The sequence below is a fragment of the Nelumbo nucifera genome, chromosome 4, assembly GCF_055504915.1.
Source record: "Nelumbo nucifera cultivar China Antique chromosome 4, China Antique-T2T, whole genome shotgun sequence".
Taxonomy (NCBI): domain Eukaryota; kingdom Viridiplantae; phylum Streptophyta; class Magnoliopsida; order Proteales; family Nelumbonaceae; genus Nelumbo; species Nelumbo nucifera.
The window spans coordinates 41,493,048-41,637,226 of NC_142652.1; the positions used below are offsets into that span (position 1 = coordinate 41,493,048).

General features: G+C 38.3%; 7 protein-coding genes, 1 long non-coding RNA gene and 2 pseudogenes across 15 annotated transcripts; 7 read left to right on the forward strand and 3 right to left on the reverse strand.

Annotated features, from left to right (window-relative positions):
• Window positions 1–5,803: 5,803 nt before the first annotated feature.
• Window positions 5,804–7,140, forward strand: LOC104611054 (Adenine nucleotide alpha hydrolases-like superfamily protein). The gene is made up of 4 exons (XM_010277968.3): window positions 5,804–6,106; window positions 6,224–6,333; window positions 6,419–6,537; window positions 6,804–7,140. The coding sequence occupies exons 1-4, from the start codon at window positions 5,932–5,934 to the stop codon at window positions 6,892–6,894; spliced, it is 495 nt and encodes a 164-aa protein (XP_010276270.1). The 5' UTR covers window positions 5,804–5,931; the 3' UTR covers window positions 6,895–7,140.
• A 12,603-nt stretch (window positions 7,141–19,743) lies between these two features.
• LOC104611053 (glutamate decarboxylase) lies at window positions 19,744–23,426 on the reverse strand. Its single transcript, XM_010277967.3, has 7 exons — window positions 23,234–23,426; window positions 22,946–23,150; window positions 21,625–21,825; window positions 21,072–21,286; window positions 20,691–20,944; window positions 20,508–20,560; window positions 19,744–20,417 (listed from the first exon to the last, which is right to left on the reverse strand). The coding sequence occupies exons 1-7, from the start codon at window positions 23,317–23,319 to the stop codon at window positions 19,944–19,946; spliced, it is 1,488 nt and encodes a 495-aa protein (XP_010276269.1). The 5' UTR covers window positions 23,320–23,426; the 3' UTR covers window positions 19,744–19,943.
• Window positions 23,427–41,428: 18,002 nt separating this feature from the next.
• On the forward strand, window positions 41,429–42,425 carry LOC148792222 (uncharacterized). The gene is made up of 2 exons (XR_016068627.1): window positions 41,429–41,752; window positions 42,028–42,425. It is a non-coding gene; the product is annotated as an uncharacterized LOC148792222 (long non-coding RNA).
• Window positions 42,426–48,372: 5,947 nt separating this feature from the next.
• On the forward strand, window positions 48,373–55,309 carry LOC104611050 (glutamate decarboxylase 4-like). Its single transcript, XM_010277966.2, has 7 exons — window positions 48,373–48,547; window positions 48,670–48,874; window positions 50,384–50,584; window positions 50,760–50,974; window positions 51,658–51,911; window positions 54,224–54,276; window positions 54,648–55,309. Exons 1-7 carry the CDS (start codon window positions 48,453–48,455, stop codon window positions 55,149–55,151), a joined length of 1,527 nt encoding a protein of 508 aa, XP_010276268.1. The 5' UTR covers window positions 48,373–48,452; the 3' UTR covers window positions 55,152–55,309.
• Window positions 55,310–55,453: 144 nt separating this feature from the next.
• On the forward strand, window positions 55,454–57,982 carry LOC104611052 (piriformospora indica-insensitive protein 2-like; annotated as a pseudogene). Its single transcript, XR_016085566.1, has 2 exons — window positions 55,454–56,100; window positions 56,735–57,982. The product of XR_016085566.1 is annotated as a piriformospora indica-insensitive protein 2-like (transcript).
• A 3,002-nt stretch (window positions 57,983–60,984) lies between these two features.
• Window positions 60,985–66,987, reverse strand: LOC148792223 (histone acetyltransferase HAC1-like). Of its 2 annotated transcripts, XR_016085289.1 has the most exons (5): window positions 63,953–66,987; window positions 63,385–63,774; window positions 61,958–62,175; window positions 61,634–61,867; window positions 60,985–61,572 (listed from the first exon to the last, which is right to left on the reverse strand). XR_016085289.1 is itself a non-coding variant. In XM_088902788.1 (4 exons), exons 1-4 carry the CDS (start codon window positions 63,998–64,000, stop codon window positions 61,753–61,755), a joined length of 771 nt encoding a protein of 256 aa, XP_088758914.1. In that variant the 5' UTR covers window positions 64,001–66,987; the 3' UTR covers window positions 60,990–61,752. The 2 variants fall into 2 exon arrangements, 1 of the variants encoding a protein (XP_088758914.1); XM_088902788.1 differs by having other exon boundaries at window positions 60,990–61,867.
• Window positions 66,988–67,126: 139 nt separating this feature from the next.
• On the reverse strand, window positions 67,127–103,637 carry LOC104611048 (ATP phosphoribosyltransferase 1, chloroplastic-like). Of its 6 annotated transcripts, none has more exons than XM_010277963.3 (12): window positions 103,385–103,637; window positions 102,749–103,049; window positions 102,573–102,632; window positions 102,194–102,307; window positions 92,686–92,751; window positions 92,467–92,574; window positions 92,255–92,338; window positions 80,328–80,429; window positions 80,061–80,174; window positions 79,904–79,984; window positions 67,812–67,931; window positions 67,127–67,563 (listed from the first exon to the last, which is right to left on the reverse strand). In XM_010277963.3, exons 2-12 carry the CDS (start codon window positions 103,007–103,009, stop codon window positions 67,468–67,470), a joined length of 1,206 nt encoding a protein of 401 aa, XP_010276265.1. In that variant the 5' UTR covers window positions 103,010–103,049; window positions 103,385–103,637; the 3' UTR covers window positions 67,127–67,467. The 6 variants fall into 6 exon arrangements, with proteins under 6 accessions (XP_010276265.1, XP_088758910.1, XP_088758911.1 ...); XM_088902784.1 differs by having other exon boundaries at window positions 102,146–102,307; window positions 103,385–103,635; XM_088902785.1 differs by having other exon boundaries at window positions 102,146–102,307; window positions 102,749–103,044; window positions 103,385–103,612.
• A 10,650-nt stretch (window positions 103,638–114,287) lies between these two features.
• LOC109115728 (protein FAR1-RELATED SEQUENCE 5-like) lies at window positions 114,288–117,008 on the forward strand (annotated as a pseudogene).
• A 6,885-nt stretch (window positions 117,009–123,893) lies between these two features.
• LOC104611047 (protein NRT1/ PTR FAMILY 8.3-like) lies at window positions 123,894–130,593 on the forward strand. Its single transcript, XM_010277961.3, has 5 exons — window positions 123,894–124,082; window positions 127,117–127,222; window positions 127,309–127,526; window positions 128,087–128,643; window positions 129,563–130,593. Exons 1-5 carry the CDS (start codon window positions 124,029–124,031, stop codon window positions 130,383–130,385), a joined length of 1,758 nt encoding a protein of 585 aa, XP_010276263.1. The 5' UTR covers window positions 123,894–124,028; the 3' UTR covers window positions 130,386–130,593.
• Window positions 130,594–141,937: 11,344 nt separating this feature from the next.
• LOC148792224 (uncharacterized) lies at window positions 141,938–142,456 on the forward strand. The gene has a single exon (XM_088903759.1). The coding sequence runs from the start codon at window positions 141,938–141,940 to the stop codon at window positions 142,454–142,456; it is 519 nt and encodes a 172-aa protein (XP_088759885.1).
• The last annotated feature ends 1,723 nt before the right edge of the window (window positions 142,457–144,179 follow it).

Here is a 144,179-nt window from a genome sequence, read left to right on the forward strand (position 1 = left end):
GCTTCATCAGGAAGACAAATGAGGACACTTATTTGAGTTATCATATCAATTTATTAATTCACCTGAAGTTTGTATTGACCTTCATTCTAATTGGTGTGTGTAGGCAAAGGAACAAAGTATCTAGGATTTGAGATACTCCCAGTTGTGAGAGCCCATATGATGACATGGGTCATTTCAAATATTTAACCAACTCAGTTATAGTTGTATAATTTTTTTTTTTTTGAACTTTGATATATTTTGACACACCATGATTGAAATATTTTTTTGTGTATGTAAGGTGGATGAATTATAACATGTGTTATTAATTCATATATAGCATCCTAAGATATCATCGAACTTTGAATAGAACTAAAATGAAGGATAATCTAAGTTAACGTTTTTTAATATTCTCCTTAGTACCATATAGTAGAGTTATACATTACCTATTTTATGTTGATGTAGAGTTATACATTACTAATTCTGACATTCACTATTTGACTTTTGGTAAAATGGCTTGGTTGTGGTAAGCTTTATTAGTTTACTTCAGGGAAACTGTATAGAAACTACACATCTCTTTGCATGATTGAAATAGGGTTTTTTAAATTCACTTGTATTTTATTTAGGACCCACTATCTATGTCCCAAGTGTTAGAAGCCTTAGGTCTAGATTCTTTAATTGACTTGGGAGAGGCATATCTAGGTACTAGGGCATGGCATCTTTCATTTCAATATATCACAAGTATCCTTAGGATCCATAATCTACTTATCTATGTCACAAGCATTGGAAGCCTCAAGGCTGGGTTTTTTTAATTGACTTGAGAAATTAAATTAGTTGAAGCAGGGTTTTTTAATTTGACTTGTTTTTTGTTTAGGACCCACCATCTATGTCAGAAGTGTTAGAAGCCTCAGGTCTAGATTCTTTAATTGAATTAGGAGAGGTAGATCTAGGTACCAGGGCATGGCATCTTTCATTTAAGAGTGTGGGATCTTTCATTTGCATGGGAAAGACTAACAGGGCATGGCATCTTTCTTTCGAGAGTGTAGGATCTTTCATTTGCACGGGCAGGACTAATAGGGCATGGCATCTTTCATTTGTATGGGTAGATTTAGGTAAGCATGTATGTAGATAGCATGGGCAGGATTGGCAGGGCATGGCATCTTTTATTTGCATATATCACACAATTTATCACCTGAAGCTTTTCTAAAGTTTTAGACAATGATGGGAAGATCTAAAGAGGGTCACTGCCAATAGGGTGATACATTTTTCTTGACAACCCATTGAGACTACCAAAAGCAGGAGGCGGGATACAATTTTCTTGATAGCAGTAAAGGTTATTGCCCATAGGGTGATGCCCATAGGTCTGCTCCTAGTAGAATTGAAATTTACATACTAAAAATACCAGAAAGCCATTCCACACATCCCTAGAGCAATCACTGTTGTGATGTGGTAGTGCAAGTGTAATATATCTTTCTAAAACTGGACAAACTGGTAGATAAGATAGAGACATGAAACCATAGAATGCCATTAATGGTTCCATCTTTCCTGGTAGATAACCTTCTGGGTTTCTCTGGACTGTTCTTCCTTTAATTAATGTTCCCTTCAGTTATGGACCACAAAACATAAAACACAAATAATACATACCAATACTGTTTACTTCACCAGTTTCAATATCCATTTTAGCTTCTTCTTTTCCATTAAAGAAGGTTTGAATGCGATAGACTCAATATCCAGTTGACTCCTTTGTACTCCATAAGACAATAGACTCAAACCTAAATTTAAATTTATGAAATGATATTCAATATGAAAGTAGATAACTAACAAACCTTGTGTTAATTATCATTACTTGGCAATTATCATTATGTGTCCTTGGTAGTGTCTAGGGAGGTTGGAAGTGAGTTAAGCCAATGCATACAAATGCCCATCTATAAATCACTGATAAGAAGAGGGAACAAGTCCCACAAAGAGATGAAAAGTGGGGGAAAAAGTGAAATTACAATCTCTTCTAGCGTCCCATTCACTGACTACAAGACTGCAACCTAACACCCAAGTTAGCCTAACAGTCAGCTAACTAAGTTGCTTCTCTCTTCACATTGTGAATTGTAACTACCAAAATATTGAAAAATGTTTTATCTGGATAACAGTATGATATCAAACAAGGTTAATACTATGATATTACCTTAATACAAGGGGAGAGAGTCACAACTAATCAATCAAACATAGGAGAAAGAGAGAGAGAGGTATGAGTCATCCCTATATATTAAACAGTGACCTTCAAAAACTAATGCAAAAGTAGGAAGTCTCATCGATGCGTAAATCCAAGATACACTTCAATAATTTATCACAAAAATTTAACATTCTATCCAAACTATCCTTCTTAGATTGTACAATTGCTACAACTTCATCCAATGTGTCCCTAGATAACCTTTCATTGCTTCTAGAAGGTTCTGACCCATCATCTTCTTTCATGGTTGCACTATCCACCAGTGTTACCCATGAAAAGAATTTATAGCCACTTGCATCCTACAAAAATAACTAAAGTTTCAGAAGTCAATGAACAAAACAATTATGGACTAACAATTTTTTTTCTTATCTGAGGCTTTGCACACACCCAAAACTGTTTCCCTTGGCTGCTAGGCCTTTTCCATCTGAACACTTGGCATAACCTAATGCCACAGGGACACATGTGGGGGACTGTGCATGAGGGCCGAGGGGGAAGGGGTGGGGGCTAAGTGTGTGGGATGGGGAGGTGGGGGCTGCGTACGGGGTGGGGTGGGGGGCTGCGTGCAGCATGAGGGGGTTGGGCATGTGGGCCGAGGGGTGGGGGGTGCATGCGGGGTGGGGAGGTGGGGGCTGTGTGCGGGGTGAGGAGGTGGGGGTTGCGTGCAGCATGGGGGGTGCGAGGAGGTGAATGTGGGGTGGGGGGCTGCGTGTGACAAGAGGGGGAGTTGGACGTGTGGGCTGATGGGAGAGGGGGTTGCCTGCGGGATGGGGAGGCGAGGGCCGCTTGTGGGGTGGGGGGCTGGGGGGCTTGCATATGACATAGGGGGGCTAGGCATTTCTTCGAACAGATGTCAGTCAATGACTACATCTATTCGAACCACAGTGCCATGGGTCACGACCGTTTTCCTTTATCCTCCCCCACACCACAATGCCATGGGTCATCGCCATTCTCCTGTATCCTCCCTCACATCGCAGTTCCAAAATTCACCACCGGTTACAAATGGGTCACCAACGATAGTGCTGATGCTAACAAATAATGGAAATACGAGTAAGAGAACGCCGGTGACAAACCCTACTGCAAGAAAACATCTAGTGCAAACCAACAGTGCTGACTTTGACAAACAACGGTCCAGTTTTGGTGATGAGTAAGAGGGCGTTGGTGATGAGCCCTACTTCAAGAAACGGTCCAGTGCTGACCAAGCCGGCAAGCCCGAGCTGAAATGAAAAGGACATTTTTTACTATAAAAGGGTATTTTAAGAATTATAGACAACATTATCAATCACGGGGTATCACATGCAAATGGAGTACGATGATCAACTAACGGTAGGGGAGGTTTTTAACAATTGTCAGAAAACTTAAGGATAATTTAAGACAATATATAAACAATAAGGATAACTTAAGAGATTTATCCTAAAAAAACCCCCACAAGCTGTAGCTTTTCTAGCTCATCGGAAGCAGTTCAATCAAAGTTTCAGCCTACCCAGATGGGTTCAGGCATCATAATGTATTAATAATAAAGAAAAATTATGTAGCCCTTGTGCTATTATGAGCTCTTTCCCGAGAAAAAGGAATAAATAAGCATTTGGAATATGTAATGCACGTAGAAATCCAAATTTGTTTATTCTTGGGTCAGTCAATAATAATAATCCAGTGATGAAGAAAGAATCCCATTTGTACTCCCTTTCAAAGAGTTTAGGCTGAGTTTGGAAGGAATACAAATACAAATATGTACAATGCAAATATATACAAAATACAAGGTTTTGCACTCTACATATTTGTATTTGTACTCCTTCCAAACTCAATCTTAGCAAATCAATCATCTGCCTGGGGTTCATTATTGGGTTAATTATAATCCAATAATCCAGTGATGAAGTTGAACTCAAATGAGCATGCACACTGGGCCTGAACTAATCTCAAAGGCCTGTTGAAGGGGTGGGCTTTCCTTTAACCCGAATCTCTATAAAAAAAGAAGAGTAGATATGGTCAAATGGGCTTTTGCTCAATACTTTAAAATCGAACAAGAACCCACTTTAATAAAAAAGCAAAAATGTTCAATGAAAGCGTCATACTCATACAAAAAGTTTGAAGCAAAGTACCGAGAATTCCAAATTACGTTTTAAAAGAGCTCCCTTCATATATGATATATTTCACAATTAACAGGCAAAAGGAGATGAAAAAACCCACAACTCTCAATGACCCTTCCTCTCTCAGATGCTAAAACGATTTTCTTTTTCCCTCTTGTTGAGTTTGACATCAGCCAAATGTGTTGAAGAGCCTCTGCCAACAATATTAAGACAATGCCAAACTTTGGTATTATCTTATTTAGGAATGTCTGTACAAGTTGGCATCATTCGATGTACTGGATAAAGAAAGGATTTGACCCATATGACCCCATTGTTTATTCAACCGTATCCAGACTAGTGCTCATCATTATGGGAATTCTGACCTTAATCCTACCTGTAACAACACTAAACCTTATCTAATGTACTATCACCAATAGTACCTAAAGACATTTTTAAATGGAAAAATATTCTAGTTGGGTCGATTAGGCTTCTTTCCTAGATAAACCCATTAGATTCCCCTATGTGGAAGGTGACATGGCCAATCCTAACCACTGATCAAATTGGGGACTGCCCAGATTGGCCAGGTGGCAAGTGTTCATACCCCATTCCTCAAGTGGCATTTGGAAAGGGCTTTAAGGGTGTTAAGGGACCACTTTGGGCCATCTGGGTCATGTGGGCTTTTCTAAACGACTCAACTAACAGATCCATGGCAGATTAACCCATAAACGCAGAAAGTGATTGCTTGTTTCGTTCCTCCCTTTTGTCAAACTATGGGCGGTAGTGGTACCACGCGAGATGCACACACAGCTCCAAGTCCTTTGATATGCATGAACTCTTCAAACTTCAAACTTGCCCATGAAAACGTGAAACCCTCATTTCTTAACCAAGACTCTAAGAATGTCTTGATACAATTCACAAGGATTCTGATTCAGCAATAGTGATAGTTTCTATTAATTAATAAGTGATAGTGATATAACAAGGATTCTGATTCTTTTCACTATGTTACACAGAAAATCAACAAGGTTAAGGTCCATTAACTGCAACAAATGATGGGATATGAAGTTTATCTAAGATTAGGGCAGTTCATAGACGTGGCTAACCAATGGGCCCCTTATCAAGTGAGGCATGTGATCTGTCAACTCAGTCATCCACGTGGCAAAAGAATCCTCACCTCTATAGGCTTCAGTGACCGGATAGAAATTATAAAATATCCTTCTGCCTTGTTGTCTTGCCAAATAAATTCAAAGCAGCCATTCATGGAAATTGGAAAGTATAATAAATAAAGAATCCAGAAGTGGGAAGAATTGATTTAGCGACTTTGATTAAATATTGGAGGCTCAACTTAGGGAGAATATCTCTAAAAATCTATATCTTCAAACTGGAATATATTTTACACTGTGGCAGGTATGCTCCTTTCCACACCAATCGAACGGCTTGAAATCAAAATTAAACAGCGTAGTTCACTCATTGGATCACTGCTTTGATGCCCAAAAAGCCAAGAGGGAATTAAAAAGATCTAGAAGGCTAGGAGGTGAGTTGGCATGCAACCCATTACTAAAATTCAACCCTTCTCGCCTATATCTCTTTGCGCACAAGAAATCCAAGTTTCAGAGCTCCCATAACAACTAACAAGAGAAGAAGAGAAGAACTAGAGAGAGAGAGAGAGAAATGGCGAAGGCACGTACAATTGGGATAGGAATGGACTACTCTCCGAGCAGCAAGACAGCCCTCAAGTGGGCTGTGGATAATCTGGTGGAGAATGGAGACAAACTTGTCGTAATCCATGTGCAGTCTCCTAAGTCTGATCCTGCCCAAAAGAAGCTTTGGGAAGAAACTGGATCACGTAGCTACTTTGTTCTTTCTTTTCTTTTTCAGAATTTCAAATAATTCTAAGCTTCTTTTCTTCTTTGTTATGAACTTCTGATGTTATTTATTAATTTGTTGTTTTCTGGGTTTTCAGCTTTGATTCCTCTGGGGGAGTTTAAAGAGATGAATTTGTCAAAGCAGTATGGACTTACTCGGGATCCTGATGTTCTTGATCTTCTTGATTCTGCCTCAGCAGCTGAAGGGGTATTTAAATTTAACCATTAATCCTCTGTGTGTGTGTGTGTAAACTATGATATTCTGATGTAATGATGTTCTTGTCTATAAACAGGCTACAGTGCTTTGCAAGGTCTACTGGGGTGATCCAAGGGAGAAGCTGTTAGATGCAGTTGAAGGTCTCAAGCTTGACTCGCTTGTGGTTGGAAGCAGGGGATTAGGGGCAATTAAAAGGTTTCTGTTCCACTATTATCTTCTTCTCTTTCATCCTTAATTTGGGCCATTGTTATGTACTTTCGGGGTGAAGAATCCATCTCTAAACCCGGCTCTCTTTGCAGTATTTTTCTCATTTCATTGATTGATCCAACAAACCATAACAGTCGGGTAGTCGGGTTTTCTTTTGGGGTTTAGAGGGTTCCTCTCTGAATGGTGCCCCATTTCCTTGATTGAGATTATATGATTAATTAGTGGAATCATATTAATTCTGATTTGTGATGCAGGGTTTTGCTTGGAAGTGTAAGCAACTATGTGGTGACAAATGCAACATGTCCGGTCACAGTTGTAAAGGGGATACCAGTGACTAAACCCTAATTTCTTTTTAGAGAGCTGGCTTCCAGGTGAAAGGGAAAGCTGCTGCCTGCCTGTTTGTGGATTGTGAAAGCTTTGTTGGTTCACAGATGATAGAAATGTAGATTCTAAGGAATGCTTTTATTTCTGAGTGGTTTTCTTTTGATTTCTTTAGAGCAGCTTTTGATTTGAATAGCAATGTAATTGGAAGATGGGACATGCTTGGCTTTTCTACACTGTTCAAATTTTTTTAGTAGTAGCTTCTCTCTTGTTCTTATTCTTCCTTTGTCTCCCTTTTTTATTCCCTTTTGTTGGCAAATAATTTGGTAGGGCCCATCCTAACTGGTCCAATCTGAATCCTTGAATTTGAATCTTCTTGCAACCCTCAGCTGATGATATCAGCATAATTTAGCTCTGTGCAAATCCAACCATCAAGGGCTCTTTCTTTGGAGTTATTGCTCTGGGCATCTTATTCCTATCCAGGCATCTTGTTTTTTCTTGTGTAGGTAACGAGCTAATGAATGGTTAGGTGGGTCCAGTTATCTGTGCATTTGTCAACCTTGTAGCCATGGGATACAAGATTGGTATTAATGGGTACAACTAAATTGACAAAATAGCTTATACTGGACGCAGTATGGAGGGCCCAGTGGCCCACCACTTTATCAAGCACAAACAGCTACAGTCATTCATTGTGTCTCGAATTTGGCCTGTGAATATGTGCTACAGGCAGCCTGTTTGAAAGATGCTCTAACCAACAGAAAAAGAGAATACATAAAGGGAGAAAGAAAAGAAAAAGGCAGTAAAAGGAATTCGAGCTTCTTTTTGTAACAAAGATTTTTACCTTAAAACTAAAAGCACTTTGGAGGTTGCTACATGTAGATAACCCAAAGTTGTGCTTTAATTTTTAAATTTTAGGGTAAACTATGTAAATTTATTTGGGGTTATTGTCAAATATTTAAATCAACCCTCAGGTTTATCAAAGAAATTCTATCCTCCTGGACCACAAAATGAAATTGAGAATAAAATAATAATAAGCCTCAAAATTAAACTAAAAGCAGTTAATCACCCTACCTTTCTGTTTTACATATTTTTCTTAACCCCCTTTCAACTTTTATTCCCATCTTTAATGTTATAGCAGAAAATGTTTGTCAATTAATAAGTGAAAATAAAAGGGTAAATGGACTTTTGAGTAGTAGTTTAAGTACCCTAAAATACAGCAGCTGAGTAAATAAAAAAGTAATTTTAATGGTGGAACCGTGGAAGTTGAAATTGGATGAATTATCGGAATATTTTATTACTTAATTATTATGTCCACTAATAGTCAAACTCTTAGTTCGCCCACTTCATTCATTATGGAATTGCCTCTTATCATCAAACCAAAACCCACTGAATTGAAGGTTCAAATAATTATATTTGGGAGGGCTGTGCTGAAGATTCAGTTGAGCTGGTTTGGTTGCCTTGAATTGAATTGAAGGTTCTGGATAAACTATTCAAAGAGACTGTAGTGATATCCCTTCAAAATTGACATTCCATTTAGATGTTTTTTGATTTTTCACCTGACATAGTTTATAAATTAGTTGTCGGTGTGTGTCCGCCTCACAGACACATCCACCGTGCATTCGAAACATCTCCCCTGATTCCTGAATAATAACTTTTAAATATTCGAAGATGTGCATGTGATCATCAATCGACCTTTATTTTATAAAGGCACCATTAATGTCCCAACTGCTAATCTATTAGCTCTCACACAGGAATTGACAATATCGGTCAGGGCAAGTCCGTATTCACACTGTCCCAACAGTCCCTTGCAACCTTTCATCAGGAATATAATTTCATAAAATAAAACTCAAAGTATGCCAAACAGAACATGGATTTTTGATGCATGAAAATTGAAATGATGTAGGAAACCCACCAAGACTGCAACTAGTTGCTGACATGATCTTCATCACCTCTCATGGTGATGTTTGCTTTCATCATTTCGTTACTACTGTTCCACAATATGAGATGGGATGGGACTTCGTGCCTCCCAAGGAAAGCTATATAGTTTAATCTTCTTTATTTATTATACATCCTGACTCATTCTTTCCTCCCTCAACCTGAAAATAAATAAAGTTCAGCCTTATCCAGTCAATCTCTTTCGCCTTTATTTATATCCTATTAAGTTATTAATTTTATGTTCTCTATTTATATCCTTTTGACCATATAAATTAAAAGAAATGGAAATCAAACATCAAAGTTGTGCTTGGATAAGCTTTAGGATCTGTGCTTCTAAGGCCCAAAAGCACATTTCAGCAGAAAAATGAAGGCACAGAACCTATCTTTGTGCTTTGAAAGCACAAATCTTGAAGACCCAAACACAACCCAACTACTTTTGAAAACTTCCCCCATTCAAAAATTGTCTTTCCTAGATCTCGCCATAAATGCAGGAAAAAAGAAAACAAAGTTAGTTGCATATCTTTTCCCTTGTGGAGAAAGTTTTAAGTTGAAATTAAGAGACTGTGGAAATGGTTTAGTTCCAACTCCCATAATGGCACACAGACAAATGCATGGTTCATCAATTGCTATACATAGATTGTAATCAACATTTCTATTTCCTTTTGTCCAAGTCAAGCCAATGACTGCATTGCCCACAGAAAAGCAGGCTTCCTTACCTCATGTGCTGACCACAACAGTTCTGCAAGCATTACGACACACAGCATGGACAAGGCACAATGTGGAGTTCCGGCCAATATTTTACAGATTTCTTGAGTCAGAGGTTCAGGCCAACTTCTGAAAGTGAAATCAAGAAATATTGTGGGCCAGCACATTCAGACTAGAATATTTACACAATTACTTAAGGTTGGGTGGGTTGGAATGGGCTGACATTTTCCAGGCCCACCCTACCCCATTTTTCCTTAGGCCTGGATTTTAAATCCAGAGGAGCCCATAACTAGATCTAACAGCTTAGCATCAGATGGACCTTGTTGTCCATTTCCACCCCATCTGTTAACACAAGTGGATCTAGCTATTTATTATGGAAGTAAAGAAGGTTGCAGTGTTATCCACCTGTCTATTTTTTTTATAGGGTCATTTACTCTAATAGCCCGGCCCTATAGTTTCACATATTCACTAGAGCCTGCCTATGATTTTGGGTATTACTAGAACACCCCTATACTCTGCAAGTGCTGTACTTAACTGGCCTTTCTGGTCAAGAACCGTTTATGCTTTCGTTTGGGAATGTCAATGTGACGACCCCTTAGAACAAATACATAATGCGAAAAGGCATGGGCTCAAAGTTTTTTATTCCAAAAATATTCTTAGAAGCTCTCATGTTAGTCTTTTAGAAACAAGGCAAAATCTTCATTTTGTGTTTTATTTTTGGTTAATCACTTAACTGTATCACTTTTCAAAGGTTAATTCTAACAGAGAAACTGTAAAAGATAAAAATAACCTTAATTGTTCATTAAATTTTCAAAATATACCATATTCTTTCTTTTTCTGGAACCACATGGGCGACCATTAGCAAATTCGGGAAAGATCCAACCTGTAACATTCCCTACACCTGCAAAGTCATCAGCATCTATGAAGCCAAAAGAAGGTGGTTTTGCATTGATGAGGTTCAAAACGAGTAATGAGGTCGTAAGCACTGAAGAGAGGAGTGTTGGAGGGAGAATCAAAATTTCAAGAATCTCCTCTCTCCCTTCTTTGTTTGGTTTTGTGTTCTCTCTCTTTCCCTCTTATTGCATGCAGGAGGCTCTTGTCCCACATTGCTTGATAAAAGAATTGGCTTTGTGAGGTTCAAAATTATCTTTACACAAGAGTTGAATTAGATTCGAAATATAATTAAGGTAAAAAGGAGGATTGTCAAAGTTAGAAGCAATAACAGAAACGAGAGCCATTCAAAGGATATCAAGCTTTGAACAATGCCCAAGAAGAGATAGAGGTGAATTAAAACTCTTAGAGAATGAGGGGAGTTCATCAATAATCATGACCAGTGAATTCTTGTTAGCTATATCTGTTCAGCTAGATAAGGCAGTATTCGCAACTGTAAAGAAACTAAAGAGTTCCAGAGTTTGGCTTTTCTAGTCATTGGTATGAGCTACAATAGTATCTTCTCTGGAAACATAGACTAGTACTATATTATCAAAAAGATTCACGATGTAGTCTATAAGATGTTGTTCATTCCAAGGGATGTTTCTTTTGGTTCCTCAAATGCCTTCAAGCACAAATTTAGCATCAGAAAATAGTGTAGCTGATCTGATATTTTACCCAATTAATAGCCCTAAGACTCGAATGACTGCCCAGAGTTCAACTTTGCTTGGGGAGATGGCCAAGCAGGGTTGTCCTTCTGCAATAACAGTATTGGAGAGTTGAGAATAGAGATAGAGACTTGTTGTTGCTTTGTGTGTGTTTATGTCCCACGAACCATCCACCATTACATAGGGCTAGGAAGGACAATGAAACCATTTCCATATTGTTTGACGAGAGAGATTCCTTGCTCATGGTCATCCCATTAAACTCGAGTTTAGAGGGAAGTATTTGTCCACTCTAGTGGAAACTTCTAGAGGACATGGTTCCTTTCCTCTAAAGACCACCTCATTGCATTCTTCCCATATACATCTTAGAATAACCAGAATTCTGGATAGATGCATTTTGTTGAAGGAGTTATTACCTTCTACTTTCTGGGACCACCAAGTTAAGAAGTCTGGAGTGTTTGCTTGAAGGAAAGCATCTGGGTGGTAACCCACTTGAGCTTGTAACCACACTGCCTTTGCAAAGGCACAGTCAAAAAAGAGATAACTTTGGGTTTCTTCTGTTGAACTATAGAGAGGACATAGCACATCTCCTTTTTGTTTACAACTCCATATAGTGGTCTTTGTTCTTACTATATCAGAGAGTAATTTCCAGCCAACTATTTGGCAATGATAAGGAACCTGAACTGACCAAAGTTTCTCCCAATTCACCAAATTTTGCTTAAGAAATTCCCATCAGAGGTGCTTTTCCATAAAAGATAATCCATCGAGCTTGTTGTTTGAACAGGTATTTGTAAATTGATGTTAACTATAGGTTCATCGAACAATTGTCTTAAGACTTACATGTTCCATGTGCCATCCTATGAAATCAATTCACCAAATTTAAGGTTTGGTTCCTGATGGTGCACGATCTGGTCACTCCTAGTTGGCAGTGGCTGCGCTCCTAGCTGGCTGGCGACGGACAAGAGGTACACCTGAGAAGGAGAAGATGAAGGAACCCGGGGGACCCACCTGGCGGGAACACTCCGATGGTTAAGTTAGTGAAACAGGATTGAAAGTTGAGAGATAGAGACTTGCAGAGAAAATAAAAGGCTAGAGTGATGATCATGCAATACCTTTGCCTCAAGGGGTCGGGGTCCTTATATACTAGCCTCCTGACATGTCTAGTGCAACCACCTCTGCATCTCTACTGCGGCGATCTACTATCAGGTAACGGCTTGGAGTGGCTGGCCGTTATTTGTCAAAGCTGAGCTGGTGGGTGAAGGTGGCCGCTGCAAAGTACGGTCCTACCAACCTCCAGGGTTGGCAGGCACGACGCCGCCAGGCGAGAGACGTGGGTGGGTGCAATCTCTAGGTTTGGCAGGTACAGTTGTCAGACAGGAAACCCCCTGCGATACGCCGAGCTGTTCTGCAGCGAGCTACCTTTCACCGAGCTGCTGGTAATGTGTCAAGGTGCTTCTACCCGAGGTAGCTCTCTGTAATGGCATACTTAGGTTTGGACAAGAACAAGCTTAGGGAGTTGACAAGCTTATCCCGAAGTGTCTTCAGTTCAGGATTCTCCCTTCTTGGGAGAATCTTATCTCGGGGTGCTCCCTACTTGGGGGAATCTTAGCTTGGGGCAACAGGAACATTATCTTTGTAGCAAGCTGCCATCCGCAGCGAACTGTCAGACTGGGTTATAGCGAGCTTGTTATGCTGAGTTGTCACTTATGTTGAGTCACATCCATGTGTCCCCTTATTATGAGGTCGGGCCAAATCACCCTCCATCAATTGCCCCCCACTCCCCGGGCCAGGGGTCCTGACCTAGTGCGGGGAGTTCATGGTGTGACGGGTGGATTTCGCTCAAAGTTCAAGCCGTCCAGTCAGACAGTTCATCGATCGGACCAACTCGGTTGCGCGGCTCAACCAAGTATAACCCAGGTCGCGTACAGTTTACGCGCGGACGTCACGCGATCTATAGACTCCGTGGATGCCAAAAACACGCTAAACTGATTTCGACCTCAAAGGTCGTGTAGCTGGTTTTCTTAGGAACCGTCAGATCTCCTTGATCTCGACCGTTGATCTCTTGGCATTACAGCTATAAATAGGGGGGACCCAAGTCATTTTCTCCGCCATAAGTTCACTAGCATTCGCCTTGAGGTCGCGGTTAACTTCCTCAGCTTGGGTTTTCTAGTCCATCAGTCCTTTAGTTCGGTCTCCTTTCTTTGGTGAGTCTCCCTAGCTTCCTTTTTCAGTTCGTTTCAGTTATGTCAAACTTTAGTTTTGATAGCCTCCTAGATGAGCCCGAGGAGGGTACCTCGGCTCAAGTAGGTATTAACGAGGTGCAGTCCTCGTATGAGGCGCGGGAGGCCTCAGATAACCCGGCATCCACCTCTTCTCGAGGTCGGGAGTTGGATAAGTTCAGTCCCTCAACCATGACCATCGATAGACTTAGGGGCTTAATACATCGGTACAACCTCCCGGGGGAGTACACCTATAACCTTCCCGCGGGCAACTTCCCTTGGGAACACGGTCACGATGAGATTGTGATTTTCGGGGAACAGCTCGCGGCTGGACTCCGCCTTCCTCTACACCCCCTAATCATAGAAGTTTTGAAACAATTCGATGTCACCATAGACCAACTTCACCCAAACTCCATCCGGAATGTGGTCGGGACAATTTCCCTCTGCTTTGACTATGCCCTACCCCTTGACCTTGATATTTTTTCATCCATCTTGTCAATAAAAAAGAATGCCTCTAGTGTCATTCCCGAGAATAGGCAGACTTATTACCTGTCCCCTCGCCTGGGCTACAAACTTCTGCATAGCCTTCCTAGTAAAATTCCGGCCTGGAAGCGGGATTACTTTGTAGTCTACAACCCCGAGGGGTGGCCCTTCCCAACTCATTGGAGGGCAGCCATTCAAGACTCTGACATTAGGCTGGACCTGAAAACAAGGGAGACGTTCCAGTCTTGGGCGGAGCTCGGCCTCGACTATAAGGATTACATCACCGAGGGCAAGCTCGTACAAGCCGGCCTGAGTCCTGGTAGGTCACCTAGGTTTAAAGTTAGTATTTTACCTTGGTAGCTGGCATTTCTTTGTAGCATTGCTAATACCGAGCTTTGTTGCAGGACCCATGCAGCAACTCAGCGCAGAAAAGCTCTTTGGAAAGATGAAGGGGAGGAAGAAGCGGGATGCTAAGAGAGCTCGCGTTGAATCCCCACAGCCACCAACTCCCGAGCCCGAGCAACCTTTAGGTGCTCCTCCGATGATTGACTTGGAGGAACTGGAGAAGGCCCCACCTCAGGAGCCCGAGACATCTGCAGCACCCGCTCCCGAGACAACTATTACTTCCTCGGGGAGCGAGGGAACAGCTCGGAGCATCCTGAACCCACAATTCAGCCTTCGCAAGAGTAAAGGGGTTGTAAGTGCCGAGGAGGTCTCCAATTGGGTCGAGCTAACGCCTGCTCAGCTCGGAGCTCCAACGGCTACCCACTATATGGTGGTAAGTTCTTGTTCCACTTCATTTTTTTTTTGTGTAGCCTTGTCGGTACTAACTTATATTCTTGGCAGGTGAACTCCGTGCATGCCCTGACCTACTAGTCCGAGCAGCACCTAAAGCAGGCCCTGGATGCCGAGAGCTCGTCCACCGGTTAGAGAGCGACGCGATATCTCAGAAAGAATATATCAAAGTGTTGACGTCAGAGAAGGAGAACCTGATCTCAGAGAAGGAGAATTTGATCTCGGAGAAGGAGGATTTGCTGCGCCGGGTGGAGAGCCTTGAGGCCGATGTCAAGGAGCGGACCGAGATCCTCCTCAAGGCCATGGACAAAGCCAAGATTAAGGTCGTGGAGGACTACAAGAGCTTGGAGGAGTTCGATGGGGCAGTGGTGGAGGCCTACCGCAAAGGCTTCAAGCTCAGCAGGTGGCTAATCAAGCGCGAGTTCCAGTAGCTCGATGTAAGCGCCATCACCACCTCGCGAATCACTGCGGAGGTAGCCCTTCTAGCTGCTGAGGACTCAGACTCCGAGGAGGAGGGCGACGATGATGAAGAGGCCGATGCCACCGACCAAGCCGGCACTTCTACGGAGGCTTCGGGCAAGGGTGACAAGTCCCCCAAGTAGTCCAAGTGGTCTTTGTATTTTGAGCCTGCGAGCTCGGCATCTTTTGTTTCTTTTCTACCCTTGTAACAAACTTTTGCGGAATTAATGAAATACTTTTTTTTTCTTGCCAAGTGTCATGTACTTCTCCTTTTTTATTGTAATTTTCTCCGAGCTGTTGGGTCACCGAGCTAAATGTTTACAGTGGGGGTTTCTTAGCTGTTACCCCAAACTGCCACCCCGTACTTAGAATAATTTGCCAAAGTGAGTGACATTGTAAGGTAGACGCCCGACCTGTCTACACACAGGCTACATGTTGCAACTGTTATAAGTATTTATGCCCGAGTTGGGTGTACCTTAGCACTTCACCTATGCCAAAGAGGCGACTAGGTCTTTGAAGGTGCCGAGGTCCTTCATTAGCTCGGTATCTTAGCTCTTTCAAGCTCGAAAACACTTGAAACATGTCATTTTGATGTGTTTGATATTATCATTTTAATGAAGGTTTGAATGCATTTTGGTGTAAGCTACTAAGCTTGTTTTGGATGTATATATTCCGCATTTTCATTGGTTTTGTTTTTATTAGATCTTGCTCGTAACTGGTTTCGTTATATTGACTGTGAATTAGTTTGTTTGAAGAAATTAGAAGTTTCTTATTTGGAGAAGTTAGAAGTCTCTAGCCCGGAATTATCACTTAGCTAAAAGTTTTTAAATGTTTCATTCTAAAAATTTAAAGAAGAATGATGAGTAAAATAGTCTTTTTTATCTTTCCCATTAACGAACGCTAACAACAAAGAGGATTTAGTCATTTGTCAGAAAACTTAGGGGCACTTTAAGAGAATAGGTAAACAGTAAAGATAAAATTAGTCAATTTCATAAAACTTAGAGGTACTTTAAGAAATTTGCCATTTTATAAACTTCCTAAGTATACCTTAAGTTGAGATCTTGGCATTTGAATATATTGCTAAAGTATTGAACGACGACATGATGGATATGTCCTGACTTCAAACATTTGATTATAGATCTTAGATGGCATCTGATGAATCACAACCCATGATATGGAAATAAACCATAATAGTGATGCCTATTTCTAAATACAGTGATGAATCACAACCCATGGTTTGGGTGCTTCTATGTTAAATACAGTGATGCCTATTTCTAATTATGGTGTTTTCTCTCTCCTGGTGCTTCTCTACTAAGTAGCAATGGCCATATCCATTTATCATTTTCATAGTGTTTAAGCATCAGATTTTGAAACAGTATTTAGTTTTCCAATAGTGAACAGATACAATATCACCATTAGTTTTGAATCAGACTAAAAGAAGTTGGAAATCCAATTAGTTTTTTAATTACTTATAAGAATTTTTTTCCTTCATTTTTAAAAGTTCAAATATTCGATCAAGAATTATCAACTATCCAACATCGAGTGCTCGCCTTCCCATTTGCCCATCAAATATCCTCTCTCTCTCTCTCAAGTCTCATCCCATCAAATATTCGTCCTTTCTCTCTCTCTTTAATCTCTTCAATGTTTTAAAATGGACCCAAAATCGAAACCACTTTGGGCATTGGTTTCTACATCAGCGGTTTGACTGATCGGTCCAAACAAATCAGCCTGTTGATATTTGGCTTGAAAACCATTATTTGGGTCAAATGGGTTAATGATTTAGTTGTTCGGGTTATAAGGGTTCAGCAATGGTTTGAAAATCTTGAATCTCTCTCTCTCTCTCTCGATTCTCTCTATAAGTTAAGGGCCTGTTCATGTCCTCTGAAGTCTGACATTTGAAAGTGCAATAATTACATTAAGGGTGTATTCTTTTTTTTGAATTGTGAGAGGAGGAAAAGTTGGTAAATGGGATTTTGGTTCCCATTGACCAGAATCCCTTATTCTTTTTTCAAATTAATGTGGGGATCAGGGAAAGTTTATTTTCCTAGGTATCACTTACCCAAGTAAGTGATATCCATCTCCTAGGTAGATAAATAACTTTCCCACATAGGGGTAAAATTGTCAACACTTGAATGAGGCAAGAATGGCCCTTTTAATAATGGATTTTTATGGCTGAAATGGCCATTGTCTTATTTATGTGGGGAATAAAAGAACATGGGTATGCACTTACCCGGGTAAGTGTTTCTTAGGAAAATCTTACCTAAGTAACTCTAAATATAGAGAATGTTGTTCTGAATTCTAAATTCTAAAAGTTATCAAATATCCATTTTGACCCTATATATGAGAATTTTTGTTTGTCTTTTTGAGAATATCATTGGAAAACAAAAAATTGTATAATTGCACTTTTAAAGATAAGAGATAAGAGGAAATGAACAACCATTTTTATTTTAAAATTGAAAGATTTCTCTTAAGAAAAAACTAATAGGCCCCAAGTTAAGTTCTTATTTGAATATGGTCCATCAGATGTTTTAGTTTAACTTTGGGTTCAATTACATCCAACTCTAATCCAAGATCTATATTTCAGATTTAAACTAACTCCGCTTTGCTTTATATATATAACTTAATTAACATAATAAGTTAATTAAGTTAATGCATTCTACACATTACTTTTTATGTTTTTTTATGGAATTTGATTGTTTTTGAATTATATATATTTTTTATCATTTTCTGTGTTTTTATGCATTGTCTTGCCCCTACAACGCAGGGGCCTACCCACTAAACTGACTATTGTGCCTTTTCTCCCTTTCCAGCTTCTGCTTTTCAAGGCTAAGGTGAACATTCTGCTTTAAGCTGGTAATTCAATCCAGACACGAATTCTATCTTTCCTGTTCGGGTGTAAAATGTTGAGGAATTAACCTTGGCTCAATTAGCAATGAACCTATATATTCATCTCAATCTCAGTTTGAAGCTCAATTTGGATTCACCCGACTTATATTTAGGCTTAGTTTGGAAAGAATACAAATGCAAATATGTACAGTATAAATACATACAAAATATAAGGTTTTGCACTCTACATATTTGCATTTGTACTCTGTTGAAACTCAGCCTTGTGTTTTAATTTTTTGTTTTGCTCTGTATTTCTAAAGACCAAAACTGGCTTCTTTATACAAATGAAGTAATTCTATTCTCTCAACTTCTCTTTGAGATACGTGAGAGTGGTCAAGGATGACCTTGGCAGATGAGTTTTTCATTGACATTGCTTTAATACAAAATAAGGCCAGTACACAATGTCATGAGTTGTTGGCAAATAAGTTGATGTGGAGCCTCTAGTTGAATGGCAGGTTGATGTTTGAATACAAAATTCCTAATCATGCTTGAAAGCTCCAAAACTTAACCTAGAAATAAAGATATAAAGATAGAGGAAGTTGGAAGGATGACTCTACAAGCAACTTTCAATCAAACCTTATTTTGAGAGTAGGAATGGCAACCAGGTGGAGTAGGGTTGGGTTTTGCATGCTCCTTTCCTAACCCCAAACTCAAATGCCCCACCTCAAATCCCATCTGGACTACAAATCCTAATCCCATCCCTGTTCCAGAAGGAAACAGGGATCCTTGAATTTGCCCAGCCCCACCTCGGTCATTCTTATTTGCATAATTATAAATTTATTTATTTATTTATTTTTTAAACTTACCATCCCCGATCTTCAGAGTTTCGGATTTCCCCAATCAGTAGTCAATAAACCCACCCCTACCGGGTTGGGGCAGGCAGAGCCCCATGGGGATGGGTCAAATTGCCATTTCCAGTTGAGAGCATAGATAAACATTTTCTAGTGGCATTCAATCTGATCCCCTTCAAGTTGGGGTTATTGATTTATCTATTATTTAGTTTATTTATGTGTGTGTAAATCTTGCAATAAAAAGATCCATAAATTTATCAACTAGAATTTATGGAATTGTTATGCGCGGACTATATTCTCTACCTCTTATTACATTGCTTGTTCGATTTGAAGATAAAGATCTGCTTCATCATCAAAATTGAAACAGAAACAGGTGATGGAAGGAATACATGGCCGTGTCCAGTGTTGGCCATTGAAGGACTAGCTAGTAGGGGTCGCTTTGTTACTTTTGAACAGGCCACGTTTTACAGAATTTGGAATGAGAAAAAACAAGAGGATATTTGAAAGAAGCACAATAAAGAACACTAGTTATGAGAAAGATTTATAGAATAAAATCTTGTGATTTCAAGTGAACTCTTTTCAAAACTCTTCTACTTTGTTCTATTTTTTCGTAGTTGATATATTGCAAATTATTACCCCACACCACCCAAAAAGGTTATCCCATTTTTATAGTTCTTTGATTCTGTGAATAGGGCAAAAGATGGTTTTTTAACTAGGAGGAGGCCCATGTAATTTTTGGAAGGAATCAAGTTAAGAACAACTCTAGCTTTCCTCTTTCTGCTTTGGAAAAGAAGTCTTGTGATGTTCCTTCCTTTAATGACTTGTTTATGCTTATCTACTGACAACGGTGAATTGAGATTTGAGACTTGTTACTGATTCAAATGGTGGCTTATTTCATTCTATTCTTGTTCATGGTATGAGCTTATTTGCTGCTTGGAGTCAAATTGTACTGCTTTTTTGTTAGTGAATATTACATAAATCAAACATTTTTATCAATTATGGCTCTTGTAGTAATAAATTTCGTACTCTTTCATTAATTGAAGAAAATATAAATCATAAGGCTCATCAAGCTACAAATGACTAAAGCTCTCGGACAAACAATTGAAGTTAGAACAATCAAAATGGGCCAAAAAAGTAAAAAAGCAAAAACAAAAGAAGAAAATTTCCAAAATCTTATATGGTGCTCTTCCTTGTAGTTCTAATTACTAGCAAACGCCACTGATCTTCTTGTCCATTACAAACTTCTTCCATGCTGTGGTGATCTCCCTTTGAGTCTCAATGGCACTCTTCTTGTGGAAAATAGTACCATTCCTCTGTTTTTTCTCTTCACAGTTGGCTGAGATCTTTGCAGGGAGAGTCTCAAGATCATGAAGGACCTTCTGGATGTCAAGGACTAGTCGCTCAGCCAGTGTGCGCGAGAAGTCCTCCCTTATGACAACACGGAGCACTGTCACATGCTGAGCATCAGCTGGCATTGTGTAGGCTGGAACAATCCACCCAAATCGGCGCAACATGTCGGACACTTCGAATTCATTATGGCGACTGTTGTCCTTCAGGGAGAAAGCCACCAAGGGGATTCCATTGTCCTTGGACACAATGTTGAAGCGCCCAGTCTTCTCTAATCCTTCCTTGAGAACCATTGCATTTTCTCTGCAATTCTCCATAATGTTCCTATAGCCCTGAGATAAACCCAAGAGCTATTAGCTCATGTTTATTGCACAGCACAAAATAACATTACTTCTAGTATATAGATTTCTTAATGAACTTACCTCATAGCCCAAGCGGATCAGTTGGTAGTACTGAGCAATAACTTGACTAGAACCTGTAATTTCACAAAGAACAAAATAGTTAATTACCATATATTTCAGTTAATATCAATTGAACCTCTTTTGTTTAACTATAGGTCTATAGTCATCTTTGTGCATGAGTATGGTAGGATTTACTGTAATTACCTTTAGAGAAGTTCAGGGTGAAGGTGGGTTGATCAGCTCCAAGATAGTTGATGTGGAAGATAAGTTCTTCAGGTAAGTCTTCCTTGGTCCTCCAGATGACCCACCCAATCCCAGCATAGACAAGACCATACTTGTGTCCACTAACATTGATGCTCTTCACCAAAGGCAGCCGGAAGTCCCACTCTAGCTCTGGATAGATGAAGGGTGCAATGAATCCACCACTTGCAGCGTCTACATGTATAGGAGTATTCCATCTGCAAATCAATTATAAAATAGAAACTACATAAGATTCTGCTCCTGAATGAATGAAGCTATATTCATCACTTGATGAACCCACATTACCAAACTGGCACTATTAGCTATTTCAATTTTCAAACATACCCTGTTTTCTTGTTCTTCTCTGCTAAGAGGTCGTTCAAGAGCTTAACATCCTCGAATTCTCCATTGAGAGTTGAACCAAGGATTGCAGCAACACAGATGGTGTTTTCATCAACCATCTCAACTGCTTTTGCAGGGTCCATCACATAGTAGCCTTCCCTCAGCTTAACCTCCTTCAGCTCCACCTCAAAGTACCTTGCAAATTTCTCCCAACACACCTGTACATACAGCCATGAATAGATTACTATTTAGAACCATGCAGAATGAAATCCAATCTATCCAAACAATTTAATATGGGCTGGGCCTAGAAGCTCATGATAAAGGCCCTCCCATTTATTTGTATATGGTGGTCCTGGACAGAGGATTGCCAAATGGAAATGGTGAGGCTGGGTTTGGCTGTTTAGGGCCAGGTCTATCCTGACCCGTATCACACCCACCCCCATTGACAGCCCTAGTCCTAGGGTGACCCAATCCTGGTCCCACAGTAGACAAGGAATAAGATGACAATAGCTCTTGCTGGGCCTATTTTTACATGCATCATGTGCAATACACATACCTGAACATTAGCTCCAGTCACAATGTTGGGCTTGTCATAGGGTTTTCCCTGGGCCTTCCTCTTGTTCTGCCACCTCCTCTTGAATGCAAGTCCGGCCAACATTATAGCCTCCGATGACCCCACCGTCCCGACACCGACGGCAGTCTCCGAATCTCCGAGCGGAGCGTTGAATAAATGTGCTATCATGTTCACACAACGATTCTGCAAGAATTAAAAAATAAACACAGTAAGACCAACTAAACAAATTAAACGCTTTGACAAATGCTAGAAATCTAATTTATTACGTTATCAACTATTTTTTATTAATAATGAAGCTTTAACTACTCCAATGGAGTAAAAATGACCTTTTCTTCAGCAAAAGCAATTCCCTTTTGGAACAAGTAATCTTTCTTTGGGTTAATCCCATTTTTTTATTATTTATTTCCATTCTTTGTTTCTAATGTGTACATCACTCCGGCAGGCAAACCCTCCGGTCTCCCACCGGAAGTGGAAATTGGAAGAACAATTCGGTTAGTTTTCTGATTCAACTATTTGGGTTTAATCTGTAGTGGAATAAAATTCAGAAACTAACAGATTCTAAGCCTTCTATTTCACATTTTTATCAGGGAATTCTAGGAATTTCCTGCAAGTCAATTCCATTTCCCGGAAAGAAATTCAATTCCATTTCCATTCCTGGAATTTCCTTTCCATTAACGGAAGGGAAAAAAAAGTAGATAAATCGAAACAAAGGTCCTTTTTAATCTTTTTCATCCAAACACGTACAAAAAGGCGCAAACTTTCACGGAAAAAAATGCGGAAAACCGAGACCCCCAAGCTTCCAATCCAACTGTAAAGTAACCAGGGTCTAACGAATCCCCTGTAGTCTCCGGCATTATTCTACTCTTCCCAAGAGTATGTTTGTTTTTTCCATACAATTCGCCGCTTAAAAGCTGAGCCAGTGGGAAGAGATCTCTGATCTTGGATTGGAATAATCGTACTCGAGATTATAAATAATCTAAATCATTTATTTATTACCATATCTTCCGGAATCCTAGGAAAAAAGAATTCCAATCCAAAGCAAGACGTGAACCCCAGTTACGTATCTCTATTGTAGTGGGCCCTACATATTAACAAGGTAGGACAATGTGGGACCCAAAGAAAATTAATTATTGATCGGTGAACTGAAAAGTGTGAAATCCTTGTATCGACGGCAATCTACAGAAAGAACACTGTGAGACAGCTCAAAACCTCAAACCCGATCTAAACAAGCCACCGACGTTTATGCGGGGGAAAAACGAAAGAACGGTGAAGAAACTCGGAGAGAGTAGCCGGGAAGACTTGCCTGAAGCTCGGTGGTGACGGGATACTCGTCCATGTCAACGTAGTTCTTGTTGATGGCGGACATGATGAGCTTGTCGCACTCCGGCTCCATCCATGTCGTCACGAACGAGGCCAGGTTCAACCTCGGATTCCCGTCCAGCATCAGCTCGTCGTTGATGATCTGGTACGCTGCTTCCTTCGGGATCGAGTTCTCCGGCATCTTGAACCTGCAATGTATCCACCACCGTCAGTTCTCTCTGACTAGAATTCAATCAAAACATTAGCGAGAGAGAAAGAAAGAGTAGGTCACCTTGGAAGAGAAGCTCGGACGTAGCGTGAGGCGAAGGTGGAGTGAACGGAGACATCCGACTCCGACGTAGTCTTGGATAGAACCATAGTTGGAGAGAGAAAGTTAGAGAGAGAAGATGAGAGGAGAGAGAGGGGGATAGAGAGAGAGACTGTTTGAAAACTTGTCAGTATTGCTGAGTTGTGTTTGGAGTTGGTTGATTGGGAGCTGGTATTTATACAAGGAAGGAGTAGAGGAGCGATGACGCGTTGTGTGAGCTTTCGGTCTGATAGTTAAGCATATTCTTTTCTTTTGGTTTCAACAGGAAAAAAGCCTTATTCGTTATTTCCTCTTCTTCTTCGGTCATTTTCTCGCTTTTTTTAAGTTGCAGCGAAGCAGCGTAGCACTTCTCCTTTCTCTAGAAGGGTATAAAGGGAAAGTAAAAATAAAAGGCAAAGAAGCACCAAAATTGACCACGTAAATGGAAGAAAGTTCGGGTATTATGTTCACATTTGACTAAAACTTCAGCTCTCACCAATTCTAAACATCACTGGCCGTCGATTGCCCTGGTGGGCCACAACAGTTAAAGAAAGTACCAAGTCGACTCAGATCTCGAACGGTTTTGAGCGGGATTAAGGTCTTCTATTTGGCCACGAGAATTCCTGTTGTTCTAACTGACGAGTTTAACCGTTGTTTTGTTTGGGCCTTTTGGCATGTTAAGCGTTTAGGAAATAAAGTGGTCAAGAACTATACCCAAGAGCCATGAGGATGGATTTAGAAATAGTCCGCTCCACGACCTTGATCCATCAAGCTTGGAGTCAAGTCAACCCGTTTCATTGAACATTGACCCAATTAGTTTTTTTCTTTTTTTTTGGAGGGGGGAGGGGATGCAGAAATTTAGGGAAGGTAAATGAAACAACCGACCCGACCCGGATTGTTGATGGGGTGTAGTGAGGTGGGGAGCCAGCCAAACTGATTTGTGGAGATGATGGGTCGGGTCAGGACTGCAACTTCCTGAACACGTCATCATGTCCATTTGGGTTGGTGCCACGTAGGAGATCCAATACCCAAAAAACAGACCAATCAGATGCAATTTGCTGCAGGTTTTTCCGAGCTGTGAAGAAACATTTCAAAAAAGAGTCTATGGACCCAAAAGTTGGGATTCTCTGATGGTTTCCAGGGATGTTCATTTTTTAATTGAAGGTAGTTTGAACATTGAAGAAGGAACCCATTTAAAAATAAAAAATATATATTATTCGATTATGTAGTAATTCATCTATACTAATATTTCCTCTAATGGAGCCCCATGAAGGATTGGAACAGGAACAAAGAAGTGGACTAGTGGGGGATTACAGGTCTAATTCCATTTTGTCAAAGCCATCAATCTAGACCGTCGGATCAAAACCAATTTAATTTCATTTTTCTAAAATCTTATTTATTGATTACTGATTAAATAGGGGTATACCTATAGGGAGGGGTAGATGTGTAAAGTAGAGAGGAGGGAGAGGGGTTTTAGGTTTGGAATTAAAGGGGGTGCCCACGGATTCATGAACGGTAGAGTGAATGGAAGATATGAGTGGGGGAGAAAGAAGGAAAGTGGGGGAGGGTATGAACCGAGGGAGGAGAAAGTGGGGGCAGGCGGTTTCAAATTTCAGCGGCCAGCGTTTAAAGGCAGGAAAGGAATCCAAATCCGGGACGCGGCGCAACTTCAAATTCTGTAATTCGCTCTTTCCAAAATTGACCAAAACCGGTTGCCACCGTTGAACCATCCAACGATGGGAATGGGTTTACATAACTTACCTCGGAGTTGGAGAATGGGGAATGGAGAGCCAACCGACATTGACAGGGTGGATCTATTGGACCTAGGGCTGTACTCGAGTCGGATTTTAATCGGATTCGAGTTGAATCCGACTCCGAAAAGATTAAAATAATATTCATATTATTCTATTACATGTAATCTTAAACCCGCATCTGATCTGATTACTAAACGGTGGCAGGATTTAACATCCAACTGATCCAAGTATGTCAAAAGGGTGTACCTAATGGACCCACTTATACAGGAAGTGGGCTTGAATCAATTAGGTTTTGGCCCATGGGGTGGCTTTTCAGCTTGAATATGGAAGTTAGGGGTGTTCACGGTTCGGTTGGGGCATTAAATCGATAGTATTGGGTTTTGGAAAAAAACTGAACCGAAACCGAGGTTAATCAGTTGACTGGTTTAGTTAATTGTCGGTTTGGTTTGTTGGTTTTACAGTTTTTAGTTTTTAAAATATATATAAAATAAAAATTATAAATATATATATATAATATATTATTTTAAATAATAAATAATATATTATAAATATATATATTTATATATATAATACATATTTATTAATTTATAATATATATAGTATATATAAATATATATATATACACCGATTGATTCAGTTAACCATCGGTTTTTTATGTTGGTTAACCGAAATTGAATCGGTATCTTCAATTTTTTAAAAACACCGAATCAAAACCAAATGGACCAGTTCAATTAAGTGATTTTTTTATTCGGTTTTGATCGATTTTTTTGATCAAGTTCAAATTTTCAGTTTCTTTTTTTTGCTCACCCCTAATTGAAGCCCATTTAGAGAAAAACCCAATTTGGCATGGGCCCAAGATGGATGGGAAACCACTTGGTCTTTTGGTTTGAACTTTGATGTTTAAAAATGTAGGGTTTCCTGGGCTTTAGAAAAAGAATCAAATTAGATGGATCTATTTTTCAATCAGGTCAAAAATCTAGAGGATCTAGATTCGTTCCATTTTCTTGAGTTGCTGACAGAGACAGAACCAAGGACATGGGTCCTCCAAACTTTTGAGAGGTGGGAGTAATGGCACGTGTCTGTCCTAATAAATTTTAAAAAACTAAAAAAAGAAAAAGTAGTTTTGGAGTTGTGCAGGACCCCAAATCAATGTTTTTAAAATTCCCTTGATTTTTTGGTCAAACGATGAAATAGTTTGAACAAATAGAATGGTTCGTTTTAACAAAAAAAAATAATAATTAAAATTATTGGACGCTTTGAACAATTTAACCGTCTGAATCAGTGATTTGTTGAATAAATCAACAGTTTTTGGCAAAATAATAATTCTACAGTAATCATCTGACCGATTCCTGATTTTTCCGATCCGATTTTAAAAACATACTTCAAATAAAGGAAATTTATTAATTGATTCCTTTATTTTTTTCGTTTTTCATGGGTAATCGCCTAGTCGGTTCCTAATAAAGAGAAACGCTGTATTGGATAGTGGGGAAAAAAACCGTTCTAGAGCTCCCAAAATAATTTAAAAATCACATGGTTTAAGTAATTCAACCTTGTTGAATTTTTTGTCAAATAATTTGTTATACAAACCCCATTCAATGGTGGGTCCCAATTTTCAACAAGAACACGTGGAGGTTGAAGGAAGAAACCAATAGGTCAACATTTCTTCCTAAACCATTAAAAAATAATTAATTTATTAAAATAAAACAAAATATTACTTTTTACGACAACCATTTTCAAGAAACGCTCTATATTGTACCTTCAAGAAAACTGAAAGTAATTAAAAATGTTTGAACTAATTTTGAGGCCTGGCGCTGAATTTGTTCAATAACTAGGAGTTGTATTAATAATTTAGTTCGTCCCTACCATCTCAAGAGAAAACTCCTGGTTCCGCCCCTGGTTATGGACGCCATTAATTGCCCTCTTATTGAATAGATTATGGAGGATAAGCCTTCAATGTCTTGGTTGAGGGGGTGGGTCTTTCTCTGCTAATTGTCATCCTATTATTGAGTGGGGTGGGGACTCCATTATTTGTAGATACAATCCCCCTAGGTTGATCATCACCGGTCCTTCTGTATTCATTCAGAAACACCACACATTGTCCTGTACGTCAATTAATTATTGTCTGCCGGATTCCGGCAACAAAGATACAAACAACCGGAGGTGTATGATAAGTTCCGGCCTTATACGGGATGCAACTATATGGGTGTTACTGTGTAGATAGATCTATATCCACTGTTAAGGATTTAGGGATACAAGTTGGGGATAACATTTGGGGAGGGGGTCCCTCGCCCGAGGGACCGAATGGCAAGTGGAGGTTTCAACTAAGGGGTCATTCATTTTTCAGAAATAGTACCTAAGGGTAAGTTGGTAGGTCTCACACAAAAGAAATAAATCTATGTTCGTTTTATGATATTATTGGGTCTCGTAAAAAAGAACAATATATTCTTGAACAGTTTATTTACCCAGGAAGTAATACTCTATTTGGATAAATTGCTTGTCCATATGCAACAAAAATCATTAATACATGATGGAATAGTATTATCCATTCAATAATGTCATTCTTTTTTAAAAGAATCAGTCATTATACACTTTTACCTAGAAAATACAGAACGGTAAAAGCTTTTATCCATGTAAGTGTTTTCTGAAAAATACTAACAAGAGTTTATTTGTTGAAGATTGAAGGAAGAGACGTGAGAAAAGAAGTCAGAAGACTTTGGCAACCAATTTGGATACCAGAGTAGTTGTTGATATTAAAAGCCTTGATATTTCCATGGTTCTTTACTTTTCTAGCTGTTTCTTGGAGCATAAGCATACGAATTCATTTACCCAGAAGTCATATTCGCTTTATGTATGTTCCTTCGGTTTTAAAACTCGGTGATAACTTAGATTTTGGACTGAGTTAGCTCCATTCAGCTGAATTCAGAGTTGCCTCGGGAAATGAACCTATCTTTTGCAACTTGTTATCTAAATTATGATTCCAGGCAATGACCATGGAGTAGTAGTGGTCTTCGTGCCGCCTCACTGTAGCACGGCCCGTGCAGGTTGGGGGCGGGGCCAGCACGAGCCCGGGCCCGTGGCCCTCGGACCTTGGGCCAAGTGGGGCTGGTCCATATTATTTTATTGGGAAAATTCTATATCAGTATCTTGTATTTTGGCTCGAGTGATAATTTGGTCTCTAAACTTTAAAATGCGATAGTCCAGTACTCAAATTCTCAAAATGTAACAATCCAGTATCTGTTGTTAATCAATTCATTAATCAGCCATTAAGTGACACTTGAAAAGTTAAAAATGTTCTTCGAATGCCATTTAATTCTCTTTATCAACCATTTAAATGTTGACAAAAAACTTTACAATCCTAAATTCTAGCCTACGGATGGCAATTTTACAGGAATTTTCGGGTATCCGACTCGACCCAACCCTAATAGGACCCATTTATCAAAACCCTATAGGGGGATGTATTGTCACATTTTGAAAGTTCGGATACTGGATTGTCACATTTTGAAAGTTTGAGTACCAAATTGTCGCATTTTAATGTTCGAGCACCAAATTGCCACTCGAGCCAAAGTACAAGGTACTGATAAGGAATTTTCTCTATTTTATTTTCCTTCTTTTTTTGTTTTCACTATATTAGATTAAAAATTCAAAAATTAGAAAAAAATAATGAAAATTTGAAGGAAAAATAGCAAATTCAATGATTGTAACAACAATTTGAAAACAAAAATCTTGAAATTTTATTTCACATGAATAATTAATTCATACAATAAAAATATAAAATGATTGAATGAAATTGAAAAAAATACAATAAAATTGAAAAATGCTATAATAAAATAATTAAATAATGGTTAGGTTGTGCTTGGGCCAGACCATGAGCCATGCCATGCCTCGCACATGGATTAGGGGTGTTCAAATTTGGTTATCAAACCAAAAACCGAACTGAACCAAATAAGCCACTTCAGTTCAGTTAATTCAGTTTTCTGGTTCAGGTCAGTTTTAAGATTTTAGAAATTTTAGTTTTTGGTTTTTGGTTTAGTTTGAGAAAAAATTCAACGGAACTGAACCAAAGACCAACTTAACCAAAATACAATACATATTTCATATTTTATAAATATTTATATTAATATTGACAATAATAATAATAATAATAATAATAATAATAATAATAATAATAATAATAATAAGATGTATTTTAAATTATTGATCAAAAAGAAAGATGTATTTTAATTTTAAATGTTCATACATTTTAATAATAATTATTAATATATTTATATTTTAGCTAACCGAATTAATCAAATTAAAGCCAAATCGATTTGGTTCAGTTTATGAAAATGACCTAACTGAAATGTCGAATAGGTTCTATTTATGAACTGAACCAACCGAGTGAATCCAAACGTGGACCATGCTACCATGAGCCCACACAGGCCATGGGCCAAAACCCGCAGCTCAGATCAGCCCCAAGGGTGCCAGTCCATTTTACACCTTTAGGATAGATCCCTTATATCTTGAAAGCAAAAAGGCATTCAAGTACAGCATCTTACCACACACCAAAAATATCTCTTGTACATGTATGTTAAATTTATGGAGAATGTTTTTTTAGAGTATTCATATGGATTTTACTTTTTGGGCCCATTCGTGTTTTGGATTTTGTGAGGGGGAAAATTGGTCGATGAGACTTTAGTTCCCATTGATCAAGATATACATGTTACTTTCTCAAATTTATCTAGAGTTTACAGAAAATTTATTTTCCTTGAACATCTCACATGGATAAATAACTTTCTCACCTAGAGAGAAAAGTTGTTAACACTTGAATGGGATAAAATTATCGATTTTAATAATGTTTTTTTATCACTAAAACAATCATTATCTTATTTACCTAAAAAATAAAAGAACATGAATAAATGCATTTATTAAAACAAATAACTTCTCAAAAAACGAACAAGACCTTTAAAAAATCCCATCTCTTTTAAATGGTCATTTGGCATCCTCCAAATGAGTAATAGATACAATATCAAATCCACATCACTGCAGAGTCTCAATGGACCTCACAAGCCCCCTTCTCTCTGTCCCCACTCCACTAACCCCCGTAAAGTGTGTTATATAGTACCTATAAAAACACACTAACATGTTTTAGAAATTCACCTAATTTTCCTACCACAGTATATCTCTCTCTTACACTCTCGTAGAAGCAGAGTACTACACACTGGTAGGGTTAATTGGTTTAGCAGGGTCCACTGGCTTAAGGCAGACCTGCAATTCCACAGATTTGAACCTACACATCCTAAAGTCGTAAAGCAAGAGATGTAACCAACTCAAGTACGAGGTCCATTGGTAGTGGTGGCAATTGAATGGTTTCCAGCAATTCAGGTTTGGGTTGAACTCCAATCCATTCATTAACGCATTAATGAACAAGTAAATGAAAATCAAATGAGTGAAACCCAACCCAAACCCACATTGACGGTGTCCAATTTAATTTAGTCCAAGACCCATATGATATATTGTTTTTATTAAATGAAATTGAAGCCCTAATTGAACCAAATCATTCCAACAGTCTAAACTTAGATCTCCAATACAGTACAAATCGTATTAGATACATGTACCATGGATATATCAAAATGCCTGTGTATTGGCATATTGCACAACTCCTTCGCACAAACAGATCCTACAAAATCTCGTTAGGCAACAATTCACAGGGCTTGCATTTCTACTAAGGTGCTCCATGTGGTTCAGCTTGTTGGAAGGTGGAGAGATAGAGAAATAAAGAGTTTTAGGAGAAAATATTAGATGGTCTTATGGAATAACATGAGATAGTATCTTGAAATAGATATTTATGTTAAATAATGCAAAATTTTGTGAAAGAAAAATTTTCCAGTTTTACAAGTGTAATACTCTTAAAGCAACCTAACTTTGTTCTAATTTTAAGCCTAATAAATAAGAACATTTTAGCAAAATAAAGTGAAGAAACAGGACCGATCTCAACCCATTGGGTTAGGTTAGGGTTAGGGTTAGGGTTAGAGGCTTAACAACCTAGTTTAAATAAAAATTAGTCTCAACCCAACCTAACCTGGCCCAACTTGAACACCTAATCCATAGTTCATCCATGTGACAGTAAAATTTTCAAACTACACAAATGGGCCCCAGTGTCAATATATCTTTTATTGGCATTGATAGGTTGGTTCATAGCATGATAGAATTTTGGAGTCCGAATCTTCTGCCCATAAGAACTCCTCCCACGTCTACCCACATAACATTATAGCCACACATGGAAAACATCTCATTCTCCTACATAGTATTATGCACGGGAGATATTCCCAATATATGGGGTAGTGTACTGTGAGTAGACGTGGACAGAATTCTAGATCGGGATTCAGAATTTTGGTGTCATTTACCAAGACACACTACAGTTTGATGTAATAAACTAATAATTAAGACCTACGCTATAGTTTGTCATTTACCAAGACATTCGCTTTACTTTTAGCAACTGCTTTACTTGTTGGTTTTTTATCTATTCAACCAAAATAGTTAAAAAAGAAAAGAAACAACCAAAATGTCAGTTTCCAATAACAAAAAATCAAAAATAAAATAAAATAGATAACAATAGGAAAACTGACAAAAATAATAGCTTAAAATAGAAAATAAAATAAGATAACAAAAAAAATACAAATAGACAATTAAAAACAATTTTATATTATTATCTATTTTTCTTTTATTTTTATTTATATTGTATTTCTTTCTTTGCTTTACTTTTTGTTTTTTTCTCATAACTTTTTGTTATATTTTCGGAACAAAATAATGCAAGTAGGGGCATTTGATTCTAAAAGGGAGATTTGAGACTTTTACGGGTATTTTCAAAATAAAAAAACCATTCCCAAGTGAATACAGAAATGAATGCAAAGAGGAAATGTATAAATCAATTGCAAAATAGAGGGGCTGGTCAGTTTTTGGGTGTAAAATGGGCCCCATCGTTTCAGAGACCAACAATCAAAAGAGGAGACCAAATCTAAGGGCGCTTTTGATTGTGGTTTTCTTTGTGTATCAACTTGTTCCAGAATGATCAGAAATCATGTTTCATGTGTTGTTCTCCTACATTTGGCAGTGGTGGACTGGTGGTTTTAGCTGGAACCAATATTGTATCAATTAATGTCTTCACTCTCAGTTTACTAAAAATATTTTAATGCGAATACAATATCATGAAATAATGTATCAAACTCTTTTAAGAAAAGGAAAAAAAAAGCCACATGAATTTTGTTTTAAAATGCAATCCATTATTAAATTTTGAGCGCTTAAATCATTTTAAATATTTATAAATTAATACATCATGTGATGTATACTGGGATATTTTCCATCCATTTTGCTCATGAAATTTGGTACAAAATGAAGTAATTAAGTGACAAATCCCCATCTTTCACACCCTTTACCAATAAAATGCATTCCAACCCTTTACCAACATGTTTCACACCGCACATCTCATATATGATAGTTCCACCGTGGTGTAAGATGAATTTGGTAGTGCGTTGGAAGTTAGGGGTGTCCACGGTTTGGTTAATTCAACTATGAGCACATTTTACAAACTGAGTTAGTGGTATTGGATTTTTCCATTTCTCCAAATCAGAATAAAATCGGTGTCACCGGTTAATCGGTCTGTCAGTTTGATTAACTACCGATTCTTTTGTAGGTTAACCAAAAATCGAACTGATTTTTCAAAAATTCTAAACCAAAACCAAACATAACCACATTTTACAGTTCAATTTTCTTGGTTCAATTCAGTTTTTCATGAACACACCTATTGGAAATTGAAACGTGCTCTGTTGTCAGAAGATCCCAACTCCTAGAAGTATACAGAATTTATTCAATTTTAATAAATGCTCAACCCAAACTTGCCCAAGTTGAGCTAAGATTGATATGGAAATTAATATATTACTTTTTGACTAACCTTGTATTGGTTATGAGGGTAATCCGAAATATCGACCCTGTAAACGATCTTTACTTTAAATGGATTAAAAAAAAAAAAAAACTAACAGGAATTTCTCTTTTAATGTATGATAGATTGAAAAGAAAATAGAATGCTCAGACTTTAAGAGTCTCTTTTGAAGGTGCAATGAAGAGAGAATGGGGAAAGAGCTCAGAAAACTTAATTTGTCATTTAATTGGGATGCTAGAGTGGCTATTTTTAATTTTAAAAGCGATGACATTTTCTTTTCATGGTTCCCATCGAGTTTTTAAAAACCGAATTGGACATGGAACTGTTCTGGGGAACAGTTCGACCGTTAATGGATGGTCCTGTTCTGACTTAAAAGCATAAATAAAATAAAAGAAGTCAAAAACCATTGTTCGAATTAACAATTCGGCCACTTGAGTCAATAGATTGCTGACTAAATCAACAGTTTTTAGCTAAAAAGCGATTTTAAGGTGAAATAGAACCAGTTACCTGACCAATGATTCCTAAGTCAACCAGTCCAACCGTCTCATCTGATACAATTTTCAAAACCATGCATAGTTCTTTACTTTCTTGGATCATAAGAATGACTAGATTAATTCAACCATAAGTCATAATCATATAATAGCGGAGACTTATGCGATGCACGAGATTTGTTAAGCTAAATTAAATAATAGAAATATATGAATATATAATTGTTTTATATTTTTAACTTTTTAAATAATTAATAATTGTTTATATTTTATATACTACTTTTTATTAGTTTTTTTACAATACAAAAATAATAATTAATTTCAGGTAGGGTTGTTCATCAAACCAATGAAACCGACCAACCAGACCCAACTTGACCCGAGTTGGTCAGTTTTCTAGTAATTTCAATTGGCTTTGGTTTAACAATTTCCTAACCCAATCAAGTTGGATCAGTTTTGCTTTGGTCATTTGTAAATTGACCAACACACACACACACACACACACATATATAATATGATATGATATAATTTTTATATCATAAGTTTAAATTTTAAATTTATTTTTTTAATAATGCCATTGTAATTTTCAAATTTAATTTTAATTTTTTAAGTTTAAATCTTTTGAATTGACTAACCAAACCAAAAATCGACCCAAACTGATACACTTTATTTGGTCAATTTTCACTAGTGGTCAATCGGTTTCAAGTGACCAACTCCCCAACCTGACAAGTCAATTTGGTTGGCCAAACAACCTACAATCGAACCAAACCAACCTGTGAAAACTCTTATTTTTAGCTAAACTAATAGTCTAATATCTAATAAATAACAATAGTTTAATCACCAATAATTATTGAAAATTTAAAGCAAACATACATAATTATTGAAAATATATTATAATGAAAACACAATAAATAACTAATAAAAATACAATAATTACAAAAAATATAATAAATACTAAACAATATATTAAATTAGTCAATAAATATTGTAACTTACAATGATAGTTAAATTTTTAATAAATCATAACAAAAATATGATAAATACAATAAGTACAATAAATTAAATTTAAAAAGTTAAATAATAGTAGTTTAATCTCTAATAATTATGGAAATTTTTCTGTTAAATAACAAAGCCAAAGTAAATTTATACATAATCATTGAAAATATATTTATCACAAAAAAGTAGTAAATAATTACTGAGAATAAAATAAATATTAAATTTAGTATATAAATAAATATTTAATAAATGTAGATTAGGATTTTAAATTTATTATTAGTAAATATGATTTTTTGAAAGTTATTTTCTAGAATTATTAATTGATATAAATGAAATTAGTTATTTACAATATTACTTAGTTATTTAAATAATATCATTATTTAAATTTTAATTATTTATTGAATTTAATAAGCCATAAAATTATAATTTATACTATTATCACATAATGTCCTTATTTTCTACTTTTAAGAATTTTTTAAATTTAGTACATAATTTCGTTACTTTAACTATTTAAAATCTAGTTATGTTATATATTTTGTTATTTAAATATTTAAATAATATGGAAAAATAATTAATTTTTTTCGTTATTTGAATTTTATTTATTTTAAAGCTATGACATAATATTAAATATTTTTTTTATATAATTATTTAGATATTTTTACTATCTTGTTATTTAAGATATTTAGTTATTAAAATATTTAAATAATATTTTATTTTTATTGTTTACATAAAAATTAAATTCAATAATCTGAAAAATCATAAAATCATAATTTCTATTATTAGTATATAATTTCATGATGAATTTTGTAAAAAATATAAATTATTAATAATATGAACATTATTAAATCTATTATAATTATTTTTGTGTTTTTAATAAATATTTTAAATTTATTTTATAATTTCGTTAGAATATTTAAACAATTCTTAAAACTTTTAATTCATTCTTTCTTTAAATGGTTATAGATAAAAAATGTGGAGAGGGTAAATATGAATTAGAGATAATTTAGGAGATAATTAGAAATTAAAGATAATTTAGGAGAAAGTGGGGGAGGTAGTTTAGTTGAAATTTAAGGAGAAGAGATTATTTAGGTTATTGGGAATTTGTGGAGGAGAGAGAGAGAGAGAGAGATTTTAGGAAATTTTTTATGGGGAAGGAGAGCATTCCATTGATTGTTTCAAAAATGATACAGAATAAAAAAAAATAAAAAAAAATGAGAAAATTCCTAAACTTCCTTATACTAGTACTCTCTACTAGACCTGGCAAAAAGTTGACGCAACCCGCGAACCCGACCCAACCCAACCCGGAAAAAACTGGGTTGGGTTGGCTTGGGTCATGGGTCAACCCGGTGATCCGATTGTCAAGTCTAATTGGGACTATTTATGCATTGTTAGAAGTTTTCACTCTTTAATTTTTTCTATTTAGTTTTTACTCTTTATTGTTTACTCTTTAAATTGTTAAATGATCAAGCTTTTTTATTTTATATTTGGAATTTTAAGGTTAATTCCTCTAATTTTGGCATTTTTCATGTAATTTTTCTTTATTTTTTAAATTTCAGTTATTTTTTAGGATGACCCGAATTGACCCATGGGTCAATCCTAACTCGAACATTTAGGGTTAGGGCCTAGCATTTGATAACCCAAACCGAAATTCAACCCAACCCAAAATCAACTTGAAGTGTCTTGACTCAACCCGAACCCGACCCATCCAACCCAATTGCCAGGCCTACTCTCTACCCATACTCTATTTGCCGCGAATTATTGCCATACATCACCATCTTGAATTGTGAGATGTGTAACTGCAATAGAGTGTGGGTAGAAAAAACGAGTAGAAAATCTGGATTTGATCTTCTATTAATCACATTTTGCTATCCTTCCTGCTAACTCAATGACATAGTGACAGCTGTCCCAACTTGGTGTGACATCAATACTAATGCACAACAATTTCCATGTGAGATGTTTCCTCTCTATTATCCTTTCCACCTCTGCAACCACTGCTGAAACCACCATCCTCCCCATCATTTATTCCCTTATCTCTCTCTCTCTCGTGTTTGACTGAACCACTAGACTCCTTATCCTTTCAAATTTAGGGCTTCAAGGATCCCTTCTGTTAAAACGTCATAATCATACTAATTTGGTTCTTTTAAATTCTAGATTTGTTCATATTTGCAAATGAAGCAAAACTCTAATCTTCAAGTTTGATTAAATAATCAAGCACATTTCTTATTTTAAGAACTTATCTTCCTTTTACAGTTAAAATATCCTTATAAATACTAAGTTTTTAAATGCAAAAAAGAGATAAATGTTTAAAATAAGGAAAGCGAAATGCACCATTAGATATTAAATATGAAGGCGGTGCCTAGTTCGTTCAAATAATAGAGTTAAATGGGATAGAAAAATCTGATTAGGAGCTTCTGTGAATAAAATGATTTTTTACTTAGTTATTCGGTCATAAATTTGAAAATATTAATAGGTTTGATACTCAATTAATGGCCAAAAGTAATAATTTAATATAGAACATTAGGAGCCCAAAGACCCAAAAAAAAGTGAAAACAAAATGACTCATGCATTGCTATAATGATTAAAACATATTGGGACAGGAATCAAGCCAATTGTAGTTTAGTCAAAGTGATTCTTTGCAAATTACCAAAGGATCTTTTTCCCGTGCACATCTTCTATCTTCTTGTTACAGAAAATTTTCTGTACAAGACGAATAGCAATCTGTCCCATCATTTAAAAAAATAAAAATAAAAAAAAATCATTATATCAGAAAAACAAAAAAATCAAAAATATGTTCTTTAAATCTGTTTTTGTTTTCAAAGAGAAAAATAAGTTGGTTTTGTTTCAAAACACAGTTTATGTTCTTGGAAGCAACAAAAAAATATTGGTTTTAAAATAAAAACAATTTTTTCAGTATAGAAATTATATGATTTATGGAGCATGAAGTTGAATAATCAGATGATAACATATTTTGAAACCAGATTCAAGAACTTGTTTTTTGTTTCAATTTTGAAAACAAAAAACAAACAAACAACCAAGAATATGAGTTTTTTTTTTTTTTTTGTGTGTGTGTGTGTACGTTTTTGTTTTGAGAAACAATCTGTTTTCAAACCATATGGTTTTGATTTGTTTTTAGAACCGGTAACAAGTAAAACAATTTACATTATAGAAAACCCCCTTAGGGACTAACCTGGATTTGCCATCCAAACAAACCAAAAAAAGATCCTCTCGCAATTGTTGTGAAGAATCACCTTGACTATTCTACAGTTGGCTTTATTTCTGTCCCTAACATGCTTTAACCATTATACCAATGAGCCTTTTATTTTCACTTTTACTAGTCAGGACCCATGCAATGCACTGGCTTTATTTATAAGAAAAATTAAAGATGGAATTATATGACATTTTCAATTAAATGGTATCCATTTAAGTTCAATTCAAGCATTATTTTTTGGATTATGTCTAGTTTATCAAATTATAATCTAAGTTGGGCTTTAGTGGGAGAGACCAATTTCCCATTCTCTAGAGAAATTTATATTATTTTTTGTATCTTAATGTTAATTTTTATTAATGCATTATCATACATAATTTAAAGTTTCAACTTTACCCTTCATTAATTTATTTTGCTAGAGAACTTTCAAAGAATAATTCTCTTTATTGGTTTAAATTAATAAAATTTAACTATAAAACTAATAGTTGTTTAATAATTCTGTATTATTTTAATATTAATTTTAAATTGACACTAGTTTTTAATTTATCTTATTCCTTTTATAAATTAAATTCTTTTTATTATATTAGTAAAAATATGTTTATCAATAACAATAATTAATAAATATTTTTATTTTATTTAAATAACTTACTAAATTATTTTTGTTTTAGTTAATCAATTTTTATTAGTTTTAAATGGATTATAATTTTAAATGGAAGATTAATTAAACGTATATAGTTAATATATCATTGAATATCTCAATTTCAATAGATAGATAGATAGATAAAGTTAATGTATTTTATGCAATTTAATAGAGAAATGAAGATGATAGAGAATTAGTAGCATGAGTAATTGAAGAAGAGAGTTAATGGCATAACTAATGAGAGATTATTAAAAGAGTTAGTGGGAGGGAGAAAGAGAGAGAGTTAGTGGTGTATTAATGAGAAGTGTTAAAAGTCTTGAAGGTGATTAGTCACTTTAGTTATTTTGTTCAATTTTAAAATTAAAAATTCAAAAAGAACAAAAAAAAGATGTAGACCTTCAATAAGAAACCAGAAAAAAAAAAAAGATAAGTGACTTTAATGACCCGTTCGCTTTTTAGTAAGTCACTTACCTGAGTAGGTGTTTCCCAGGAAAGACTTACCTAGGTAAATGCACTTACCAATGTTCTTTTATTTCCCATGTAAATAAGGCAATGACCATCTTAGCCATAAAAATTTCATTATTAAAAGGGGTGTTTTTGTCCCATCCAAGTATCGGCAACTTTCCCCAAAATGGGAAAGTTAATTTACCCACCTAGGAGATGGGTGCCACTTACCCGGGTAAGTAATATCTAGGAAAATAAACTTTCATTGGTCCCTACATAAATTTGAAAAATGAACATGGGTTTCTTGGTCAATGGGAACCAACTTCCCCCCTCTCAAAATCCAAAAAAATAACACCCCCTAAGAATAAACTACAAAGCAGGGAAGTACCAACTTGGCACATCCCATTTTAATATGTAGATATAGATGGGTCTTAGGGCTCTTAATGTTCTATTAATTTTGGACATTAATTGAATATCAAAACTACTAATCTTTCACATCTATGACTGAATAACGGAAAAAAAAATCATTTTATTATTTGTCTACTAGTGATTTCTAATAAGAAAACAAAAACCCCAATTTCATTATTTCTTTTTATTCCAAATGCCCTGTTAGTGATTGGAATTGCTCACCTGATGTTTAAAAAATTAACAAAAATAAAATTAAAGATTCATGTTTAAAACTTTTAAAAGTCTATTTTCCCCTTTGCAACTTTCTTCATATGGGCAAAGATACCTGTTCTTGAAAGAATACAAATTTTCGCCATAATGTTAAGGTGGGAACTAAAATTTGATAAGATTTCTAAGAAAATAAGAAAAAAAATAAAAAACTGAGATTGTGAAATTGTATTTTATGTTTTATGTATGTATGTATGTATGTAATTTTGCATATATATATATATATATATATGTATGTATATATATGCATAAATGCATATATACATGTATACAATTTCACAATCTCAATTTTACACGGGTTGGGATCAAATTCAAGAAGTTGGACCTTTTTATTTTTTGGACTAGGCCATGAATTTACACACATACACACACACATCTCCGTTGTGTATTGGGAACATCTCCCAATGATAATAACAGAAATGATGATGTCATTATCGAGAGATATTCCTAATACACAGCAAAGATGTGCGAATGTTGTGAGGGGCTGATTTGATCTCCCTATTTAGTTATTTCATTCTATTTAAAGCTATATCCAATTATTTATTGTTAAATTATTATCATTTTATACTAGTTCTACCCATATCCCTTTTGCCATATCCCAATCCCTTCTAACCCTTTGAACTTGCAAAATAATTAGATTTTCTTACAATTGGTGATGTTATATGCACATGATCAACCTAGTAGCTCATCCCACATAGCCAGCCTTCCCAACCCTAGTGGCAATGGGTGTCACTACAACTTGCAAAAGACGGTACCAAAGCCATCATCAGTAGTTAAAACTTAAAACGGCCCATTGTATTCGATCCCGTGGTATCAATCCATATCAGCGAAGGCATATAATCATACCATAAGGGTATTACCGGCTATGAATGAGAGATTGAGAGGACAAAAAGAGAAAAGGATTCTGTCCTGCCCCATCTTACCCATACCCATTCCCTTGGCGTTTAACATGCCTTATGATCCACTTAAACGTACAGCAACAAATCTGCCCGTAAGCATTGAATTGGGAATTATAATATGAGTAGGTGTAGGTGCAGTGTATATAATAAATGTTGCAAAAGCTGCTGATGAATTTCAATTAATAAATCTAATTAATGCGTTACTTGTTTGTTGCACTATCATTAATAATAATGAGGAATGCACCATGCATGGCTTTAGAGAGAGAGAGAGTAAAAATGGCAACAGGGCAGGATGGGGTTAGGATTTACATATTCCGTCCCCCACTCCGAATATATACATCTTCATTCTTTCAGCCTCATCTCCGTTCCCGCCATGATAAATGGGTAAAGATGTAAACAATTGAAATTATATATATATTAGTATAAAGGTGTAAGGAAATGGTAAAAGTATAATTTGATATTATTGTATATCAAATTTAATTCTTATGACCTTTACCAAAGCCAAAACAAGTATCTTTTTTGTAATAATATAAATATAAAAAATTATTAAAAGAATATATAACTTAATATGTCAATGGTAAATGAGTAACCTATGTATAAATATCACACCCACCCTATCCCTAGTCAGAATAATTTTGGGTTTCCACAAAACCTGCCCCTGACCTGATCAATGGTCAAAAAACCTACCATGGCCGGGATGAGGTGGGGCAGGACGAGGCCCAGGCAGGGGCGGATTAAATTGCCATCATATAGAGAGAGAAGTAGGAATTAATTAGTAGAAAAACTACTAAAAATAGCTTAATCTAAAAACAGATTTTTCAGCTCATCTGTTACTTTTTTCTTTTTTAATCAAATACAACACATAACTTGAGTTCAGATCTGTGCCCCACAATGGGGCACCCCACAATGTCCCACAGCACATCTCTTCCGTGTATTAAGAACATCTTCCGATGATAGTAACAGAATCAATGATATCATCATCGGGAGATGTTCCCAATACATGGTGGGGATGTGCTGTGGGACATTGTGGGGTGCCTCCTTTGTGGGGCACAGATGTGAACTCCATAACTTTTCATATGGGGACCACCTTTGCAACACCCGAAGCAGTGTTAAAACCCTCCCAAAAGGGCACATAAAAACCGCAAAATTTGTTGCAAACTTAACTTTGCAAGTCAGTAGGGTTTCTCTCTATGTGAGGGTCTCTTTCAGAGGGAGGGTTTCGATCGGCGTGAGGGTCTCTTCTTGGTAGGAGGGTTTTTCTCTCGGCAGGAGGGTTTCTTTCTTTGCGGAAGGGTCTCTCTCTCGACGAGAGGGTTTCTCTCTACATGAGGGTCTCTCTCTTGGTGGGAGGGTTTCTCTCTGCATGAGGGTCTCTCTCTCTCTCTCTCTCTCTCGGTGGGAGGGTTTCTCTCTCACATCTATGGATGTGAGTTTTTCTCTTCATATCGGAGTTTGTTGGAGAGGTTCTTTGGACATATTTGATAGACAAAGGTTTTGATCCAAGCCTATGGAGCAAACTTGGGATCTTTGGTTCTATTCATTCTAATCTTTGTTTTCCCTCCGCTCTTTTTCTTATTTTTGTTGGGCCTTGGTCGAATTTGTGTGTGGTATGCCTTTAGGGTCTGCCATGGGTATCCATTTGTTTTGTAACGATTTTATCGTTCCTGGCAAGCCTTCTTTTGGCGATCTTCAAGTTCTCTCCGACGAAGTCCTTACTCCAACTGTTTCATTTTCTATAATGACATGGTTGTGTGGTTTTTTTGCAGATTGTGCGTCCCTACAATTACAAGTTACAACTTCTTTTGTGCACTTTTGACTTTCTGTGGGGCTCATTCCTTGAATGTTTGGACGACGGAGCATTAGGGAGAGTTTTGTAACAAGACGGGCCTCTCCCGCTTTCACGTTTTCAATATAGCCATGGATTGGGTGCCATGGTACCTATTTTCTCTATACTCCCTTGAGGGTTTTGTGTAGTTGATCCAGACTCATTTGACAGGGAGATACACTTGATGGCTTCATCTCTGTTGGAGGCATTTAGCTGACTTTCTTTGCATTTCTTAAATTTGCATTAATTGCAGAGATTTCTCAAGTTGTTTTTCTCCAAGTGCTCGTAATTACTTGTTTATGTCTCAACACATTTAACATGCTGTATTTTTCATTGCTATATTTTTCATTGCTGTTAATTTTTCTATAAATAATGAATTTGTCTTTAAGCGTCAAAAAAAAGGAAATTGCAAAGTCATATATGCACATTACGAATTTTCAATGTTGTATAGTTAATGACAATTAATCATGCTGTATGGGTAGAGGTCATGTGTATATTATGAGAGTACGGGGTGCAATTCCCCAACCAACCTATCCCGACCCAAATTGCCCTCCTAGCATCAACTACTTGTTGGGTTTTAAAACGTAGAAAATAGAAAAACGATTAGCTGAATTTGAGAGTTGTTATACTTGGTTGTGGGCATAAACATTTTCCCACACCGATCCACAATTATTTAATCTCTCACTTGCATCGATGGCTGGTGTAAAGCAAAATAGTAAAACAGTTATCAAATTCAGCTAATCCATTCTCTAGAAAACAAGTATTAGGACAGCTTTGCAGCAATGGAGTTTTGAGGAATACATTCAAATCCACAATGTTTTCAATTAAACTGCCGTTGATCTGGATGATTGGACCGTTCAGCTCAAGAACTAGCTAGGTAATTGGTTTTGTTTTACTCCAAATCCAGTTACTGACCAAAATCCATTGAATTGATCAATAACTCAATGATTCCAACAGTTTTTGAGCATTTTTTATTTTAATTATTTTTTAATTTTTAATTTTTTCGTTGAAATGGGCTATCCGTTTAAACCGAATGATCGAACCAATAGCCAAAATGGTTCTGATTCCTAATCAGTTTTTAAAACCTTGCAAATGCATGCATCTCTGGATGTCTTTCATGGATCAGTTGAACTCAGTTCGATTGAGTACCAGTTAGATATAGCAAGAAAGTTTCGTTTCTTTGCTTAAAGGTCAAGTAATAAGCCCAAATCTCCTGCAATCAAAAGCTTTGTGTACAAGAAATCCAATCTATACATGTATATTAAATTCATAAGTAGATGTTCTCAATGTACGGCTTAATGTCTGTCTAGAATATGTGCAGAGTTTTTGTTTGTAAGAGAACCCATGGCCATGCAATGGTTTTCCTGCCTGATATAAAATATTATATAATGTATGTTGTATAATACAAATATAAGAAATAATAATATATCTAAAGTTGTACGTATTAGGTATTGAAGCTTGGGTCAGTCCAGCCTATCATATATTTTATTTTACTTATTATTTTATTGAAGAAAATGATAATGCACTTAAAAAAACAACAAAAGATAGAATAATACGTGATAGGACTCCCTTCAAGCAAACATTCTATGTATGCTCTGAAAGTATAGAAATCTAGTCATGCATTGGGCACATCTTCTCATGAATTTAACATATATGTATATAGAAGATATTCTCAATATAAATAAAATTTTTACTTGCAAGAAATTTGGGCAAAAATGATAAAGGGAAATCCATCAAAACTAACACCACCACACAAAGAGGAAAGATTACATAATGTCCATTACATGATAACTCCTAATTTGGGAATGTTGTATTAGTCATGTTTATCTCATCTAAACTCTACTCTAGACCCCAAACATTCCCTTCAACATCCTCTTTTTGTTTCCACTTTTATGGGTGGGGGGAACCATTATCATTGGGGTGGGGAATTGGGGAAGGGGAAAATATACATATAAAAAAGGAGATTTATGGCTCCCCTGGTTTATACTAAAGGTCCATCTGGTTGACAGATAGAATCAAAATCCAATATTTTGAAATCAGAACTAAAATGGTCTATTCTCATAATCTATTCGGTTCAAACAGGAATGGGAATGAAAATTGAAATTAGTAGGAATTAGATTTCATTCCCAAGAGAGGGGCAGGGAATGGTATTCCTTCAACTGGGAAAATATCATTTCAGTAGAATGGGAATGGAATTCCAATTCCACCAATCAATCAGTAGGAATAGAAATAGCTCATTAACTCATTCCGATTCCGACTCCAGACCCCTGTTCCTGCAAACCTAACGGTGCCTAAAATCTATTTGTAGATAAAAAAATTAAGGATAGTACTGCCACATTAGCTCTGGCTGGTTTTAATATATGATTTCTATATTTTCTACATAGCTATATGGATTTTGGATTGACATCAAATACTTGATAGATTGTTTTAATGGATACAAACATATTGGATCAATTGTAAAAATCTCTTTCACTAGTTGGTTTGACATTATGTCATACCATGAAAGTTGGCCTTGTGTAATGCATCCACTAGGAACTCTATCCATCACCAAACCACTAACACACTTATATTCCACCAAATGGCTTGTTAACAGTTTTGGGTGGTTTTTCAAATTGGCAAGATGAATTACATGAATTGGGTCATAAGTTGCCATCGTTATTTTTAGGACTGTAATCCAGGCGATAACATCCGAAGCCAATCTAACTAGTGAACTTTTATATCTGATTCCAGTCAAAATTTGGAAATTTCACATTAGACTTGAATCTTATCTAGACCTATTCATGGGCTGGGCTTTGGGTTAGACTTACACTATATCAGGCTTGGGCTTCGGGCAAGGCCCATTCAAATTTTGGCAAAAGCCAAGTTCAAGTCCGACCCATGATCAGGTATTCTTATCACGGGTTTGATTATGATATGAAAAAGATATGATATCCAAAAAAACAACTGACCAATAAACCAGAAGCGTAAACGTGGTAGGGAACATGGTGTTATTTATCAAAATTCATGGGTGGGTTTTGATTGGTCAAAACTCTTTCCATACCATATCTTTTCTACATCATAGATTTTCCCTCTTATCATGTTCAGATTGGATTTGGATTTAATCTACTTTCGTTACATATTTTTTTAAAATAAAGAAAGAAATAAAAAATAAAAATTTAATTAATCATTAACTTATATATAATAAATTAATATAAACATGAAATATTGAATTTATTATATATAAGTTTATGTGTAGTATAATATATAAAACTATATATTTTATTTATATAACTATTTGAATTCTATGCATTAAATCAATATATAAAATAATCAAACATGAATTTTAATCAAATCAGATGGGATGAAATATGTTTCCAATTGGATTGTGTAGACAAATTATCCAAAATCATGATAATTGGACTAAATGCTGGATTGAGTATCAAACTTTTGGAGCCCATTGACAGTCCTACCTGTTCTGTTTCTGATTTGGAACAAGAGATTAGGGTAGTTTGATAATACATTAGCTTCTTTGGTTTCAATTTGTGGCACACTGTCTGTGCATTCATTTCACATATGTATCTCAGTTTGAACCATACTATCTCATAAATTATCAGAAACACTTTGGGTCTTCTTGGTTCATAGTTGGAATCAGAATCAAAATCCCTTAGAATTGGAATCAGAATGGTCTATTGCTATAATTTATTTGGTTCAAATAAGAATCAAAACTAAAATGAAAATGGGACTTCATTCCCAAGGGAGGGAGAGGGAATGACTATTTTTTTCAAATGGGGGAGTGTCATTCCAAACTGCTTAGATTTATTTCTCTCCAAGATATATTGCCAATTTGCTTTTTGTTGATGTCATAGATGAATCTTCTCCAAACTGCTTAGATTATGTATTCTTTCTATATGGCTGGGACAGGACAAGTCTTTCAAAGAACCTCCCTAATTCACTTGTTTTAAGATCCGTTAGGGAATAGAAACTATTTAAGAATCTCTCCTAATAACTTAAGGCTCAGTTTGGAAGGAGTATAAATACAAATATGTACTGTGCAAATACATACAAAATAATATAAAATACAAGATTTTGCACTCTACAAATTTATATTTGTACTCCTAGCCTAAGCTTCTAGGTTGAATGGGTTTTTTTGGCATGACATCAGCTTAATCAAATGGTCTATTAATGCTTTAACTTTATCCTCTCATTATAATTAATTAAATTTCAATACAAGGTCTGAGTGAGCCTTTACACCCATACCTTAAATTCGATAGGCTTTTTGGGAAGAGGCATGTTAAGAAATAAAAACCTATTCAATAAACTCACCTAATAACTTAAACACCATGGCTGGTTTTGTTTTTGAAAACAAAAACCATGTTGTGGAACACCCCTTAAAAGCTTCTAGATTGAATGATTCCTTCTTTGTAGGTTGGCATTTGGTACGACTTGCAATGTTGGTTGTTATGATTTCTGATCATCAGAATCACAACAAAGTTTCCAAATCAATTCTCTTGAACATGTTTTCAACCGTGTTTGTGAGATCTCATACCGAATACCGATGCATTGTTTTTTAAAATGATTCATGCTCTCAATACTTGTTTTCAGCATATATATATCTATCTACACTATCTACAAAAGAGCAAATGTCTCTTCTTTCTAGAGTTTTCATTGGACGTTTTCTATTCCTTTTGTCTATAAAGAGGGTATATATGACCTTTACTCTCATTTTAGAAACTACCCGCTTATAACTGATCACTTATAATTATTCAAAAACTGCCCACTTATAACTGCTCAAAACCTATTTATAAATTATAAATAATTTTGTCTTAAAAGTACTGTCACGTACAAATACACTACATATTTACTAGTTGATTTTTAATTTGCATTTCCTATTTTATTCACTATTGAGAATTATGTATGTGTCATGTCATCCTATATTCCTATTAATCCATCTGAATTGTCTAATGGTGTCATATCAACCGTCCATGTGGCAGAATACCTACCATGGCTGCATAATTGTATCCATTAATCCAAATCCGATTTCAAATTAAAGGTGACCCGAATTTGAGTCGTTTAAAATTGGATTGAGAATCAATTAACCCCTATCTGATCCATCATTTTTATTTGATACAATGTTTTAAAAATCGATCCAGAACCGAAATCAGTTTCACCACCTGATTTTCAGGTAAAAAATTCAACCGTCTGGTCTGAACAGGTCAGCCCAAAATATTATAAAAATTATAGAAATAATTAAAATATAAAAATATAAAATAACCCAAAAATTATTATCCGGGTCCAATAGATTGATGGTTTGACCATCCAGTTCAGTGAGTCATTGATCAGTTAAGTCAACAGTTTTTTGAGAAAGCATGGTTTGGGGCTGAATTGATCAAACAGTTCGGGTTAATATGGTTGAAAAACCATGATTTGACAGATATATTAATAAAATTGGTTTTTTTATATGTATTAGGATTGGTTTATATGTTGTATTTTCATTAGAGTAATGGATTCGAATTTCATACAAGTTAATTTTACTATTTTAATTTAAAATAATTTAAAAAGATAATATATGACCACTTTCAATTTTTTATTAAAGGAGTAAAGAGGTTGAACCATTTGACCCACGATTCAGTCACCAAAGATGGTTCACTGTCCGGTCCAACTCAACTCTATCCGATTTATTGCACTGGGCATTAGACTTTTTTGCTCAATTTGAAAAGAATACAAATACAAATGCATATTGTGCAAAACCTTACAATTTGTATTATTTTGTATATATTTGCATTTGAAAGGAGTATAAATATAAATATGTAGAACGTAAAACCTTGTATTTTATATTATTTTGTATGTATTTATACTGTACATGTTTTGAAAGCTTTGCCAAATGACAAAAAAATGAAAAATCATTTTTTATATACATTATTTTTTTAGTGAGAAAAGTCTCATCGCCTAATTAAGGAGTGCATTACACGGTAGAGTTCAGGGATGACATGGACTGGTGCACTATTACACGTGACAAATCGAGAGAGATTCGTGGATGAAATCGACGGTCACGGTTAGCCGCTTCGTTTACACAAGAAGAAGAAGAGCTGTATCCAAGCCAAAAGCGTCGAAGCAAATGGTTAAGTAAACAAATGGCAAACACTTTCTTGGAAGCAAGGAACAAATTGTACAGAGAGCAAAGGAAGGCAGAAGGAAAATGTCTCAACACATCTTTGTCTGAAGAAACAGCCAAAGCACAACCAATCACCTTGACACACACTGATTCTCACCAACTTCTCCGTAACCCCCCATATAAATAAATATGCTCCATGAGATGCTTATAATACTCGGCCAATTTAGCTCTTTTGCAGGAAAAATCAAAGAATAAAATAGAGGAAGCTGCTAACCATGGTTCTCTCTGTTGTTCAATCCGCTGAAGAGAGTTCCTCTGCCTTCATTGATTCAGTTTTCGCTTCCAGATATGTTCAAGATCCATTGCCAAGGTTCTGTTCAGAAAACATGGTTTTGATTCTAATCGCCTTGATTTCTATTCTATGTTTCTTTTTTTTTTTTTATTCAAAACGAGATGGGAGATGATTTTGTTTTGGGTTTTTGAAATGCTCAGATATAATCTGTCGGAGAAATCGATCCCAAAAGAAGCAGCCTATCAGATAATCCACGATGAGCTGTTGTTAGATGGTAATCCGAGGCTGAATTTGGCCTCATTTGTGACTACGTGGATGGAGCCTGAATGCGACAAGCTAATGGTGGAGGCCATTAACAAAAACTACGTGGACATGGATGAGTACCCAGTCACCACTGAGTTTCAGGTAGACCTAACTCACCCAGAAAATGGATGGTAATCCCTGATTGAACCAGCTGGTTAGACCTGCCTAGTTGGCCCAGCCCAGTCTAGTAGATTGTTGCCATGACCAATTTGATAGAGCAGTAACCTTGCATCATCATTGGTCAAAGCCTTGAGATTGAACCCAGAAAATGGCCTGGTAAACCCTGATTGGGCCGTCTGGTTAGACCAGCCTGCAGGTTGGCCCAGTCCAGTCTAGTAGACTGTTGCCATGACCACTTTGGTAGAGCTGTAACCTTGCATCATCAATGGTCAAAGCCTTGAGATTGAACCCAGAAAATGGTTGGTAAACCCTGATTGGACCGGCTGGTTAGACCTGCCTGGTTGGCCCAATCCAGCCTAGTAGCCTATCGCCATGACCACATTGGTAGAGATGCAACCTTGCATCTTGGTCAAGGCCTTGAGATTGAACCTAAGAAACCTTATTTTTATAGTCCCACCTTAAAAGTTGGGAATTGGGATCATCATATCTTATATTGATAATTTGATTCCATTTGTTCCACTACAAAATCAGTGCAAATCTGTTCACCGTGCAAAATTTCATCAGTTATTGTTTTTGCCTCTTGAAGGGGTCAAGTTTCTGTTTTCCATATCCCTTTTCTTAGAAGAAACAAATGCCCCCATTAGGAATTCCAATGGAGCAGGTGAATTGGGTAATCGACCCGGCCCACCTCTATCTCACAAATTACATGTATATGCAACTTACAGAGGCCATTACTTTGTAACCGGTGGTTTAATTAGGATGACCTTTAAAATAAAAAATAAAAAAATAAAAAAAGGTAGCTTTTCGAAAGCACCTTGCTTTTTCTGGCCTCAAATCTTAAATTTAAGTGTTTTTTTTTTATAAAAATTAAAATATAAATATAAATTAAACTTAAAATAAAACATATATATACACAAATTACATGTAATTCTATATAATATAGATAAATGGATGGCATGCCACGGTTTGACCATCCAACCCGGATGGTTGCACTGTTTACCCGCAACCTAGAGGTAAAAGTAAAACGGTTCTGCCTCTATGTCAGTTCTTTTAATTTAAAGGGAAAATCTATTCTGTTGGAAAGGCATTATACTTGAAGGGATTTGGCTAATCAAAACCCCTGTGGATTTTGATAAATACCCCATGATTGGTTATAAATTTTGCGGTTCATTGGCTACAAGTCTTTCCAGTTTCATGTTCATAGTCGAACCCTAATTTAAAATTTACATATAAATATATGTAAATTAAATATATAAACCTATGATGTCCGAAAGAAAAAACTTTGAATAATTAAAACCCACCTGTGAATTTTGATAAATTGCATCTAATTGGTTAACACATTTATAATACCGATTCATTGGTCACAAATTTTTGAGATATCATAGTCGAACCCACATGTGAATACATTTAAAATATTCAGATTTTCTGTTTCTTTATCATACTATGATACTAATGAAACGCAATTCTGGCTAAATCTTATTACATTTTCAGAATCGGTGTGTAAACATTATAGCAAACCTTTTCAATGCCCCGGTGGACGAGACCAGAAGGGCGATCGGAGTTGGAACGGTAGGGTCTTCAGAAGCAATAATGCTAGCCGGATTAGCTTTCAAAAGGAGGTGGCAGAACAAAAGAAAGGCCCAGGGAAAGCCTTACGACAAGCCCAACATTGTCACCGGTGCCAATGTTCAGGTCTATTTTCTTTGCACACTTCACATATTCCATTCAACTGATAAAACCCATCAGAAAATCAGAACTTTTTTTTTTTTGAGTCACCGGTTCAATGGTTCAACCATTCAATCCAATTGAGTCTGGTTTGCTGGGAGATTCTTACTCAAGTTAGCATGGAAAATCCTTATGTTTACAGGTTTGCTGGGAGAAATTTGCGAGGTATTTCGAGGTAGAGCTGAAGGAGGTGAAGCTGAGGGAAGGTTACTATGTGATGGACCCGGTGAAAGCAGTAGAGATGGTGGATGAGAACACCATCTGTGTTGGAGCCATCCTTGGTTCTACGCTCAATGGAGAATTTGAGGACATCAAGCTCTTGAATGACCTTCTTGCCAAGAAGAACAAGATGACCGGGTAGACCACGTCCCCCTTTCATTTGTTTTAGACCCATTTTTCACAATATTGTAAGTAAATCATGGAGCATTTAGACCAGTCTCTGCATTTGATCTAAGAGATTAAATAAAATTTGATTTGTAATTAAACAACCGATTTTATCTCCCATAATCATCAGGGGTGTCAGCTTATTCCATCATTTGGTTCGGTTTAATTTGCACTTAAAAAGTGGTTTCATTCGGTTCGATATTTTGTTAAATTGCGGTTTTTGGTTTATTGAATTTTATAAATCAAACCAAACTGTAAATCGAAAGTATATATATAATATAACATATCTAAATTGAATGTATAAAATTATAAATATATAAATAATTTCTTTTTTTTATAATAGAATAGGAGTTTTAATTTTTAAGTTTTAAGGGTGTTGTTTGAGTTTTCTAATTGGATTAAAAGCCTAATAAAATCATAAAATGATCCAAAGTCTTTAAACTGTATTAAAAACTGCACCAAATTATAATAAAATAGTTTGATCTGATCTGATTTGATTTGAGTTAAAATTTTCTTAAATTACAATTTACTAGTTTAGTCTGAAATCTTCTCCAAATCACACCGAACCAAACCGTAAACACCTCTCTTTCACATCTTGACTGAATAAGAAGTTCAACTTGAGTCTCATTGCATTTTATTTGTTAATATTTTAACAGGTGGGATACACCAATTCATGTAGATGCAGCGAGTGGCGGATTTGTAGCACCTTTTCTCTACCCAGAGTTAGAGTGGGATTTTCGCTTGCCGCTGGTGAAAAGCATCAATGTCAGCGGCCACAAGTATGGCCTTGTTTACGCTGGAATTGGTTGGGTCATTTGGAGGAGCAAGGAAGACTTACCTGAAGAACTCATCTTCCACATTAACTACCTTGGAGCTGATCAGCCCACTTTCACTTTAAATTTCTCTAAAGGTAAACCTGATTTCAAATGACACATATCTTATATTTCTAATTTGATACTTCATTTGGTAATTGGTAGGGGTGCAACTTGGGCGAGTTTCGGGTTGAGATTTTGTTAAAATTTGAATGGATCCAACTCAAAGCAATGTAAAATGCTAGGAGTTTGGGAACTGGAGTTATACCCCTACCATTTGAGAGGGCTGAAGTGTAGTAGTGGCTTTTGGTTTTTCAAGGTGGGTCCCATATAGGTAGCTTATAAATCAAGGTTTTTAAAACCGGATCGAACAAGGAACTGTTATGGGGTTCGGTTCATGGGTCGAATGGTCCAACTGTTTGGTCCGAACCAATAGCTTGCTTTAATAGAAAAATAAAAAACGGCCAAAAACCATTGTTCAGTTTGACCATTTGGGTCAATAGTTTGCTGACCAGATCAACGGTTTTTTGTCAAAAAGCGGTTTTCGGGTAAAACGGAACCAGTCAGGTAGCCAATTCTCGGTTTTTCTGGTCCGACCGTCTGGTTTGGTCCAGTTTTGAAAACTATGCTATAAGCTATGGTGCCATTTGGCAAGTCTTTTTTGAAAGATTTTCTGACAAACTTGACAGTCAAAGGGAATGTGAACTTTTGCATAAAGATCTTAGTAGCCTGAAGACCGTTTGGTTAAGGCACATCTTTTCGCTTGTCTTTCCACGTGAAAACGTGATGAAAAATAGTCAAAAAGCTCCATTTGGAGAATTGGAGCTTTTCGAAAATAGCCCAACATGAGATTCGTGCATCTTATCTTTTCGAGGAAACATCTTTTTGCCACTAAATATTTTTCCAACCAAACGGGAAAAGACCAAAATAGGGGTTGCTAGGCTTCTAAACAGCCTGTGCGAAAAGACACGCCAAACAAGGCCATATGTATGGTGAAAAATCCAAAAAGCCCAAATCGATCATTTGAAAGGTTGTCTGCTTCAAAAGTTCAGCCTCTTTTTGATAGCTTATCTGGAACACTTCAAAGCAACTGAACCAGCTTAAGTAAATCTTCACCTCAGCCCTCACAAACGGGCTCTATTGAATTTAGGCATTTAGCTGCAAAGTTAAACGAGAGTCATCTCAATTGGTTGAAGGTGCTGTGGATGGCCTTGACTCAGTGATTTGACCACCCAACATCCCGATTCTGAGTCGACTCGCATTTTGGGCATCTATTAATTATTAATTAATATTATAAAAGCTTAAAAAGAAGTGAAAGTAAAAAAAAAAATTAGAGAAGCTTATATATGGAATGTCATAATAACTTATTCTTTTTTAATTCCCCTTGGCTTGCGTGTGAATTTGAATTCCCTCGTTTAATTCCTTCACTCGCTAGAAAATCAAGAAGACACAAGTGAATGAAAGATAAAAGAATGCAATTGTCTCAGGGAGAAACTTCACCTAGAAACCACGTACTTCCCAAGTAAACAAAGACTTCTGATGATAAAAGGATTTGGGGAATCAAAACGAACAAGAATTGCTTTTCAACAGGGAAAGAATAGCTTTAGGAAAGAAACAAGTCAAAAGAAAGAAAGATTGGATTTCAGAGAGAATAATCGATTGGTTATGACGCCAACCCTTAGAAAAGAGAAGAAACATCTAGGGGAAGTGCATGCATTAAACCCATCAATTAAATCAGTATATTCAACACCATAAGTCTTATTAATTTGCTTGATTCTTACATTTTTCTCATATCTGGTTCTACATCTTCCTCTCCTAATTGTTCTTTGTCTTGGTGGTTTTGAAGAAGTAATCAAGTATGTTTAGCCTACAGTTATCAGAACTAGCCCTGAAATTAACCTGGATGAATGGCCAGTTTCTGGCCACCATTTCCTGGTTTAATTTGGATATATTTAAGAAATCAAGAAAAAATCGGTCGGCCAATCAGATGGTTTTGGACTTCTGGTTCCCATAACTACAGCTTAGAGTCTTTGGACCAATTGTTCTTATATGGTGGTTAATTTCCATGGCCATCCCTTAGTATACCATCTTCAAAAAATAATAAAAAAAGTATATATTCTCAGTAATCTTCTCAAAGCACCTTCTATCTTGTTCAATGGGTCACTACTGCAGAAGAAGCCAATGAAAGTGAATAGCATAAAAGTACTTTCAAGTCAAATTTCCTCATAGAAAGCACCTTCAAATTTCTTATTTGGACCAAAAAAATAGAAAACTCTTGGAATGAGATGTTTTGATGTCATCTTTATTTAGCAAAGACCCTACTAGATAATAGAAATATTCAACTAAGCATAGAAACCATTCTGCATCAGAAGTAGTCCATGGCTGTTGCTCAATTTGTTTGTTTTTTCAGGATCAAGTCAGATTATTGCACAGTATTATCAGTTCTTGCGCATGGGATTCGAGGTAACACCATCTCAACCTAAAAAGTTGCATTAAATTATAATTTTTTGTTGTTTGATCCTTCGTTGCATATTGCATTAGGCCAAATTTTTACTTATTTGTATCCAACAAAGTTTTGGTCGGATCAGGCTGTCAATGGGCTGCATTAGCATATTTGCCCATTAGGCCAGCCCAAGAATAGTTGGTCTGGAATTAGCACTTCTAAGGCCCAATGGAGTAGATGGGCTGTTGACCCACTAAATCCAACTGTACATAAGATTGTATACTACTATAAAGTGTAAACCTATCATCCTGTTTTGCTTGATTATAGCTTTGATCAATGCAAGCCTTACCAAACTAACTGCAAATTGATCACCCCATTTTGTACAATGAAGGGATACAAGAACGTGATGACAAACTGCATGGAGAATGCCAGGGTGCTACGAGAAGGATTAGAAAGAACCGGGCGATTCGAGATCGTATCGAAGACGCAAGGGATACCTCTGGTAGCTTTTGCATTCAAGGACAAGAATAAGAGCTTGGCCTTCAAACTGTCCAAGGCTCTGAGGAACTATGGTTGGATTGTCCCTGCTTACACAATGCCACCCAATGCCGAGCATGTGACCATCCTTCGGGTTGTTGTCAGGGAGGACCTCAGCAGACAGCTTGTTGAGAAGTTGCTCTCCCATATAGAGAGTGCACTGAGTGAGCTCGAAGACGAACCTGCTGTTCCAAAGATTACATTTACATATGAGATGAAACCGAGAAGGTTTGTGGGGGATGGTGGTGAAGGAGATCTGCACATACCAGAGACCTCTGTGAATTGGAAGAGAGAAAAACCTAAAGTTATTTATAAGGATGTGCCAGTTACAGGTGGTAAGACTAAGGGGGTCTGTTGAACCTGAATGCTGAATGGTTGTTGCTTGAATATTTGTTTGTACAAATGAAAATGCCGTGTATCAAATAAAACTAGTATTTGAGAAAGTGAGGATTGAATAGAATGTATAGACAGTATAGTTATTTCAATAATTTATAAGTAGTTACAGCCTTACAGGCATGGAATGGTTCACTTCATCATTGTCTCTCCTAGCTGAGATCGTGTCCTCTGCGGCTCTGCCTATTCCCTACCTCCTTCCTTGCTTTTCGTATAAAGTCGTAATGAAAGCAGTTTGTTTTTTTAATTTGTTTTCGGTGGATTAGAGAACCCTTCTTCTTTTCTGCTCGTGTCAATCTCTCTGGTTCTTTATCTCATTTCTTTGTGTGTGTTTGTTTTCCGAAGTAGTGGATTCTACAAAAGCCGGGCTTTCGTTCTTGTCAAATACTATATTTTGGTGGGTTCTGTCCCTTTTCATGTGATAATCTGTTTACAAAATTCGGCTAGCCATGAATTTGTCTGTTCCTTTCAGGTATATCCTTCCTTTGGTTTCCATGACTTCAAAATCTTCTGTTTTTGTCCATGATCAGAAAGACTGTAAATAACCCTTGTGAAGTAATCAGGAAGATGTTTGCTGACTTGTGTTCAAGCTATGATTGTCTGCTCTCAACGTTCATTTCTCATCTCTTATCAGTCTAAGCTCAGTTTATCTTAAATTTTTAATCATTCTCTTGTTGGGTTCTCTTTCTCGGCCTTTATCAGCCATGAAGAGGTTTGTCGTCAACATCGAAGCTATTCTCCTTCTTGTCCTACTGCTTTTGGATATGTCATATACATACGTAGCAGATGCATCCAGGGCTCCAATGGAGAAAAGAGAGAAAGAAGCTTTATACTCTGCTATTCAAGGGTTCGTTGGGAGGTGGTGGAATGGCTCAGAGCTCTACCCGGATCCCTGCGGTTGGACCCCAATACAGGTGTTCTAACCTCTCTCTCTCTCTCTCTCTCTCTCTCTCTCTAAAAAGACAAAGAGAAGATATTAACTGTTCAAGCCTATAGCTTGCTATTAATGGTCAGAAAATCACCTTTTCTGTTACCGGATACAAGCATATATACAGCTAATAAAAAGTAAAAATGAGACCAACCCATTTGTGAAAAAAAACCATTTTTTACTTACTGGTTGCAGTTTGAGGTTGGGGTTACTGGGTTCTAAAAGTCACATTCATGATATGTTTTCAAATCATTTTCACTATTTCAGTAGTTGTCTCAGTTATTGAGTCAAAGCAATAGTTTTTCTGTTTATATTTCACTAGTCATTGCTAATTGAATACTATTTGAAATAACATATGGAACTTTCCAACTCGAAATGTTGAATGAACCACTCTCTTTGAGCCTTTGTGAAGTTTCCAATGCAAAATCTTTAGTTTTGAAGCACCAACGTAATAGTTCATTCTTGGACTGAAACCTGTTCATCATTTGTTGTCTTGTTTATATATTCTCAGTCACAGGCTTCAAATAAATTTGGTGCTGTAGTATTCTATACTTGAGCTCATTTTTATCTTAGTATGATATCAAGTTTTCTAAGGGTTATCTCTATATATTTGTTTACAGGGAGTCTCTTGTGATTTCATCGATGGGTTCTGGTATGTTACAGACTTGATCATCGGAACAGTCCGTGACAATTCATTCCCGTGCACCCGAAATGTAGAATTCAGGCATCATCTATTCGAGTTGAAGCACCTAAAAACCCTCTCATTCTTCAATTGCTTTGTCTCTCCTGCTCAGCGCGCAATCTCCATCCCTACTCAGAACTGGGAGAAACTAGCAGGAAGCCTGGAATCCTTGGAGTTTAGTTCAAACCTGGGTCTCATCGGGCAAATTCCCACCATTTTCAGCAGTCTCACAAAGCTCCAATCGTTAGTGCTCTTAGAAAATGGCTTAACTGGAGAACTGCCGATGGGTTGAGGCGACTGGTTGTTGCTAGGAACCGATTTTCCGGTCGAATTCCGGCGAGTCTGGGACGGTTGGCTCAGCTGCTTATCTTTGACTTAAGCAGGAATTCTCTATCTGGGTCTTTACCGTTGACTTTTGGAGGTTTGACTTCTCTTCTAAAGCTAGACTTGAGCAACAATCTCTTGGAGGGAAAGCTACCAAATGAGCTCAAGAATCTAAAGAATCTCACTTTATTGGATCTTAGAAACAACAGATTTTCAGGTGGGTTGACTCAGTCGCTTCAAGAGATGGTATCCCTGGAGGAGATGGTCTTGTCTAACAATCCAATAGGTGGAGATCTAATGAGTTTTGAATGGGAAAAAATGCAGAGCTTGATCGTTCTAGATCTCTCTAACATGGGTTTGACAGGAGAAATTCCAGACACAATGGCAGAACTAAAGAGATTGAGATTTCTTGGTCTGAACGACAACGATCTCTCAAGCCATGTCCCTCCAAAGCTTTCGGCCATGCCTTGTCTTAATACTCTCAACCTGTATAGAAACGATCTGACAGGAGAACTTCAATTCTCTGAGTGGTTTTATGGAAAGATGGGAAGGCGGTTTGCTGCATGGAGCAACCCAAATCTCTGCTACCCTGTTAAGTTGATGTCAACAGGCCGTGTTCCTTTTGGGGTTAAACCATGTCAGCAGGAGGCTGCCATTTCTGAAGCAGATTTCAAAACTAAGTTGGGTGATGAGAATTTAAACAAGGATTCCCATTTGGTAGCTTCATTGGGATTCTCAAGTGGAGCAAATTGTGGGTTTTGGTGGGGTTTTATTGTTAAGGAGATTGTGATTGTTTTTCTTCTCTTTGATACGTTCTTGTGGAATTATCTTGGTTTGATAGCTTCATTGGAATTCTCTTGATGCACATAAATGTTTCTTCATTGATCCAGCGAGAGTCAAATGTTAGTAGGTTCATTTCCAGATATATTATGAGGCAATTCTGATTTATTGGTGAAAGCAAAGAGCCAAAAGACATTCTAACATAGCGAGGCATCCCTTTATGAGGCAATTTTGATTTATTCATCAATTTTTTATTTTCTCTTGGTGGGTTCGTGGCATCATCACCATCCAAACCTGGTCGATTACATGAATCATTATCCCTTCTATTTAATACCATGTTCATTGTTAAATTATCGGCCTTTAAAATCACTTCTTATTATTTATATTCTATACTTTTGATTACTCCTTGCCCTTATAAAAGGATCAAAATTTCAACACGATACGCCCTGTATCGTGTTGTCTTGTATCGTTTTGGGAACTTTTTTTAATAAAAAAATATATAAACTTGTATAAAAACCAATTTAAAAAAACAAAAAATATATAAAAAGTGCATAATTTTTAGTATTGATACACTTATGCCAATACACAGAGGTGTATATATACTTCGAACCAATAAAATAACCACTTCAAATATCAAGAAATCACTTTCTTATGGATGCTATGAGGGTGAGCAGTTATATATACTCACTTGGCTTCTAAAATTCTTGAGGGAATTCAGAATTTATGTTAGGTTAAAATTCCAATTTTTCAAAACTGATCCCGTTCAAAGAAAAATTTTGGTGTCAATTAGAAACATATAAAGATTTGGCCCATTAAAAGTAAAACCACCACATTTCATTAAAAGCATCTATTACTTCCTTTAATTTTAAAAAATAAATAGTAATTATAATAAAAGAATCAGTTTAAATAAAATGTTAAAAAATAACTTAGCTAGAGATTACTCCAACCACTCGGTCAGAATTGGGACCCTGTGTATGGTCTCTGTGTTCCTCACCCGATGTAAACTCCAATAACTCAGTCAGAGATCTATAGCAAATATCATTTAATATGTATATATATGAAATCCCTTGAGATGCTTATTTAATAGCGATCTAAAGTTCCAAAAGTTTGGAGTTGGGACTCTTGCGCCCGAGACGCCTGTTGCATGATGCATCCCTCCAAATTCCCAAACCATATGGCACTTCAGAATTGTCCTTTTTCTTGTTTCTGTTCTAATTTTAATCTCTCTCAAGCCCAACAGTTCAGCCAATGAGAATTTTTGTTAAGATGAACAAATTAAATTTCGGCTCTTTTGGGGATCTGGGTTTGATCTGTTCTTAATTGCTATCTCTGCTCAGTTAGGGCAGAACAGTAGGATCTCAAGGAAAGATGGTGAGAGGTGGAAATTGCTGCCAGTAGTCAGTGTACTTGGAAGGCTAGCAAGCTGTATGCAGTGGGTGTAGTAAATGCACCTAGTAGGACCCCTTGTAGATTTTAAGCAGACTAGGCCCTTAACTCTTCTTCCCATGGTTAATGCTTCAAGTTCAAGGTGAGATGGGGTGGGAGTGGGACCTCTTTTAGATGATCCAATATTGGGCAGCTCAGCTCTCTGTCTGTTTATCTGGGTTTTCTGCTCTCTTTAAGGGAGTTTGATAGATAGATTCTAGATTGATCGAGAGAAATCTGTTCTTGCAGGTTGGTTTCTTCTTAGACCATTGAAGAGGTACAAAAAGATGTTTGGCCATTCCCAAAGTTTTTATGGTTCATTCCTTTATTATTTTCGTACTGACAATCGGTTGGAAATGGGCTGGCCGGTGGCCGCTGGGGAATGGACAGAACTGCAAGTCTGTAATAGAAATATAAACCACAACGGTATAGCCCAGCCGAGCACCATTTTGGGTGGTGTTCGGCAATGTGATTGTTCTCTCGTGTTTTTAATTACCAGAAGTCCTTTTGTTTCATTTTTATTTTTAGCAGTGGATTTCACGTAATTATGTCCAAAATAGTTGATCAATGAGCAAGTAAAATAAATAAATAAAACGCGGGCTCCATTATATATATATATATATATACTGATTTGGGCAGTTGAACTGTGGACTCAAACAACAGTTTTGGCCATTTTTTATTTTTTTAAGTCAAAACAGACTGTCCATTCCAACTGAACGGTCAGACTGTTCAATTGAACCAGATGGTCAGACCATTTGACCCAAAAACCGGTCCCTAAAACAGTTCCATGTCCAGCCCGGTTTTTAAAACCTTGGTTCCCGATGATGATAGAAGAGACTCTCAATATTGTAATTCTGTCATACTTTATAGGACACTTGCAGAGTTCTACAAAACGAAATACCACCTTTGACAACCATGATTTTATCAATTTAGGTGGCTAGAATTGCAGGAGATAAGACCATTAGGTGATCTCTATCACATATCATCATTTGTATCACGTTTTGAATATCTCCCAATTATATGGATTTAGCTACATGTATCCTGTTTCGCCATTCCTCAAGATAAGATCCATGACTATAAGAGTTTGACAAAAGTTCTAACGCTGGCTGTTAACCGGATACAACCTTGTTTATCTGTGCAGCAATGTATGATAAACTTGCATTGATGGAGTTGCAACACATTGAATGACAGTACAAATTTGCTCAAACCACATATCTGTACCATTTTTCCTTAAGCCATGCAACAGTTGAAAGATTACTTTGATATACTTTTGCTGACATGACAGTTGCTTTTGTTCAAAAAAATAAACCATTAATATTGGCGAACAACCCCCAAGTTAAAGAGAAAACGAAAGATGGGAAAACAAAGCTAACGACCAACATTTGTAATATTGCATACCATTAACATGTTGAGCAGTTGCTTATTAAAAAGCATGTTAACCTAAGAATGATATATTAATAAAATGAACTAGAAACAACTGATGACGCTTTTGTAACTTCCTGTTATCAAGATATCATACTAATTGAGTGCACAAGAAGAGAGTGGGGAAGGAGGAAAATAAATGGATTAGATTTTTCAACATGGTCTGTATGTGAAGCCAAGACAACTTTTGGCATCATACATCCACAGGCATATACAGGACATTTGTGTCAAACCATATTTAATCCAATTATAAATCTATTGAATTTGGGTCAACCTTAGCATATGAATTCGAACAAACTTTTCCCTAGGCATCTAATTATTTATACAGGTCTCTACACAGGATTAAAGATGGATCTAAGCCTATATGCTGTATCATAATTGAGAATTCAAGAATGTATTTATGGTTGGCAGCATTTCAGAAAAGCAATGATACAACTTTTTTTTATTCTTTGATGATCAAACTAATAAACTCTTTTACAGAATGCCAGTATCTGTTCAGAAGATGATAGACAGCTATGACAAACATTTACAAAATGTGATCAGGAAACGAAACTAAAGTATCAGAGGATGCTATAATCAATCAATCACCTCACATCCATTCAACAAGGTTACTGGAACTCAGATGAACTTGGTTGTGTGACAAAGGTACTGGAACTACAAAACCCCATATCCTATTTACTGAAAGCAGGGGATGGCTCCTGCCACCTGTACAGTTGTTACTGCCGAATGCTGACTATAGTTAAGCAACCAGATGGTAATTGCATTTTGAAATGAGAGAAAAAGTCCTTCCTCCCCCACCCCCGTGCAAAGAAAGAAGTATGCTGTCTGGTCCAAGAAAGAGAATGGGAAAATGAATTATATTTTACAAATTTATTTTTAGTTTTACCAAGTATTTGCAACTATGGTTTTATTGCTCCTCAAATGCCATCCGTTGACCTAATTGTACAATTGTTGTCATTGTAGATGTTGCAAGTGATCATCCCATTGTTGACTGTACACTTAAGGTTATCTACAGTATACTGCAACTTCAGATTCTTGCCGTCTCACTGGCTCTGTAACTGCAGCCCTTCGTCGAGAATCCACTTGCATCTGAAGCCTCTTCATGTGATTTCTTATATCTCTGCAAATATAGCAATTAATAGAGAATCTACTAACAACTTTGAAAAAGGCAAATAGATAATAAAAACTTAAAGACAAGCATTATACACACATGCAACGTGGTACAGGGCATTCCATCCGTCTGCAATTCCGAGAATGTAACCTCAGGAGGAACCAAGTCTTCTTGCAGTGTCCACAGCCTCCAGTGGCACGGGTCTTGCAATATTTACTATGGCAGAACAGTTTTTTTATTGTATCACAATTCGGATAATTGCAATGATTGATGGCACACCGAGAAGCATGCATGAGAACATCCAGCAACTTCCTCATCTACAGAAACAAATCCAATTGCTTTACAAAGAATCAGTTTCTAGAAGAGATATGTTTCTAAAGTAAAGGTGATACCTAGATTCTCCTAAAAGCTTGTTCTTAACAGTGAATCAACCATGAACAAGCAAAAGTAAGTGCACAAAAATATGCTGATTACTATCTCTCCCATGCTATGCCTGCTACTAATAGTGTATCACTCATTATAAACAATCATATTCCATTGACATTTTAATAGATTAACCTCTGCACCAGTGAATCAACAGCTCAAAGCCACAGACTGTAGAGAACCGAAGTAGAAGCGTACCCCTAGGAAACCAGGTTTGCAAAACGGTTGTGAGTTTCAAAATATGAACCTTAATCTGAACCAGATGAACCAATGGAACACTCAGACAAGAAAATACATGCATACTTTTAATCCAAGCCTGATAATATATGCCCCAGTCTACTTCTATGCAGGCTGAGGATCAATTGGCAATGAGTGAAGTATTTTCAACAGATTTCTGTTCAAGTCTCCCTTACTGAAACCTGAGAGGGCCTTATTTGTCAGCACTCAGCATCCAGGAAAAGAAGAATAAGAGCTATACCTTGTCATTGTTTCATCTCTAATTATGCACCTACGTTCTATTGGTACTAGGGCTGCAACTTAGGTTGAGTTACCCCAAACCCAACCCGAAAAAGTCAGGTTGAGTTGGGTCAGGTTGAAAAGTATGAACATGACTTAATCTTTGCCTCTTGGGTTGGGTTAGAGTTGAGGCCTTGGCCAACCCAAACCCGACTTAGCTTCATATTTATATGTAAAATATCATGTAAACATTTATTTAAGTACTTATGTATATATGCATGCATGCATGGATCCTACCTATCTATATGCATGTATGTACATATGCTAAAACCGATTACGTCCTTTTACATATGACAATGCTAAAACTGAATCAACCTCAACCCGAGTGTAGGAAATAAGAACATTTGGCAAAAGGAAGTAGAGAAGTTGGGCAAACCTGATCCCAACCCAACCCAAAAATTTTGGGTTGGTTAGGGTTAGGGTTGACCTAACCTGGCCTTACTTGTACCCCTAATTGGTACGTACAGTTTTCCCAACAAAACTACTGTCTGGTGCCTAGGTATAGATACCTTGACTAGAATAACAAATAAGTAGTAAATAAATGAGGAACAAAGAATTCTAAATTCCAAAGCTAGAGGAGAATATACCTGCAAAGCCTTTCTCTTCCGAACCTCTCTGTTCTTTATTTTATGATTAGCCATGGAAGGATGTTTTATCAACTTATGATTATGATCAACCACTTCCTTCTGATAGCATACAGCACACACATCATAATCAGAACAGACCTCACAATGCCATCCCTGTCCAGCCTCAATATCTTTATAGCAAATGCTGCAAGTAGCAATGACAGCAGGCACAGCTGGATTGTGGAAATGGTACAATATCATCATTGTGGAATGTTTGGCCCGACGGAGTGTATCATATTGGTAATGGTTTCCCTGACAGAAGCTCAAAAAAGTCTGCCTATTCTCAAACAACTCATTATCTAGGATGTCATCCTTATCCTCGGTATGAAGGGGAACATCATTAACCTCCACCTGGAAAGGATCAACAAAATAACTAATAAAATGCCACTCCTACTTGAATGACGTAGATTAAAAGCAAAGATAGACTCGAGATAATTAGAAACTCAGAATTAATTTATTGGGGAACTTATTGAGAACTAGAATTTAGTGTAGAAAATCTTTACAAAATAAATTTTAGCTTAGGAAACACCTGAGTGAGGGCATGCTTTTCCTTGGAATTGATAGGGTGCCTATTCATCTCATCCAGGTTTTGCTCTGCATCATGACACCTAGAATGACAAAAACCAGAATAATTAGAATCTAAATATCAAAGTACCATTCAAGAACTTCTTGGGCAACTCATTCATACAGCTAGCAATAGAGATCCAAAACAAACTTTTTAGAACTAGTAGCTTTTGATATCATTATGAAGTTGTGGACCAATCAAAAGAGAATAGTAATATAAGTTATAAGTGAGCAATGTGAAGAAGAAAACGTTTTGAGTGGTGAAAAACAACAAAACAATTATCTCATGCTGAAAATAGAAGGCATTAAAACACAGACAAGCATAATCAGCAAGTAGCAAGAAATGAAGAGCAAGTCCAATAAAGCAGATTTAGAAGGTAAATGTAACTTGTCCACAAAATACAGTTTAAATAAGATATATCAGATATTTGAACAAAATAAAAAGAAGGGATAATAAAGATGAGCAAACCTTCTAGGATAGATAACAACATGGGAAACAAACAAACAAAGACACTTACCCTATTCTAAACTGCCAAATTCCAAGACATCCTTGCTTTGGGTTCTCTATAGTTGATAAAGGCATCTTTCAAATTTATCAAGTCTATGGAGAACATCAGAATATCACCAATGTGGCAGAGTGCAATTTCCATGTCAGTCTAAATTTCCTTGGGCACAAAGCAAGAGCTATCTATAGATCAAAAGGTAGTAGTAAACTAAAAACTATATGATCCACCTGACTGCACATATTGAGTAAAACATTCTCACTCTTCCGGATAAAAGCACTAGAATTCATCTTGCCACAGAATCCATCTTCTACTTTATGTCATTGATTGTTTAGTGGTGATATCCACTTCGTTTATTTATTCCTTTTTAGTTCTATTTGAGTTTAAATAAGATTAGTATAACTTCAGTCCTTCACAAATGCCTTAGTTTTTAAAAATCCCAACCACTTTCAAGTTTAAATCTTTTGAACCAACTGACCAAACCAAAAAATCAACCCAAACTGATACAACTTGAGTGGGTCTGTTTTCACAAATGGTCAATCGATTTCAACTGATTAGGTCAATTTGGTTGGCAAAACAACCTACAGCCGAACCAAACTAACTCATGAACACTCATAATTTCAGATAAATTAATAGTATCATCTTTGATAAATAACAATATTTTCATCTCCAATCATTGTTGAAAATTTATAGCGAAAATACACAATTGTTGAAAAATATATTAATAATGAAAAAAATACAATAAGTTCTAAAAATATATTAAATTAGTCAATAAATAGTATAAACTCAAATAATAGTATAATCTCTAAAAAATATTAATCAATAATCTATATAAAAAATACAATAAATACAATAAGTACAATAAACAAAATTTAAAATTTTCAATAATAATAATTTAATCTCAACCCTTGCCATCCCAACCTTGTTATTGTATCCAGAACAAATCATCATTAACTTCAATGAGTGATTTGAATACTCTCAAAGAACCGCTTAACCTAAAAGCTTAAGCTATTAGATGAGGACCCTGAATAGGTTTTTATTCTCCAAAATACCTCTCATGCAAAAGTCCACCGGACTTGAAATGTGGACAAGCATAGGCTACCTATACCTATAACTTGTACCATCTCAAAAGAACCATTCTATCTAAAAGCTTTAGCTGTTAGGTGAAGCCCCTAATTAGGTTTTTATTCTCTAATGGATGCACCCTTTCCTTTTCTTTTCACTTTTTCAGTTTCAATTGTTTAAGGGTAGATGAATTAGGAGGATTTCTAACATTTAAACCCATCGAAACCTCATAAATCTTTGTTTGATATGTATCAATACTTTGAACCATGCACCCACCCACTTTACCTGATTTTCGCTTCCACTGGTGAAACAAATTACCAAAGCTGTCTACAAGGGCTGAAATCTGAAGCTGAAAATGTAGCTCAAAAGCTATGGCTTTTAGGAAAGCTCTTCTCTGACGAGAGATAGATAAATATGTAGAACGGACAAGGTAGACCGAGTAGGGACCCAAAAAACATGTGATCTTGCATTGCCCATTCTCCAAGGCACCATGGCTTGGTTCCCTTGTTTCAAAGTTTTTCCATTAGACAGCGAAATCAATGCCACATTTCTTCATGAATGGCTTGTTATCTCAGACAATAAAACACCATCTCCCTATGAAATTACATGATGGGCCTGAGCTAGACGGACTGACTGCTGTTTCAAAGCTACCGATTTTCTCCAGGTATGGTTTTGCATTAGACATGACATCAGAAATGCCAAGGGAAAACATTTTGCTGCTAAATCAGGTCAAGTTTCAGTTCTTCAGCCATTAAGGACAAGCTATTGGCTATCCTGTAACTTGCTGAAGGCAGACTTGCGAACAGTGATGCGGTATTGTAGTTGCAATTCCGTAAGATGACTTGATTTGCAATTTTGCATCGATTCACGATTGCTTCTTTAACCGCTTCTTTCATACAAAAGCAACTCTTTAACAGATTCTAACAAGTTAAACACTAGTTTCATCTGCAGAATAGCTAAAAAGGTTAGCAATTTTGCATCGATTCACGATTGCTTCTTTAACCGCTTCTTTCATACAAAAGCAACTCTTTAACAGATTCTAACAAGTTAAACACTAGTTTCATCTGCAGAACAGCTAAAAAGGTTAGCAACCGATATTCCAAAAAAGGCTACAAAATATAACCCTGAATTTCTCTATGACGTAGGAGAGATCAGAGATCCAGCACGCATTGTCTGCCCAAGAAACCACAAAGGCTTCAGGCCTTCCCAATTCCCATTCAGTTATACACCCATTATGTACTGATAACAAATATCCATCTCCATCTCATTGTTGGTCTTGGTGGGATTTTTCTATAAGTGCATATAAGGCCATACATTAGGTTCCACAGCCCTTCAAACCTTCCCTTCTTCATTAGCCTGAATTTTTCCGCCCATAGCATGTTCCTAGAAAGGAAAAAAAAAAAAAAAAGACCATAAACCAATGTTGGTCCCCGCCATTTGGAGTCTTGGGAGGGATAAACTGGATACAGTTGGCATTTTTTACAAAGTAGATGTTCTCAGATTTGAACCTGCATTCTCATGCTTGCCAGTCCAAAATTTTACCATTACACCAAGAAATGGCTCCTATGTTCTTTTCTAAAAGCGAAAATAAAAATATTAGATCTATCCATTATCTTCTCTAAACAATGCAAGAGCTTCAAAGGTCCAAAAATCTGTTACATTGGAGGGGAAAAGATTTTAACTTCTGAATGGATGTTTCCATGTTCTTGTGGCAGGAAAGCCGGAAACTCCTAGCTTCCATGCTTGCAAAGTGATGTTCTAAATAAAAGAATAATAAAAACAACATCCAAAATTTTCCCAGCCCAAGATGATTCTTAGTTCTTTGTCTTGAGACATTCACTATGAAATGTTTTCTGGTTTACTGCTACAAAATTAAGATGCAATCACACCACCTAAGTCATCACCCAAAAGATTAAAGCCCGAGGTTTGAAAGAAGCTGACGCCATCTTGGAGGCTCTTCATCAAAAATATAAGTCAACGGAGAGATTAAAACTCCACTGCCCCCAATCTGAAAAGATAAAAAATATTTTAGATAAAAAGTTGACAAGGTAGATAAGAAAATCAATGTCTAAAGAAGTGAAACACCAAACATGAAAAACAGTTGAAAGAAACTGAAATAAGCACAAGAAAAATTTCCCAAATAGAGACAACAAGAATCTCACGAATATGGATACACACAATATACATGCGTGTGTTTGTGTATCAGAAAGTGGTTAAAAAAGAAATTGCAAAGGTAAATGAGGAAGTGTGTCTCACAGCTCTCAGCTGCTGAACAGATCTGTAGAGCTCCTTCTTGGGTACACATATAACAATCGCATAGTAGTCTACTGTAACCTTCCCATTTCGTTTACAGAAAACTGGACTTATGGTGGGTCCCTGCATATAATCATTGAAATATTTAGCGAGGCACTTGTAAATACAATAAAACCTAGGACATTTCCTGAAAAAGCAATAAAGATGACCAGTCCTAAAAGAGAGAAAAAGTACTTGTAAGATTGGAAGCAGGAAGGAATTTTTCATTTTGGTAATAGCGATAGCTCTATGCCCACCACAAATTTTGTTACCGAGGAATGGGGCTTATCACCTTTCTGTAATTACTCTAAATCCTCACATATATGTAAAAGTTTGCATCACTTACTGTTACATTTCTCTTCAAAAAAAAAAAAAAAAAACAAACAAAACAAAACAAGACTTCTCAAATTAGTGATTTAAGCACCGACCAGCAGAGTTTTTAATTCATATGCCTCATGAAAATAATTCCAACTTGGGATGTCAATGGGTCAGGTTTCATGTGCAAGGAGGGGTTGGTAGTAACAATTTGGCTGCGCAGACTGAGGACCTTCTTACTATGAATTAGATCGATAGATTATGAATGGCATGCCTGAAGGCAACACATTTATCAATATGGTGTCCTGGCCCTTGGTGAAAAGCACAGTATGCATTGGGCTTGTACTCTTCTGGCAGTGGGTGGGTGGGTCCAGTAGCCCCTGGCTTTGAATTTTTGCAAGAGACACTTCTTTTTTTTTGATCAATAAGAAGAGACACTTCTTGATCAGTTTTTTTCATCATTGTGCTTCGTGGCATGCCTAAGTTTGTGAACTCCCTCTTCTTCTGTTGCTGCTGACTGAAATGGCTAGCTGGGATGGCAGTGATACCCAAATGACTTGACCTCTTGAGCCTTCCCAGTGACTACTGATTTCTTTCCCTTATCAGTAGCAGTGTTGTTATAAAACACCCCTTAGGAAAAGGCATCTTCTAATTGGCTCCCTACTGCTAGTAATGCCTTGAAGCACAGAATAAACTGGGAAACAAGGTGTCTGGCATTCTTGAGGACAATATTGATCTATTCTTCTTTTGTGGGCCAGTTCCACATTTGGGCTGCTTTAGCCCACCACCGGGTGTTAAAAGTGGTGAAAGACTCCTTAAGTTCCTATTTTTAGTCATCTCTAAATTCCTCCAGGTCAACCAGATTTCCATATTGTAAGCATTCTATCAGACGAACCCCTTTCTTAATGTCCTACGTGAGGGCCCTATCTCTGTCTTGGGATACCCAAGTGAGTTAACTTCTTGAATTATGACCTTCGGGCCCTCTCATCAAAGTTCAAGAGAAAAGTAAACTGTTGTTAGATGAAACAATAATTCAATAAGCAAAGAATGAAGGTGTTTAGCCTGAGCACCTTGCTACCCGGACCTAGTTGTGAGAACCAAACGCGCCACTCCTTTCACATCCATTCAGTGCTTTGTATTTGTTTTATTCACAGTTTAATAATAAATGCTCTTTTTTATGGATATTTGTGTGCAGATTAGTTTTTCTTTCGCATTGCCCATCTACTACTGTTCTCAGAAATTCTGAGACCCCACTACTCCCTGAGAGGGGGTCTCCAACTTCCCTCTAGTAACATAATGTTTCGAGAAGTTGATGATCTCTCTAGTTATAGCCCCCAATGTTTTAAAAGCAAAAGGTGCAAAAAAAAAGCGCGAGTTTTTTGCACCCAAGGTGCACACCTTTTAAAAGAATATTAATTCAAAAAATGCAAACTTAAATTTTAAAAGAAATCAAATATTCTAAAAAGCCTATTGGCTCAAATTAAAATACATAAATATAACACAAAATATTTTCAAAGTGAATGTGAGAAATAAAATAAGACAACATATATAACATATCCCAGCACTCAATTCAAGCATGTGAGATTTTCAATCTATTTTGTTCTTTTACATTACTTCAGGTAGCCAATTTGATGTTAAACATCTTGTATTCCTATTTCTTTGGGAGAAGACATCCACCTCTATACCAAACCCCTGGAGGCAAGCCTAGAAAAGTTCATGTGAGGGTCCATATATAAAGAAATTGGTTCTGTGAGTTTAGGATCAGGAATCAACTGTTTGATGAAAAATACTAGCAAAAAGGGGGGTTCTGTTGTAGTGTTGTCAAACAAGCAAAGAGAGTGAATCTGGGATTGCCTCAGGGGCTTGATTGGAGATTTGGGGCAAAGCCCCTGTCCCAGCCACTATGCTAGAAAAGGTGCACAATTGAGCTAAAGTGCAAAGCACACCAGCCACTAGGGTGCAACTTGGGTGAGCTCAGGGTGAGAAATAGTAAAAATTTGAATGTGCCTGGCCCAAAAGCCTGGGCCTGATGCAGTGTAAATTCTTCGAATCAAGTACCCAACTTACTCCTACTAAGCACACCAGGTGCATGCTTTTTCAAGGGAATTGTGCATGGACCTAGATGAGGAACCTGTGCGCCTAGGCGTGCCCTTTAAATCACTGATTGCCCCCCTTTCACCTGAAGTCCATCAATGAATGCTTAAGAATAAAATACTTCCATCACCTACCATTTGTAAACCTATAGAAGAACTTTGTTCTGCCATTTCCCTTAAACATTTCACCCTAGAGGGTTGTCTCTAGTAAATTTCTTCTTTCCAAATGTCTTTCCCACTCATCCTTGATGTTTACACTCCTTTGTTTTACCTCTGTATTGAGATCCATTTCTGCTTTCTGTTGTCTATAAGTGTCAATCCTGCCCAAAATACACTTCTCCAGTAAAATTAATTAACTGTTCTGCCTACCTGAGTGAAAATACAACACAATCTAGGGCAAGTAAACTAAACCTGAAAAGACACTAATTGTCCTCCCAAAACCTATTAAGGAACTCCCCCATAATTAGCCACACCAACCTAATGCGATTCAAGGTTAACCCACCACACAAATAACAACTGAAGAAATCAAACTTGCAGTTTTCAGCAACAAAGAATATGATTTGAATCAGAAATGTTCGCTGTACCACTCGTGTCAGCATAGAAGTCTAAGAGAAGTAGTTAACAGAAAAAAAGTAAAAGCAGCTATAAAAGTACAGATCGCACCCACATTCAGAACAATCTCCTTTAGTTCTTCCAAACAGTTTCTCTGCATAAGGCCCTACATATAAACTAAGAATCTTGATCCAATTTACATTAAACTTGCAAGCAAGTTACACCCTCTTTTGGACTCATGATTGCAATCAAACTTGGAGTATAAAGCATAGAAATAATTCTGGACACAACCACTCACTGTAAGCAACTTAAAACCAGTCCTTACGAAACTAGGATTCTGAGACAAGATAGGAAAGAGAAATTTAACCCACACAACAACCTATAGAACTTCTAATAAAACTAAAAACAGGTATAAAATAAGAATACTCAAACATCCAAAGCACTTCTTCCAAAAGATGTTTGGTAAGTTCTAGAAGAGTTACTACTAGTGCTGCTTTCTCTGTAGGTCCTGCATCACTACCCTTTTCTGAAAAAAAAAAAAAAAAGAACTGTCTCTTCACTACTAAACCACAGAAGACATTTTCTTAAAAAAGCATTGCTCATGAGACTTATCTGTCAAAATCTCAAACCTCTATATGATTTAATACAAAGAATAGAGTATTATTCATGGCATATCCATCAAAATCTCAAACATCTAAGTGATTAAGCCAGAAATCCTATTTCCATTTGACAATTTAGAACTTTCTTTTATCCCTTCTTCCATTGCAAGGTAAGTCGTCCTGAATATTTCCAAACCTCTAGCAGATGAAGATACATTCCCAAAAGAATATGGTTGAAAACTGGGAATGCTAGCAAGAGACACTCCCAATGAGGATAATCTAACCATCAAAAGAGAGAAAACACCTAGAATAGAATCATATCATTTTTTTTTTTTTTTGATCAATAACACTTTCATTAATCATCAGTAGAAAATTTACAGGAGGAAGATAAACACACTTATCTTCCAAGAGTCACTAAGAGCTTCATAAAAGAAAGAAAAAAGAAGAAAAAGAGAAAAGAATACACTAAATTTACATCTTGGCCCAAAACAGTGAATCCCTTTCTGCCCCTTGTTTAGCTAAACCGTCAGCTAGGGAATTAGCCGATCTTTTAACCCAACATGTCTTAACTTCCATCTCCCGCACCAGCCACATGAATTTCTTCCTCTCATTGTTATACTTCCATAACCCATTTTGATCTTTAGACAGCCATCCTATCACCACCTCTGAATCCCCTTCAATTATGAGTTTCTTGATGTTCAACTCCTTAGCTTTTCGGACTCCTTCCATAACTACAAGGATCTCAGCTCTAAGGGAGTCACCCACTCCAATTGGGCCTAAGAACATGGCAGAGATGACCCCATTTTCGTCCCTAAAAACACCTCCAATCCCCGATTGCCCCGGATTTCCCCTACTGCATCCATCAACATTTAATTTCAAGAATCCTCTAGGTGGGGGAGTCCAAACCACTTTCATTACTGACTTGGTCTGTGTGCAATTTGCAATTTCACCCCACTTCCTCAACATGTCATCTACAGTGTAATCTGTGAATAGTTTCAAATATTTCAGCCACTGTACCGCCCTAATATGTATGATAGCCTTCAAATCTGCTGCTCCTCTTTGGATTTCTGAGAATATCCTGGAGTTTCTTTCCTCCCACAATGTCCAACATACTGCAGCCCTTAGTCCTCTCCACATTATCCTTCCCCTTTTTATCCGCCACCTGAAAAAGGTGGGGGAGAAAAGGCCCTGCAAGTCTAATGGAGGATTTCAACTGCGTCCAAATAAGGAGGAAGCCCAATCCCAAATTGACCTCGCAAAGTGGCAAGACACCAGTAGGTGAAAACCAGTCTCCCCATCCGCTTTACATAGAACACACCACTGAGGTGACAAACAAGTATTGGGTCTCTTCTTTTGGAGTAGATCACCAGTGTTAATTCTTTCCAGATAGGCTTCCCAACAAAAACTACCAACCCTAGGAGGTATTGCTCTGCACCAAACCTCACCAACAGGGAAAGGGGGGAAGGTAGGACTGGTGGACTGACTTAAGACTTTGAAGAACGAGGCACAAGAGAAGATGCCATTGGGGGTAGGTGTCCAAATTCTAGAGTCCTCCCTAGTGGGGTCTAAGACAACATTATCAAGAAGTGCAATAAGGCTCGAAATATTGTCAAGGTCTGAATCCCTCAAATCCCTTCTTAAACCCAAGTTCCACCCAATCCCAGAAGTGGAAGAGGACGGGGTGATGAAAGACGAGATCGGCTCATTTTTCAAATCAGATAGAGCATACAAAGAAGGAAATTGATCCTTTAAAAGGGCGCTCCCCACCCAGGTTTGTTCCCAAAATTTTATGGAATTACCGGAATTCAAGTCATACCTGATATTAGGGAAGAAAACTGGTAGCAGGTCATGAATGGCTTTCCAAGGAGAGTTGCTTGTGGTCCTAGCTCTGATTCCAGTGTCCTCCAGCCCATGTATACTTGCCACTATTTTAGCCCATAGCTTCTCCTTCTCCATAGGGAACCTCCACAACCACTTCCCCAACAGTCATATTCCTTCTCCTGATACTCCCAAGCCCCACACCACCACAAGACTTACTCCTACACACTATCTCCCAGCTAACTCTGTGATCCCTCTTCTCCTCTCCTGGCTCCCACAGGAAATCTCTCATAAACTTCTCTAATCTGTTAGCGACCTTCACTGGGATTTTAAACACCGATAGGAAAAAGATGGATAAGTTAGCAAACGTGGCCTTAATTAGTGTAATTCTTCCACCGAGAGAGAGGTAGTTCTTTTTCCAGGATACCAGTCTTTTTTCAAACCTTTCCACCATCGGGTTCCAAAAGCTCTCTCGCATGGGATTATCACCTAATGGCAACCCTAAGTAGTTCAATGGCCACCCCGAAACTTCACACCCCAATAGTTCAGCACTCTCCCTTAGCTCTCCCTCCTCCAGGTTCACCCCCACTATACAACTTTTCCCAAGGTTAACCTTCAAGTTAGACATTTGCTCAAACAGTTGTATCACCAACTTCAAGCTCACATTACCGCCTTCACAAAATAGAATCGTGTCATCAGCAAACTGTAGGTGAGTGAGGGGGGTTTCCACCCTCCCAACTCTCCAGCCTCTAATGAGCCCCCTATCATCTGCTCTGTGGATCAGTTTCCCCAGAACCTCCGCAATTAGAATGAACAAGAAAGGAGACAGGGTCTTATACCCCTACTGGCTAGAAAGAAATCTACCACTGTCCCATTCACTAGTATTGAATAATGACAACTCCTGACACAACCCATGATCCACTTGCACCATCTAGCCCCAAACCCAAATTTAGTCAAAACTCTCCTCAAGAAATCCCAGTCCACCAAGTCATAAGCCTTTTCCAAGTCCAACTTACAAACCACTCCCTTCTTCTTATCCCTCTTAAAGTTCTCCACACTCTCATTAGCAATTAAAATCTGATCAATAATTTGTCTCCCACTCACAAATGCTCCTTCATAGTGTGCAATGATATCGGGCAATACCTTCTTCAACCTCATAGACAACACTTTTGCAATGATCTTATACAAGCTATTAACCAGGCTAATTGGCCTAAAATCCTTCGAGTGGGATGCATCTTTCTTTTTTGGAATTAAAGCTATAAATGTAGAGTTCACACCCAGATTGATAATTCCACTCCTGAAAAACTCCTCAAACACCCGCAAGAGATCATCTTTCACGATATCCCAACAATCCTGATAAAAAGCCATTGTGAACCCATCCGGCCCTGGAGCTTTTGTTCTATCCATAGAAAGCATAGCCTCCTTGATCTCTTCTAGAGTAAAGCTTCTTTCCAGCCTTCTCCTGTTCTCCACCCCTACATCTAGCCTGTCCAAACCTTCTACCCACACCCTTCTGCTTACAGGCCTTCTTAGAATAGATTTGAAGTGCTCCACACAGGCCCTGGCAATCTCCTCTTGTTGTACTAACTCGACTCCATCTACTACCAATTTGGAGATAAAGTTCTTCCTTCTCCTACCATCTACTAGAGAATGGAAATACCTAGTGTTTTTGTCTCCCTCTTGCAACCACTTACATCGAGATTTTTGCCTCCAACTAATTTCCTCCTTGTGCAGACAATCCTCTAGCTGTCTTCTCAAATCTCTCCTGAGATCATTGTCTTCCTCTCCAAATTCTCCCCTTTCTTCTTTAGAGTCAAGGCTTTCAATCTTATCCATCAAATCTCCCTTTCTTTCTTCTATCCTCCCAAACTCCATCAAGTTCCATTCCTTGATTCTTGCTTTCAAGAATTGTAGTTTCTTATGAAATCTCATCCCCTCCCAATCCATCAGTGGGTTACATTCATGCCACCATTCCCTCACTTTGTTAGTAAACCCTGGATGACGTAACCACATATTTTCAAATCTAAAGGGGGTAGGACCTCCACACCTTCTTTCCTCCTTACATAATACTATGGGCCAGTGATCTGAGGTCACCCTTGGGAGAGCTCTAGAAGCCAAGGTTCCCCAATGTTCTTCCCAATCCAAAGAAAACAGGAATCTATCCAGTTTAGAGCAAATGGGTCTAGATTGGAGGTTTGACCATGTAAACGTCTTATGGGCTAGGGGAATCTCTTTAAGCTCAAAGGCATCCACAAAACTATTAAACTTCCGCATGCTTTTTGTCACCCTCTGGTTAACCTTATTGGACTCCTCCGAGAATCTAATCACATTGAAATCCCCACCCATGCACCACAGCCCATCCCACAACCCTCTAACATCCGCCAGTTCCTCCCACAACTCCTCTCTCTCTATAGTCATTCGGTCCGTAAACATTTGTGAGCACCCATGTATAGTCATCCTCTTGCTGCTTAAACTTCAGAGACACCGAGTACTTTCCGATCAACTCCTCCAGACCTTTCACCACATCCTTCTTCCACATTGTTACAATCCCCCCGGAAGCACCCCATGAGGGAGCAGCCACCCAGCTAATTCCCCTGGCTTTCCATACACTCCTTGCCCATTTATCATTAAACTGCATTCTCTTAGACTCTTGTAGCAGCACAATGTTTGGGTCACACCATCTGATTACCTCTTTTATTGTCGCCCTCTTCCTTGCACTCCCAATTCCCCTCACATTCCAACTAAGAATCTTCATTCCGCTTCTTGGTGAACCCCTTGCCACTTACCACTACTTTCCCCTTTCCTCCTGTCTCCCTTTACCCCGAGCCTCTTATCACCTTCTACATCTCTCTTCAATCTCTCTACTTCACTCAATCTCCTCTTCTTTATTCTGATCTTCTCCTTCCTCTTCTGTAAGTTTTCTTTCAGCACATTCAGATCTTTCAATCTGCAACCTAGCTTCCCTACAAATTCTACTAACATGTCTTCTCTCACCGAGTCCACCAGCCCTACCCTTCCTACAGGATCCCCTCCATCTCTATCCACCTGCCCCTTCTTCCTCTCCTCTGGTCCCACCTCTACTCTTTCTTCTCCATCCACCCTCCCTTTCCTATTACCTTCCTCCAACCCTGCTCTCTCCTCATAGTCCTCTCCATCTCTACCCTCATTCCTTTCCCTCCTCTCCACTAACCCGTCCCCTCTTCCTACCTCCCCTTCCCCTCTCCAGATCAGCTCTCCTTCCACTTCCTTAAGCACTCTTTCAATAATTTCCCAGACTTTTTCACTCCTAAACCTTCCTTCCGGCACCTTCCCACCTTCCTTCCTTCCGGTCTCTCCCTCCTCGGAGAGCCCATCTGCTGGCTCGGCTACATAATCATGGGCTACAGGACATGGAGCAGGAACGGAATCTGGAACCAAAGACACTGGAGACACATTAGTAGCACAAACCGAAATCACTTGGTTACCTGGGACTGATGGACAAGCTAGAAAAGGACTGCTCCCTGCCTCCCTCTCTTGTTCCAAAGGTTGGTAAAAATTTATCTCCCTGAGTTGGTCGGGAAGTACTTCTGTCCTATGGTCACCCTGGTGATCTTTCCACTCTACCCCTGGTTCACCCCTTGATGGTGTGTTCCTGCTCTGCTTCCGGTTCTCCCGGTCTGCCCCTTCTGATCCTCCTTGCACACTCTGAGGTCTTGGGAACGGGTTGTACCGCTTGCCTTCGTCACCCTGAAATAATCTTACAATATTCCACTCATCCACGTCACCTCCAGCGCAACTGCCTTCGTCGTTTACACTGCCCAAGCTAGTACCATCAACCGAACAATCCTCTGAGTCTTCATCACCTTCACTGCACTGCGCCCAGCCTTCATCCTTGTCGTTCTTCTCTTCAGGTCTTCCTTTAACATAACTTGGCTTCGGCTTCTCTGAGGAGCGTCGCAGGGGGCTAAGCTCCTTCAGCCTTCGTCGAGAAACCCACCGCAAGTCGAGCAACTTCTCTGTTTTTCGGCGCTGCGCGCGTTCCCCCCCCTGTCTCGCGACTGGGGACGATGATAGACCATTAACATTGTCTATCTTAGTCGTGTCCCCAGCCACGTGAGTTACTAAAGGCTCACGCGCCTTCTTAAACCACTGGATCGGGCCCGCTGACCCAAATGGGCCTTTAATCGCACCCAAGACTTTTCGAATGGGCTTTGGCTCTGGCCCATTTTTAAGCCACTACGGCCTCATGTGACTTTTAAAAGAGTCACACGCACTCGGTTTGGTTTTATCCGGTCTAGATCCAGTTCTTCCTTGGACCGGCTCCTTTTCCTTGTTCAAACAGGTCAAGTTGGCGCCGGTTACAACCTGTGCAAAAGACCTGCCACCCTCCAGGCTGTTCACTGCTCCCACACGCATAAAACCCACCCCCTGAGTGCTACCCTTTTGTTTCTCCAGTCTTGGTTTTTCCATTTTTGTGAAAGATCTTTTCTTGTTTGAATCAACCAATCCCTTCTTGCCACGCAGTACTTCTTCTTCAACCTTCTCATCTCCCTCCCTACGAGCCTCCTTCCAGAGCACCGATTCATGGGATGAAGCCAGCCACACTGAATAGCAAAGCCCTTCAACTAGCACCTCAATCTTTCGAGGAATCTCCTCAGGTTTTACACCATTCAATAGAATGGAGGCTGAACAAAGGTCTCCCCAAAAGGCACCTCCTAAAGATCCTCCACACATCAAAGCAATGGCTTCAGCAACTTCCTGCTTCCACAAGTTAAAGGGAAGACCTAAGAGACGTACCATCACTCCATCTTCAACAAAGAAATCTTTGGAGTTTGATCCCGGACACCATCTTGATACTGTGAAGCTTCCAAGAGCAGCTCGGATATTTAATGCCTCAATCTCTACTCTATTCTCCAGCAGATCCAGCACAGCCTTATCCTTCTCAAAGGGTGTTAAAATAAATGTACTCTTCAGCTTTAAACTTGCTATTAATAGATCTGCAACTTTCCTCCAGTCTAGTATATTAGCTGAAGCTTTAACTATCAGCTTACTCTCCCAATCTCCTCTCTGTGTGTTTACTCCCATTCTGTATTTGCCTGCCCCAGCTGTCACTAATAGAGTCTCTTGCTTATTATTTCTCACCAGACTAGTAGAAGTGCTCATCTTCCTTTTTACTGTTTCTTCTCTTTTAGCACCCAAGTGTTGCAGCAGTTCACATAAGACCCCATGGACTGCCTTCCAGCCCTGACTCTTCTTTCCTTCTGGTAGGCAGACCATCTGCTTTCTTCCTTTGCCAAAGAATTCTGTCAAAGATATAAAATAACCTTTAAGGTTTCTTTTACACTCTACTACAAACCTTCTTCCAGTTTCTGAGAGAAGCTCTTTCCAACTATTTTGCTTGCCTTTGTTACTTGCACCTTCCACAAACTCCTTGAGCCCTTCAATTACCCCCAAACCTTCTAACAACACCATCCCTCTCTTTGCTTCCCTGATTTTCAAGCTCAGCTGACCATTTAATCTCAGTTCCTCAAATAGGAGCTCCTCAGATTCAATCTTCAAAACTTTTTTCGAACGGCCTACCTCCACAAATTCTCCCATCTCAGTTCCTCACCCTCTCACCAACCCTCTCTTTGTTTCGCCCTCTCACCCTCTCACCCTCTCTATGGGACTGCGAAGGCTGACTTTCAAAAAGTCTTATAACTCCTGGGTCATTTCACCAATAAAGCTCCTTCAGTAGTGTGGCATCATTACCTCCTTGAAGCCCCTAATTGTGTTGGGTCATTTCGCCGATAATCTAGAATCATATCATACCATTACCTTCTCTGCAAGCATAACAGCCCCAGGCTTCCTAGGGAGCAGCCATCAAAATTCAATCTGTAAGTGTCCTCACCTGGTGATGTCCATATCTATTGCTGTCTCTGTGTGGGCAGATATGGCAATAGTAGCCCATTCACTTGGTGACATCAACATGTGTTCATAGATTAAAAGTTAATGGAGTTGCATCACACAAAAAAGCAAATATACTAGAAACTTTTATTCCATAAACGATACATAATTTGCTGATCAAATACAAAATAAATTATGCATCATTTTACAAGGCTTAGAATCAGACGTATAGAAATGATTGGAGGCAATTTCAACATTCAATCTCTCGCAATTCCAACCTTAAGAGAACTTATAAACATAATAAAGGAATTATTATTTCTTTTTGACCCGCTGCCCATTTGTTTTGAGCAGCTGGTGTTTCCTTCTGATTAATGAATTGATTTCTGTTATTTATCAAAATAAATAAATAAATAAAAGAATTCCCAAGTTCCTATTCTTAATAAAGGAATAACTAACAAAAGATGCTTCTCTGAGACATAATGAAAAGGAAACTAACATATCCCATGTGGGTTCCATGAAGTTCCCTACAGTGGTAATACCACCATAGAACAAGGGATCTGAACTTTTTTGGCCATTCTCTAGATAAAATTCTACAAATTTGCTTGTGTGCCTTGCAATTGGGTTATGCATTCTAGTTGGTTCAGTGGGTTCACATTTCAAGGCTTGATTTCCTGTTTCCAATCAGTTTTTGAGACAGACAGAAAAATCGATGTAAGAGAAAGAAAGAAACAGGTGGGCAGACAGGCAGACAGAAAATGCATTATGAATTCTAGGTGCAAAATTGAAATGCAGAAACTTCAATGTGAAGCCTAACCTGTAACCCAGATAACGATGCCTGACTTAGAACCCTCTCAGCCACTTCCTCTGCACTATTTCCTCTCATGTTTGCAACTACCTACAATTATATTTGTAAATAGACAACAATTTGTAGAGGAAAGAAATATCACACACATGCAACAAAAGATGCCTACCGTGAATTGATAGCTTGCCCTCAAATGTGCCTCTAGTCTTTCAAGAATCTCATGTGTAGTGTCCAAAACACCTTCACGCTGGATCAGAGATTTCCTGCTTGCTACAAGAACAGCCTGCAAAAAGTCCATTTGTGAGGAAAAAGAAAAAAAAAAAAAAAAAAAACACAAGAAAAACTCATAATAGGTGTAGAAAACTGTGCAGACAGTGGAAATACAAAACCACCTCCTCAACAACAACATATCATTGCAAAGGCAAAAGAGTTTTACCTGGCTTTGTACGACTACTCCACCTTCAATTTCCTTCAGATTATTTTCACGCAATGTTGTTCCACTACTTACAAGGTCCAAAATAGCATCTGCTATCCCCATCTGGGAAAATGAGAACCAAAGAATGAAAAGATCTCGTTGAGATAATAGTAGGGCATTGCAATGAACTACATGCAGTTATAAACCCTCATAAGGGTTTCCTAGCTGGAATTGTAGCCAAGCATCACAACAACTAGAAAAATACTGCTTAGGAAAAAATATTTAAACTGGATAGGATGTCAAAATCCTAGGCAGTCCAATCCACCTGAGCAAGTTCAGAGGTTTCAAAGAAAGCAAATGCATGACTTTAGTAATGGCTATTATAGCCATCAGAGACAGTATCATAATTCATAACCCAAGTCCAAGAACATCTAGACATTGCTTCTAGACATAAGTATAAACCTTCAAAAGGATTTTCTAGCTAGAATTGTAGCCAAGCATCAAATAACAAGAAAAATACTTCTTAGGAAAAAATATTTAAAATGGATAGGATGAAATCCTATGCCATCCAGTCCTGAGAAAGTTTAGGGCTCTCAAAGAAAGCAAATGCATGATTTTAGCAATTGCTATTATATCCATCAGAGATAGTATCATAATGACATAACCCACAAAATTCCAAGGGCATCTGGGTATTGTTTTTAGACAGAGAACTATGACAAGTTCAAACAGCTGATAAATTTCAAAATTTGCACCATAAAGGACTCAAAAAATACCTTACTGTCATAAACTCATACTTGTAATTGCTGTACATCTTTGCCTTTTGAGTTTAGGATATCATATGGATGTGAAGAAAGGAGATTCCTGTGCTGGTTCTAGGCCAGAGAGAGTGGAACTGGTATTAGTAGTCAGGCACCCTAGTTAAATTTGTAGATAAACCCCCCTAATGACAGTTTTTATCCCATTATTTGAAGTTCAAAAGGAGTTTTTATAGTATTTTGTTGGAGTCTTTGACCTATTGTTGTTACCAAACCTTTCTACTCTTTCCATTGTTTAAACATGGCGACCTTATTGGACAAATTGAGTTGGATATTGATTAGAGATTGGTTGGTGCTCAGTCTTGGGTAGTCTTAAACTTGGTCTATCAAGGCTTAGTGTATGGTCATAAGGCTTCTGCAAGTGCTTTACAGAGTCACTAACATCGATCCAGCTCCATCCCATTTTCATCATGTGGTTATTATAGGATAGTTCGTCCATATTTTCTGGAGCTAAAATATTAATACTTTCCAAGGAATCTGGAAGAAAATGATAGTAGTGTTGAGAGGCTTGACTGAACATGAAACCTTGTTTTCCATGGAGATGGTAAGTGCCTTTTCTTTTAAGTAAAAGAAAATTTTTATTAAAAATAAAAAAGAAAGTACAAGAAATGTGATAAGGAATCACCCAAGAGAAGCAACAACTCATACCCATCACCCCTAACACACCCACATGTACAAACATGTATTCCTTGTACCTTTAGGGATGATAGTAGAATTTGGATGGTCTATCGCAATGGTTATTCTCTTACTCCTTTCTTCAAAGCCCTTACTTACAATCACCACTCTTGACTCTCCAACCACATTTCCTCTTGAAGCAATTTGGCAAGGACCATTTCCACCCAAAATTCAAGCTTTTTGTTGGGATATGAGGTATTAGTAGATCAACACTCGTGAGAATTTGAAGGAGTCCAAACTGGTTTTTGCCACCACATATCTGTCTTCTTTGTAAAACATGTGGAAAAACTACCTCTTATTTGCTAATCTCCTATTCATTTTTAATTGGTATTTGGGGTTCTTTTCTCTTTTTGGGTGCAGGCAAATCCTTCCGAGTTGGGAAGCATCTTCCTGAACATTTTCTTCTCCCCACCTAGGAAGAGAGGAAAGATCTTATGGAGATGCAGAAGAGCAGCTATCCCTTGAACAGTGTTATCAGTGCTGTGATGCAGGAGAGAAGAAGAGAGGAAGAAAAAAGAGAGAAAAAAGATTTGAGAGCCAAAAGATAGCTGGTGGTGCCAGCTTGTTTGTACATATACTAGGGCGACAACAACTAAAAAATAAGAGTAGAATTACAATAGTACCCCTGCGGTACTATACTTAAATAAATAACAGCTTTTAACACTCCCCCCTCAAATTGGGACATAGATGTCAATCATGCCCAACTTGTCACATAAATCATGATGCCGAGAGTGGTGTAGCCCTTTTGTAAAGATGTCTGCAAGTTGATCTTTAGAGCTAACATAAGGAGTACACAATTCCCCTGTGACAACCTTTTCTCTGATAAAGTGTGTCGATTTCAATATGTTTAGTTCTATCATGTAGCACTGGATTAGCAGCAATGTTTATGGCTGCTTTGTTATCACAAAATAGGGTCACAGGTCTATCCATTGGAAAACCCAACTCAATCAACAAATTCTTTAGCCACATAATTTCAGCCACTCCATGAGCCATTGCCCGATATTCAGCTTCAGCACTAGATCTAGCTACCACATTCTGCTTTTTGCTTCTCCAGGTAACTAGATTTCCTCCTATAAAGGTATAGTAGCCACTAGTTGACTTTTTGTCATTCAGGGATCCTACCCAATCTGCATCAATGTACACTTCAACTTTCAAATGCTCGTGCTTTTGAAACAACAAGCCTGCACCTGGGAACTTCTTAAGATATCTGAGAACTCTTTCTGCTGCTTCAAGATGAGTGGTCTTAGGAGCATGCATGAACTGGCTAAGAACACCCACTGCATAAGCAATGTTGGGACGGGTCATAGAAAGATATAACAATCTTCCTATAAATCTCTAAAACTGTTTCACATCCTTGATAGGTTCACCTTGGCGGTCACCTAATTTGTGGTTAGGATCAATAGGGGAGTCAACTGGCTTCACTCCCAATTTTCCTGTATCCTGGAGTAGATCTAGGACATACTTTCTTTGAGAAATGAAGATACCCTTTTGTGAGTGGGCAAATTCAATTCCAAGGAAGTACCTTAGAGGACCTAGATCCTTTACTTCAAATTGTGTAGCAAGAAAAATCTTCAACTTTTGAATTTCATCCTTCCAATCGCCAGTGATAATTATATCATCAACATATACTATCAGTGCTGCAATTTTCCCTTCCCCTCTTTTCACAAACAATGTGTGATCAAATTGACACTGCTTGTATCCTTTCTGTTGAACCGCCGCATGGAACCTGCTAAACTAGGCCCTCGATGATTGTTTTAGCCCATACAATGATTTCTTTAACCTGCACACTTTCTATTCATTACCTTGGACCCGAAAACCAGGGGGTTGTACCATGTAAACTTCCTCTTCAAGGTCACCATTCAGGAAGGCATTCTTGATGTCGAGCTGATGCAGATCCCAGTCAAGATTAGCAGCAAGGGAGAAAACGACTCTAATGGAGTTCATATTGGCAACGGGTGCAAATGTTTCTACATAATCAACTTCATACACTTGTGTAAACCCCTTTGCCACTAAATGAGCTTTATACTGCCCCACCATGCCATCAGCCCTATGTTTGACTGTGAAAACCCATTTACATCCAACTAGATCCTTTACCTTAGGAAGATCTACTAGTTCCCATGTGTCATTTTTATGTAGAGCATTAATTTCCTCTTTCATAGCATTTGTCCATTCAGGCACCAAAAGAGCTTCTGCCACATTCTTAGGGATAGAAACACTATCAATGGAAGTGAGAAAGGCCAAAAGAAGGTGAAATGTTTTCATAGGAAACAAAGTGAGAAATGGGGTGTTTAGTGGTGCAAGAACTAACACCTTTCCAGTGAGCAATAGGAAGGTCAAGGTCATTAGCAACAAAAGTATCAATAGCAATAGAGTCAGGAACATCGATAGGAACCAAGATAACTAAGTGGGTATGATCCGCCCCCAGAGAGTTTGATGGCATTGGAGGTACAGCTTCTAGGTTCTCCACAACTCTTGAACATGGTTGGCCTTTGTGACGGCGAAAGAAGACACGAAAATGAGGAGGGTCAGAAAGAGGAGGGCGTAGAACCAGTTTCTCCTCATTCCTACACTCCCCCTGAGGAGAAACAGGGAAAAAAGGCTCACTCTCGAAGAAAGAGACATCCATGGAAACATAAAACTTTCGAGAAACAGGATCAAAGCAACGATATCCCTTCTGAGTGAAAGAATACCCCAAGAAGATTCAAGGAATAGCACGAGGGTTTAATTTTCCACGAATGGGTGACAAATTTTGAACAAAACAACGACAACCAAACACACGAGGAGGAATGGAAAGAAGGGGAGCCTTAGGAAAAAGAAGCCGATGTGGGGCTTTGCACTCTAGCCAACGAGAGGGCATACGATTGATGAGATAGGTAGCACAAAGGACAGCCTCGAGCCAAAAACGTTTCGGGACATTCATATGAATTAGTAAACCCCGGGCCACTTCAAGGAGGTGTCGGTTCTTTCTTTCAGCAACACCATTTTGTTGTGGTGTTCGGGCACAAGAGCTACGGTGAAGTGAACAAGGTGAAGCAAAAAATTCCGTGAGATCACTATGAAAATATTCTTTGCCATTATCTGATTGAAAGATTTGGGTTTCAGTTTGAAATTGGGTGAAGATCATCCGCTGAAAATATTGGATAATTTTTTGTACTTCATCCCTAGTTCGCATGGAATATACCCATGTATATCTAGAATAATCATCAATAATGGTAATAAAATACTTGTAGCCACTCTTAGATGGTAAAGCAACAGGGCCCCAAACATCAGCATAGTTGTCAAGGCGTTGCCTAGGCGTCACCTAGGTGACTAGGCGCCCTTGGCTGGGCACCTCGCCCAAACGCCTTGACTTTTAGCAACTAGGCACCCGCCTAGGCGACCAAAGGGTTTTGAGAAGAGAAAAAGAAAGAAAGAAAGAAAAGAAAAGAAAGGGGAAAGTAACAATAGAATAATAAAGTTCTTTTTTTCTATTCTCTCTCTAATTAAATAAAACAGAAACTCAATCCTTGTTTTCTTTTCTATTTTACTTTCCATCTTGAATATTTATCATATAAAGTTAATAACCTTCTTTAGCTCATCTTGAATATTTATCATATAAAGTTAATAACCTTCTTTAGCTGCTAATTAATATGAATTTGCTCTATTAATTACTTATTATAGTAGTATTATTTTTGAAAATAATGAAATTAATATATGTAAAAGATTTTTATCTTTAGATATGATGATTTGCCACATTTTTAGAGGAAATTTAATGTTCTTAATAAAGAGAATTGCTATTTTTCAATTAACATACATGCTGAATGGTATATAAAACAAAGCTCTACACACTCTGAAAGTACAATCATTCAGCAACAAATGTGAGGAGCTGTGAGAATGAGGTGAAGAACAACAACGCTTGGTTTCTAGATCAACAAGCATGGAGTTCGAAGGACAAGAAGGGTTCTCACCTGCCGGTAAGTGGAGAGAAGCTCTGAGAATAGAAAATAAAGAAATGCTGCTAGAGGAGATATTCTACCAGAAGGACTTTACGATGAAGATTAGAGAAGGAATGAGAGGAACGGTTTTGTTGGTGGGAGATGTTGTTCCTTGGTTTCTAGGTTTTTTAGATGGAGCTGCCCAAGTGAACTAGAGTGAAGTGTGGAAAGGTACGCTAAGGCAGGTCAAGAGAGAATACGTAGCTAAGAGAAGAAAGAACAACAAAGGATGGTTTGTTACTCTGGAAGAAAAGTTCGACAAAAGGAAAAGGCAAACAATAATTATCCCTGAAGGTGCTCGGCAGTAGGGATGGTTAGCGGTGGCTAATGCTATACACAGGAGATTAGTCAGCAAGGAATCAGGGACCGTGAAGGCACACGCAGAGAAAGTAGTTGGTGGACAGAGTAAGAAAGAAGAGATGACAGAAAGAAGAAAGAGACTGGAGAGGTTGGGCTTAGAAGACACAGTGGAAAACCAAGGGAAGCCAACAGTGGTGTTTACAATACCAGAACCAAAAATCGCTTTGGCCGGGGAGAAGGGAGCTTGGGAGAAGAAACTCATTTTATCTGCGAGGAAGGAGGTAAAGGACTGGAAGGGGTTGTTAGAGGAGGTGTCGTTGAAGCTTGGGTTAAACCAGACGGTCACTCTTATTCCATTCAACAATAGAAAAGCAGTCCTTGATGTGGGGGAGATGTCGATGGACTTCACCATGCTGGATACGAGTGAAGGACTTGTTAGAATTGAAAATTGGTGCCCCCTTTCGAATGAGGCTGCTGCTGTAGAAGGCAGTATTAAGCTGAAGCTGCTAGGGCTACCTTTTCATCTCTGGCAAAAATTCACCCTAGAGAGATTGGTGCGAGCGATGGGTGGTGTTCTCCTGTCGTACAAGACTACAGATTTGAGAGCAGTTCTTTTGAGAGTTGCTGGAATGAAACCTGAGGAAGTTCCGAGGGTACTACAACTATGTGCAGAAGGATACTGGTATAAAGTTTGGGTGAGTTGGGAAGTTGAAACACTGCAGTGGATGGGGAGGTCGAAGCTTGAAGGAGATGATGTGGCAAGATGGATTACAGTTGACGGGACTGAGCAAAGGAAGTTTGGACACGTGGCAACTGCTAGAGTGAAGCTTTCATCAAATGTGGAAGCTGAAAAGTTGAATGCCAAAAGTAAAGAGGCATTTTTAGAAAAGCTTTCAAATTTTTTTGACAACAAAAACAACTTTACAGCTGGTTTGTCCTATGCGGAGTTGGTCAAAGGAGTAACCCGGTCAGACCAAGGGGCGGTTCGAGTCAGGTCCAAGTTCGAGTTTCTCACTACACATCCTGACCCGACTGGCTCAGTTCCGGGTCGGTTTGTTCATAATGAGATAAGGGCCCACAACACTTCTTCGGATTCATGTGACCACTTAAGTGGCCACGTGAGTCGTTTTTATAAGCAGACGTTGATAGACAATTCCAAGTGTCTATCTTCTTCCTCACGAGATTCGACTGTTGGGGACCGAAAATCTCTTTCAGCTAGCCAGAGTTCATCGAAGAAGACTCTAAGTTGGATTCCGGTGACAAAACATAGAGAAGATGACCAGGATGGGACGGAGGGAGATGGGCCAAATGCAAGATATTCCAGGGGGTGTAGGGAAGATGGTGAAGACGAGGACGGCGATTGGGTCAGTTGTGGTAGCTCAGAGGAGATATCAGACTCAGACAATGAAGCGGAATTTCAGTGTGACGAACATCAAGGAGAGTTGGAAGGCACCTTAAACACTGATATACTATACTCAAAGCCTGTAGCAAACGCCCCCCCTGTTTTAATGGTCGAACCAGCAACCCTCCCTGTCTGAGGTTGCTGGTTCAGCCCTCTCCCTTTAGACACTGGTATATTTTTGTCTATTTCCCCTAACACCACCTGCGCAAAAGATCTGCCATTTGTCATAGCCTTTTCTTGCTTTCCATAGGTTTGACCTTCCATTTGCCCCAAAGCTTTTTGGCTTCCTAGAATTTGTTGGCCCTTTTTAGTGAAACATTCCTTCCCATTTGAATTAACCAATCTCACAAGTCCACGTAATGCTCCTTCCTCCTTCTCCCCTCCTACCATACGAGCCTCCTTCCACAACCTTGCTTCAATGGAGGATGCTAGCCACACAGAGACAGAACTCCCCTCTGTTCGTACCTCTACCTTTCGTGGAATGTCTTCTGGCTTCACACCACTTAGCAAGATTGCTACTGAATAAAGATCACCCCAAAAAACTCCTTGCAAGATTCCTCCACACAATACTGCTATAGACTCTGCTACTTCTTGTTTCCACAGATGAAATGGCAAGCCTATTACACGCACCACCACACCATCTTCGACAAATAAATCCTTGGAGTTGGATGTTGGATTCCATTTAAAGACTGTGGATGATCCGAAACCAGCCTGAATATTGATAGCTGATATTTCCAATTCATTCTCTACTGGATCTAGGAGGACTTTACAATTATCGAAGGGGGTTACTATGAAGACACTCTTCAGCTTCAACCTGGTTGCCAGTAAGTCAGCTACCCTCCTCCAATCATTAACCTTTCCCTTGGCTTGTATCACAAACTTACTATCCCACTCTTCTCTCTCTAGACCTCCCACCATTCTGCATTGGCCTTTTGTTTTTGCCATAACCACTGGCCCTTGTTCTACCCTGCTGTTGCTGAGATATGCATTCTCCTCCCTTATGGAGGCTTTTTTATCATTTGCTACTCTTTGAGCAACCAGTCAACTCCCCCCCATCCTTGGCTCTGTTTTCCTACTGGTAGACACACCAATTGCCTTCGTCCCTTACCAAAAAATTCAGCCAAAGCTATGAAGAAGCCTTTTCTATTCCTCTTACATTCAACAACATATCTTCTCCCTTCTAATGTACTAAAATCCTGCCAATTTATCTGCTTACCTTTTGAACAGGTCCAGCTATGAACTCTCTTAGCCACTCGATCACTTCTAATCCTTCCAGCAATATTGTACCCTTTTTCGCTTCCCTTACCTTCAGGCTTACCTTCCCCTTGATTCTCATCTCTTTGAACAGGAAATTTTTTGTTTCTATCTTCAAGGATCTCCTCCAATGACCTGCCTGCACGAACTCCATTCCCTTTTTAAATTTTAACTATTACCAAACATTACATCCCCCGGAAACATAAGAATGTTTGAAGATAACTTTTACTCTCTCGCTTCATTTCAAAAACACTATGTTTACGTTCTCAGAGAATGAGAGAATAAATTTCATCATTGTTCAATATCAACATTTGAGCCCTTGCTATTATTCCACAGGATTGACCCATGTCTATTTTCTCTCTTCTTTCTCTCTCTATTTTCTTTCTTGTTCCTTCAAGAAGCCATTACAGCCATCAACAGCCATAAAATTCTGATCAAAGAAGACCATTCAACATTCTCTAAGGACTAGAACTAAGATGGTCCTACATCATCCTGGATCTGCATCCCTCTCTTAGACAGAATGACTTTGTTGAAGCACCTATTTAGTACCGCTGCCCAAACTAAAGCATGGATTATTGAGGGGGAAATCGAATTCCAAATTCTGGCTGCAGGCACATCTGCTAGGTTCCTGTCTGACAGTTTGAGTGCAAAGGTTTTGACTCAAAAGGGTTTTAAGTGTTATGATCTTGTTAAAGTTGTATATCTCTTTAGATGTTACCTTCTTCGAGTCTTAGTCAAATTTTCTTGCCCCTCCTCAGGGGGAGACATGTAGTGGCATGTAGTGATAAAAGCCAGGTTCTATTTCCCCTATCAATTTCTGTTTCTCTTCCTCAACCTCTTCGGGCCTACACTCATCGCCAAAACTAGAAAGTCCAGCAAACATCTCACGATGTGGAGCAACCAAAGTCATGGTCATACATTCTATGCCAATTGGCTTTGAGGGAGCAAACTTGAATCACATTCCACCTTTTTTATCAATATCCTATTCCACCTTATCAACCAAGTACTGTTTCTTTGTCTCCTCTTGTTGTTAATGACCTTGGCATTCCTATTGCCCATCGTAGGATGTTAGATCCTGCACTACTAACTAAACACCTTATTGCTCATTATACTTCTTGTAATTCCTTGTCTCCTTCATATCGTGCTTATATTTTTGTTGTGTCTAGTGTTTCTATTCCTAAAACTCTTGTGGAAGCCCTAGAATCACCAAGTAGACTAATGTTATGCTTAAAAAGATCAATGCCCTACATAAAAACAATATGTGGGAACTAGTGGACCTTCCCCACAGGTAAGAACTTGGTGAAGCATAGGGCTGAAGAATCCATAGAGAGATGGATACAAAGCTAAACTAGTATCCAAAGATTTCACTCGAATGTATGGTGGGGATTACACAAAAACCTTTGCCCCTATAACAAAAATGATCTCTATTCAGGTCCTATTATCCTTGGCAACAAATTTGGAATGGAATCTTCATCAACTTGATGTAAAAAATGCCTTTTTGAATGGAGACATGGAAGAAGAGGTGTTATATGGTGTAGCTTCCTGGATTCCTACTAAAGGAAGTGAAAGAAATGTATCACCTGAAGAAGTCTCTGTGTGGACTAAAGCAATCACCAAGGATGTGATTTCGCCAAATCAATAAAGCTGTCCAGCAAATGGGGTTGATGTAGTGCCAGTCTGACCACACTATGTTAAAAGAGAAGAGAAGAAACTGGTTGTTCTTATTGTCTATGTGGATGATATTATCATCACCGACAGATCTAGGTGACTGGGTCCTCTTAAGTACTGCCTAGGATTTAAAGTTGCCAGGCCCAATAAAAGCATCTTCATCTCCCAAAAGAAATACACTCTAGATCTCTAACAGGATGCAGGTAAGATGGGATGCAAACAAGCTGGCACACCTATTGAACCTAACCATAGGCTAGGTGGAAGTGTGGGAGATATGGTTACTAATGTAAAACAATTCCAGAGGCTTATAGGAAGGTTGCTGTACTTGTCTATGACTAGGCTAGATATAGCATATGTTGTTGGTGTTCTTAGTCAGCATATGCATGCCCCTACATGCATGCATGTAATTGATCAAAAAAAAACAGTGCATGTCTCAATTGCAGAGAGAGTTCCCGCATTTGAAGAAACATCAAGGGAAAGGTATCTTGTTTGCTAGTAATGGGCACTTGACAATCAAAGCCTATACAAATGCATATTGGGCTGGTTTTGTGGATAATAAAAGGTCAACTTCTAATTATTGTACTTTTGGGAGGTGATCTTGTGACATGGAAAAGTAAAAAACAAATGGTGGTTGCCCAATCAAGTGTGGAAGCAAAACATCATGCTATGGCACATGGAGTAACAGCAGTATTGTGGATAAAGAATATTCTTCTTGACTTAGGATTCCTATAACCAGCCCTATGGCCCTATGTTGCAATAACAAGGCTGCCATCAACATCGCTCACAATCGAGTTCTCCTTGACACAACCAAGCATACTAAAGCGGACAAGCACTTTATTAGGCAGAAGTTGGAAATGGGCAAAATATGTACTTATGTGAGTACTTCAAATCAGTTAACTGGTTTACTCACCAAAGGGGTAACTACCCCACGTCATATTGAGCTACATAACAAGTTGAGAATGATTGACATTTATGGCCCAACTTGAGGGGGAGTGTTGGCTATGTACTGTTACATGTACGATTAGTGACTTAGGGGCAGTTTTGTACTTCAGCTTTTATTATGTTCACCCTAATATAATAATAAGTACGGCAGCCACCCACTCCATCCTTTTTTTCCCATATTCATTCGCATCTTTTCTATTTCACCAAGGAATCTTAATCTGAAAATACATCCATACAACATTGTTGGCCTTAGAATCATTTTATTAAATTTTTTTTAGCCCAAACGGTATTCTTGCATCACATTGGGCTCCAGATGCACCCCTCTATTCTGCCCATTCCACTCTAATTCTATGGGAGACACCCTCCTCAATCTCTCCCTTGCTGTGGATTATCAAACCAAGGTAACAAAAGAGATTGCATTGACATATTTTTTGGTTTCCACTGCTAATTGTACCCTGAATCAGCAAAATAAATGAAACATGGAAAAAGTATGGCATAAAGGAATAATAAAATTCAGCAAGCAATTCATTTATCAGATTATCATAAAAGATTCAAAACAGAAACTGCTTTAAGTTGAAAAAACATTTGAAGAATCAAGGCTGTCTTTGAATACAAAAAGAGAAAGCCAAAATTTAGTTTAATGAACTAGCAAAGAATTTCAAATTATAAAATGGAAAAAAAAAAGACAAAACAGAATAAATATGTCAGCAGAAAAAACAACTTTATTATCTTCAAGACAGGAAATCAAAAGGGCCATGAAATTGATTAACAGAAACATACAGGCTGTCAATGCAAACCCCTATATCCTAACTCCTACGCTCCTAGTATGCATGATGCCAAATGAAAACAGAATGAACTCAAAAGCATCTTAGGGAAAAGCATAAAATAAAGGTTTATTGGCCAAAACATGGTTCTTACCGCAGGAGCTGCCTCTAATGCTCCATCAGCTGTTGAGAAAATGACATGTTTTAATCCACTATCTTTCATAAATTTAGGACCCAGCTGTTTGAAGGAAGAACAATAAATAAAAACAAATATACAATAGATAATTGCTCCATGTAGTGCCATCTTAACAAAAAAAAAAAATCAGAAGAAGAAGGAGAACGAATTGAACGAATCAAGTAACATACATAAGTAAAACCAGTAGCAACTCGTAGAGGCTTCTCATCAGTCCATTGAGGCATGTTTGCCAGCTCAGTTAGTGAATTTATATTTTCAAATATCCCATACTTGGGGATCTAAAAGTTTACAAAATTAAGATAATCAGTAGCAGATATTGTCCAGAAAAAAAGTAATATTTAATATGAAATCCTCCTTTAAATGACACAAAAAATCTGGTAGTTACTTACTGCAAGAGATAAACGGCAATGTCCATACTCAAGTGCATCATGAACTATGATCAAATCTTCACTCCCCTGTTACAAAAAAGAAAAGTCAATATAAAAGTAAAATCTGTTTATGACAGTTCATAGCATGCATTTTCCTTTTTAATACCTTATAGCAATATATGGTACAAAAATAACACAACCCAATAAAAAAACCAAATCAATATAAGCACTAAAATAAAAGGCAACTATTAGATTTTGCTACTAAAGTTGTTGAACGAAACTTTGTATTATTTTATTCTTGGAAACCAGGAATGATTTTCTTTTCTTGATAATAAAGGCTATTACCCAATGTTGGTTTCCAGCTATTCGGGGTTGTGGGAGGGGTGGACTGGATAAGGACCAAACCCTTGGCATACAAAGTGGCCACTCTCAGATAATAAATGGAAAATATTAAAAGAAAATTGAAGTTACAAAGAGAAGTGGCAAGAAGTCACCAAGAAAAAGAAACAAAAATAGAACAAACAAAGCTCCCCATTCCCTAATAAGAGTATCACCACAATAACACTTCCCCCACAAACAAAACTTGCACAAAAGTCCAATAAAAGAAATATGTTTTTTATTGATAATAAATGTAGGGGTCATGTGTGTAGAAGACCTTTGACAGCACCCATAAGAAGAAGTGGTATTTTGCAAGTTGAAAAGGCTAGAAGGGGTAGAAGTAGACCAAAAAGGACATGGGAAAAACTACTAAGAAATGATTTAAGTGCTAATAATTTAACAATGGATATGGCATTAAATAGAACAAAATGGCAAAACAGGATTCATGTAACTAATCTCATGTAGTTTTTTTTTTTTTTGATCAATAATAGAATGCTTTATTAGATTATAAAAATTGTGAAACTTTGAGTACAAGAGAGGGGAGGTAAAATATCTTAACTCCCCCACAACAGAGAACAAGAAAGAAAGCTAAAAAGTGGTCCAAAACAAAGAATCCTTAAGTACCCCTTGCTTGGCTAACCCATCAGCCATGGAATTAGCACTTCTCTTCACCCAGTTGTACTTCACCTCAATATCCCTACTCAGCCATTTAAATTTTTTTTTTTTCATTTCTGTAGCTCCACAAACCATTGCTATCTTCCTTCAACCACCTAATTACCACCTCCAAGTCCCCTTCAATGATCAAGCACCAAATGTTTAATTCTCTTGCTCTTTTGATTCCTTCCAAAGCTGCTAAAACCTCTGCCCTAAGAGAGTCACCCTCACCAATAAGGCCAGAGAACATAGCAAAAATAATCCCAGCCTCATTTCTGAAAACTCCCCCAATCCCAAAAGGCCCAGGATTCCTTAAACTACAACCATCAAAATTCAGTTTCATGAATCCTGAAGGAGGGGGGAACCAAGAAGGTCTAGAGGTCCTTTTGCACTGAGCCAAGGTAGCAATTTCTTTCCACTTTCTCAAAAGATCAGCCATGGAGAAATCTGAAAAAAGCTCCAAAGATTTCAGCCAGTGATTAACCCTTAAGTGTATCAATTCAGTTAAATTCTCCATAGATCTTTCCTTGTCTGAAAAAAAGTCTAGAGTTCCTCTCTTCCCATACGGACCAGCACACAGCCGCTCTAATGCTTCTCCACATGATCTTCCCTCTTTTCTTAGGTCATCTTGAGAACGAAGGAGAGAACAAGCTTTGCAAACTCACGGGGGGATTCCAAGTGCATCCAAACAAGGATGAAGCCCACTCCCATATAGTCTTAGTAACCAGACAAGTAACCATAAGGTGGTTAGTCGTTTCCCCATTAGCTTTACAAAGAACACACCTATTGGGAAGTAAGCAAGAATTAGGTCTCTTTCTTTGAAACAAGTCAGTTGTGTTTATTCTTTCCAGGAAAGTCTTCCAACAAAAACTACCAACCCGAGGAGGAATGGGTTTACACCAAATCTCATTAACAGGGAAGGAAAGGCCAGAGAGAGCAGGAGGATGGACCAAGGTCTCAAAAAACTGATCTCATGTAGTTGGGATAAGGCTTGGATGACAATCATGATGATGACGTATTTGTAGGGGTAATTTGGTTTTATAGGCCTCAATATTAAAACAAGCCAAGTGGAACAATCAGATCTCTCTAAGGTAACTCAAAATAACCTTTTTTTTGGTACCTTTGTTCAATAATTCATAACAAGGGAGAGACTAATGAGGATGTTGCCCAAAAAAATACAGCAAGATGGACAAAATGGAGATGTGCATCTGGAGTTTTATGTGATAGGGTGAATACCACTAGATTAGAAGGAAATTTCTATAAAATAGTTGTCAGGCCAACTATGCTATATGGAGCAGAGTGTTGGGTAGTCAAGAAACATGTCCACAAAAATGTATATGGCAAAAATGTGTATGCTAAGATGGATGAGTGGAAAAAATAGAAATGATAGTTTCATAAATGATGAGGAAGTGGAGGGACGTGGCTGATTCTACTCCTGCTAAGGAGGTGGTCAGGCCATTGTGGTCCCCACCCTTTAGTGGTTTCATTAAACTTAATTTTGATGGAAGTAGTGAAGGTAATCCAGATCCTTTCGGCATTGGAGGGTTTTCAAGAATGAAGAAGGAAATATCATTGCGATCTTCTCAGGCCCAATTGGTGAAGGGGATTCCTTAAGAGCTGAAATTAGGGCTGTTATGGAAGGGATCCAAAAGGCTAAAGAGCTGAATATTAGGAAGTTGGTGATAGAAGGTGATTCAAAGCTTGTAATTAGTTGGCTTCAAAAAAAGGAGGAAGAGGGATGGTGGTGCTACATTCACGAAAAGAGATAAGTTGTTAAATTGCTGCAAGGGGTAGAGGTGTCTTGTAATTTGGGTCAAAAGGGATGCAAATGCTGTTGCTGATACGCTTGGTAAACAAGGGGTGGGAAGGAATGAGTTATTTTGGGTTGTTTTGTGCTCTTCCTTTAGGGGAGGGCTAAGAGTGTTTATCCCTCCCCCTTATTTGTTCTAAATTTCGTCTTTTAATAAAATTGGTACTGTTATTGATCAAAAAAAAAAGATAGTTTCAGAAATGAAGTCATTAGAAGGAACTTAGGAGTACCTCCAATAGGTGAAAAATGAGAGAAAGTAGAGTAAGATGGTTTGGTCACATGCATGGAAGATCATCAACACTTCATAACACCCGTAAGAAGAAGCAATCTGTTGCAAGTTGAAGGGGCTAGAAGGGCATGAGTCAAAGTAGCAAGAAATGATTTAAGTACCCATAATTTAACAATGGATATTGCATTAAACAGAACAGAATGGTAAAACAGGATTCATGCAGTTGACCCCATCTAGTTGGGATCAGGAATACAATTTGGATGATGATGATGGTGACGAAGAGGGTTATGATAAGTATTTGTGCCCTTCTTCCTTTCTTCATTAGTAGAAGTGCATACCCTTGCAAGATACACAACACAATTCATCCATGTCAACATCCTTACCCATTTGTGTTCCCTCTATCTAAATACATCTGCTTTTTAATTGACAATTGCAAAAATTGATAGCAAAGGTATAAAAGCATTGCCATTGCAAACCCCAAGGCCCAAGAGAAAACAAAGTGTAACACAGGGAAGGCCTATCCTTGCAAAAGAAAAGGTATTCATCTATAGCCAACATGTAAATAAGGCAGAAACCGTATCAGCAAACTGGAAACCCTATAGAGATCACTCTACCCTACTCCTTGAAAAAAAGTATAATATTCAAGTTAACAAATATCAGAAGTCTTAAGAAATGACTTAAGTACTTGTTTGCTGGAGAACAGCAGCCGAAGAAGAAGAAGAAGAAAGAGATCTGTGAATGGTGGCTTAGTCACTTCAGCCGGCCCTAGAATCTTATATAAGTGTTCACAATGTAACGTTACAAGAAAGGACTAGAATGCCCCTGATTAGTGATGGGACACCTAAACATAAAAAGAATAAAACAAGTTTAGGCCCAATAACTAAGGCCCATAATAAGTTCAAGAACTTAAAACATAAATAAGACTAACATAAACACTAAACCAATTGAACCAACACTCCCCCTCAAGCTAAGCATGGATGTCATTCATCTTTAGCTTGCCAAGTAAGTCTAAGAATTTCATTGAAGTTAGTCCTTTTGTTAGCACATTTGCAATCTGCATCTCAGAAGGAGTATAAGGAATGCAGAGTTCCCTTGAGACTATCCTTTCTCTAACGAAGTGTTGGTCAATCTCAATATGCTTCGTCCTATCATGTTGCACTGGGTTATTTGCAATGTTGATGGCAGCCTTGTTGTCACAATACAACCTGAGAGGACACTCGACCCTTATCCCGATCTCACCAAGAAGGGTCCTAGGCCACAACAGTTCAGCAACACCATGAGCCATAGCTCGATATTCAGCCTCTGCACTTGATCTAGCAACCACATTCTGCTTTTTACTTCGCCATGTAACCAAATTCCCTCCAACGAACGTGCAATACCCAGAAGTAGACTTCCTGTCTCCAACAGAACCAGCCCAATATGCATCAGTATACGCTTCAATTTCAATTTTATTGTGTTTTTTGAACAAAATTCCTTTTCCTGGGCAAGTCTTCAAATACCTAAGAATCCTTTCCGCTGCTCTCATATGAGGAATCTTTGGAGAGTGCATGTACGGCATAAGCAATATCTGGTCGAGTGAGAGACATATATATCAATTTCCCTACTAGTTTTTGGTATCTCTCTTTATCAAGGTAGTCCTCTCCAACTGATTCCTGTAGACAATGATTTTGTTCTATTGGAGTATCTACTTGTCTACTCCCCATCATACCTGTCTCCTCTAGAAGATCAAGGGCATACTTCCGTTGACATATATAAATGCCCTCTTGTGACCTAGCAACTTCAATTCCAAGGAAGTATCTCATATGGCCCAAGTCTTTGATCTCAAACTCAGATGCCAAGAACTCCTTCAATCGTTTTATCTCTTCTAGATCATTCCCTGTAATCACCATATCATCCACATAGACAATGAGTGTCGTAAGTCTGCTATCCTGTTTCCTTATGAACAAAGTATGATCTGCACCACTTTGAGTGTATCCCATTCTCTACATGGCCCCACAGAGCTTCTCAAACCAAGCTCGAGGGGACTGCTTAAGACCATATAATGCCTTTCTCAGTCTAGACACTTTCGCATCAAAACCATAACCTGGTGGAGGATTAATGAATACCTCTTCATGTAGATCGCCATTTAGGAAAGCGTTCTTCACGTCCAACTGATATAGCTCCCATGAGAAGTTTGTAGCTAATGACAATAGAATACTGATTGTGTTGAGCTTTGCAACTGGAGCAAAGGTCTCTTTGTAGTCAATCCCTTCCTTTTGAGTAAACCCCTTTGCCACTAGTCTGGCCTTGTATCTTTCAATGGACCCGTCCTCCCTATGCTTTACAGTGAACACCCACTTGCATCCCACAGTGCTCTTCCCTTCTAGTAGATCCACTAATTCCCAAGTCCTGGCTTTCATTAAGGCTTTCATTTCTTCATTCATAGCCTCTTTCCATTTTGGGTCAGACACTGCCTCTGAGTACCTAGTAGGAACATGCACGGAAGAGAGAGCAGACACAAAGGAATAATAACGAGGAGATAAACGTGAATAAAAAACATATTCAGCAATGGGGTGTCGGATAGTACAAGAACGGGTAGGCTTACGAAGAGCAATAGGGAGATCCAAATCAGAAGTATGAGTGATAAGATTACCTAGAGTTGTTGAGACAGATTGATCCGACTCCGATTGGTTGCTGCCATGAGTTGGAGGGTCTTTTTTCCTTCTGTTGTAGGTGATTCTCATATCTTTTTGTTGCCTATTAGTGTCCTCAGTTACATCCACAGCATCAAGAGTGGTAACAGGTTCAATGGGAGCCTCACTAGATTCACCTGGGATGCTACAACTAGGAGGATCAGGAGGAGAAGGTGGAAGGCCCAAGGCTGAAAGAGGCACAAAAAAAATGGAGAAGAAGAATCCTCTTCCATCCCACTAGTCTCACCCTGAAGAGGATTCTGGGAAGAATGAAAATAGGATTGAGACTCAAAAAATACCACATCCTTTGTGACGTATTTCTTCTTGGTAACTGGATCATAACACTTGTAACCCTTCTGTGTAGGAGAGTACCCTAGAAAGATTCCTTTTGTAGCCCTAGGATCCAACTTGGTCTTCTTTGGATCCTTTACATGAGTAAAACATACACAGCCAAAGACTCTAGGTGGAAGAGAAAAGTCTGGAAAATTAAGGCAAAGGACAGAGAAATGAGTTTTCATACCCAACACCTTAGATGGCATCCGATTTATCAGATATGATGCGGTAAGAATTGCTTGAGACCAATAGTGCTTGGGAACCTTGTGCTGAAATAGTAAAGCTCGAGTTGTCTCCAATAAGTGTCTATTTTTGCACTCAGCAACCCCATTCTGTTGAGGGGTACTAGAACAAGATGACTGGTGTAGCATTCCTGCATCCTCCAAGAACAGGTTCAAGGAACTTTCAAAATATTCAGCAGCATTGTCTGAATGGAATTGCTTAATCTTCTTGTCGAATTAAGTTTCAATCATTTTACAAAATGCCATGGTTATCCGTGGCACTTCATCACGTCCTTTTAACAACTAGATCCATGTGCATCGTGAATAGTGATCATTAAAGCTGATAAAGTAACGAAAGCCATCTACAGAAACAAGAGGTGAAGGGCCCCAAACATCAGAATGGACCAAATCAAAAGGAGCTTGAATTCCATTACTAGAAATGGGATAAAGATTTCTACATTGTTTTGACAACTGACACACTTCACAAACTAAACTTTGACTCGAAACACCCTTGAATAATTCAGGAAACAACCCTTGCAATGACGAAAAAGGTAAATGACCTAGCCTAGCATGCCACAAGTGTAACCTAGCTATTGACTCCTCATTATTCTGACTATTGGCAGCAAATGATTGTAAGGCTGAACTGATGTCTGCATCAAAATAGTAGAGACCTCCACACTCATGATTGCTCCCAATCGTTCTCTTCGTCAGTCTGTCCTGAAAGACACAACGAGTAGGAAAGAAAGTTATGCTACAGTTTAAATTCTTGGTAAGCTTCAAAACAGATAAGAGGTTGGAAGTAAGATTGGGAACATGTAGAACAGATTTAAGAGAGAGGTCCTTGCTTAGGTCAACCCCCCCTTTCCCAGAGATGGTGGAGAGGGAACCATCAGCAACTCTCATCTTATCTTGGCCAGACATCAAACGATAAGAAGAAAATAATCTAAGAAGTACTCTATAGAACTAGTTGCACTATAAGCAGAGACAATACCTGATCTGGCAAGAGAAGTGGAAGCAAGGGAATTAGTCCTTAGACGGGTTAAGGCCCGGCTAAGGACCTCTACCTCATTAGCAGTGAAATCCAAGGACCCGGATGTGTGGGAATTAGCAGTCAGTCCCATGGGAGGAAGTGTAACTGTAGATGTGTTCTTCGAGCTCTCACCACTATGACTAGTAACGAAGTTCCCACTTGCTATTTGATTCCTCTGAGGCTTCTTGTCTTTCCTTAACGCAGCTGGTTTCAGATGAGGATAAAGAACCCAACAAGTCTCTTTTACATGCCTTTCACCTCCACAATGAGTGCACTTAAGATGCCTCTTGTCTGAATGCTTGCTCCCTTTTTGGTTTGAAGAAATCAAGGCTGAATGTTCAACAGGCTGTATTTGAGTGTCAACTTGCATCTCTTTCCTCCTAACCTCTTCATTCCTTACTAGATAGTAGACATGGTGTAAATCTGGCATTTCATCCCTTCCCAAAATTTGAGACCTTATGCTCTCATACATTGGGTCTAAGCCAGCCAAGAACTTAAAGGCTCTACCTTCTTCAATTTGTTTATCATGCCTCTCCTTGTCTCTTATATTCTCCCAACCAAGAATAAGATGATGATCAAGTTCTTCCCATAGTCCTAGGGTTGCAAAATAAGTTGCAACTGTCATATCTCCTTGTCTCAATGCAGCAATGTCTTGGTTTAGCCTATAGATTCTTGCGTTGTTCTTTCTCTGTCCATAAGTTTTAGACACTTTCTCCCAAATCTTAGCAACAGTGGGAAAGTGTTGAAAGTCCCGGCCACTCTTGGAGTCATCGAAGCAAGCAGCCAGGACATAACAGTAGCATTTTCCTTACACCATATTGCGTACTCCACACCACCCTCTTCAAGTTCCTGCTTTTGTCCATCTAAATAACCTGTAAGTTCCCGGGAAGTAATGAAGAGCATGGCTGAAACAGACCATTCTCTGAAGTTATATTCGTCCAACAATACACTGGTGATCTGCAAGCTGTGCAGATTTGGGTTTTCCATATTAGAAGACCTCCCACCAATTCTATTATCCTTAGAAGACACTTCTCCTGATATTGAAGACATCTCCTTCATCTTACAGTGATCACAATTGAAATCCCAGTACAAAGGACACGATTTTAGACTTACCGAAGTTGTTATAAGTCTGAGAACCCCCCGTAACAGGTCTGAAGCACCTTTGTAACAGTTCTGAAACCAAGAACAATCCATCCCTGTACTGTACTAAACACTTCTGGACTCTGTTGTCGTAGCTGTAGCCGAGGGCAAAACCTCTTTGGCACCTCTAGTGGTCGAACCTAGACTGTGACCACCCTTACGATCTGTACTAGGACTGTCTAACTCAGTCCTTCCACTTAGATCTGTTCCACACATATCTCTCTTAGCAGCCGAATGGCTACTACCTGCTGCAGGGTTTCTAGTAGGGCATCAGCTTCTGGAACAAACTCCCCTTGGGCCCTACAACCAAGAGAAACCCTAGATACAGACCTTGTTGTATTTTACGGTCAGCCCTAGGGTTTCTTCACAGTGGCCGAGATAGAAGAGAGAAAAAAAAAGAAGGAATAGAGAAGTGGAGGAAAGAGGCGGTTGTAACCAGTTAGACCGATTAGTGCTCTGATACCATGTTTGCTAGAGAACAGCAGCCGAAGAAGAAGAAGAAAAAAGAGATCTATGAATGGCGGCTTAGTCACTTCGGCCGGCCCTAGAATCTTATATAAGTATTCACAATGTAATGTTATAAGAAAGGACTAGAATGCCCCTGATTAGTGATGGGACACCTAAACATAAAAAGAATAAAACAAGTTTAGGCCCAATAACTAAGGCCCATAATAAGTTCAAGAACTTAAAACATAAATAAGACTAACATAAACACTAAACCAATTGAACCAACAGTACTATAATTTAACAGTGGATATGGCTTTAAATAGAACAGATTGGAAAAACAGGATTTATGTAGCCAATCTAATATAGTTGGGATAAGGCATGGATGGTGATGATGAAATATCAGAGGTAAGAACCCAACAGTACAAGGGGTTCATCCCAGATGTAGCCTTTCTTATTACACAGCCAAAGTGTGTATAAAACAGTTTTTTATAAAATTGCCAGAAAAGATAATTGTTCAGCTTCCCTATCACCAAAAGAAGAGATTAATGAAATAAAAGAGATGGATACCCAAAATTGTCTCTTAAAGTCTGGACCCAACAATGATAGCATGCTTACTTGTCCATATTCACTGACTGTATCAAAACCCACGATACCAAGGTCCAGATCTCCTGAAAGTAATTTGCGAACAATATCCTTGGGCCGCTGAAACCAGACCTCTAAGTTTGCAAGCTGCACTAACACATTTAAAAGTTAATTAAAATAAAATAAGTCATTGATTATTGATGGAAAAAAAAATTCAAAATGGCATCTATGTGTTGTCAATTTTTCATGAAAAGCAATTGCAGAAAGCAATACAGATAAAAACCTAGTATAATGCTATTTTACTGGAAACTGGAATATCTGCAATATCTTCCAGGAAAAGTAGCAAAGCAAACTAACCAATGGCAACGCAAAAGAACAAACATGAAAACATTAAATGATATAAAATACACACCTGCGGAATATCTGCAACATATTGTCGAGGATTTACCTGCCTAACTGAGAGTTGGCAATCCTTTGTGAAAGACAATACAAAAAAAATGAAAGGCACATTAAGATTAGAAGAAGAAAAAGAAGAAGACCATGCAGCCGTTATGAAAAAGGAAGATAAATGTAACCAAAAGAAGATACCTTGAGAAGATCAAGAGTATCTGAAGCCATTCGACCTTTACTTGGTAATCCAAAGCGAATCTCATTTCTCTCTGTGACCCTTCTCTCCACAGCTAACGAGGGAGATGGTAAAGAGCAGCTAAAGGTTACACGCTTTACAGGGTTGTAAGATGATGGGCAAGAAGGAGAAGGAGAGGAAGAAGAATGTATTGAAAACGTGCAGAGAGAGGGGATAGGTGTACAGGGAGGAAAACGTTGTAGGAGAGTTTGGTATAAGATCATGGTTGAAGGATGCCTGGAAGCAGCACCACTTCAAGCTACACTAAAACAAATACAGAAAAATAGAATGAACATGTATTCAAATATTTAGAATTCACATAGCCCACAAGGAATGTACGAATCTGAAAATAATGAACAACTCATCAAGAATTAGTCCATGAAACTACTAATCTGAGAATTCAAAACCTACCCAAAAAAGAGAATGGGGAGAAAACCACAGTAAAAAGACAACACAAGACAGAATATCCACAGAAGTAATTGAGAATTAGAATTTTAATTCCTTGACCATGATAAATATTCATGCTTCCAAATCGAATTAGTAAATAGTAAGCAAATTACAAATCAAAGCCAGAAAATCGAACATAACAAGCAGAATACCAGAAGAAGGGGTTGAAGAAGGCAGCTTCCTTTGTGGTTAAGTCCGTGAATGTTCTAAGCTAGTTCTGCTAAACCTTTTGCATTTGCATTTCAATGAATTTGAGCAGACAACTCTCGCCTAGACCGGAGGCAGTGTGCCGGTGTGGTTGAACTTCAGAAAAAAATAAAAAATAAAAGAAAGGAGGCAAGGGGAGGGGAGGCGAGCGAGCGAGCGAGCGGTAGATCGGATCAAGTGGTCTACATCCATATTTGAACCTCTCGTAATCAAATTCGAATAGTATCTTAACCGTCCGATTCAGGTCGGACTCGGATCGGGCATGAACATTAAACGTAAAATATTATATATTAGGAAAAATCTATTTCGACCTTAAAAATGAAAACGGATCTACTCCTCACGCAGCGCGTCTCACACCGACTTCACAGAGACATTCCACCATATATCGGAAACATCTCCATATTTATATATTATTCATGTGAGATATTCTCACTGAACGGTGGATGTATCTGTGAAATCGGTGTGAGGTACGCTGTGTAAATAGCAGATCCGGTTTCCTTAGAAATTACTCAAATCAGAATAGTGACGATCAATGTTGAGAAAAATGGACCAGCCATCAAAGTGGAAAAGGGAGCGGTGGGTCAGAGGGAGAGGAATGTGGAAAAATGAGCGAGTACATAGTTCCTATAGAAAGCTACATATCACTTCCGCAGGTGATCCAAGCAAGTAGAGAGGGAGAGTTGGTAGAGTCTGGATCACCTACCAACAATACATCATCCAACTCTCTACCAACATAATCTCACACCGCCTGTCTCATACATGGCGGGTCCCATTTAAGGGTGTTAATAATATTCGAAATTTTGATTTTGAATTCAAAATTTGATAAGTTATATATTTATAAATATAAAATATTTAATTTATATAATTTATATATATAATAATTAAATTATATAAATAAGTTATGTATTTATATATTTTATATAAATAAAATATTTATTCTATATATTTACTAATTACTTAAATTAATTAGTCGAATTCGATCGAATATTCAAATATTTAATCGAATTTGAATTTGAATGTTATTTTTCAATATCCAATTTTCTAGTCGGATTTGAATTCGAATATTGCCTAATCTAGTTCGAATTCAATCCGTTTACACCCCTAGTCCCACTTTTATGATGGGTCTCTGTCTCATGGTGAGATATGTGGTGTTAGATCAAGTTGATACTTGGTAGAGGGTTGGAATGTGTTTTGTTAATTTACAGAAGATTCCAACTCAAGTTAGTAAAGAGAGAAGGCAAGAATAAGCAAATCTATACTACTTAAAAAAGCACAAACAGCCCAAGTAATATTTCTTCAATTTTTTGAGAACAAAATTTACCCTTCTATATTTAAGTTTATTAATAAAAAATGAAGACAAAAGGGTAATCAATTATTAATATTAAATGAGTTGAAAAAGAGACAATCATAAAGTATTCAATGCATTCAATTTCCTCTCCTTAAATCCAACACTTAAGGTATTAATTTGCATTCACTTTCATTGAATTATATATTTAAGGCACTTTTATTTCTTCTCATCATTAAGTTCTATTAATTGAATCCATACATAATAAATTAATAATTCTAATAACATAAAAACATACTTTTAAAATTTAACTGAAAAAAAAAATAGTGTTTTCATCTAGGCAGTGGTAAGAAATTAAACCATTTTGGGTCAAATGGGCCAAGCCAATCCATGTTGTCACAATTAAATAATAAAATTCAAAAATGATAGAATGCAAAAAATATAGAGATTAAAAAAATAGGAAACATTTTTAACATCATATATTCAACATATTAAACAATAATAAGTATGATAAATAAGAAATGCTTTTATTAATGATGGAAAACGAATGTAAAATTTAAAACTATTTTCCTATTCTCTCATTAAATCTCATATTAAGGTATATTTTATTATTAAATCCACATAATTAATTTTAATATTATAAAAGTAAATATTTTGAAAAATAATTTGAAAACAAAACTATTTTCTTCCCTCCCAATGGTGGGTAAGCAATTCAATCATTTTGAGTCAAATGGGTAATAAATAATGTCATAATTAAATAATAATAAATTAAAATATATAATGCAAAAAATAAAAAGAATTGGACATATCTCTAATATTGCATATTCATTATACTAAATAAAAAGTACACATAAAATGTAAGGAGTAATTTTATTAATAATATAAATGGAATGCCAAAGTTAAAATCAACCTAAAAATGAAATGATGTCATAGTCAAGTAATAAAGTTTTAAAAAATAGAAAATATAAATAATAACATAAATAAAAATAAAAAAATGGGCATATATCTAATGTTATATATTCATAAAAATAAACATTAGGTACATTTCTAATATTATACATTCATTATCAATAATGGAAACGTAATATAATAGTTAGTGTCAACCTAGAAATCAAATTATTTTCCTTTTTAGGTTGTGGGTTAGGGGTTTGGGTCAAATGGATTAACTAATGATATGATAGTTAAATAATAAATCTTTAAAAAATAAAAAAGAATTACAAGTAATCAAAAGAATATATAAAAATTATGTATTAATTATATCAAACAAAAAATTAAGTATGATAAGTAAAAACTATTTATGTAATGTAGATGACATATAATTTAAAACAAATCCAAACGTAAAGTTGTTTTCTTATCTAGATGGTGGGTCAATGATCCAACTTTTCAAAGAAACTCATGATGTCATAATTAAATAATAAATATTTAAAAAATATATATAGAACACAAACAATGGATAAGTACAAAATTTTGTCGCATTTGGGAACATTTATAATGTTATATATTCATCATAATAAATAAAAATAATTGTTATAATGAAATTTATTTTTATTAATGGCAGAAAATAGAATACAAAATTTAATTATAATAGTAGTAATAGTGATAATAATTGTTATTGTAATTTAAAATTTCCATATGCAATGCACGTGCACATTTACTACAAGCATTTGAGTTTTTCTAATCATATTGTTAATTTTTAATTTTTATTTTAATTATGATATATCTAAAATTCAAGTAATTAATATGAAAAAAAATTCTCACGTGCAATATACGTACTTAATTACTAGTTGTGCATAAATGGAGAGAAAGCAATCAAAATAAAGTAATTTGTTTTCAATGTTTTAGCCCAAACAAACAAAGAAATAAAGCAAAAAAATAAATCAAAGAATCACATTGATGGAGTTGAGATTGGAGTTAGATTTAAGCATGGAAAGAAACCAAATGAATGAGATTAATTGAGAATCCTCATTCTTGGAATTCAATTTTTTTAACTCCATAGAATCGCATTGGTGGAGGATTTTTCTCATCTCGCTTCGAATTGAATGAGAAACAAAGGTTTGGCAAACAAGGCACCAATTGCGGTTAAACAGGTGGTCATATTATGATGATATAATAAATAAATAAAATGTTTATCAACTAATGGATAAATATACAAATAAGAAAATTTTAAAAATCTCACTAGACATAGGGTAAGCAAATTAGTAAATTCTATTTAGAACCGAAAGAAACCGACCCTACCCGATCTATTATAGGGTAGGGTTTGGTTCCAAATTCTTAGAACCGACCTCCACCCCGTTCCAAGGTCTAGGGTTTTACCTTGCCTAAACCAATTGGCCTTAGTGGAACCAAACTTGCTTTGAAATAAACCCCATTTTTGAGGACATGAAGATTTGAACCCAAGCACTCATGGTTACAAAAGCCATAGTCTCACTTGACCATCAATTTATTAAGTGATTTGATCATTTGCTTTCATTTTAAAATTTTTATGTGTGTAATAAATAATGTAAAAAGTAATATTTACAAAATTTAAATTATACTGACAAATTTTCAACCATATATTAATATATTATGATAATCTACATATTAAATTACTCAATTTAATCAATAAAGATAATATACGTTTTAGAGTATATATTATTATTATTGAAAATCAAGTTTTGAAGGACATGTTTCATGTTTTTTTTTTTTTTGAAGGGGGATAGTAAAGAAATAACAAGTTCCATGGATAGGCCTTGGAACCAACCCTAGAACCACCAAGGCCAAAATTGACCCCCTATAGGGTAGGTTCCAAGCTTTGCCATGGAACTGAATCGAACCAACCCATGCTCACCCCTAGTAGACAATACAACAAAAACCAAACATTTATTTGTTTTGGCTTCTACAAAACTAAATGTCATAACGTCCTTGTTGTAGTAATTCTTCCCCATTAAAAATGATGTCCATCATGAAAAGTTAAAATAATGAAGGGTAAATTGTTGAAACTTCCCTTTAAGCTCAGTTTGGAAGGAGTATAAATGCAAATATGTACAATACAAATACATACAAAATAATATAAAATACAAGGTTTTGCACTCTACAAATTTGTTTGTACTCCTTCCAAACTGAGCATTGAGTTTCTAACCATCGTTGAAACTTACCCTAAAGTTTTGTAATTTTAATCACCTCCCCTAAACTTTCAAACATAGTTTCAAGTAGACCCCCTTTGTTAAAATCTTCTAATAAGATGCACGAAAATGTCCAAAATATCCATGCAAGTTATTGATTCTAATAGGCTGGTTTCTATAGAAAAAACACTACAAACTTTATGAACAAAAAAAAAAGTGTTTAAAGGGCAAATTTGAAAAATAAATCAATTTTGGAAAGAGACCGAAGAGGCTTGGGTAGTGATTGATATGAAGAAAAAATTGGAAAATAAACATTTTGGTCAAAATAATTGCATTGGTATTTTGGACATTTTTGTGTCTCTTACTAGAGGATTTTAACATAAGTGATCTATTTGCAACTTTATCAAAAAGTTTAGGGGAGGTGATTGCAATTACTGAACTTTAGGGGAGGTTTCAACAATTTATCCAATAACGAATAAAGACTTTTCTAATCTTATGAAACCGGAACTGGTTTACCAATTCCCCTAGGATCTGTTTGGCATCATTCCTACATATTTCTGTTTCTAAGGAAATTCTTGTTTTGGAACAATAATCTTGTCTCTTATGACCGATTTTTTGTTATAACCAATTATAGCCTAAACAAACCAACTAACAAACCGGTTCATGGTTTTACTAGTCAAACTAGATCTGGTTTGATTCCCTAAACATTGGCAATAATAAAAAACATCACTAAAGAGAAAATTGTATCCAATAAAGAGTATAAGATGGAGCATTTATTACTATGTACTAAAAAAAAGTGACCTACATCACATGCCCTATTTTTGCTTTAAAGTCATAATTATAATTTGTACTTAATTAAGTTATAACTTGGGAAACTTAAGCTTTAGTATTTACACTAATTTGACTTTAAATTTAGTTAGAGTAAAAGTAATTATTAATAATTATTATAAATTAAATTATTTAATTATTATTTATGTAAATATTCATAAGAAATTTAATATGGCTTTTACTATCAGATGGTTACTTATGCCTAACATCTAGATGTAATTAATTTTAATTGTTGTCAAGAAAGCCATAAATCATCACTTAGGGCTCTTTGTAAAGAAAAAGATATAATCTATACTATAAATAAAAGTGTAAAACTTTTTTTGGAGTAAAATTACCTTTTACTTCATTGTTTGAGAAAGGGTATAAAAGTCATTTTATTACAACTTTAGTGCCATTTTAATGGATACTAAAATGTCCATAATTGTGTATTTAGTCCATCTCTAATGGTAAGATTGAAAATGTAACTTCAATTATTACTTCATACCTCATTTAATCCTCTCTCATTAAGTCTTATGCTTAAATTATTAACTCCCATTTTATCTTATTAAATTAGATTTGTGCCAATATTTTTAACATTATAAACCCATATATTTTAAAACTAACTCTAAAACAAAACCATTTTTAATCCAAGTGGTGGCTAAGCAATTCAACCATCCAAATCAAATTAATTGATCAACCTATGATGACATAGTTAGGTAATAAAAATTTTAAAATAGAAATTAATGATATTTTTATTAATCATATTAAAAAAATAAGTGTAATAAACAAGAATTATTTTTATTGGTAATGGAAATGAAATACATAATTTAGAACTAACCAAAAATGAAATTATTTTATTGTTTGGAAAAGATCAATAGTTCAAATTTTGGGTCAAACATGTTAACCTTTAATGTCATAAATAAATAATAAAAGTTAATAAAATATAAAAATCCATAAATTTTGCAAAAAACATTTAGACACATGTATAATATCATATATTTGTCATATTAAACAAAAAGTAAGTGTGACATATTAGAATTATTTTCACACAAAAATACAAAAAAAAAGATAAAAAAAAATTGAATACATCTATAATTCTATACAATGTTTTCAACCCACCATTGATCCAGTCGGTTGAATCATTCGAATCGTCACCCGATCAGGATTCCGGGTCCAGTTCAGTCAAAACCTATTAGATGGTCAAAATCTATTGACTTGATCAAGAACCGTTTGGCTTAGTCAGTTCAATCGTTGACCAATTCGACCTGGTCATCAAGTTACGGGTTGCACACCCAATACTTGCAAACTTTCTGAGGCCATAATTTTACACTCCGATGTCTGATTGGGGTGATTTATTTATTTTTTTTTGGGTAACTTTTCGAGGTCTATTCGTCCCAAGGTGCCATCCCGTTATTTTTGCGAAAACCCCTTTTTTGGCCTCAAATTGCAATTTTTAATATTTTTACAAGTAAAAAAATAAAAAATTGAATTAAAGAAACATAAATTAAATATAAAAATACATATAACATATCTAAAACATAATTATACATTATTTATTGATAAAATATATATTTACACACATATTATGTATGTATGTATGTATGTATGTATGTATGTATGTATGTATGTATGTATGTATGTATGTATGTATGTATGTATGTATGTATGTATGTATGTATGTATATAAACATATATACCTTAAATACATGTGGGGCGGCCTGATCTGTTTGACCCAGATGATGACCTGCGACTCGGAGGCAAAAACGGTTCGGCCTCTGGTCGGTTTTAAAACATTAATTCTATATTTACACTACTATTAAAAATATGAATAAGATTGTGGAACTTTCTTTTTACTAAAATACTCATTTCTTAATTTAGTCTCTATTTAATTATGAGGTTTAATTTGTAAATCAAACTACTACTTTTCATCTAATTCAATTCCTTCTATTTAAATCTATATTTTTTTTGATAAATGAAAAAAAAAGATACACCAAAAATTAAATATTATAAAAAGAAGAATCTAGCCAAGCAATTAGGCTTATCAATGATACTTGAAACTTCACAACTCGATCCGATTATCACATATTTGGATGAGGTGTTTATGTAATCAGATTTGGATTTTCAATCCGCATCCAATTAATAATAAAAAACAAAAAATAAGAAATACATAAAGTTTATAGAAAAATTTGAATACATTATTACTATCATTATCATTTAGAATTACCACATGCAAAGCACATGCACACTTACTAGTCTCCTAAACATAAAAAACTGTCTCATTTTGGAAATAGCACAAATACAAATATGCACAATGCAAATACATAAAAACACATTGCAAAATACAAGGTTTTGCACTCTACATGCATATTTGTATTTGTACTCTTTCCAAATTGAGCCTATGAAACATTAGAGCATTCCTTTTATCTCAGTTTTACTTAACAAACCACACACATCACATGAAGATGAAATCTTATTATAATCGTGGGCCAATCTGTATAGTCTAATCCCAAAGTGACGCATGTCCCATAATAGAATGCTCAAGGAACTTGTCGATGACCTGACTTAGCCCAGCCAACCTACCCAACCAACCAATTTGCCTAAACATCTCCAGTGCATCTGAATTCTAGTAAGGGTTTCATCGAGAAGTTTGGGCCATGTCCAACAACCATCTCCTAATAGAATTAGGACACCTCAATGAGCACAATATCTCTTCCATAAATAAATTAAGGCATTCCCAAAAAAAGGTACACACATCATAGCCCTCTTGTTGCCCTCACCTCATCCTCTTGCTTTCATGATCGACCTAGCCTCTTCTACTTAGTCTGATGACCCCTTACATACTTATTAACTTAAGCATTATAGATTTCTCTTTGGGATAGACCTTAGGACTTTCTCTTTCGCATGTGTCTCTAGAAGCTATGTAACTTATTAACTCAATCTGATATTTTATTGACATAAACACAAGAAGCCATGCGTAATATAAAAGAGACCGTTATAGAGTTTAAAAAAAAAATCTTTGTATTACCATATTAGTTGAACTGAGAATGAGTTGATAATTCCTTGAAAGAAATTTAAAGCCAATCCCAAACTAGTAAAGCCAAAGCATGGTAGAAAATTGATGCACCATGTCTAGCTAACCCATATCATCTTTCCTCTTTTAATTTTCATATTACATTTCCTTGCTCTCTATTTGTTTGTACCAGCTATGACATGCTTGTTTATGTTGTTTGTGTGATCGCAACAGTCAAACCTCAATCTCAAATAATTCCACTCTATGTTGGTGAGCAAAAAACCGAATCGAGTGCTCAAGAAGGAAATTAGATAAGAGACCTCCTTTTTAGGTAATGAAGCCTTGAGACATGCAACCACTGTAATAAGTTTTGCCTCTCCTTCACTTGCCCAAGTTTGCAATAGTTGTATGGTTTTTAACAATCCCAGCTTCTTATTATTTTGGACATTACCAACTTAAGAGAATTCATTCTCTCTGTTTTCTCAATTGGTCTTGTTGCAAAATAATCATAATCCATATTTCATATTCATAATCAAATTATCCATTTTGTTGAGTTTGAGCCTTTTGATTGATCCTTTTTATACTTGATATCTTCAAAATGTTATGAAATGAATGTTATAAATATTTGGAAGTGACAATGTTCTCAACTCCATAGAAAACACAAAATCTTTGTACTTTGGTGGGTGGAGTGTGATTGCAGTTTTGCATGAAGTTGAGGTAGGGCATCTAAGAAAGAATGATGACCATCACCATTTCCTTTTCCTCTACCTTCTGGAACATGTGATTTCATTGTGACTATGGTGTCCTCCATTGCAAAAATAGATATCCACTGACCTCTAAGTGAAGCCCTTTGATATCTAATCTCCCTCTTAGATAACTCCTTGAGAGAAAATTTGTATCACCACATTAGTGTGAACTTGGAATGAGTTAATGATTATTTGAAAAAAAATCTTAATCACCATATCAGTGCGTTGATTGTTCTTCCACTTATCGTCATTGTTGTAACATGCTCATAGCACATCTAGGTTGGAAGAAAATAGGGCATAGACTTATAGAGGGGCAAAAAGGGGGTTTCAAAAGTTTAAACGGGTCAAATAATGTTAATAGAGAGTATGTTTAAGACCAATGGAGTCAGCACATAAAGTATATTTAAGGCTAATTGAAAAACTAAGTGTATGTTTAAATAAATTTATGAAGGCTTAGATATGTTTAAGTCTTTTACCTTATATTTATTTTTAATAAAATCTTATTTATGAAAGAAAATATGTATATATATGGTTTTAATTTATATTTTATTTCACTTTTTAAATTTTTATAAATAAAATTTTAAGAATTTTCTAGCTAAGAAAAGGATTCTTTTTGGCAAAAATTAGTAAGGTGGCGCCTTGGAACGAGAGCGCATTCTGTGCACCTGTGGGTGCACCAGACAAGTGCACCGTGAATGGCGTATCGACACGTCGACCAGGCTAACGTTAACGCATGTTAGAGCATTAACGAGGTTTAATTCAGTTCATATGGAAATGAACTGGTTTGCGTGAACACGAACCGGTCAAGTACCCAAGCAAAAAAGCCATTTTTCTAGTCTTTCTTCGTTTCTTCTTCAAATTCTTTCTTCCATTTCTCTCCACTAAACCCTACCCATACAACAAACCCTTGTCCATCAGCGACGATAGAGCTCTAGCAACAAATCGACAGTGATAGAGCTCCGGTAGCGACATATCGTTCTTCTCTTCTTCTTCTTCAACTATCTATTGTTCTTCTTCTCTTCTTCTTAGTCTTCTCCAGTGGTAGGTTCGATCTAAAGGACGAACAAGTATGACCGTTGCTTTCTCTTCCATGTTATTTTCTTCTATGTTGCTTAAATATGCATTAGGTAAAACCGAACCTAGATAGGCATATTACTTCTTCAATCTTAAATGGCTGAATTGAAAAGCTTATTATCTACAAAATGGTTCTTTCACAAGTTTCAAATGGATTGAACTAAACTAGTAGTCCCTTAAAGGGGTTGACTTTTTAATATTATTAAAAGTTAAATGAAACTTTAATTGTACTGATGAACTGATCAAATGACCTATACAGCAATAGACTGTCGATACCAACAAGAGCTACAAAAGTAGTTAACTAAAAGATAGACCTAAGCCCCCTAATATATAAAACTGATGCAAACAACTCATTACAGGTTGGATGTCTTGTTTAGTAGGAAAAATCATTTTGAATAAAGAGAAACTAATATAACTTACAGCAGGTTCACCATTACTATGGTCAACTCTACCATTAGCAGTTGTTGATGCATAATTTGGAGCCTCAGGTTTCTATTTTCTTTTGGTTGCAAAGACATGTAGTTCAAAGTAAAAAAAAAATGGTATCCAAAAGATTTAATTAATGAAAAGAGAATATTCAAACATAACATGCTAAAATATAAAATAACTATTTGGTCAGTTTACAATGGATTAACCAACCCTTCATAGACAGTTTTCTCTTGTTTTTGTATATTTGTTTTTACTTGATGTGAATGATTAATTCTGTCATCTTATATAATTTTCCTCCTCAACTTTCTCTTGTTTTTGTAGATTTGTTTTTACCTGATGTGAATGATTAATTATGTCATCTTATATAATTTTCCTCATCCTTTTAGAATTCTTAGAATGGATACTCAAGTTGAAGATTGTAGTAGGCTTCACAATGAAGATGAAATTCTTTCAGATATTGATTACTATGTTGCACGTAACTTAGTGTTAGATGATGTAAATGATGAGGATGTAGACAAAACAATAGAAGAACTAAGGTTGGGAATGATGTTTGAAAACTTGGATGATGCTTATTGTTTTTACAATGAATATGCTAGAAGAGTGGGGTTTAGCACTTGGAAGGGCAAGGAACGCAAAACAAGGAGTGGGGTAATAAAAGACAAGACATTTTGTTGTTTTGCCCAAGGTTTTCGCAACCTCAAACCACGAGATAATGTGAAATACTATCGTGACAGTACAAGAACTGGATGCCAAGCACACATGCTTGTTGGATTGAAAGAAAGTGGTCAATATAGCATTATCCATTTTGAGAAGCAACACAATCACGAGGTTGTAACTCCAAGCAAGACTTACATGTTAAGGTTACATAGGAAAAGGACAGTGGTCCAAACTTCTCAGGATATTCTTGCAGACAAGTCAGGGATAACACTAAAAGCCACTATGGAGTATATGGCCAATCAAGTTGAAGGTGTTGAGAATTTGGGATTCACTCATTTTGATTATTGCAATTATCTACAGACAAAGAGGCAAAAAGATATGGAAATGGGAGGTGCAAGAGCCATTTTAAAATTTTTTGAAAAGTTGCAGATGGAGAACTCCTCATCATTCCACTCCATGCAACTTTGATTCTAAAGATCATATTACAAATGTCTTTTGGGCTGATGCAAAAATGGTAGCTGATTATCATTTTTTTGGTGATGTAATTTTCTTTGATACCATCTTTAGAGCCAATCGGGATCATCGGCCATTTGCATCGTTTGTTGGTATTAATCACCATAGGCAAACAGTAATATTTGGTGCTGCATTAATGTATAATGAGACTAGTGAATCATTTAAGTGGGTTTTTAAAGCATTCTTGAATGCAATGGGTGGCAAAAAACCAATAACAATCTTAACGGATCAATGTGCAGCAATGGAAAAGGCCATTCAATATGTTTTCCTGGAAGTTAATCATCGCTTCTATATTTAGCACATTTATCAGAATGGGATTAAACACTTGTCCCATGTATTTCGTTTTTCCAAGACATTCGAGAAAGATTTCAGAAATTTGATATATGACTACGAAGCAGAGGATGAATTTCTAAAGGTGTGGGAAGAAATGCTTTGTCAATATGGTTTGAAAGAAAATACATGGTTGAAAGGGTTATTTGAAGTGAAAAAGAAGTGGACATTAGTTTATGGGAGAAACTACTTTGCTAGTAACATGAAGAGCACTTAAAGGAGTGAAAGCATGAATAGTTTGTTGAGGGGTTATTTGAAATCAGCACTGAATATATCTCGATTCTTGGAAGACTTTGAAAGGGTTGTGAGAGATAGACGCCAAAAGGAATTAGAAATGGATTTCAAGGTGATTCATAAAAATCCCCATTTGAGCATATAGTTACTAATTCTTGAACAAGTTGCTATGGTTTATACCCCCATTGTAGACAACAAAATTGAGGTTGATGAAGGGGTCAAGACTTCTATAAGCATGTATGAAAAAAAAAGGTGCATGATGTATTATTTTCATCATTCGATTTATCAGTTTCATGTAGTTGTATAAATTTTGAGTTCACGAGGCTGCTTTGTGGTCATGCACTGAAGGTGCTTTATGAAAATAGGGTAATGCATATTCCATCCCGGTACATCTTAAAATGATGGACAAGGGAGGCAAAAGATGAGACTGCAATAGACTATCATGGTTGTGCAATTAATCTTGATCCTAACCGTGGATATACTATGAGGGCAATTGAAATGGTGAGGGTTTCACGAGACATATCCTATCGAACTGCAAAAAATGAAAAAGCTTACCACTTTGCATTGAAGATGTTTGAAAAGATTCGTAATGGAGTTGAGAAAATAATAAAAGCGGATGTTTCAGCTAATGCACAGACTAGTCATTCTCTTAATGTCGAAGATGATTTGGTTGTATATTTACAATATGACAATCAACTAGGATCTTGTTAGCTAGGTGATGCTGTTAATTCACAAAAGGAAGGGGACACTGATAGAATCCATATTGCATAACAGTCATGATCTCACACACAAGGTGGCAGGATTTGCAAAGAATCCCAAGAGTGACAAGACTAGTCGTGGTAGTGGCAAGACTAGTCGTAGTGGTGGCAGAATAAAGTAGCCATTTGAGAAAAAAAAGAAAAGTAAAAAAAAATAATCCCGATTGCAACCACAAAATCCAGCTACTTCGATAGTTGAAACTCTGCCTTCAATACATCTTACTTTGATATTATCCTAGCTCACATATGTATTATGTAGCTATCTTTACTAATATATTTTTTTGGTTGTAGTTTATTTATTTATGCATATGTCATTTCTCATATGGTAGGAATCATATGGTGTTGGTCCAAGCATGATTCAGTTAGATACAACATGTCAACCATATGCAACGAATATTGACACCATTGGATTGACACATACCCTAGATCTTAATCAGTTTGCATCTCATAACCCCATCTGCATGATGGGATTGCTACATGCTTCAGGCACATTTCAACAACAAACAAGCCAGGTATGCATGGAGTTAAATATAAAAGTTGTGAAGATAAAATGCGTTTTTTTTTTTCAAATTATTCAACATTTTCTTATTTGTTGTAGGGAAATGTTATAGATTCACAAAACTAGTGTTTTGGCACAAATTTAGTTGGAGGATACCAACCAACATCTCAAGATAGGCAATAAGACCATGCTGGTGAGTGCACTTTTTTTAAACAAATTGTTACTTGATTCATTTTTTTCAAAGATTTTGGCATTTATTTTTTCAAAAAAATATACACTATTGGAATTTATATTGAGATTCCCTCTTCCTATCTCCATCACTAGTTATCTATGGATCACTAATTGCATTTATGGTTTCAAACCATATGAATTGAAAGAATATAGCTCCACTTAGTAACTCCAAAGGACCATTACCCAATTTATTTGGTCCTAGCTATCTAAACTTGGTAAGGGTAGACTAGATATGGACTTAATTAACCTTCATCATTTTTGTATAAAGTGATTGTTCTCAGACTTAGACTTGTACACTGATGCTTGTGGGCCTAATATTTTACCACTGCAATAATCATTGATAAAATGGTTGCTTACACATTAATAATCACCAAGGGTGTTTAAATAACAACCATTTGTAACAAATAAAACAATAACTTAAGATCTAAGAGAAATCCAAATTCAGAAAAGAGTTCTAACCCAAATCTATAATTGACCAGTAAACTATTAACTTTCTCAAAATGTATATCATTCAAAAGTGATCTCTTTGGATAGGACTGATTTTCTGAAACTCATCATAAAAACTAGTTAAATATCATTTCTAATATTTCCATGTTTGTTTTAACTCTAATTTGTATCAAGAGCTTCCTAAAAATCTTGAAGAATTTGTGAGAAGGCTATACTACTTTGTCTTACATCTCACCACCTACACCTCATATATCAGAAGACTCTAGTGCCTCACATCGTGCTACCACATTTCAAAACATTGGTGTTGATCCTTAAAAATTATGAAGCAAGAGAAATGATGAACCTAAGACACCAACAATTACTCAATAATGATAAAAACACAAACATCAAGTCAGCTGACAGTGTTTCTTGGACCAGCTTTGGTACTATGGTGTTTTAAGTTAGAAAAATTCTAGGCAAAAATCCTACTATGTGAAAACGAATAATCATACATGTTGTATTGATAAAAAAAGAATAATCCTACTTGTTCTATTGATAAAAAAAAGAATAATCCTACCTATTCTTTTGTAAACAAGTTTTTGGGTCTTAGTCTTGCAACAAAGTCCAAAATGGATTTAGTTTATTTCTTCTTTGAAATATTCATTTATGTTAAATTCTTATTTGGAATGTTTGTTGAAGTATGGCTTTCTTAGGGAGCGTGAGCTGCTAGTGTGTTCATCATTCATAATTATAAGTGTCATGTTCTTGTAGTGAAGAAACAAGAAGAGAATGTTGGATGTCAATGTCTTGACAAGTTGACATATTAAGTGAATTTGAAAGTTTGAATAGCTCTAGATCTGTTGATACTATTGTTAACACTTCCTATCAATGCCACATTTTAAGAATTGTCTACTTTTCATCATGTTTTTCACTTTGCACTTGCAGTAAACTTATATTCAGCTTGCTTTTGTTGGTGTCTAAGCTGGATATGGGTCACAATGAAATGTGCAATCAATGTGCGTTTTTGTTGGTTTATAGTAAATTCTTATGGGACCTTGGCTGGTATGATTCCATTGCGGTTGTATTTGAAAGAAAAAATTCTCATAAAAAAAAGAGAAACCCTTTCCTGTTAAGAAATGAGAAAAGAGGCAATTTTGGGAGTTCTTGTAATGCAACTATCTTTCATTACTTGAACAATCGAATTGGTAAGTGGTGAGCACTCAATTTTGCAAGAGTAGATGACATTATCGATTCAAGTGCCATTAGGAAGTAAAGTCATTTTTATCCACACTACCCCATGGTAGTAGTGCATTGGGTTATAATCATTATCGTTTTGGTATACACACATAAGCTAATTTTGGGCTCCAAATATTTATATGACTGGTTCTTTTGGTGTTTGTCACAATTTGTGGCCGAACTAGACCCTGGGAGCTTGCTTAGTTCTTTGCTTGGTCCTTTGAACCCAACCTCGACCGTATCCTGAGAACTGGCCTTAACAGAGATCTTAGTCCAAGTTTAAGAAAGTGTGTACAACGTGAAGTGAATTGATCCACAAATTCTAAATGAAAAAAGTCTATTATAGGCTGGAGGGCTTGCTATATGTGATGGAACGGGCAACAGAGAATAGATAACTTGCAAAGATGGGAACTGGTAGGGGTTGGGGTAGGGTGGTCCCGGTCCTAAATTGATTAAGGACTAAATATTTTGCTGGTGCAAACAACTAAATATTTTGCTGGTCCTATGGTGCAAAGAACATTAGTATAAACAACTAAATATTTTGCTGCTATCAATCCACATTAGTACTCCAAATCAAAAACTAAAAATTGTTTAACATAGGCCATTAATGGTTCATGAGTAGGGGGTTGGAGGTTATGTTGGGATTAATTCTTATGCATATACACTAAAATAAACCTAATCATAAAAATAATAATTAAAAAAAGTGTCGTCTTCATCCCTTTAGTATGTATTTGGTGGGAAGATAACAATGATTCCAGTATCTTCAAGTGACTATCCATATTAGCCACTAACTTGTCACGCTCATCAATTCGGCTTTTTAGATCTTGATTATGCATGTTTGAAATGTCATCATCATCAAGCCCTTTGGGAATTGCCCACACAATATAATCACAATGCTTGCCATCTGATTTGTTTGTCTGCATAGACACAACATACTAGTCATCAAATCTTTCAATTGTCATTATTAACATACATAGAATATGAAAATGTGTTATTTCACTAACGACTTTTCCAGGACAAGTGTAAAATAATTTGTACCAATTTTGAGGTGTTTTTGATATTCGAATTGCGCAGCTCCTTCAACAATCACAAAACATTGGACTATATTTCAAGTCCTTATACGATGAATGATCACATGTGGACTGAAAACTCATACCTTTGCACAATAGTATAAAAAGAATTATAATCCAAATGTACGATAATACTTGGGGATTCTTCAAGTCTAAAATGTCACAAGTTTAAGGATTGTTGAAGATCTAAAGAACTATTGAGTGTAGCATATTCTTGTTGGTAGAAAAAAATTGGGGAATTTGCATAAAGTTGTAAGAACATCTTTGGATATAAACAAAAATCGACAGAATTTTTCCTTACCAAATAGTGACATATAGAGACATAAAAATAAATCCTATGACTATAAATTCTCTTATTTATATATGATTTTTTATTTAAAGAAAATCATACACATAGAGACATATAGAAAAATCCTAGTCCTACAAATTCTCAAACATACAGAAAGGTATTTGTGTCGATTGATATTAAGTATATTGGTTAGCTACTCTATGAAGGTAGTTCTTTATACCCTCTCTTGTTCTTTTGTTCAAGTGAATCAGTTCATTTGATGGGCTGATTTTTGCTCTGTTCGAGACACATCTTGTCTTCTCTCTTTCCTTTTCTTCTCTTTTGTTCTATCTCTATCTGAAACCAAGATTCAAAATAGAAACTTGTAATTTGGCATGTGAACCCCAAGGCTAACCCTCACGAATTAAAGTTGATTGGGTCATAAAGCACCTGAAACATTCCAACGAAATTACACAACTAATTCCAATCAACAACTCTGAAGTCTTTAGAATCATGCATCACATGTTAGCACATTTAGAGGGTTTGATGATATTTGAAATTGTGTGCACGGGGCCGAATGTTGCAAAAATCCCTTTAAGGGACTACTAGTTTAGTTCATTCCATTTGAAACTTGTGAAAGAACCATTTTGTAGATAATAAGCTTTTCAATTCAGCCATTTCATCTTGGAGAAGTAATATGCCTATTTGGGTTCGGTTTTACCTAATGCATATTTGAGCAACATAAAAGAAAATAACATGGAAGAGAAATCAATGACCATACCTGTTCGTCCTTCAAATCGGAACTACCACCGAAGAAGAAGAAGAAGAAGAAGAAGAAGAAGAAGAATAGAGAGTTGAAGAAGAAGAGAAGAATGATATGTTGCTGCTAGAGCTCTGTCGCCACCGATGGACAAGGGTTTGTTGTATGGGTAGGGTTTGGTGGAGAGAAATGGAAGAAAGAATTGGAAGAAGAATCAAAGAAAGACTAGAAAAAGGGGCTTTTTGCTTGGGTACTCGACCGGTTCGTTTCCGTGTGAATCGGATCAGATCACGTTAACGCTTAAACGCATGTTAACATTAACCTGGTTGACGTGTTGATACACCATTTGCGGGTGCACTCGTCCAATGCACCGATGGGTGCACAGAACGCGCTGTGTAAATCTCAAAAAGTTACCCAAAATTAAAATACTCCAATCAGACAATGATAACTCTGCATTTTGATGCCTTAAGGGCATCAATTTAGGGGTATTTTTGGCCTTAAAATGGTCAAAATGTGTCATTTTCCTAGTTAAAATCAATTATGTGACATCGAAGGGTCTCTATGCAAATTATGTAGAAAACTGGGAAGTTTTTTAGGCTGAAGTGCAGTTTTTGGGAAGCTGGGGTGAAGACCAGTTGAAAGAGGGGGTATTTTTGTAAAGAACTGAGAACAGGAGGGCGCCTCTTATCTACTAAACCCAGTTGGCGCCCATTCTATTGTATTACCATGCTCCCCTCTCCCTAGCAAACCCTAGGGAGCCTTTTTAACCTAATCTTTTCTCTTAGCAAACCCTAGCCGCCCCTAGGTGTTTAATTTCCACCATCCACCTCTTTTTATCTCAACCACTCATTTTAGGTTTCTCCTTTATAGCTTTTAAACCCTAGGGCGCCACCTATTCTACTAATCCTCAACATTCAGCCCCTCACCTCCAAATCTCAGCCACTCCCTCCATCTTATATCCCAACCATTCAATGTAGGGCACCACCTATTCTTTTAATCTTAACCCTTCAACCCTAGATGTTCTAATCTATAGCCTCAATTTCTAGGTGCCCAAATCTTAGCCCTACATAATATTGGGCGCCCTCTCCTTTTATTTTCAGCCATAGGATCATCGCCAAAACCATCTTAGCCATCAATTAGAAACCCTAGGGCATCCCTAACTTTGCTAAATCCCAACTGCCACCCCCCATCTTTCTCTCTAATTCCAGTTATATCCACATTTCTCTATAAAAAGGACACTAGGGGCCTTAGAGTCCATTCACCCAGGTAAGAAGGAAGGCTGATCTTGAGAAGTTCAAGGGTAGAGGAAGAGGAGGACGCCCTGGCAAGAGGAGAGGTTCCTACTTGCAGTTCGCCAACACCACTACTGCCACTTCTGGATTTGAATCCCAACCATATTTTCTTCAGTTTTAGAATTACTTTCTGTTCTTTAATTTCTAGTTTAATTTTTCCTCCTGCAAATTTATTTTTATTAGATTTAATTTGTGTTTTATTTCTTTTCTACAGATCTGAAATTTGGCCAGGTAAGACGGAAGGTCTAGCTCGAGAAGTTCAAGGGTGGAAGGAGAGATCCAGAAACTACTACCTCTTATCAGATTCTCAGACGTTTTTATTTTGTTTCTTTTATTTATTTGTTTTTGTTATTTATTTATTTTTATGCACTTGTTATTACCAGTACTATTCGAATTTGGTTTTAATGAATTCCATTTTTTTAATTAATTAATTTTATATTTTTACAACTCCCCTTTGTGTTCTCTTGTCCGGATCTAAGAAAACATTAATTTTTCCCTTACTTCCCTATGGATACGATCCGTTCTCACCCATTTACTATGTTAGTAATTGTTTGAGAATTAGAATAAAATTATAAATGTTTAAACTGGTGTTCCGGAGTGTTTAACGGCGTGCTTCCGGACACACCAGACAACTAAGTACGAAGTTATAGCCTTCATAGGTTTTCAATACAATGTGAATTGTAGAGCTAATGGTTCGGTCAAATAAGTCAATGGTCCAACTATTTGAAATGACTAATCTCTAATACTAGGCTCCGATACGATACATATCAGCCAATACGAACCGATAAATTACGAGATTTTAATCCTTGTCTTAATGTCAAAGCAGCTCTGTCCAATTCAACCAAAGCGTCAGCCAAACGGGCCCAACTTTAGTGCCTGTTTGGAAGGGCTTTTCCTCAGCGCTTCTGGTGTTGCAAGGTAGACTCCCACGGAAGGTTGGCAAAAGTTGAGCTGAGAACTCAACTTTACGGTGAAACTTGCTTTGATAGTGTCTTCCCTCAGTCAACGGAGCTCAATCAACTTAAAAGCCCTCCCAAACGGGCTATAACATGTGTGGTCTAAGCTGGATTCCATCTAATTACCAAAAAAAATCTAGCCCTGCCCAGCCTGTATCTTTGACCTTGTGATAGCATTGTAATTTACTAAATTCTGAACAGGCGCCCTCCCAACTTTCCCATGTCTAAACTCTGAACCATCCCATTGGATGGACCCACCTAGCAGCTTACTTGGGCCAAAAGTGATCCCATGCCGCTAGGATTTTGGACGGTGGACAAAAGGTCGAAAGCTACTGATCAAATCGGAATCTCTCTTCATCTCTTGGTGGAACCGTCCATCAGTCAAGTGGGTTCTGAATACTACTGATCTCCTAAAGCCAGGACATTCGAGCTCACTGTTTTACCAAAGCAGAATTACTGTTCGTAGTCCGATAACGGAAAAGGTATCATACCTGCAACCATTCCGTCCAGGTTCATGTGGGTTTTTGATTGGTTGAAGTTGTTCAGTTATGAACTTATGATACCTTTTCGGTATCATAGAGATTGCCTACTCCGTATCCCTACTGTTTGTGTACAGCGTGTCAAAGAGAATGGCGTGTAAGTTTCCACTTCCTTAGTTCTTACTGGTTCGAGTAGCGGTCGCATTCCTCTGTAGTTGATGAGAAAACAACAAACGCCTACCCTTCTTCATACGGGTAATTATTGACTTCTTACCTCAGCATCCATTGATTCTTTTTCATCTGGGAAATAGTGCCCGTCCTATCTAACCCCCATCTGGTATATTTGTTTATTTTGCGGTGGGTCGGGCTGAATTGTAGTTGAATCTTGATTAGAAGAAGAATCTTGTGATCTTCGTTGGTTCTGAGACATGGGTTCCCAAGGGGAGGATAGCTTGCTCTTGGAAGATGGGCTTCTGAAGGAGGTTAGCGCAATTGCATCTTTGAACTTCTCTCTTTCTGTTTTGCTGGTTTTATTGTTTGTTGAATTCATATCTTTGACTATCTCTACTCGGAATTTTTTAACTTCATTTTTTTTTTCTGTTTGGTGTTTATTTATTTATTGTTGAAAATGGAGATTTGAGCTGTTAATTTACTTCGATTGTTGGTTTATTTGGATCGGTTGCTATATCAGCTGATACGAAGGGAAAAGGAAGGGGTTGTTTTGCCAGCGATTATAAAGATCGTCTTTTGGCTGACCTAGAAAGGTTTTGTCATGTTATGATTAGATCGATGTTGTTCTGTTTCCCCTCCAATTCTAATTTATGAAGGTTTTTTTTTTATTTTTTTATTTTATTTTACATTTTTTGGTTCTCATGAGGATTTGTACTCATTTGATCAATCACCTTGCTAACATGAATTTACCAGATGGTTTGATAGTTTAATTTACTTCCCAAATTCATTAAGTTGGGAAAGGGTGACTGAGCAATGATTATTAATAGACGAAATCAGCATATCTGAAAATCGATTTGGATTCATGTTGGGGAAATCAAGTACCGAAGCTATTCTGATTGATAAGAAGTGGGGAACACAGGAGAAATCTCCACTTGGTATTTGTTAATTTTGAAGAAAGATATGATAAGGTCCTTAGTGAAGTCGCTTGGTGTGTTTTGGGAGAGAAAGGGGTTTTAATTAGGCATGTTTGACATCACTTATCAAAAAAAAAGTTGGGCATATTGACATCATTAAGGATATGTATAAAGGAGCAATAATCAATATGAGAACTCAGGAAGGGGAGACACAATAGAAAATACCAAGTGTCAGCACTTAGACCATATTTTTTTCACATTGTTTATGGATAAACTAACTAGGCATTTAAAGGAGACGTGGTCTCATGTTTTGTGTTATTTGTTTGATGACAAAGTATTCATTGATAGGACTAAAGATGAGCTGAATGCAAAGTTAGAATATAGAAAAAGGTTTCAAAATAAGCTAGGCTAAGACAAAATATACGTTGCAATTCTAGTAAAAGTATTAGTAACAATGGTGGTGCAATTTAGATGGATGATCAAGAGTTTTTCCAAGGTTATCACTTCCGATACCTTGGATTGATCATTCATGACAAGGGAGAAATTAAAGAGGGTTTCGTACATAAAATTAGAGCTGGGGCTACAAATGGTATCTGTTTGTCCAAATCTGAATTCAAACTTGATCTGATTAGGAGTGGTTTGAATTCAACCCATTTATAATTGGATTGAATATGAATCCATATATTTATACATACATATAAATCCAATGGACAAGATTCAATTTGAATCTGAATATTACAAATCAAATTTGGATCTAAGTATATCTGATTCAATCTGATCCATTTGTAGACCTAATGAGGGCAGGATGTTGAAGTGGAGAAGTTCATATGGTAAGCTGTGTGACCCATACCAATTAGGCTACAAGAAAATTTTTATAAGATAATCATAAGATTGGCATTACTATATGGGACAAAGTGTTGGATAATCAAGAAGCAACATGTTTAGAAAATGAATGTAGTTGAGATGGATGAGTGACAAGACTGAAGGGACAGAATCAGAAACAATCATATCACAGAGGATGTAGGAGTAGCTCATATCACAAAGGAAATAAAATCTAACCCACCAGGGCAGGTTTTGTCACAATTCTTCCTTGTTAGTTCCTTCACTAGTATCCATCTAAACAAGGTGTTCATGATGGATGCCAATGATCACATTTCTCTATTATTGGTAAAGATATAACCAGCGTATGGAACTTTCTTTTCTCATATACTCAATTACAACTTGAGACTGCCCTTTAATATCCAATCTAACATACCTGAACCAAACATGATTTCCAATTTCAGTCCTTGTATTACGGAAAGTAGTTTAGCCTGAATTGGGTTGTCATTACCGATAGAGCCAATAATAAATGGTCAAGACCCTCATGATATGGCATATACGTCATATGTCTGAGGCGCTAGGATTTCCAAGACTGCATGATAAGGAATGCAAAGGATCTCAAATTCAAAACTATAACGGAATTACTTGAGCTTCAAGTTGAAACTTGGGAGGCATATTTTTAATTAATCACTGTATTTGCATCCAGAATTCGAAGTATCAAAACTTGTTCAATTGTCTTGGTTTTGGTATTATTAGAAAGGTTATTTAAATGTCAATCAAACAAGTCCAAAATCTCATGAATTGGGCATAAAGTGATCAAGTGATGCCCAATTTATGGACAGACAATGAATCTATGATGTGATTTCTCTCTCTCTCCAATTGTTTCGAGTTAAAGTTCTAGTAGTTTTAACCTTCTATGATTTATTTTGGTAGGTATTTGTTTCAGAAGTTGTTTCGTTAATAGAAAATATGTCATACTTGTAATTAATCAAGCCAATAAATAGAAAATTTCTAAAGAATTTTAGACAGTTTTGAAGTTGATCTAGCGATTGATATGAGTTCGAAAGTGATTAGGAATCATTAGGTTAGGGAAATAAGTCTATGTAAGTTTCATATTTTTGTTTTCAAGGAGGAATTTGAGAACTAACATAACATTTGCCTTTGGCTTTGTTCTGTTTGGTGTTGAGGCCAAGTTTTCTTGACGGTGCTAACTATTAGGTTTTGAATCCTAATAGCTTGTCCAGATGCTAATTCCTAGGGAAGCCTAGGTTATTCTATTATCTTTTTCTTATTTTTCAGGTCCATCCTGCATGCTGCACATACTGCTGCCTTTGAGGAAATTATCCATGATGAAACCCATGCATTTGATGTTGCATAATCGAAGAATTTAACTTGTTGCAGGCTTCTGCAATGCAGTCAACCCCATAATTTTTCCTGTAGAGAGTAGGTTTTGTCATGCTCTTACATATGCACACCAAAGTTTGAAATGTGAAAAAACTACACTACAAAGCCCCATAGCTCGAACAAGAATCAATGTCTCTGATGCTATTTACAATTATTTATCTTATAAACCTTGCTCTGGTCCTATATGTGACGTTTTCTGTTACATTAGAATGTAATTAGAGGATCATACACTGGAGATGGATCGGTTGACATTAATGGAAATCCAGTACTTAAGCACAATACTGGAAACTGGAGAGCATGTCCTTTTATTCTAGGTACACTAAATTCTCTGCATTGTCCAAATTGCTGTTGCCTATGTGCTAAATTCCATTTTCTTCTAACATTTGCAAATAAAATACAGGTACTGAATGCTGTGAGCGCTTGGCTTACTATGGAATTGCAACCAACCTTGTTACTTATCTCACCAACAAGCTACATGAAGGAAATGCTTCTGCTGCAAGAAATGTTACCACCTGGCAAGGAACTTGCTACCTTGCACCCCTCATTGGAGCAGTTTTGGCAGATGCATATTGGGGAAGATACTGGACTATTGCAGTTTTCTCCACAATATACTTCATTGTAAATATACATTTGAATGCTTTTTCTTTTAGTTTAATTGAATTGTTTACTGGTATATGATGTTGATAGCTTTCAGAGAATATGTGATGAACCTCATATTTATGGTCCTGACTCCTGAATGGGCATTGCCCCCTAATGAATTATCTGAGACCTGTTGCCCCTTGCCCCTTTTTTTGAAGGCAATACATACAAAAAAAAAAAGAAAAGAAAGAAAAAGTAAAAGCAAAATCTTATTTGCCCATACGAGTTATACCTGTCCATTTAGAAGTAAAGCATGGATGGCTGAAAAGTATCAAGTTAAGAGTTAGTAAAACAGTATTCTATTCTGCTGCTAGAAATTTCCTTGTTTTTTTAGGCCCTCTCTGCTCAATTAGTGTCACTGACTCATTTTGTGGATGGACCATGTTTGATGATGGTGGAATAAAGACTTTCTAGAGAATGATATACCTCAGTCATTCTTGCATCTCTTAATCTGTTCTAGTCACTACTTTATGTAATTTATTATCCTCTTCTTCTCTTTCACAACTGATCAGATGTAAATATTTTCTACACATGCATAGGGAATGGGTACTTTGACTCTGTCGGCTTCAGTTCCTGTCTTCAAGCCTCCTGCTTGTGTGGGGTCCATTTGCCCAGCTGCAACTCCAGCTCAGTATGCTGTATTCTTTTTTGGTCTGTATCTGATTGCACTGGGGACTGGAGGGATAAAACCTTGTGTCTCATCCTTTGGGGCAGATCAATTTGATGATACTGATACAAGGGAGAGAGTTAAGAAGGGGTCTTTCTTCAATTGGTTTTACTTTTCTATCAACATCGGGGCTCTCGTATCAAGTAGTTTTCTTGTTTGGATTCAAGATAATGCCGGGTGGGGCCTAGGATTTGGCATACCTACACTGTTCATGGGTCTTGCCATCATAAGTTTTTTCTCAGGCACGCCCCTTTATAGATTCCAGAAACCAGGTGGAAGCCCCATTACAAGAATGTGCCAGGTTGTGGTTGCCTCTCTCCGGAAATGGAATGTGAAGGTCCCCCATGATAGTTCTCTTTTATATGAACTGCCTGACAAAACCTCTGCTATTGCAGGGAGTCGGAAACTGGAGCATAGCAATGAACTCAAGTATATTTCCTATTCATCTTCTTTCTTGAATTCTAACATATCCTTGGATTTGAGAAAACCAATTAGATTCTATTCTACTTCCAATTTCATTGATCAATACAATGGCTTATTAACTTGATTGCAGTGCATCTGATTTTTCTGTTTCCTTTTCTTGGTAAGATAGCATTAGTTTAATTAGGATTTTGTAACAAGGATACCTAGTATTCTCTAAATTTTATTTGATTTTAATCAAACATGTATGGCCATCCATGACCTCTAAAAAAAAAAGAATTTATACTTCTTCCTGTAGTATGTGTTCTGCTATGCTAACAATATAGAAGTATCTCTTATAAGAAATTAAACAATATCAAAGTAATACAAATTCAAAAGAAAAGTGAGCATTTTTAGTTAATTACATCTTGTTCCTTTTATGGTGCTAGATTTTGAGAAGAAAATGATATACAAGTAAAGCACTTCTATATATTCTTTTATGGTCTTTAACTCGTATTCCCTTACTGTTAATAAGCATTATTTTACATTGTATATAATACATGTGTCATAGCTGCAAGAATTAGAGAAGTAACAAATAATTAAATGACTTGTTCTATAATTCCACTATACATAAACATATATGTACATGTAGACCTGTTCACGGGCCGGGCTTCAGGCCTGACTTACACTGTGTCGGGCTTGGGCTTCAGGCCGGGCCCCATTCAAAATTTGGCAAAAGCCAAACCCGAGCTCGACCCATGAACAGGTCTATGTACATGTATGTATATCATTTTTATGCATATATGTATTGTATGTTGAAATATATATTTTTCTTTGTTTTTCTTAATTAATGTTGTATGTTGAATGTGGTAAACATTTATGGATGCTCTGTAATCTTAGATTAATAGACTAACTAGCTAGAAATCATCACACTTTACTTTCTGTCCAGGTGTCTTGATAAAGCTTCTGTGGTCACTGATCATGAATCTGAAAGTGATGACTTTTCCAATCGGTGGAAGCTCTGTACTGTGACCCAGGTAGAAGAACTGAAGATACTAATCCGCATGTTTCCTATCTGGGCTACTGGTATAGTTTTTTCCGCTGTCTATGCACAGATGTCTACCATGTTTGTGGAACAGGGAATGGTTATGGATACATCCATTGGTTCTTTCACCATTCCTCCAGCATCTCTATCAACTTTTGATGTAATCAGTGTCATTGTTTGGGTCCCAATCTATGACAAAATCCTTGTCCCAATTGCAAGAAAGTTCACTGGTAAGGAGAGAGGCTTCTCGGAGTTGCAGAGGATGGGTATAGGCCTCTTCATATCAATACTGTCCATGATAGTTGCTGCATTAGTAGAGATGAAGCGGTTGCAACTGGCAAAGGAACTTGATCTGGTGGACCAAAACGTAGCAGTGCCTATCAGTATTTTCTGGCAGATACCCCAGTATGTCTTAGTGGGGGCTTCAGAAATATTTACCTTCATCGGGCAGCTCGAGTTCTTCTATGATCAATCTCCAGATGCAATGAGGAGTCTATGTAGTGCCTTGTCCCTCCTTACAACAGCATTAGGTAATTACCTAAGCTCTTTTATTCTTACAGTTGTGACAACAGTAACAACTAAAGATGGAAATCCTGGATGGATACCTGATAACTTGAATGAGGGGCATCTTGATTACTTCTTCTTGCTCATAGCTGGCCTCAGCTTCTTGAACTTGCTGGTTTATGTCTTATGTGCTGCTAAGTACAAATGCAAGAAGGCTTCATAGGGGGTTTTCCAACAGGATGGTACAATGCAATTTCCAATACATGCAACTTCTTGTATGAAGACATGTAATGTAAATATGGTTCTGCAGCTGTAAGATTTTTATGGTGAAATCTGTAATTATTTCTATTCTACTTCCCTTTCATGTGTTTATATAATTATAAAGCTGACGTTGTATTTCTTTTGGAATAAGCTAATACTTCTTAGATACATTTCATTTGTTAGTACTTAGTAGATAGGGCTTTACTCTGTAGTCCTTGTAAGTGGCATATTTTTGCCCTTTCTTTTGAAACTAGTGTAACTTGAGAAGATGGAAAGATGTGAGGGTGGGCATGTTCTGTGAAAAAGTTTCAAAGGTTAGGACTGCACTTGGTCTACCCGTCCCAAGACCCCAGATAGCTTGGACTAACATTGGGTAATGGCAATGCATTGCACATATGATGTATTTGCACTTTTAAAAAGAAAGCAACAAAAAGAAACCTAAACAAAAGGAAGACAATCCGCTGCCAACACATCCTCCAACCACGAAGGGCAGGTCTCTATCCATTCATGGGACAGAGACCGTAGAAGCCAATAGTGTTATGAGCACCCACACCACGCGGCAGCAGTTGAGGCAGCAACACGCGCACGGTAGGCACCGCGCAGCGGCGGCACCATGAGCCACGCACGGCACCGCGCGCGCGCACCGCACAGCAGCGACACCGCGCACACACGCCGCGCAGCAGCGGTACCATGAGCCGCGCAGCAGCGGTACCATGAGCCGCGCACGGCACCGCGCGCACGCACCGCGCAGCAGCGGCACCGCGCGCACACACCGCGCAGCAGCGGCACCTTGAGCCGCGCACGGCACCGCGCGGCAGCGGCACCACGCACAACACCGCGCGCACCACGCGGCGGCAGCACCACGAGCGCGCGCACGCAGCAGCAGCAGAGCGGGGCCCACACGACAGCTCATAGGGTGGGCCCACCCTTATCCAAAAACGTCAAGAGAACGCATGTTTCCCTCATCCCTTATCCCATTCGTCCTAATCTTATCCCCTTTTCTTAGAAGGATTTTTAGTACCATTAAAAGAAAGTAGTTTAATTAGGAGTAGGAGTTTGAGTCCGTTAGGACTAGTCTAGCCGAATCCAACAAGGAAACCTCCTCTTGTAATCTCCTATTTAAGGAGACGCTATTACTGAATGAAGTGTCGAATTTTGCAGTCAAGAAAGGAAGTAAGGAGAGTTCGGTGATCTCTTGGACAAATCACCCCCCACGACAGTCAAAATAGGGCCTGTACGCAAGGCCAAGGGCAAGGAAAGGTCCGAGGCTCTGACGGCGGAACGACCCGTGACACGATCCTACGCTCGGGCCCATAACATCTTGGTATCAGAGCCAACCGTCATGGGAGAACAGGAGCCGCTGTCTTGCAGAGTCCATGAACTGGAGCATAGGCTCACTGAAACCAGTATGGAGGTCCGAGAGGTCAAGGAGGACGTTCGGGAGCTACGTCGCCTGTTAGAAGCGTTCCTCTCCAACAAAGATAAGAACTCGGAAGGGCTAGCCTCTACCAGCAGTCGCCGCACGGATGGGACAGGATCAGCCAACGAACATCAAGCCGCAGCATCGATGGCTGCAGTTGTTCCCAAATACAACCGGCTTGAATTTCCATCTTACGACGGCACCGGAGACCCATTAGGATGGTTGTACTGCTGCGAGCAGTTCTTCAGCAGCCAGCGCACGGATGACAGAGACAAGGTCAGCCTGGTAGCCTTCCACCTTACGGAAGAGGCACAACTTTGGTTCTACCGCGTGGAGCAAGAAGAACCAGGGCTCAGCTGGGAGCAGTTCAGGTCCTATTACCTCCTTAGGTTTGGACCCCCAATGACGAGCAACCCGCTGGGAGAGCTCATCAATCTCAAGCAAGGGGGAACTGTGGCTGAATACCAACGCCAGTTCCAAACCCTGCTTGCCAGAGCAGCCACAGTTAGGCCGGATCAGCAAGTGGACATGTTCACAGCAGGGCTGATAGAGCCCCTAAGGGTAGACGTTGAGATGCAGCATCCCCCTAATCTGGTTACAGCAATGAACCTCGCCCGCGCCTTTGAGCGAAAGATGCAGCTCGCTCAGGGACCCTCTAGCATTAGACGGCCAGCCACGACTTGGGCACCGTCGAGGCCAGCGGGAGTGTCTACCCTTGCGCCCAGCAGAGAACAGAGGACCCACCCGGGTTACCCCTCCAGACCGGTATCACAGACAGGGAGCAGCAGGGTGTCACCCCCCATCAGGCGCCTGTCCCGAGCCGAGATGGCAGAACGGCGCGCGAAGGGACAATGTTTCAACTATGATGATCTATACTCCGCAGGGCATAGATGCAAGAAACTGTTCTGCCTTCTAGTAGACGAGACGGAAGAGGATGAGGAAGAGCCGTCACCAACTGAACCAGAGATCTCGCTCCACGCCATCACGGGTATCAGAACCTCCCAGACAATGCAGCTAAAGGCTCTAGTGACGAGGAGACCCGTGTGCATTCTGGTGGACTCCGGGAGCACCCACAACTTCATCAGCAATCAGGCGGCCCACGAGCTAGAGTTGCCCATGGAAGCCAGGCCACAACTACAGGTAGCCGTGGCAAATGGGGAAAGAGTGCACAGCCCCGGTATCTGCAGGAACACCAAAATTCAGGTGGGAAAAGAATCCTTCCGGGCAGATTTATTTGTACTGTCCTTGGACGAATTTGACATCGTCCTAGGCGTCAAATGGCTGATCACCTTAGGCCCAATTCTGTGGGACTTCGCTGCCCTGACTATGACTTTCCACTTGGATGGCAAACCAGTTACCTGGTAGGGAACCAGGACAAGGACCAAGACACAATTGCATGCACTCCAGGGGGAGAATTCGCACGCCACGGATGTGGAGAGACTTCTCACCGATTACTCGGTTGTTTTCCAAGAACCCAAGGGCCTCCCCCCTCCTAGAGCCTGCGACCACCGGATCCCTCTAATTGTAGGGTCAGACCCGGTCGTGGTGCGACCCTATCGCTACCCCCACCGGCAGAAAGATGAGCTAGAGAAGCAATGTGCAGACATGCTATAGCAGGGGATCATTCGGCCCAGCCACTCCCCTTTTTCCTCCCCAGTTCTGTTGGTACCCAAAAAGGAGGGAACTTGGAGATTTTGTGTAGACTATAGGGAACTCAACAGCCGAACCATCAAGGATAAGTTCCCGATCCCCATCGCAGATGAATTATTGGACGAACTCCACGGCGCACAGTTCTTCTCAAAGTTAGACCTCAGATCGGGCTATTTCCAGGTCAGGATGTCTTCTGCGGATGTAGAGAAGACAGCCTTTAGGACGCATCATGGCCACTTCGAGTTCCTAGTTATGCCATTCGGCCTCTGCAACGCCCCTTCCACATTCCAGGCTCTGATGAATGAAGTCTTCCACTCTCAACTCCGAAAGTATGTACTAGTCTTCTTTGACGACATCTTGGTCTATAGCAAGTCGTGGGTGGAACATATACAACACCTAAGGATCGTGCTCGAGCTCCTTAAGCAACACCGACTCTTCCTTAAAAGATCCAAGTGCTCCTTTGGGGAACACCAAGTCCTTTACCTTGGACATGTAATCAGTGGACAAGGTGTATCGGTAGACATCTCCAAGGTGCAGGCCATTAAGGACTGGCCCCGGCCACAGTCCGCCAAGGCCCTCCGCAGGTTCCTAGGGCTAACAGGGTATTACCGAAAGTTCATCCAGAAGTACGGCCTGCTAGCAGCCCCGCTTACCAACCTGCTCAGGAAAAACACATTCCACTGGGATAGCACAGCCGAGGCAGCCTTCGTAGGCCTAAGGGAAGCCCTCTCCTCCACACCAGTCCTCCAGCTACCGAACTTCGACCTTGAGTTCACAGTCGAGTGTGACGCTTCTGGCACGGGCATAGGAGCCATCCTTCAACAGCAAGGGCACCCGATAGCCTTTTTCAGTCGCAAGCTAGCTGACCGCCATCTCAAACTACCCGCCTATGAACGCGAGCTCATTGGCCTGGCCAAGGCAGTACTACACTGGAGGCCGTACTTGTGGGGCAGACCCTTCGTCGTCAAGACAGACCACTATAGCCTCAAGTACTTGCTGGAACAACGACTGACCACCTCTCCACAGCAACATTGGGTCAGCAAACTTTTGGGGTTTGACTTCCGAGTGGACTACAAGGCAGGATCCCTGAACGGCGCAGCAGATGCCTTATCCCGACGAGAGGAAGACAGTATGGTCCTCCATGCAATCTCCCAACCAAGAGCCACCCTGCTAGAAGACATCCGGAACGCACTGCCGCAGTCTTCCGAATGGAACGACCTAGTCCAACAAATACAGTCAGGGTCTGCTAACCCAAACTGGGCCTTCCACGATGGGCTGATATTTTACAAAAAGAGGATATACCTACCAGCCGATTGCCCCCTCATCCCCTCCATCATCGCCAGCATACACCAATCGACTCACGAGGGCATTCAGAAAACGTTGCATCGCATTCACACTGACTTCCACTGGCAAGCCATGAGGGCCTCGGTACGGGACTTTATCCAGAACTGTGCGGTGTGCCAACAACAAAAATGGGAGAATCTGCACCCCGCAGGCCTGCTCCAACCCCTCTCCCTCCCAACACAGATATGGGCCGATATTGCCATGGATTTCATCGAAGGGCTGCCCAAGGTCGGAGGGAAGTCAGTACTGTTCGTGGTAGTAGACCGGTTCTCCAAATATGCTCACTTCCTCCCGTTATCCCATCCCTATACCGCAGTCTCGGTCGCCCATACGTTCTTCACCCACATTTTCCGCTTACATGGACTCCCCGAGTCCATCGTCAGTGACCGGGACCCAATCTTCACAAGCACATTCTGGAAGGAGCTCTTTAGAATACAAGGCACGGCCCTCTCCTTCTCCTCAGCCTACCATCCACAGTCAGACGGCCAAACAGAGGTGGTGAACCGGACAATTGAGATGTACCTACGCTGCTTTGTGGGAGACCAGCCGCGGCGCTGGGTGGAGTACCTCCCATGGGCTGAATACTGCTACAATACATCTTATCACTCCTCCCTTGGAATGACCCCCTTCAGAGTGGTGTATGGTCGAGACCCTCCGCGCCTTCTGTCCTACGAACCGGGCTCAACACGGCTGGAAGAAGTGGACCGCAGCCTGCAAGCTCGCGACGCACTCCTGGCCGAGGTCTCCTTGCGCTTACAGCAAGCACAAACGCGTATGAAAAATGCCTATGATCAGCAACACCGCGAAGTCACCTTCGAACCAGGGCAGTACGTTTGGCTGAAACTCCGACCATACAGGCAGCTGTCCCTCAGGCGCCGGGGGCCCCTTAAGCTGGCCCCCAAATTCTACGGGCCTTTCAAGGTTTTAAGGAAGATAGGAAAGGTAGCTTATCAACTCGAGCTTCCGGAGCACAGCAGGATCCACGACGTCTTCCATGTATCCCTCTTAAAGCTTTACGTGGGCACTCCGCCCGACCATGTACCTCCCCTACCCCCTTTGCAGGACGGCAGACCTATTCTCCAGCCCCGCGCCCTCGTCGGGTCCCGTGTCCAGCAAGGCACCCTCGAGGTTTTGGTCGAATGGGAGGACCTTCCCCCAGCAGAGGCAACTTGGATCCCCTGGACCGACCTCCACAACGCTTATCCAAACCTCGAGCTTGAGGACAAGCTCGTAGTCCAGGAGGGGAGTGATGTTATGAGCACCCACACCACGCGGCAGCAGTTGAGGCAGCAACACGCGCACGGTAGGCACCGTGCAGCGGCGGCACCATGAGCCACGCACGGCACCGCGCGCGCGCACCGCATAGCAGCAGCACCGCACGCACACGCCGCGCACGGCACCGCGCGCACGCACCGCGCAGCAGCGGCACCATGCACAACACCGCGCGCACCACGCGGCGGCAGCACCACGAGCGCGCGCACGCAGCAGCAGCAGAGCGGGGCCCACACGACAGCTCATAGGGTGGGCCCACCCTTATCCAAAAACGTCAAGAGAACGCATGTTTCCCTCATCCCTTATCCCATTCGTCCTTATCTTATCCCCTTTTCTTAGAAGGATTTTTAGTACCATTAAAAGCAAGTAGTTTAATTAGGAGTAGGAGTTTGAGTCCGTTAGGACTAGTCTAGCCGAATCCAACAAGGAAACCTCCTCTTGTAATCTCCTATTTAAGGAGACGCTATTACTGAATGAAGTATCGAATTTTGCAGTCAAGAAAGGAAGTAAGGAGAGTTCGGTGATCTCTTGGACAAATCACCCCCCACGACAGTCAAAATAGGGCCTGTACGCAAGGCCAAGGGCAAGGAAAGGTCCGAGGCTCTGACGGCGGAATGACCCGTGACACGATCCTACGCTCGGGCCCATAACAAATAGGTGGGCTGCTGCATTACTAGACCTGGGCACAAAAGAAAAAGAAAACATCAACTCCTCGACAAGGGTGGTGTTCAGTTTCATGGAACAGCCACAAAATATTGCATTTTGGGTTTAGGACATTCGGCTAGTTCATGGTGTGGATCACACCACGAGCCAATTTCTTGTCCACGGGTTTATCTTGTGCATTAGACCACACTACCTTGTTGTATGGGATGAAGAGTTATCCCATGCTTTGCATCTCATATTTACCCTATGTAAGTATGTAGAGTTCACCCAAACCTTCAAAGAACACTCAGACACCAAGAGTAGCACCACAGAAGCCTTCACGCTGCGATAAATTTGCGGCACATCGCTACCTTTGTGATGAACCTACAACGCATTAAGCAAAACCACGATAAACCCGCGGTCCACCAAGTCCAGTCAATGCTCGAACCTAAATAAACCTTAGAAAGACCCTTCCATGAGACCCAAGCACACCTAAGCGTGCGATGTTGCCACACCTGCTACGACGTGCGATGAACTCACAACCTGCGAGCCCGCTCTTGATGATGGGTTGGCGAGGCCCATGTTTGCTCGGACACATGCGAACCCACTGACAACAACGGACTTTGCGAGCCACCACGTGGAATTGACGAAGTTCCGACTGTCGAACGGTGACGTCACTGTTGCCACATAGGACTAGTTATGACGTGCAAAAAGGTAGTAGCACACGTGAGTAATGAGGGATTTCAAGGATAAGGAAAGCCAATCCTTGAGAAGATCCTCATGAGACACATGGTGATACCCTAGTAGCGCATCCAATAATTGACAGCGAATCAAATATTCCCTTCCTTGATATGGAGCGAATATCCTCATCTCCTACCTTTTTTAGGATCTCGGGACCTCCTCCATAAATAGAGATCCTCCTCACATTAGAACTCATCCGATCCCAAGCCATCTGTCACCTAGCATTCCCAGAGTACACCCCAAGTTTTCCCCTATCTTTCCCGCATCCTCGACCTAAGAAGATCCTCCCTTCCCTGTTCGCGAGACCCTTCTCTGTCTTTCAAAGAGACCACTTTCTACCCCAACCTTCCGCCGCCTACAGTAGAATCTCTGGTTCATCTTTGATCACAGAGAATGGCCTCAAGAAGAATCAACGTCACCACCATCCTAGAGGAGCAGAGCAACACTCAAGAAAATGCTAACCTTGGAGCTGAAAACTAGCCCAAAATGCAAACGCCTATCTAAGCTGATATTGAGATCTTGTCGAACAAGGTCTATTGGTTTGAGGTGCTCTTCGAAGAACGGTTCAGAAAACTCGAAGAGAGCCAAGAGGAGACAAGGAGCACTCTCCAGATCCTGCTCAACCCTTCAGCTCAAGCCGAACAGACCCCTGGTTGCTACTATCCCTGGCGTCCCAAATTCTAACCCCAACCCCAGTCGCCACGCCTCTAACCCTACACCCACTGTCCTAGAACAGCCCAACAGGGCCAACCCGACCCCAACTCAAGCGGGTTACCACACCACCCACCAATTTCACACCTTCCCCCACATCGACTCGATAACGAAGACCCCTTTTAGCCGGGGCGAGCTGAGGGAATACGTCTAGGGGCTGGTAGTCGAAAGCTGTAACTGGGTCCAGGATTCGGCCGTCTTGCAAAAGCCCTACTCCGATCGCATCCTATACAAGCCCTACCCTATCGGGTACACCCCTCCCCAACAATGGCCTCAATACAACGGACAGAGAGGTAGCCTGCAGGAGCACATCAGCAAGTTCGAGGACATCCTTGGCTCCTTCCCTCTCGATGGAGACCTCAAAGTGCGAGAGCTTTCGAAGTCGCTGACCAGCCCAGCGTACACATGGTTCGTAAGTCTCACCCCTGGGAGCATCGATTCATGGGGCAAATTAGCCAAGAAGTTCTTGTCAAAATGGTTCATCTTAGAAAGGAAATTGACAATGGACGATCTACGAAACGTAGAGCAAGGACCAGGAGAAGATCTCCTGGCCTGCGTCATGAGATTCCGGAAACTTAATCACTCTGTCTTCGATGAGCACACCATTGAAAGAAGTTTTGTTGAGTAGTGTGTTCAGGGTATGCGCCCTACCCATAGAATCGGCATCGAAAACATTGAAGTCGAAACCTTCAGCCAACTCTGGAGGTGCACGGAGAGAATAGCGCGAACTGTCAAAGACACCTCCCCATATAACAGAAATGAGGCATACATAGTTGACAAGAGACCCAGGAACAATGAAGGAGCCAAACAAGGGCCGTATTAGCAAGACAGTGCCCAAGGGAAGAGAAACCCACTGCCACCCCCTCCCTTCTCCTGCACAAGGGAGGAGGTGGTCTTGAACATGAACAACCTAGTGGAAGACAGGGTCATTAGCCTATTGCCGCCACCGCCAGGAGTAGACCTAGAGAAAGACAAGCGTAGAGGAAGGTGGTATAACTACCATCAGACACCACACTACGACTTAATGGATTGCTTCACACTGAGGAGGATGTTCGTGCAGAAGGTAAAGTTAGACCGGTTCGTAAAGAAGGACCCAACCCGCGTGGAAATTGATCTCCTCCTAGCCCATACCCAGGGAGGCAGCATCAACATAGTTGGGGCGTCCAAACAGTACCAGGCTGACGCTCTGATAGAGAAACTAGAACAAAGTGAAGAACTACGACAGTTCTTCACCAAACAGGGGGCCAACACAACAACACAGAAGTTGGCCATTAGAGCATTAGCAGAGATATTCCAACACCCTCTACAACCCTATAGTCGCGACCGCAATAGTGTAGAGTTCATAGCAGATGACATGTTGGTTGCTGACCCCCATCACAATACATCATGGCAAAGATAGGGGGTTTCAACATGAAAAGGTTGATGGTCGACCTGGGAAGTTCTATTAACCTCATTTCCATCCATACACTAGAGTTAATGAATGTTCGAAAGGAGGACATCAAGGGATTGCCTTTAGAGGTAACAGACTTCAACGGGAACCCGTCTATCACCGAAGGGTCCATCGAACTACAGGTTACGATCAGGCCATTCACCATAGTACAAGAGTTCTAGGTAATCTCGGGAAGGACCTGCTATTACGCTCTCTTGGGGCACCCACTGATCCATGACCTCACCCTCGTCCCCTTGACGTACCACCAATGCATCAAAGCCAGATACCGAGGAAGATCGATAAGGATCCCAACCACCAGGGCCCCGTTTGACAAGTCTAAAACGCACCTCCAAGACGCCATCTACTTCACGATGTTAGCAGAAGATGGCGAAACAAGGATAGCCAAGGTTGAGGAAACGAAGCTGCCGCACCCACCTGAGGGCGAATCTACAGGAACATCGGAACATCGGAAGAGAAGTAGATGCGTCCGAATGATAGGGGATGACGGGAAGGAGTACTACACCATTGTTGAGGACCATGAGGACGACAAGCCACCTGCAGCTAAGAAGATCATTTCTGAGGTATGATTCTATAATTTGTTTAGCGTAGCCTTATCGCAGCATGTACCAAAAGCAATGTATATTTTCCAAAAAAGGGGATTCAACCTTGATCTATTATTTGCTACAAAGTCACTGCATTTCTTTAACGGAAAACTCTAAGTAATGTCTCAACTAGTACCATTTCACCACATTGCAAATCGATGTCGGTACAGTCACACCATCAAGCAATAATCCAACCATTGGACATGACACAAAGGTACAACATTTAAAACACAGACCCATATAGACATGAAACTCCCAGAATTTGAGACAAATAATAACTTGAACAACCTCAGGAGTCGAAAGAAGATACATTGGAATACTACGATGAGGTCAGAGTACCTTCGAGGTGCATGACGGATTCCATCGATATGGTCGAGGAACCATTGGAGGAGATCAACCTAGCAACTGATGGAACAGACAAAAGACCTTTATATATATCCGCTAAGCTAGCAGCCGAGGACAAAGGAAAACTCATCGCACTTTTAAAAGAATTTTAGGATGTATTTGCCTAGTCATACGACCAGATGTCGGGACTAGATTTAGAACTTGTCTGCCATTCCTTATGCATAGATCCCAAGTTCCGACCAGTGAAGCAGCCACAAAGGATCTTTGAGCCAGAAATAACTCTAAAGATCAAGGAGGAAGTAGAGCGACTTTTGAAAGTAGGCTTCATTAAACCTATAGCGCATCCTCAGGGGCTTGCCGATGTGGTCCTTGTAAAGAAGAAGAACGTACAATTGAGGTGTTGTATCGATTTTAGGGACCTAAACAAAGCCTGCCCAAAAGATGGGTTCCCTCTTCCCAACGTATTGATAGACTCAACCACGGGACATGAGCTCTTCTCCTTCCTAGATGCCTATAGTGGATACAACCAAATCTTCATGGATCCTGCAGACGCACCCCACACGGCCTTCAAGACACCCATAGGGAACTTCTATTACAAGATGATGCCCTTTGGCTTGAAGAATGTCAGGGTCACATACCAGAGGGCAATGACTAGCGTCTTCAACGACATGATCCATAAGGAAATTGAGTTTTACGTAGATGACGGTTGTCAAAGCAAGGAAAAGAGAAGAGCACTCAGAGGTTTTGAGAAAGGTGTACAAGGTGCAGAGAATTCAAGTTGAGATTGAATCCACTAAAGTGCGCATTTGGGGTACAGTCCGGGAAGTTCTTAGGCTACTGGTTAGATCAGACCGGGATACACCCAGACAAAAACAAGGTTAAAGCCATCATAGACCTCTAGCCTTCGGCAAACGAATCCCAATTAAAAACCTTCCTAGGAAAAGTTTCATATTTAAGAAGGTTCATCCCCGGCCTCGCGCACGCAGCCCTGTCGTTGATGAAGTTAGTCAAGAAATCTATCGAATTCAGATGGACTCAAGAGCATCAAGACTTTTGAGCAATTAAAGACAACACTGGCTAGGGCACCGACGATGTCACCACCCAAGGACGGGTGAGAATTCAGAATATACATTGCAATAGGGATTGAGGCCATAGGATGCCTATTAGCATAGGAGGATGAGAGCAAAGTGGAGCTCCCCATCTATTACGCTAGTAGGACCCTCAAACCGGCGGAGAAGAACTATTCCCACATGGAGCAACAATGCCTGGCCCTGTTTTTTTATACACGAAAATTCATGCACTGCATACTAGGGCAAAAGGTGAGACTCATCGCACAAAGCGACCCAATTAAGTTCTTCATGGACAGACCCCCTCTTTCTGGCAGACCCATCAAATGGATGATGCAGCTCAATGAGTATGCGATAGAGTACACACAGTCTAGAGCTATTAAGTGTCAAGCTGTAGCAGATCTATTGGCCACTTTCCCATTGAGCATAGACTTTCCTATATCAGATAAGGTTCTTGGAGAAACACCCATGATTGCCCTAGCCAAAAGAAGAGAATGGGTCCTAACCTTCGACGGGAGTAGCACGAGTACATCGGTCGGTGCTGGAGTAACCCTAACCTCGCCTGATGGACATACCTCCTTTAAACTTCAATTCCCCTGTTCCCACAATATAGAAGAATACGAAGCACTGGTCCTTGGCCTGATCAAAGCAATAGAAGCTGGCGCGAAGAAAATAAAAGTAAATGGTGATGCCAAACTGGTGATCAGAGAGCTCGATGGAAGCACGACGGTGAAAGAGCTAACCATCCTACCATATAGGACCCTGATCCAGAAGCTAATCTGCAACATGGACGTAGACTTCAAACACTAGAGTAGAGCCAAAACACAGGTTTGCTGACGCATTAGCCACCTTAGGGTCCAAAGTGCAAGCCAACCCAGAGCCAATAGAGATTACCATCCAATCGGTTGACAAACAATCGACTTTTACCTTGAGGGACCAAGTGTAAGAAGAGCGTAAAATAGCAATAGATGATTGGTGATATGAAGTAATACAGAAGCTAAAAAGTTAGGCCATAGGGACACAAGACATCGGGCTAATCACAAAGTTCCAACTAGTGAATGGGGTGTTGTACTACAAAGAATTAGATGGTGTAAGGACAAGGTTTCTAGGCAAGTCAAAGGTGGAATCGCTGCTGAATGAAGTTCACAAGGCCATTTGCGGGGATGTCACAAGTACGCTATTCCATAAACTGCAGAGGTTAGGGTATTACTGGTCTACGATGAAGCGGGACTCTACTAAGGTGCAAAGAGAATGTGACAAATGCATCCCATAGACAAATTACAGAGAATGTCTAGCAATCTATGAAGAGGATTAGAGACAGATGTATATAGAATACCTACAGGAACACACACTGCCTATCGACATTACATTGAGGAGGAAGCTACTATCTAAGGTTAAGAGGCTCTACCTCCAAGATGGAATGTTGTACATGAAATCAAACACAGGAAAGCCTCTACGATGCTTAGCCTGTGAAGAGATTGACGATGTCCTAGAGGTAGCCCACAGTTCTGAACTTGTAGCCCACCAAGGCCAGCTCGCCCTACATAACCATACCCTACACCTAGGCTTCTACTGGCCAACTATGATGGAGGACACATAGCGACATGTGCTCCGATGCTACAAGTGCCAAATCCATGGTGAAAGGATCGATAAGCCTGCCAACAGCCTTCACCCGATCATTACACCCTGGCCATTCCACACTTTGGGGGGTAGACCTAATAGGCAAAATACACCCACCCTCTAGAGGATACTGTTTCATCATCGTAGCCACAGACTACTTCACCAAGTGGGCAGCGGCCATCACCCTGTGACGAATCTATGTAGCTAACATAGCAAATTTTCTAAGACAACATAATCCACACATTCGGAGTACTAATGCGGATATTGACCGACAACAACCTACCTATCAAAAAGTCCATGACCTCCTAGGGCAATATGGGGCAAGATTAGGAACGTTTACAACATATTACCCCCAACAAAACAGTCAGGCAGAGGCCACAAACAATACATTATTAAGAATGTTGAGCAAAACAGTGGATGATAATCAAAAGGATTGGGTAGACAAGCTATCGAAAACACTTTGGGCTTATCGTACATCTATCAGAAAAAGTACACAGGCGACACCCTACTCCTTAGTCTACGATCAAGAGGTAGTACTCCCAACAGAGATAAAAGTCGTGTCCTCCAGGGTAGCTTTCACGATGGGTAAGAAGATCAAGCCAGAAAACTTAGATGCACTACTTGCAGACAGACTCGAGGTAGTGGATGAAATTAGAGGCACAGCCTCTCAGAAGCAAAGCAAGTACAAACAGGCCCTAGCCAACAATTTCAATAGACACCTAAGGCCTAGAAGTTTCAAAGAGGGGGACGAAGTACTGAAGACGGCTCTCAACGTTCGGTAAGGCAAGTCTGCGGGAAAGTTCGCACCAATGTGGGAAGGGCCGTACTTAATAAAGAAAGCCCATAGTTCGGGCTACAATGTATTAAAAACCATAGACATGAATGAGGATGATGAAACCATAAACGGTTACTG

What these genes read in the sequence shown, in the direction of transcription:
- LOC104611054 (XM_010277968.3), top strand. Translation starts at nt 5,932, where the DNA reads ATGGCGAAGGCACGTACAATTGGGATAGGAATGGACTACTCTCCGAGC. An exon ending in CTGCCTCAGCAGCTGAAGGG is followed by an intron (nt 6,334 to 6,418) that starts GTATTTAAATTT and finishes GTCTATAAACAG; the next exon opens with GCTACAGTGCTTTGCAAGGT. An exon ending in GGATTAGGGGCAATTAAAAG is followed by an intron (nt 6,538 to 6,803) that starts GTTTCTGTTCCA and finishes TTTGTGATGCAG; the next exon opens with GGTTTTGCTTGGAAGTGTAA.
- LOC104611053 (XM_010277967.3), bottom strand. Translation starts at nt 23,319, where the DNA reads ATGGTTCTATCCAAGACTACGTCGGAGTCGGATGTCTCCGTTCACTCC. An exon ending in TGACTGGAGCTAATGTTCAG is followed by an intron (nt 21,287 to 21,624) that starts GTATGTGTATTG and finishes CTGTATGTACAG; the next exon opens with GTGTGTTGGGAGAAATTTGC. An exon ending in TGATCCGCTTGGGCTATGAG is followed by an intron (nt 20,418 to 20,507) that starts GTAAGTTCATTA and finishes GGTTTATCTCAG; the next exon opens with GGCTATAGGAACATTATGGA.
- LOC104611050 (XM_010277966.2), top strand. Translation starts at nt 48,453, where the DNA reads ATGGTTCTCTCTGTTGTTCAATCCGCTGAAGAGAGTTCCTCTGCCTTC. An exon ending in TCACCGGTGCCAATGTTCAG is followed by an intron (nt 50,585 to 50,759) that starts GTCTATTTTCTT and finishes TTATGTTTACAG; the next exon opens with GTTTGCTGGGAGAAATTTGC. An exon ending in AAGAAGAACAAGATGACCGG is followed by an intron (nt 50,975 to 51,657) that starts GTAGACCACGTC and finishes ATATTTTAACAG; the next exon opens with GTGGGATACACCAATTCATG.
- LOC148792223 (XM_088902788.1), bottom strand. Translation starts at nt 64,000, where the DNA reads ATGAATAGGCACCCTATCAATTCCAAGGAAAAGCATGCCCTCACTCAG. An exon ending in AAAAGCATGCCCTCACTCAG is followed by an intron (nt 63,775 to 63,952) that starts GTGTTTCCTAAG and finishes GATCCTTTCCAG; the next exon opens with GTGGAGGTTAATGATGTTCC. An exon ending in GGAAGAGAAAGGCTTTGCAG is followed by an intron (nt 62,176 to 63,384) that starts GTATATTCTCCT and finishes TTGTTTCTGTAG; the next exon opens with ATGAGGAAGTTGCTGGATGT.
- LOC104611048 (XM_088902784.1), bottom strand. Translation starts at nt 103,009, where the DNA reads ATGATCTTATACCAAACTCTCCTACAACGTTTTCCTCCCTGTACACCT. An exon ending in TTGCTACTGGTTTTACTTAT is followed by an intron (nt 92,339 to 92,466) that starts GTATGTTACTTG and finishes TCCTTCAAACAG; the next exon opens with CTGGGTCCTAAATTTATGAA. An exon ending in CATCGTTATCTGGGTTACAG is followed by an intron (nt 67,932 to 79,903) that starts GTTAGGCTTCAC and finishes GATTATATGCAG; the next exon opens with GGACCCACCATAAGTCCAGT.
- LOC104611047 (XM_010277961.3), top strand. Translation starts at nt 124,029, where the DNA reads ATGGGTTCCCAAGGGGAGGATAGCTTGCTCTTGGAAGATGGGCTTCTG. An exon ending in AAGATGGGCTTCTGAAGGAG is followed by an intron (nt 124,083 to 127,116) that starts GTTAGCGCAATT and finishes CTGTTACATTAG; the next exon opens with AATGTAATTAGAGGATCATA. An exon ending in TCTCCACAATATACTTCATT is followed by an intron (nt 127,527 to 128,086) that starts GTAAATATACAT and finishes ACACATGCATAG; the next exon opens with GGAATGGGTACTTTGACTCT.
- LOC148792224 (XM_088903759.1), top strand. Translation starts at nt 141,938, where the DNA reads ATGGACAGACCCCCTCTTTCTGGCAGACCCATCAAATGGATGATGCAG.